The 122,019-nt window shown below is 50.0% G+C and overlaps 1 protein-coding gene and 1 long non-coding RNA gene across 5 annotated transcripts; one reads left to right on the forward strand and one right to left on the reverse strand.

The window, feature by feature from the left end:
* Positions 1–14,744: 14,744 nt before the first annotated feature.
* On the reverse strand, positions 14,745–36,802 carry LOC103225645 (uncharacterized). Of its 2 annotated transcripts, XR_012089792.1 has the most exons (4): positions 36,695–36,802; positions 25,558–25,742; positions 16,802–25,447; positions 14,745–16,014 (listed from the first exon to the last, which is right to left on the reverse strand). It is a non-coding gene; the product is annotated as an uncharacterized lncRNA (long non-coding RNA). The 2 variants fall into 2 exon arrangements; XR_005235744.2 differs by having other exon boundaries at positions 16,802–25,742.
* Positions 36,044–110,530, forward strand: GPR157 (G protein-coupled receptor 157). Of its 3 annotated transcripts, XM_037985075.2 has the most exons (5): positions 36,044–36,405; positions 36,716–37,004; positions 99,468–99,681; positions 105,157–105,351; positions 106,183–110,530. In XM_037985075.2, the coding sequence occupies exons 1-5, from the start codon at positions 36,375–36,377 to the stop codon at positions 106,396–106,398; spliced, it is 945 nt and encodes a 314-aa protein (XP_037841003.2). In that variant the 5' UTR covers positions 36,044–36,374; the 3' UTR covers positions 106,399–110,530. The 3 variants fall into 3 exon arrangements, with proteins under 3 accessions (XP_037841003.2, XP_037841002.2, XP_007978838.3); XM_037985074.2 differs by lacking the exon at positions 36,044–36,405 and having other exon boundaries at positions 36,426–37,004; XM_007980647.3 differs by lacking the exons at positions 36,044–36,405; positions 36,716–37,004 and adding an exon at positions 87,230–87,926.
* Positions 110,531–122,019: the final 11,489 nt, after the last annotated feature.

Genomic DNA, 122,019 nt, shown 5'->3' on the forward strand with positions numbered 1-122,019 from the left:
TCTGCATTTGTATGGGAAGGGTTAGACACATGGAGGTTTTAATCACCGAGGCTGACACCTATCAGAGCTGGGATGGCAGCCAAGTCCACACGGTGAAAACAGGAGCCTCTTCAAGGGCCCAGGTCTCGTCTCCATTTCTGTATCAACGGCTCAACAACGCCTGTCCCATCTGCAATTTATTGTAAAGGGTAATTATGTGTCAGCTTAAGTCAGACACTTGGCCTTCGTTACAAGTCCAATATGGGAGAAGGTTAAGAATATTTAGGCCGGGCACATCTGTGGCTCATGCCTGTAATCCCAGTACTTTGGGAGGCTGAGGCAGGTGGATCGCTTGAGCCCAGGAGTTCAAGACCAGCCTGGGCAACATGGCGAAACCCTACAAAAATGCAAAAATTAGCCAGGTGTGGTGGCGCATGCCTGTAGTCCCAGCTACTCAAGAGGCTGAGTGAGAAGATCATTGAGACTAAGAAGTCGCGGCTACAGTGAGCTGAGATTGTGCCACTACAGAGGAAGACCCTGTCTCAAAAACAAACAAACAAACAAAACCAAACACTTAAAAGGCATATGGCCGGGCGCAGTGGCTCACGCCTGTAATCCCAGCACTTTGGGAGGCCGAGGCGGGCAGATCACATGAGGTCAGGAGTTTGAGACCAGCCTGGCCAACATGGTGAAATCCCGTCTCTACCAAAAATACAAAAATTAGTTAGGTGTGGTGGCACACGCCTTGGAAGTCTGAGGCAGGAGAATCATTTGAACCTGGGAGGTGGAGGTTGCAGTGAGCCCAGATGGTGCCATTGCACTCCAGCCCAGGTGACAGAGTCAAAAAAAATAATAATAATAAATAAAATAAAAATAAAAGGCGGGAGGCCGAGGCGGGTGGATCACGAGGTCAGGAGATTGAGACCATCATGGCTAACACGGTGAAAACCCGTCTCTACTAAAAATACAAAAAAAAAATTAGCTGGGCGTGGTGGCAAGCGCCTATAGTCCCAGCTACTCGGGAGGCTGAGGCAGGAGAATGTCGTGAACCCAGGAGGTGGAGCTTGCAGTGAGCCGAGATTGTGCCACTGCACTCCAGCCTGGGCGACTGAGCGAGACTCCATCTAAAGAAAAAAAAAAATAAATAAAAATAAAAATAAAAAAGGCGTATGAAAAATTCAAATGTATGCCGAGGTCTGTTCCCAGAACCCACGCAATTGGGTAGCATGCCAGTGATGTTCTCCTAACTCTTCTAGAATTAAGCACCCCACAGTTGAGGCCCCAAATGGGCACATCTGTACTAAGTTCCAGGACACTGGGTAATGTCAGTGTGAGGTTCCCAGGCACCTGAAACCCACATCACAAATAGAACATTAATGAGTGCTGCTACAGTTAGAACTGGCTGCACACACGCAGGTATTTAGAAGTGAGACAGGAAGTGTAAATGAAGCCCTAATTAATGGATGTGCTAATTGTGCTTCCCTGAAATTGGGAGATTAACCCTGGCATATTTTTAAAGCTTTTTTGTGTAACTGGTACATTGAACAAGTAGGACTCATTGGGTGCAGAAGAAAACACTTCATCTTCCCCCTACTGCCTGGCTCAAACCTGTTCAAATGCTCTTATTCATGCCTTGCATGAGATCTAAGGCAGACCCTTGACTCTGCTGGCCCCTCCTTCTAATCAGGATCTACAATGTGCAGCCCCAGGCGAGGCACGGTGGCTCACATCTGTAATCCCAGCACTTTGGGAGGCCGAGATGAGCGGATCACCTGAGGTCAGGAGTTGAAGACCAGCCTGGCAAACATGGTGAAACCTTGTCTCTACTAAAAATACAAAAATTAGCCAGGCATGGTGGTGGGCACCTGTAATCCCAGCTACCTGGGAGGCTGAGGCATGAGAATCGCTTGAACCCGGAGGCAGAGGTTGCAGTGAGCCGAGATCATGCCATTGTACTCCAACCTGGGTGACAGAGCAAGACTCCATCTCAAATAAATACAAAAATAAAATAAAATAACATGTGCAGTGCCATGTAAGTGTCAAACCCCCCCCCCCAAATGACAGCTTCTCCCCACCCCCAGCTCCTGGTGGGGAGGCGGCTGGGTGTGGGATACCGTTTTCCCTGTGGGGCATCCCTTTGCTTGCTAGCTGCACTTTCTGGCAGTTTCCTAGGCTTACAGTGGAGAAGGAAGAAGATACAGGGAGAGAACAGGCGCGGTGTAACTTGACGGGTAGGTCACAGGCTGGCCTCACTATCCCCTGGGTTTGATAGGAATTTAAACTTGTCACATGGGAGCTCTTTCGGGTTTTTGTTTTTTGTTTTTGTTTTGTTTTGTTTTGTTTTAGATGAAGTCTTGCTCTGTCGCCCAGGCTGGAGTGCAGTGGTGCGACCTTCACCTCCTGGGTTCAAGCAATTCTCCTGCCTTAGCCTCCGCTAGTAGCTGGGATTACCGGTGCGCACCACCACCACGCCTGGCTAATTTTTGTATTTTTAGTAGAGACGGGGTTTTACCATGTTGGCCAGGCTGGTCTCAAACTCCTGACCTCAGGTGATCCACCCGCCTTGGCCTCCCAAAGTACTAGGATTACAGGCGTGAGTCACCGTGCCCAGTCTCTTTCTATTTTTTTTTTTATTGAGATAGAGTTTCATGCTGTCGCCCAGGCTGCAGTGCAGTGGCGTGATCACTGCAACCTCCGCCTCCCAGGTTCAAGCAATTCTCCTGCTTCAGTCTCCGAAGTAGCTGGGACTACAGGCATGCACTACCATGCCTAGCTAATTTTTGTATTTTTAGTAGAGACAGGGTTTCACCACTTTGGCCAGGCTGGTCTGGAACTCCTGGCCTCAAGCCATCTGCCCACTTCAGGCAGTATCCCAATCCCGAAGTATTGGGATTACAGGCGTGAGCCACCGCGCCCGGCCCTCAGGGTCTTTCAAGACTCCTTTAACACAAGGATCTCACAACTGCTGTTCTTTTGATTCCAGTGAAAACACCTCCTGGGGCTGGTCTTTTATTCGTAATTCCGCCTCCAGCTCCTGGAGATGAGGTGTTAGAGTACAGAACTCTTCATCTAAATTCTTCTTTCACTCCAGGTGGTCTGGTTGGGAGGATCTCAGACTCCCATCTGGTCCACAAAATCTCCCAACTTGGACGGGCTGTCGGGGAAGGAATGTGACCACACGGCTGCTTTAGCCAGGCGCCCCCTCTTCACCTTCAGGTCTTTAGCCAGGCGCCCCCTCTTCACCTTCAGGTCTTTAGCCAGGCGCCTCCTCTTCACCTTCAGGTCTTTAGCCAGGCGCCTCCTCTTCACCTTCAGGTGGGAGATGCACGCCGGCCATTTTGTTCTGGGCCCCGGGATGTGTGCCTTCTCTCCATGGGGGCCCTCAGTCAGCTAAGCATAAAGAGGAAGCAACGCATCCCCGCCCCACTCTGCTCCTCCAAGGTTGGGGGAGGCATACTTGCAAGACACTAACCACTTTCTCTAAAACCACTTTCCCTAGTCACAGACTTTCTGGATCTTTTTTCTTTATCTTTTCTTTTTTTTTGAGACAGAGTCTCACTGTCACCCAGGCTGGAGTGCAATGGCACGATCTCGGCTCACCACAACCTCTGGCTCCCAGGTTAAAGCGATTCTCCTGCCTCAGTCTCCTGAGTAGCTGGGATTACAGGTGTGCACCACCATGCCTGGCTAGTTTTTGTACTTTTAGTAGAAACAGGATTTCACCATGTTGGCTGGGCTGGTATTGAACCCCTGACCTCGTGATCTGCCCATCTCGGCCTCCCAAAGTGCTGGGATTACAAGCATGAGCCACCGTGCCTGGCATCTTTTTTTCTTTTTTCTTTTTTTTGAGATAGGGTCTCACTCTGTCGCCCAGGCTGGAGTGCAGTGGTGCAATCATGGCTCATCATAGCCTTGACCTCCCAGGCTCAATCAATCCTCCCACCTCAGCCTCTTAAGTAGCTGGGGACCACAGGCACACGCCACCGCACCCAGCTAATTTTTGAATTTTCTTGTAGAGACAGGGTTTTGCCATGTTGCCTGGGCTGGTCTTGAACTCCTGAGCTCAAGCAATCCTCTTGCCTCAGCCTCCCAAAGTGCTAGGATTACAGGCTTGAGTTACCACGCCCAGCCATCTGGATCTTTTTTCTTTAAAGTGGTTGTTGAGCTAAAGGATACAGAACTGTCCTTTGACCCTTCCTTTGCACATTTGCCTGGTTGACCACACCTCACTCTGATACTGCTGGGAATAGTTGGTGTGTAAAGTCTGGGCCCTCAACTGAAATGAAGCCCAAGACCCCTGTTAACGCCCCATCACACACGCTTTTCATGACCCAGGGATTGAGTTGCAAAGCAAGGATTTCTTTTTTTCATATTTTCACAGTTTGTTTGGCCTAATACTAAATCTAAAAGGTGAAATATTCTCAGCAGAACGCAAGGGAACCAGATGAGTCACTAAGCAACTTCAGGAGGCCCAGAAAATTGCTCAAAAACACGAGTCACTGTTACGACTCCAGCAGTGGATAAAGGTCCTTATGGGCCCCATGGTGAATCGACAAACTGGAATCCTTCTCTGTTGGATGAGTTTTGTCAGCAATATTCACCATCTCAGGGGTGCCCCTGCTTCCAGGCACTGCAGCACAGGTGGGTCTCTTTCCTCGCCTAAACGAATTACGAAGGAGCTGGGCACCTTCTCAGAGCATCTCAGCACATATTCATTACCTCGGCAAGCAAGCGTGACAGGTACCCCTCACCCATCACGTCATCCTCACGCCCGAGCCTGGTGCCTGGCCCATGGTAGGATCTAGACAAAGCCCGACTTGAATTACAACCTAAGGATGAAATGGGGAGATCCTCAGAGACCAGGAATTTATTCTTCAAAGACTTTACTCTTCTCCTTAAAAACATTCTTCTTAATTAGATTTTAGATATAAAAAAATCAATCTGCTGCTTTATTTTATTACTCTTCTGTTATATTAGATTGTGCCCTTGGTGGCTTAGAACTATAATGAGTGAAGTCCATAAAACAAAATAGCAAGCACATTAAAATTGCCTATGTTTTTTAAAGAGTGGGCCCCTAACATTCTCCATTAGAAAGGGCCAGGCTTCAGGCAAGTAACCTTGTAACCTCTGAGTTACACTTGTAACCTCTGAGAGGCTGAGGTAGGCCAATTGCTTGAGCCCAGGACTTCAAGACCAGCCTCAGTAACATGGTGAAACTCCTTCTCTACCAAAAATAGAAAAATTAGCTGGGTGTGGTGGTGCGTACCTGTAGTCCTAGCTACTCCTGGGGCTGAGACGGGAGGATCACTCGAGCAGGGGAGGTGGAGGTTGCAGTGAGCTGTGATCAGGCCACTGCACTGTAGCCTACATAACAGAGTGAGACTCTGTCTCAAAAAAAAAAAAAAAAAAAAGGCCAGGTTTTCTCATTTATAAGGTAAGAGGACATTGCGTTTTATTGAGGCTACTTGCCTGGCCAATATCCATTCTTCTGTTGTTCATTAGTAACAGACCCTTGATTTTATTCAAAGTGGCAATGTACAGAGTTATAATCCTACATTTCCAAGCTTCTCTTGCAGCTGAGTAAGGCCATGTGACTAAGTTCTGGCCAGTAAATATAAGCAGAAGTTGTAAGATAGAATTTACCAAAAAGGGGACAGATGGCTGACACGTGCTTTTTTTTTTTTATAGTCTTCTTCCCCCTACCACTTGCTTTTTGCTTGGGATGCTGATGTGACAGTTGGAGCGCCAGCAATTGCATTGACTCATGAGGCAACTGTTAAGGTTAAGGATAGTAGAAGAGAAAGGTAGGAGGAGTCGGGGTCTCTGATGATGCTGCAGAGCCACCATAGCAGCCAGGGACCTCTGACCTTCTGGAATATTTTTATGTGAAAGAGAAATAAACTTCAATTTTGTTTAAGACTTTGTTTGTGGCATCTGTAATTTACAGTTTTGATTGGTTACGTCTGTTATAAAGGATCATTTAGGCATGACCCATTTTATTTTACCCGTTTTGGAAGGATGGCTCTCTAAAATGCATGGCATGCTCTCTTGGTCCCTTAAACCAGGCGTAAAAAGTGAGCATTGGGTTTAAGGAAGCAAGAGAGCATGGCATGCATTTTAGAGAGACATCCTTCCAAAATGGCTAAAATAAAATGTGCCATGCCTAAATAATCCTTTAACATACAAGATACCCAGTTAATTTTTTTGTTTGTTTTTGTTTTTGTTTTGTTTTGTTTTGTTTTGTTTTTTGAGAGAAAGTCTCGTTCTGTCACCCAGGCTGGAGTGCAGTGATGCGATTTCAGCTCACTGCAACCACCGCCTCCCAGGTTCAAGCGATTCTCTTGCCTCAGCCTCCCGAGTAGCTGGGATTACAGGCACATGCCATCATGCCCAGCTGATTTTTATATATTTAGTCGAGATAGGGTTTCACCATGTTGGCCAGGCTGGTCTCGAACCCCTGACTTCAAGTGATCCACCCGCCTCGGCCTCCCAAAGTGCTAGGATTACAGGCGTGAGCGGCTGTGCCCAGCCTAAATTGAATTTTATTACAAATAAATTCTTAGTAAAAGCATGTCCCAAATATTTCATACTTGTACTAAAAATAAAAAAATCAGTGTTTATGAAATTTGAATTTAATTGGGAGTTCTATAATAATATTCGCTAAATCGGCCAGCCCTAACTAAACAGACGCTTTCTGCAGTGTCCTACAGTCCTGTGGCTGTGATGCATACAGAGCCTATTAAGGCACATACAATGCTTAGTCCTTATATGAAAAGGACCCAGATTGCCATGTTCTTCATTCTTATATTTGTATTCTGCTCTTTGCTATGTTCCTGTCTCTTCCTTGGTCATTAGTTTACCAATTGCCTCATGTGCTGAGGCTCAAAGCATGCCAGCCTGCCTGTTGTCCCCTCCCCATTTGTGACATGCCCTGGAAATCTGTGGGTGAGCAGTGCTCAGAGCTCGTGACTGGAGCTGAAGCCCGGGTGGACTCTAGGTCCCCCGCTTTCCGCTCTATGACCTCGGGTGAGTCATTTGACCTGTCTGAGCTTGGATTCCCTCCCGTGTAACAGAAGAGAGAGTCAGAGCTGCCTCGTGGGTTACGTGAGGGTTAAATAGGTTTAATGCTGAGAATATGGCCAGGCAGCGCTTGGCCCTTAGTAAGCGCTGAACCAATGGGAGCAATTGACCTGTGGTGGGCTTAGCAACCGGATACCAGGCTGCATAAACAGGATCTAAGGAGAGGTCTCGATGAGTACAACATGAGCAACAGGGAGTTTGAGGTCCCTGGGAGGAAGGGGTGGGAGGGAGGCTGAGAGCTGGGCCCTGAAATCCGAGGCCAGCGGAAGAGTACAGGCCCAGCCAGCCCAAGATGGGGAGGCGGTAGGGGGGCTTCCTTCCTTCCTGCCTAAGTGGATTGCACGGGGCTTGTTAGGGGCTGAATTGTGTCCCTCCAAATTCATATATTGAAGCCCCAAATTCATATACTGACGCCTCCAAATTCATATATTGTGTCACCCCAAAATTCATATATTGAAGCCATAATTCAATATTGAAGCCCTAATCCCCAATACCTCCAAATGACTCTACTTGGAGATAGGGTATTTAAAGAGGCCACTGAGGCAAAAGAAGGTCGTCAGGGTAAGCCCTAATCCAGTCGGACTGCTGTCCTCATAAGAAGAGGCGACTGGGACACAGACACATGCAGAGGGAAGGCCCTGTGAGGACATAGGGAGAAGGTGGTATCTACAAGCTATGGAGAAGCCTCAGGAGAAACCAGCCCTGCCCACACCTGATCTTGGCTTTCCAGCCTCTAGATCTGTGAGGAGATGAGTTTCTGGTATTTCAGCCCCCTAGTCTGTGGAACTTTGTTACAGTGGTCCTGGTAGACGCACACAGAAGGAGGTGCAAAGACAACCACAGGCCGAGTGCCTGGAGCGGTCATTCATCCCCGTATCCAGCAGATATTACTGTTTTTATTGATGCCAGGTGCTCTCTTGGGCACAGATTGTTTATTGATGAGGGAAGCCGAGAAGCCCTGCCCTCAAAGTGCCGTGTTTTTATTTTTGTTTTTTTCTTTTTCTTTTCTTTTTTTTTTGAGACAGGGTCTTCTCGCTCTGTCACCCAGGCTGGAGTGTAGTGGCACAATCATGGCTCACTGTAGTCTCCACCTCCTGGGCTCAAGCAATTCTCCCACCTCAGGCTCCTGAGTAGCTGGGACCATAGGCACACACCACCATGCCCGGATGATTTTTTAATTTTTTTTCGAGACTGAGTTTCGCTCTTGTCGCCCAGGCTGGAGTACAATGGCGTGATCTTGACTCACCACAACCTCTGCCACCACGGTTCAAGCGATTCTCCTGCCTCAGCCTCCCGAGTAGCTGGGATTACAGGCGTGTGCCACCATGCCTGGCTAATTTTTTTGTATTTTAGTAGAGACAGGGTTTCTCCATGTTGGTCAGGCTGGTCTTGAACTTCAGACCTCAGGTGATCTGCCCGCCTCGGCCTCCCAAATTGCAGGGATTACACGCGTGAGCCACCGCACCTGGCTTTTTAAATTTATTTTATTTTTTTATAGAGACGGAGTCTCACTATGTTGCCCAGGCTGGTTTTGAACTCCTGAGCTCAAGCAACCCTCCCAGCTCAGCCTTCTAAAGTGCTGGGATTACTGGCGTGAGCCACCGCGCCCAGCCTACAGAGCTGTGGCTGACAGAGGCACACATGCATTGTTAGAGAAGCCAGAGACACACACATAGCAGATGCTACGGACAGGGACTGGCTGGGAATTGGGGTGGGGAGCAGAGATGGCTTCTAGAGAAGACATCAGATGATGCCTGTCTGAGGAAGGAGCGCAGGGCTGACACCTGGAGGGGACAAGGGGCCAGGTGGACCTTGTGAAGGACCCAAAGGAAGATGGACTTGCTGGAGCTGAGCAAGTGAAGGAGAAAGGGGGCCCAGAGGAGGCTGTGGGCAGAGGACAGCGGGCAGCAGTTGGACCTCTTAGCCCCATGGCCTTGGGAAGGGGTCTGCGCTTTATTCTAGAACAAGGGGCAGCTCTGAAGGGGGTAGAATTACAGAGGGGTGGGCTGCCCAAGTCAGCCCATCCACCCAGCCTGCATGTCGGGAATGGCAGGGGCAACTTCTGTGGGCCATGGTTGGGGGAGCTGTCATGCGGGCTGTGGGAGGCCAACTGTCACTTAAGGCGGGAATTTGAAGTCCCCCAGTGGGTCAGGCACAGTGGCTCACACTGGTAATCCCAGCACTTTGGGGGGCCAAAACAGGCAGATCACTTGAGGCCAGGCATTTGAGACCAGCCTGGCCAACATGGCAAAATCCTTTCTCTACCGAAAATACAAAAATTAGCCGGATATGGTGGCGGGTGCCTGTAATTCCAGCTACTTGGGAGGTGGAGGCACATGTATCACTTGAGCCCAGGAGGCAGAGGTTGCAGTGAGCCGAGATTGCACCCCCGCCCTCTAGCCTGGGCCACAGAGCAAGGCTCTGTTTCAAAAAAAAGGAATTCCCTCAGTAGTGCAGACCGTAGAGTTGCCTGGAATTGGTGAACAATTACACCAGGCCCAGATGGAGAAGAAAGGGATCGTATGCCTGCCTCCTTTCATTTACAAATCTTTATGGAGCCCGACTGCACTCTGGGCACTGTCCTAGTGCTGGGACGACGCAGGGAAGAGAGAGCCGACTTCTCTGCCTGGGGGACCATTGTGTTCTCGTGCAGGGAGGCAAATAATAATAAACTCCTTAAATAATCATAACTAAATATTTAAACAATAATAACTAAATAATAAAATAATTACTTTTTTTTGTTTTGTTTTGTTTTGTTTTGCTTTCTTTCGATATGGAGTTTCGCTTTTGTTGCCCAGGCTGGAGTGCAATGGCACAATCTCGGCTCACTGCAACCTCTACCTTCGGGTTCAAGCAATTCTCCTGCCTCAGTCACCTGAGTAGCTGGGATTACAGGCATGTCCCACCACGCCCAGCTAATGTTGAATTTTTAGTACAGACAGAGTTTCTCCATGTTGGTTAGGCTGGTCTCAAACTCCCAACCTCAGGTGATCCGGCCCCCTCAGCCTCCCAAGGTGCTGGGATTACAGGCATGAGCCACCACGCTGGGCAATAATTACTGTTATTTTAACAATGATAAGCAATAAAGAATAAACAGGCTGGGCGTGGTGGCTCATGCCTGTAATCCCAGCACTTTTGGAGTCTGAGGGGGGTGAATCATTTGAGGTCAGGAGTTCAAGACCAGCCTGGCCAACATAGTGAAACCCTATCTTTACTAAAAATACAAAAATTTAGCCAAGCATGGTGGCACATGCCTGTAATCCCAGCTACTCGGGAGGCTGAGGCAGGAGAATCACTTGAACCCGGAAGGTGGAGGTTGCAGTGAGCCGAGATTGTGCCGCCTCACTCCAGCCTGGACGACAGAGCGAGACTCTGTCTCAAAAAAAAAAAAAAAAAGAAGAAGAAGAATAAACAAATAAGTACAATGTCAGTTGCTGACACACATGCTTAGAAGAGAAAAAAGGCTGAGCAAGGGATGGGGTGAGAAGGAGCTGGGGTGCTGTCTTGAAGGAAGGACTCTGATAAGGGGATGTTTGGGGCTAGGCCAAGGGATGTGGGCTCCATGTGCAGAGATCCTCATAGCTCATGTCATGACATGACATCCTATGCATGTTGGGGATCCCAGGAAATCTTCCATGCAATGGAAATATTTTTCATTTGGCTGCCAGGATCTGAAAATTCACCCTTCATTCCTTTATAGTTAGCGTCTTCATTCTTCTGTTAAACAAGACTCCCTTGAGAAGAATCTGCACAGAAGTCAGTTACCCCCCAGCATCTTAGCAAAGACACAGGAACAAGCTATGCAGTGCAAGCAAAACTTTAGTTTGGTTCAGAGAAAAGAAGAAGCCAGCAAAGACTTCAATCAGCGTGGACTGAATTTGAATCTCTCCCCTGCTCTGCACATAGTAGGCACTCAACAAACACGTATGAAATGAACAAGTGAGAAAACCCAAAATGTGCAGATATAAGCTGGCCCATCTGATATTTGAACATTTATGGGTTTGCTAAATATACCAAGAGCCAGATTCGGTGGATGGGAGGTTGCCATCCCATGGCTGAGGATGCAGAAGCAAGAGGAAGAAAGAACGTGACTGCTTTGGGTGGAAGGGATTTTACGAATCATGAACTACATTTGACTTTGTGATCTTCGTAGCCTCACGTGGCTACAAACTCCAGGCAGTGCAGTTATCAACATGAGCTATATAAGACATTTAAGGCAGGGAAAGCCTTCATCTTCATCTTCTATTGGTAATGAAAGCCGCCATCTTGTTCCCCTCTCTGTGAACTGTGGTTTTGTGTTGGTGGAGAAGGGGCCAAGCACATTGAGGTCATCAGAGAAGGCTTTACTCATCCGGAAAGAAGAGTCACTATGATGCATGCAACTTTCTCCAGTCCAGATGTTTTACCATCCAGAGGTCAGGGGACTTTTTATGATTTAAGACACGGGGACTCTCCTGAATAGAATGGCAGTCTTGAGTTTATCTCGGCCAGCCCTCTTCTCCAGGCAGCACCATTTCCGGCCATTCAGGGGTTCTGCCTCAACCTTAAAAGGGAAAGACAGCCGTGCAGTGGCTCATGCCTGGAATCCCAGCACTTTGGGAGGCCGAGGCAGGCGGATCACCTGAGGTCGGGAGTTTGAGACCAGCCTGACCAACATGGAGAAACCCCCTCTCTACTAAAAATATAAAACTAGCCGGGCATGGTGGTGCATGCCTGTAATCCCAGCTACTCAGGAGGCTAACGCAGGAGAATCGCTTGAACCTGGGAGCAGGAGGTTGCAGTGAGCTGAGATCGCACCATTGCACTCCAGCCTGGGCAACAAGAGCAAAACTCCATCTCAAAAAAAAAAAAAAAAAAAAATAGGGAAAGACTGTGCAATTAACTCTAGAGGTAAGATTTTAGAACAACTTCCAGACAGAACACTTTCCCGAGGTTTAACCTAGTTTTCTCCTGCTGTTACTGAAAATAAAAGAGACAGTGGGATTGTTGCATATTAACCCCACAAAAGGGAGCCAAGGAAAACAATGTAGCTGTATCTACCTTCCACCCCATGTGTGCAAACTTCTCATTGCCACGATTGGAGGTGCAAACAGGAATTAGACTGCATACATTTAAAAAATCAAGACCTAAGTTGACAGGGATATTTGCACGCCAAAGCTGTGAGGATTTAGGGGCTAAGAAGAAATCAAACATAAGTTAGAATTTGCTCTTGAAGAAAGGGAAAGGATCATCAGGTTTGACAAAACATGGCTGGGAAAGGGGAGGTGAAAAGCAAAGACTTACAACCTTGACGGTATCCAAAAGCCTGCCAGTGTCCTTCAGTTTCTTTTTTCTTTTTGATTGAAAAATGAATGTTCATTTCCATTAATTATTGCCCCGAGAGACATTTTGTTAGTCACTCTGGTCAAGTTAGAGGTGCAACAACAAGTTTCCTCCATTCTTTTTCTTTTTTTTTTTGGAGACGGGGGTCTCTCAATGTTGGCCAGGCTGGTCTCTAACTCCTGGCCTCAAGGGATCCTCCCACCTGAGCCTCCCAAAGTGATGGAATTGCAGGCATGAGCCACCATGTCCGCCATTCTCCATTCTTAGGATGACTTCCTGTGCTGATCCACACGAGTAAGTTTGCTGAGTTTCCCCTGTGTATGCAAAGGCAGTAGAGACCATCTCTGGTAAGGACAGCAAAGGAGGATGCCCAAAGTTAGATCAGCACAGAGCACTCATCCAAAAATGTCCAATAAATATCAGCAAGAGACACAAATCAGAGACCTGGGTTGGATAGAAAATCAATGGCATAAAGTGGAGACAGAGAAGAATCTGCAGCCCTAGCATGATTAAGCAGAAGCATGGATAAGGGCACACATTCTGGAGCCAGATGGCCTAAATCCTGCCACCTACTAGCTATGTGACCCAAACCTCCTTGTGCCTCAGTTTCCTCAACTGTAAAATGGGGGTCATCCTGATAGCACCTGCCTTGAGAAGGTTGTATGATAATCAAATGTCAACACAAATTAAAATACTATAAAAGACCAATCATTCTATAGATGTAGCTATTAACTTCTTATAACCAAAGGGATCCATATTATAACCCTTCTAAAAATTAAGATAGGGAGGGGCCGGGCACGGTGGCTCACGCCTTTAATCCCAGCACTTTGGGAGGCCGAGGCGGGCGGATCAGGTCAGGAGATCGAGACCATCCTGGCTAACATGGTGAAACCCCGTCTCTACCAAAAATACAAAAAAATTAGCCTGTGGCGGGTGCCTGTAGTCCCAGCTACTCAGGAGGCTGAGGCAGGAGAATGGCGTGAACCTGGGAGGCGGAGCTTGCAGTGAGCCGAGATCGCGCCACTGCACTCCAGCCTGGGCAATGGAGCAAGACTCTGTCTTAAAAAAAAAAAAAAATGAGATGGGGTTGGTGGTCATCACATTTCACTGCTGTTTCCACATGAGACAGTTCTCATATGAAAATTTTCACTGGTTGATGTCGTGGATTGAAAGATGGCCCCAAAAAGAAATGTCTAGCTAGAACCTGTGAATGTGACCTTATTTGGAAAAAGGGTCTTTGTAGATGTAATTAAGGACCTGGAGATGAGATCATCCTGCAGTAGGGTGGGCCCTAAATCCAATGACAAGTGTCTTTATGGGAAGAAGACACGCAGAGGAGAAGACATCACAGGAAGATGAACACCAGGACTGGAGTGAAGTGTCTGCAAACCAAGGAACACCAAGGATTGCCGGCCACTCCCAGAAACTGGAGAGAGGCCTGGGACGGATTCTCTCTCTGGCCTCCAGAAGGAACCAACCCTGCCCATACCTTGAGTTTAGACTTTTGACCTCCAGAACTATGAGAGAATACATTTCTGTTGTTTTAAGTCACCAAGCTTGTGGTCAGTTGTTAGGGCAGCCAGGGAAACAAATGCAGATGACATTCTGGGTTTCAAAATTGGAGAAGACTAAAGAAACGCTTGCTTCGGACTTCAACCCTGTGCCTGTTCTCTGCTTCTGGCTACAAGAAAATGACTTGCTATTTTTCCTGGTTTCAGAGTTGAAATTTTTTGGCTTTGGTCTGCATATCGTCTATCACATCATCTATGGAGGGGAAACTGAGTCACAGAGCAGAGACGTAATTGTCAAGGTCATGGGAGGAAGCAGTAGAGGCAGACCACTTGCCCAAGAGGGTGCAATGACAGGTACAGTGAGAAAATCACAGGACAAAGAATCTGAAGGCCCAAATTCTAATCCAGGCGCTGCATGTCACAGGCTAGGTGACCTTGGGTGACTAAGGCCCAGTCGTTTCTCACCTTTCTATTCTTCCATCCATGAAATGGAAGGACTGGGTTACATGCTCTCTGGGGTGCCTTCCCCACTATGACCCTCCACGAGTCTGTGGTCTTCCCCTACCTCAGCCTGAATGTAGCCAGGAGGAGGAAGACAGCCTGATCACGGCTGGCCCTCGTCTCTCGCCGCCAGCATAGCGCAGGCTGCACAGCCTCCCCTGTGTGCCAAAGCCCTCGAGGGAGGGCGGGTGAGGGCAGCCGCAAGACACTGTGCCCACGTTGGTCGTGGTGCACTGCAGCAGTGTGGCTGTGTCCCAAGCAGGATGCGGGCAGCAGAGCCTCCCCTCTCACTCTGTTTAGAAACAAGTCACACACTCCTGGTCTTACTTCAGTAATGAAATGTACGCGGAATTGATGCAATTGGGCTTTCCAAACAGTTTATTTAGAAGGGGAGTTTTAGTCTCCTCACTCAGAGACACACACACACACACACACACACACACACACACACACACACTTCCTCCTTTATTTTCCTTTCTTGGGCTCTGAGTTTGTGATAAATTCAAAACCTGGAAATACCTACATCCCTGACCGCCTTCTACCTCTCAGTATATCTCTTCTTCCTAACCCCTTGTGGGTTATATTAGAATACGCTATCTTAACCATATCTGCATTTAAAGTGCTTCTCTCTCCTGGAATTTTCTCAATTAAATTCGTACCTTAATCTTAAAGAATATTAACTTTCACAGGAGCAGGAACAGGAATTTTAAGAATCACAGACGTGTCAGGACAAAATTGACACTTGGTGGCAATCTTGTACATTTCACATGCATGAAAAAATTTTAAAAGTGGTTTTCTTGAAGGAAAACAAAAATAGAGATTTCCCAAACTGTTGAGAATTTGCCAGTGGATGGAGAGGAATTTTCCTCTCCTCTTCACGCCGGGTCTACCTCTGCCCTTCTTGATAAAACAACGGTGTTGACTTGTCTGGTGCAAAGCAGACTGTCGGTTCGTTACCTCTGCTACTTCCTGGGCGTCAGGCTGCAATTCTCAAACTTCTGAACAAGTCCCACCTTCTCCAGAATTAAGGATTAAAGACTCTGCAGAGTCTCAATCTTCTGTTTTTGTTTTTGTTTTGGTTTGGTTTTTTGCAAGAAAAGCATCTTCAGGTGAACAAATCTGGGAGGTGGGGCAAAGCCTTGGACCTAGTTGTGTGAGAGCGTGGGGAGGGAGGAGGCTCACGGAGAGGTGTCTCTATAGGAGTGAGCATCCTGCAGTGTCAGGGGTTTAAATTCAACCGGCGGGGGGCGGGTGCGTGGTGGGGGAGACCATCCCTGCCGCCTGCAGCGTTGACTCCCGGCACCATTTGGGTGCAGGGACCCAGCTGACACTTCTTATTTCGGGTCCTGCCTCTCCCGAAGCAGTCTGCAACTTGCCAGTGTCCAGGCAGGACGGCAGCGGCTGAGCAGAGGAGAGAGGTAACTTTCAGGGTGTTGGTTTCTGGATGCTAGATCAGCTCATTGACACGCTCCTTGGACAGCCAGCAGAAAGATCCCCTTTCCTCTGGGTTTTAAAACGCTTTCTCCCCTAAGAAGCTGGAGTCCTCTGCCTGCACTTTGCAGAAACTCTGGGCACTAGGAACTCCATCCAGGTCCTTGCCCGATGGCTTACCGGCAGAGCACTGTAGGGAGAGCTGAGTCAGTTGCTCACAGGAGTAAATTTTTAGGAATATTTTTAAATTGCTGTTTGAATTCTTTTTTTGTTTGTTTGTTTTTTAAAGATTGGGTTTCTCTCTCATGTTGATTTTATGTTTTCACCTTGTATTTTAATTAAGCTACAAAGGGTATAAGTTTGTGGAGGAGATTTTGGTGAAGGTTTTACGATTTAAAAAAAAAATCTACTCCATTGCAGTCCCGCTGCAGTCCCAGAAACCTGGTTTAACTGCAGAGGCTCTCACGGTACAGCCTGCTTCTCCTCTTTACCCTTGCCAGAGTCTGAGCATCTGGTTCCCACCGGCCTGACTTCTCCAAGCCCCCCATCCCCATCTCCTTGCCCACCTACTCTCTGCAAAGGACCCCGGTAAGTTGGCTGATGTCGGTGACAGTTGGGGTTTGAAGGAGAATTTGGACACTGCAGCTTTAAGAATGCCGTACTGCGAAATCTTTCTCCTTCAAGTGACTGCAGACCGCAGCAGCGGCAGCAGCAGCAGAGGCAGCAGCGGCAGAGGCAGCAGCAGGAGGAGTCAGCTGGAGGAGGATGAGGAGGAGGAGGAGGACAGGGAGGAGGAGGAAGGAGAGGTGGAGGGAAGGAGGGAGGGAAGGGGATGCTGCCCACTCTCGGGTCAGCTTGTTGGGTACCTCGGACCAGGGAGTGCTCAGCCCTGGGCAAATCCAAAGCACAATCAGGACGTTGACTTTGGACTAGTTTCCCTCTCCCACATGCCGGGGGCGGAGACCCCGTGGACTTACTGATGAGTTGAGGCTTAGTCCTTGCCTCGGTCGCGTGCCATCCTGCCGCGTGTGTTTGCGTCTGGTTAACTGGCTCTTTCAGCCATGTGGAATTGGGCCGGAGAATGAGGGTCTGGTCTCTGTTGTGATCCTTCTCCAGCTTGGCTTGAAACCTGGGAACATTGATGCAGCCTTCATGGTCTTGTTCACTGGGGATGGAGGTTTTCTTCTTCCGGATTTACTGAGATGAGCTTTGGAGGGAAACTCGAAACAGAATGATTAGTGGCCGCCACGGCAGAGGCTGTAGCATTTGAGAAGGGGATGGACCTCTTCTGTGTTGGCAGCAGGTGTTAAATGATGGGAGCATTGGGTGCCAGGCAGAAGGGGAGGGGGCTCCATAAGGGGCTCGTCTAGATGGGATTGCACGAAAGCGGCAGGAAGCACACTTGGGGCAGTAGCTCTTTCTGGAGAAATACAGAAGCAGCCTGAGACACGTGAGCTATAGTCTCTGGGACCCAGACTCATGCGCCCAGCCAAAGGGTCTCCCCAAAGCCATTGGCTGCCTCAGTAGGTGCCGGCTGGAGGAGCTTCCAGGCTGGCACTGCTGGAGTGGCATTCCCTGACATGCAGAGCTCAGATCAGTCTGCATGGGGGGGGGGGGGGGTTGATGTTACATAGCGCCAACAGCGGCATCTGCCCAGGTGGTCCTGGGCACTAGAGGGCTGAGCTCCTTGTGATCCCTCCCAAAGCAAAAGGGTATCTTTTTACAAAAAAATCTTAGATCTCATCATAAATCACTCAAAGGATGTGCAGCAAACCTCTCAGATATAAATTATCCAGGCAAGCCCCTGAAACAGCAACTGGGCTCTTGGGAACGGCTGAGGCTGCTGGAGCCACATGAGCCCTGTGGGTCCCTGCACTGTGCTCTGGTTATCACTATAGACAGGAGCGTGAATTGAAGGCTCGTGCTTAGAGAACCTGCCTGTACCGTGGCAGGAAGCTGTTGGCATTGAAACTCCTTGGGGCATGCAAGGTGCACATACCAAACACTGCAGTCATTTGGGGGAATTTGGGCTCATAGACAAATATTTTACCAAGTTTTAGACCAAAACATCGCCTTGACAAGAAAAGCACTCTGCAGGCTGAACACAATCCCCTCCCCCAGAATTAGGAGTGACTTTCTACTGACTGCTTTCGAAGTCCCCGTTCCCTCCTTGTAGCCCCGTCTCTTGCTCCATTTGGAAATACATTCCCTGTATATTGAAAACCATCTTTGACTTCTGTCCATCAATCTGCAGCAACTTAGATTTTCCAGACTAACGTCCCTGGCCACGAATGATTTTGAGTCCAGCACCCCCAAATGAGTCATTGGGGTCCCACGTACCAGGGTCTTTTGAAGTCAGCATGGTAGGATGCTAAGAATGGAGCCTCACCCTTGCAGCAGGCTAAACCATAACCCACCCCAGCCTCTGACTCCCAACCCTGGAAGCTGCGAGGACCAGCTGTTTGTCTCTGGACTTTTAGTTTGCCCGCACCCATGGGATGGAGATGTCTGTGACCTCTCTACCCTGGAGAGGGAGAGAACAGACCTGGCCTGCCCACACACATGCTTCTCTTCTGGCGCCTCCCTTCCCAGCCTGGATGACAGATGAGTGTCCTTCCTGCCTGGAATTAGCCAAGGGAGAGGCCTGCTGTGTCACTGTTGGCCCCCAGCACTCTGTCCCTGCCCGCTGTCTCTGGTCCCCTACGGGGAGGTCAAGGGAGACAGAAACTTCACAAATGGGTCCCAGGGATGAGCAGATGACTCCAGTGGGGCTCATGTAAGGAACTACACAGGATGAGATGACAAGGGACGGCTGCCCTGGCCTTTACAGTCTTCAAACGGCCGGAGGCCTCCTTCCCTCAGGCAGGCACTGTCTGGGCCAAAGCCACCACAGGGTGTTTGGGAAGAGGAGGTGCAGCTGCCAAGGTGACATGAGACCCTCAGGGATGGGCAGGTGATGGAGGGATCTTAGCCTGGGACACCTTCATCTCTCAGGCAGCAGAATAGGGAAGTCGGCTGCTAAGTAGCTAGTAAGACAACAGCGGACCTGGGGCGGTGGGGGCTGCATTTCCCAGGCAGCAAATCCACTGCAGTGAATGAAATGATGACCACCACACCACCCAGTCACCCCCATGTCAGATCCACTAGCTTTGCAGTTGCCCTTGTCCCTGCCCACGTGTCAAATCCCCAGGGCCTTGTCTGTGACCCCACAGTAACATCTAGGGGGTTCCCCGGGCCTGGGTTGAGCTTGAAAGAGAATTCTCTCTTTCCATTCCCCCAAGGCCTCAGAGCAGGGTGCATTACAGTCCATCATCGTGGACGGGAAAACATGAGACTAGAGCTGGTTTCAGAATTAGATGGGGGTGCATGACTAGGGGGTGACACAGAGGGGCGTACGTTTCGGACACCCTGACCATGCCGTGGGCCAGGCTCTCCAGGACACCTCCCAGTGCACCAGTGCTGACTCAGGGGTATTTCTCCAGCTCGCTGCGCTCCCATCCCTTGCAACTGCCCCAGCCTTGGCCAGCCCAGCCCTTGCAGCCGGCTTCTCCCGGTCTCCTTGCGCAGGGGCAGTTAGAACCCAAGCTGCTGCAGGCCCTCCCCCGCCCTCCCCGCCCGCCTGCCCGCCTGCCCGCCTGCCCGCCGCCCGGGCCAAGTCAGCAGTGCTGAGCGCTGCGGGGCTGCAGCAGCAGCCGGCGATGCGGAGACCCTGCACCACTGCTCCGGGCGGCGCTCGCGTCCCGACGGCCACCTCCTGGCGGCTGCGCGCAGCCGGCGCCGAGACCCAGACGGACGCGCAGTGCTGATTGGTGCAGTGAGTGAGTCTCCGGCTTTATTTAGACCACCTTTTCTTGACGACTGTACTTCATTGGAGTTGAGGGCTGGGAGCAGCAGGCAGCCTTCCCCGTGGGAAGGATGACAAATGGGGAGTGCTGCTTCTAGGTGCTCGTACCAACTGGCTTCGTGCGTCCTGGGATGGGCGGTGTTCATAGGCGCTTCGGGGCTGAGCGCCCACCAAGTGTGGCGCGCGCTTTTGGGAAACTTCGTGGAAGACCAGGACCGACCCCTGGAGGGTTAGGAAGGCTTTGAGACCAGCCAGGGGGAGCTGTGTCCCGGGCCCTGACTGTGGATCTCCTACTCTGAACCACGGACTCAAGTTTGGAAGGCCAGGCTGCCTTTTGGACTGGGGGGTAAGGAAGGGATCCCCAGCTCAGGCAGCCTTTTGGGCTAGGGCAAGGGGACCTCTGGGACCACATTTTTGAATGCTCCTACCCATGATTTCTGGGACAGCTACTGGAGACAAATAGAGGCTCGAAGGTGTCGGGAGAAAGGCTGTGTTCCTGATGTCGTGTAGTTGAACTTGGATGTGGAGGAAGTCCAGCTTCCCTGCAGAGGAAAACCGAGCCAGCGAACGTGGGTGGGGGCCAGCAGCTGCCGACCCTCTTGGATGATGTGATGGGCTTAGGTGGTAGGAGCCAGGGGCCTGGGGCCAGAGAGGGCAGCCCTAGGGGGTCCAGACAGCACCTGCTGCCCAGAATGGCAGCCTTTGGTACAAGTCTTTATGCCAGTGGCACGAAAATGTCGCCTGACGAATCCCCAGGGGCCCATTCTTGGCAAAAGCCCTGTCTCCCAGCAAGATGGGAAGTGATGTCACACTGCACTCTCTGGCCCGCTCTTCTGGGATTGTTCGAAGTTGTGAGGTGGTTCGGTGACTGATGCCTCTCACTGTCCCAGACCTTGTGCTTCCGCTGGGAGACCCTCCACCCTGGTGGCTGCTTTTTCCTGTCCCCACGCGTTAACTTGAGTATCTCCACCTTGGAGGCTGCCCTTGGAGGCTGCACTGCGCTGGGAGGAGAGGGAGACTGGAGAGGGGGAGGAGGAGGAGATGGCAGCGGCAGTGGAGCCCTCAGAGCCTGTGCTGTACCATGCTGATGTCATCACTTTCGGGGACCTGCTCAGGCCTGTGGCTGCTCCAGAATCGGCACCAGGAGCCTCTTGCTCAGCCTGGGACAGGCACAGCACTGCGGCTGCCAGTCTCCCTGACAAGGACACGACCTGCACCCTCCAAGCAGAGCCAACTGGCCAGCTGAGGTCCTGCGACTCCTGCAGGGATGAGGCTATAAGGAAAAGTTGAGGGCCACAGGAACCGTCAATGGGACGCTGGCAAATTGGCAGCACCAGGCTCCAGAAGAGAGGGAGCAGCAGGGAGGCAGGCCGGAGACTGCAGAGAAAGGCGTCCAGGCACTGGCAAGATCCTAGCGCGTCGGCCCCAGATCCTGACTGTGGCACCTCCCCACTGACCATTTTCACTTTTCACTCAATGCAGTTGGTAGTTTGCTCTGCTCTTCTCATTCTCGGCAGTTCTGATTAAGGATCAGATCCCATTTTCCTTTAATGCCTTTAAACTTTAAGCCTGGCTGCCCAAGACAAATGCTCTATTCAAAGCTGGAAGATACTTAGAAATCATCTGTTACAAGTCTCCAAGCTCAGAGATGAGGACAGTGAGGCCCAGAGATTCACCGACTTTCCCAAGGACACAGGAAGCTCAGGGCAGACCTGGGATTCCCTGGGACATGTGGGACAAGGATGAGATCATCAGCGCTCAACCCATCAGGCATCCTGACTCAGACGCAGAAGGACAAGGTAAGGAAACTGGGGGCTGGGAGGTGACAGAGACCTGGCGCCCTAAGAACCATGGAAGAAACCAACGGCAGCAGGCAGTGTGCCCCGGGCACTGAACACGACCTTTGAGTGGGTCTGCAGCACCTCTGATTGACAGCTCTCACTGGGCAAAGTGCCAGGGGGAGAAAACATCAGGCTTCTTTTATGGTTCCTCTTGTTTTCAATTCTGGAAAATCGGTGGGCACTTGAGCCCGTGGCTGCCTGTTAGGTTATGAGCTCTGTAATTTAGGCTTCCTCCATCAGAGGGCTCCCGACAACGCGGGAAGGAAACCGAGCTGCTTCCTGTGGGGTGAAGTGGTTTGCAGAATGGGGTTTTCATTTTATTCGATCCCACGGGTTCAGGCAGAAAAGGTTTTCAGGATTAGACTCATAGAAACAGAAAGTTCGCCGTTCGGCATCTGTGTCATCTCCTAGGTCATCCTACATTCCATTTTCGCAATACAGAGTGTGCGCTGTGGCTTCTGCTGCTGGCTCTCATTTCTTAGGGTAGGCCTGATTAGTCATGTGTGCATCTGTTATGTGAGGAAATGTAGCAATTTTCCCAGGAGAGGCCGGCCATCCTTCAACAGGGTGGCTAAGGAGAGGTGGCGGCGGCCCACCAGCAACGATGAACTCAGCATTCTGATCCAGTTGCAAGATCTTGAAGCCATCCTTGGCTTTCAAGTCGGGCCTGGCGCCCACGTCTTGCCTGGGGAATGCTACTGATTGGCAGCACGAACCCAGCCAGGAGTCCCCACGGAGCAGCCACCACGGCTGGGTCGCATCCTTCCCCCTCTAGCCTTTCCCTTTGGGATGTATCTCTGTGTCCTTGTTCGGGGGTTGCTGTTCACAGTCTCAGTGCACTTTTGTGTCCAGTGAGTTCCCTCTTTCCTCTCAAATGGTTCCACTTGTATAATGCATACTAATGACCTTCAGCTACTCAGAGATGAATTGCTGCGGTGATCCAGAAGACAGCCCATTTTCTTGTGTCAGGAGATGACCTCTCTTCTGCATTGGTAAAGTAGAGATCACACGGTGTACACTTAGGTCGGTGCCCTGGCTCAGGCAAGCATGAGACTGTGTTGTCAGCATCTGCGTGTGTGCAGCAGACTCGTCGGGAAAATGCTGCAGAGCCGGAAAGCTGCCAGATCCCTCGTGGAGATTTAGGTGGTGTCTCGGTCAGCTTGACAGAGGTGGAGAAAGTTAGCCGAGAAATTTCACCAGGGTCGTCTCAAATGGGGCCAATAGGCAAAATAGAGGTGTTTTGTTTTTTTGACCCTCTGATGACGTAAAATTATATCTCCCAAATAATAATAATAATAATTATTATTATTATTTTTTGAGACAGGGTCTTGCTCTGTCACCCAGGCTAGAGTGCAGTGGTGTGATCTCAGCTCACTGCAGCCTCAACCTCCTAGGCTCAAGCAATCCTCCCATCTCAGCCTTCAGAGTAACTGGGACTACAGGCGCCCACCACTGCCCCAGGCTAATTTTTTGTACTTTTTGTAGAGACGGGGTTTTTCCATGCCGCTCAGTGTGGTCTTGAACTCCTGGGCTCAAGCGATGCATCTGCCCTGGCCTCCCAAAGTGCTGGGATTACGGTTGAGAGCCATCATACTCAGCCAAAGAATTCTTTTTCTTTTTTTTTCTATTTCTTTTTTCCTTTCCTTTCCCTCCCTTCCTTCCTTCCTTCCTTCCTTCCTTCCTTCCTTCCTTCCTTCCTTCCTTCCTTCCTTTCTTTTTTTTTTTTTTTTGAAACGGGGTCTCACTCTGTCACCCAGGAGTGCAGTTGTGTGATCATGGCTCACTGCAACCTCTGCCTCCTGCGTTCAAGCAATTCTCTTGCCTCAGCCTCCTGAGTAGCTGGGACTGCAGGTGTGTGTCTCTACGCCCAGCTAATTTTTGTATTTTTTAGTAGAGACCAGGTTTCGCCATGTTGGCCAGGCTGGTCTCGAACTCCTGGCCTCAAGTGATCCGCCCACCTTAGACCCCCAAACTGCTGGGATTACAGGCGTCAGCAACCGTGCCCGGCTCAAAGAATTCTTGATAGCACCTTCCTGATAATTCAGTTCAAGCCAACAAGAATTTATTGGGCATTCACTGACATAAGAATCAGAGCCTGAACCAGGCATGGTGGCTCTCACCCGTAATCCCAGCTACTTGGGAAGCCGAAGCAGGGGGATCACTTGGGCCCAGGAGTTCAAGACCAGCCTGGGCAACATAGTGAGACCTCATCTCAACAAAAATAAATAAAAATGTTTAAAAAAAGAATCAGAGCTGTAAGCGTGTACAAAAAGTATAAAGTATGCCTGCCTTTAAAAGTCATGGTTGGGCATGGTGGCTTACGTCTGTAATCCTAGCACTTTGGGAGGCTGGAGTGGGAAGATTGCTTGAGGCCAGAAGTTTGAGACCAGCCTGGACAACATAGTGAGACCCCATTTAAATAAAATAATAATAATGGTAATTTTTTTTAAAGAATAAAAATCAATAGCATTTTACTATAGGGGTAGCAAGAAGGTGGCAAAGCACTAAGATCTCTTGGGTACCACTTTTCAGTGACAAGAGTTGAGGGTTCAGTCTGTGCCTTTTTCTCCTTCCTCTTTGATCCAAATCAAGAATGAAACTTTGATCTAAGGTAAAGAATGAAACTCAGACATTTTGCCAGCTTGCCAGATCACTTGTGTTTGGAAGCATTGCTAGCTGACCTGTCCAATCCTGGGACTCAGATTCCTATTGCAGGCCTTATGTCAGTATACTGTCACTTATGGCCGGGCACAGTGACTCGTGCCTGTAATCCTAATACTTTGGGAGGCCGAGGTGGGTGGATTGCTTGAGCTCTTCTGAGCTCATAGTGAGCAGCCTGAGCCACATAGTGAGACTGCATTTCTACAAAAATTAGCTGGATATGCTGACATGCACCTGTAGTTCCAGCTACTTGGGAGGCTGAGGTGGGAGGCTGGCTTGAGCCCAGGAGGTGGAGGTTGCAGAGAGCCGAGATCATGCCACTGCACTCCAGCCTGGGCAACCTGACCCTTCTGAGACAGAGCCAGACCCTGTCTCAAAAAAATAATATCTATCTATCTATCTATCTATCTATCAATCATATATATCTGTGACTTGTTTCCTTGGGGTGTGTTGCTCTAGGGTCTGTCTGCTGGAGGTGGGGCATTTCACTGTGCTTTGTGTTCAAAGGGGCATTCAGATATGTTTATATCGTTACTAGTAAATGGCACAATTATATTGTGTTGCAGTGTGTGTGTGTGCATGTGCGTGCACGCGTGTGTGAGAAAGCATTCTGTCTTAAAATTTTAAATGTTTTAAAGCATGCATTTTTCCAACCTGTTTTGTTATTTCTTCCCTTTGCAAAATCCCAGGTCCCCTAAAACATGGTGGTGGCCTGTGTGTCTCATGTTCTCTGAGAGACCCTGCCTTGCCATATGCAAGCCATTGCCACTTCGTGGTCTGAAGGTCACCTTGCCTTGTAGCCCAAATGTTGTAAATAGTCTGCTCAAGGTCTCAGAGACATCAGGTTTCCTTCTGTGTAATAAATGTGCTTATTTCACAATAGGGAATGGATCAGGCATAAGAATCTTTTAAAATACAAATTTGGCTTTTCTTCAAAACGAGAGGGCTAAGATAGGGCTGGCTCACGATAATATTGTGAAATGGGCTGATTTGCCTTTGGTGCTCCTCTGCTGTCCTCCCTCCACTACCCTCCCAGGATCCCTCATAGGCTCAAAGGGGCCCCAGGTGGCCAAGAAGTCTCTGTGTAGCACCTTCCGTCAGCCTGGTGGCCCGAGAGCCTTGTTTGTGTTGTGTCTGACCCACGTCTGTCTTCTCCCTTAAACATTTGCAAAGCATGTTGGGGATCTGGTGCACATAACACCTCTCTCTGCTGAGGCACAAGGTCTCCCAGGCATTTCCCGGGGTCTGCAACACTTTTACCTCAAAGGAGGGGGTTCCTGCAGAGAGAGAAGGTTGGTGAGGGGCACTGTGTTTCAGCAGACCTGCCAGGTGGCCCACAAACTGCCTTGATGTGCATCTGGCCCTAGAACTGGTTTAGTTTTCATACCGCTTTGCCAGTTGGCTTCTTTAGGTCCCCAGAGGCCAGAAGTTGCAGCCTTCCCAAGAGGTTCCTTCAAGGCAGGTGGGAGAGACACAGCTCCAGCGAAGCAGCTGAGTGCCCTTCCCTCTTCCAGCCAGGACTCCAGGCGCTGTCAACACGCAGTTTTCCGAGGGCTGTTCTGAGCTTCCTTCCTATTTATAGAAAGACATGGGTGATGCTGAGTGCACAGCTTACTACAGTGAAAGGAGTGATGACTGCAAATATGTGCACAAACATGGCCACGTCCGTCAGAAGGATCGAGGGCTTAGTGCCGGTGTGACCAGGTAGAGAAGGGGTTCCACTAAGGACAATGACCTGCACCTCCCGGGGGCGCTACCCCGCGGTCCTCGCGTTGGAAGTATTTATATGTTCTAGGATCTGGGTGCCTTTCTTTTTTTTTTTTTGAGGCAGAGTCTCACTCTAGCGCCCAGGCTGGAGTGCTGTGGTGCAATCTCCACTCATCGCAACCTCTGCCTCCCGGTTCAAGCGACTCTCTCACCTCAGCCTCCCGAGTAGCTGGGATTCCAGGTGCCTGCCACCACGCCTGGCTAATTTTTGTATTTTTAGTAGAGATGGGGTTTCACCATGTTGGCCAGGCTGGTGTCAAACTCCTGACCTCAAGTGATGCGCCCACCTCGGCCTCCCTAAGTGCTGGGATTACAGGTGTGAGCCACTGCGCATGCCCGGCCATGGGTGCTTTTGCTTTCTCTTTCTCTTGATCTCTGCCGTCCTTTAGCGTAGATTGAACTTAGACGGGCAGTCCATTCCACCAATGACTCTGCTTCTTTAACAAGAACTCTGTTTATTGAGGGTTCCACTCATCCCAGCATTTCTACAGCCTTCTCCATCCCAGGACCTCAAAGCCCAGGTGAGGAATTCTCTTCAGCCCACCTTTCAGTGGGTGACCCTTTCTTCTATAGACCAATTCGTATAACCTGCTGGCATGGGTTCTCCTTCCCTCTTTCTCTCTTTCTTTCTCTCTTTCTTTCTCTCTTTCTTTCTCTCTTTCTTTCTCTCTTTCTTTCTTTCTTTCTTTCTTTCTTTCTTTCTTTCTTTCTTTCTTTCTTTCTTTCTTTCTTTTCTTTCTTTCTTTCTCTCTCTTTCTTTTTCTCTATCCTTTCTTTCCTTCTTTCTCTCTCTCTTTCTTTTTTATTAATAGACTAATGTAGTTATCTGCATGAGAAATGAAGTGCTTATGTTAACATTTTCTGCATTGGGAGGGGACGGTTACTATTCCCCTCCATGGTCCTTTGGCTGTAAGAAATGAGCACTTTCTTAGTACCACTCCTGCTGAGGTTTCCCTGGGGGCCCAGGATGGACACAGCCTTAGGTTCCATGTCCTGTTGCTGTTACTGACGGTCACAACTAAGGATGGTGGATGGCGGCCTCTCCTGCCCTAGTCTGTTTCATTCCTTTGGCTTCAGGGAGGGGAAGAGTTGCCTTCTCGGCAATTCCTTGTACACAGGAACAAGAAGCCAAAGTAGTGGGCCCAGGAGGGAGGAGAGCCAGGCTTTTGGAGACAGGAACTAGGCCTTCTGAACCCACGGGGATGCCACAGCCATCGCTCTTGAATGCTCAGGCATCTGATCTGCCGTTGTTATCTGATAGGTTCATTTGCCTGATGTGCCACAAGCCAGTATACCGAGACATCAGGGACTGCAGCAGAGAAAGAGTTTAAATCAGGGCAGCCACATGAGAAGATGGGGGGAAACCTCAAATCTGCCTCCTGAGGAGTTTGGGTCCAGGGATTTTAAGGGGTTTGGAGTGGGCCAAGGTGTGGGGATCGTTGACTGGTCGAAGGGTGCGGGGTGAAGTTACAGTGGGGAGAACCTTTCAGGTGGAAGATAGGACGAGCACAGGCAGAGGCGGAGTAGCCAGTACTGGTTTGTTGTTCATCAATGTTTCTGCAACACTTACCAGGCGGTAGACTATTTTAGATGCCGAGATCCAGCAGTGGACAAAACTAAGCCATGCCCACATGGAGCTTCCATTCTAGTGGTTGCTGGGGGAGACGGACAATAAACGGTCAGGCAGAATTCTGTTCTGATGGTAAATATGTGGACAGGCAGGAAAGCAAGTGAGCAGGTGGGGGTGATCTGAAAAGGCCTTGTCAATCGGCAGGTATTTGATCAGGGAACACGAGGAAAGGAGGAACAAGTCACGTGGGCATCTAGGAGCGAAGCAGTCCTGGCCGGGAACGGCAAATGAAAGAGTCCTGACATAGGACCATGACTGGAGTGTTCCGAGATCAGCAAGGAGGCGGGAACAGAGTGAGATGGTTCCTGGATGCCACGTGGAAGATGGACTTTGGGAAGCAAGGGCCCCAGGAAACCAGTTAGGAGGCCAGGACAATCATCCAGGCAAGAGAATGATCATGAGCCGGGTGTGATGGCTCACACCTGTAATCCCAGCACTTTGGGAGGCCAAGGTGAGCAGATCACTTAAATCCAGGAGTTTGAGACCAGCCTGGGAAACATAGCGAAATCCTATCTCTAAAAAAAATTAGCTGGTCATGGTGGCATGCAATTAGCTACTCAGGAGGCTGAGATGGGAGGATCGCTTAAGCTCTGGGAGCGGAGGTTGGGATAGCTTGAGTTCTGGAGGCAGAGCTGAGATTGCACCACTACACTCCAGCCTGGGCAACAGAGTGAGACCCTGTGTCAAAAAAGAGAACAATAGTAGCTTGGACAAGAATAGAAGCAATGAATGTGATGAGAAAAAAACAGAGAAGTGTTTGGATCCCGAATGTATTTTACAGATGGAGGCAGCAGGCTTTGCTGATGGATTGGATGTGGGCTAAGTCAGGAGCCAAGTAATGGCCTGCAAGGTTTTTGGCCAGGCTCTAGAAGGTTGGAGTTGGTACCTATGGAGATGGAGAAGACTTCAGAGGAGCAATCTGGGTAGGCAGGATGCAATCAAGACTTTTGTTTTGGAAACACAACTTTGGAGATTCCTACCACACATCCACAGGACTTGGAATTGGCAGTTGGCCATCAGCGTCTGGAGATCAGAGAAGTGGTGGCTGCAGATAGTAACTCGGGAGGCATCAGAGTACAGATGTTATTCAAAACTAGGAGGCTGGATGAAATCACCAGGAAAGGAAGTGTAGGTAGAGGGGGGTCCAAGGACCAGGCCATGGGGTCCTCTAACACAAAGAGGGTGGGGGCTGCAGGAGGAACCAGCAGAGTAGACTGAAAAGGAATGGCCAAGGAAGTAGGTAAGAACCAAGAAGGAGTGGCACCTAAAGATCCAAAGGAGTAAAAAAAGGAGTTCTAAAGGTCTGGAGGGAGCCCGTTGTGTCAAATTACGTTGATGAGCCCATCTAACAGTTATTGAAACTGACCATTGGATTTAGCAACATGGAGGTCAGCTTGAGACCTTGATAAGATATGCGTAGAACCAAAGCAAGCGTTTATGCTGCCTCTCTAGACCCAGGGCCCAGATAGGCAAGGATCTCTCAGATTGGGGCTTGTGGTAGCAAAACTGGGTGGCACTGGCAGGGCAGCCTTCAGGTTCTGTAGACCTCAGCGGCTCAGTGGAGGCCTGTCCCTTCTACCGTAAGTTTCAGCAGCTGCAGGACCTGGGGACCTGTCCTCTGTCTCCAGTGTTTACAGAGAGATGCCTCCAGGCCCCTGGTCTCTGGGACCAACGGAATCTAGTTCTAGTCTTTTTTTTCTTTTTCTTTTTCTTTCTTTCTTTTTTTTTTTTTTTTTTTTTTCCGAGGTGGAGTCTCACTCTGTCACTCAGGCTGGAGTGCAGTGGTGTGATCTCGGCTCACTGCAACCTCCGCCTCCCGGGTTCAAACAATTCTCCTGCCTCAGCCTTCTGAGTAGCTGGAATTACAGGCATGCGCCAGCCGCCCTGCTACTTTTTTTTGTATTTTTAGTAGAGACAGGGTTTCACTATATTAGCCAGGCTAGCCTCGAACTCCTGACCTCAAATAATCCACCTGCCTTGGCCTCCCAAGGTGCCAGGATTACAGGTGTGAGCCGCCGCGCCCAGCCACTAGTTCTAGTGGTATCGTGAGCTGCCAGGTTTTCAGCACCAGCTGTCCAGCACAAGTGATCCCTCAAACCTTTCAGAAGATTTGGTAAGACTCAGTCACACTACTGCACTGCAGATGTCTTCCATGTGCTCATACTCAGACTGCCGTATTATAATCAAAGCACATTGGCCAGCTTTATATTAAAAGACCTTCTTCGGCCTTCAACTAGTTCAAAGGATGATTTGGTGACCAAAGGAGTCTGCATCCTATGTTGCATTTGCTTGGGGATCCCAGACCACCAATGTGAATGGTCACGGAGACCCCTACCAATACCTACTGTACTTCATGGAATCACCAGCATTCAAGACCCGTAGAGTAAGTACGGCAGGTGGAGAGTGGTGTTACGGGGCTTTCTCGTGAGGCCCCTGCATGGAACCAGTGACGGTGAGTCTCTGTGGGGTGCAGCCCAGGCTTAGCAGCTTTCTGAGGCTCTGGCTTCATGCCGCAGAGACTTTAGAGCTGTGTTGTCCGGTACAGTAGCCACTAGCCAGGTGGGCGAATACAACGAGGAACTGAATTTTAAATTTTATTTCATTAATTCAAATAGTCACATGTAGTTGGTGGCTATCCTATTGGACGTTGACTGGCAGCCTTGGGGTAAGCTGGTGCTCCCAGGGTTCTTGAGGTGGGAGGATCCTTGGAGAGGGAGAACGCCCGTCCCACAGTCCTTAGGAGTGGAGCTTGAAGTCAGTTTGGTCATCAAAAGGAAATTGGGGCTGCACACAGTGGCCCACGCCTGTAATCCCAGCACTTTGGGAGGCCGAGGCGGGTGCATCACCTGAGGTCAGCAGTTCGAGATCAGCCTGGCCAACATGGTGAAACCTCATCTCTACTAAAAATTTAAAAAAAAAAAAAAAAAAAAAAAGGAGCTAGGCGTGGTGGCAGGTGTCTGTAATTCCACCTACTCGGGAGGCTGAGGCAGCAGAATCCCTTGAACCTGGGAGGCGGAGGTTGCAGTGAGCCGAGATCACGCTACTGCACTCCAGCCTAGGCAACAGTGTGAGACTCTGTCTCAAAAAAACAAAAAACCCCACAAAAATTAGCTGGGTCTGGTGATGGGCACCTGTAATTCCAGCTACTCAGGAGGCTGAAGCAGGAGAATCGCTTGAACTCAGGAGGCGGAGGTTGTAGTGAGCTACTGCCCTCCAGCCTGGGTGACAGAGTGACGCTCTGTCTCAAAGAAATTAAAAAAAAAAAAAAAGAAAAAGTAAGAGAACTGGGCCTGTTTTGACCTCAAGCTGGAGAAATGGGACATACTTGTTAGATGTGTTTATGAAACATGCAGGCAGCAAACAGACCGGGACGCATCTCACTTCCCTGGGCTTGAGGTCGGGGGGTTTCCGTGCATTTTGATGAAAATGCAGGAGTTTCCCTCTGTGCCTGCTGCCTTTGTGAAATGGTGCCCTGTGTGTTCTGCAGAGGTGCAGAGTGGAGGAGAGTGTTCACTGCCCCACCTTTGGGGTCCAGCAGAGGTCCAAATCCCACATCTTACACACTGTAGGACCTTAGATAGGGTCGTGGGACTGAAGCTTCTCTGAGGCTCAGTTTATCATCTGCTAAGTGAACATAATACTAGGGATTTTACAGAGCTATGGGGGGGATCAAAAGAGAAAGTCTGTAAAACACGTAACAGTGCGTAACATATACAATCAGACTTGATATGACAGCTAAATAATACATCTTTATGTATTAAATATCATTCCATCTATTGATTGTCGATCTCGTAAGAATACATTGACTTCTCTGTCCTTAATTTAATTGGAAAAAAGGTTAATTTGATGCATGAGCCAAGGAATGGTTTTAGGAAAATAAACTTCTGGAAAATAAGCAGAACCTGAAAGCTACATTTGGTTAAAATGTCCAGTCAGCAAAGCAGTAAGTAAACACCTAAAAGTAATTTCCCCCTTTATACAGCATTTTGACTTCTTGCATTTATTTGCTGTTTTTAATCTGGTGGCAATTTCTTCGCCAATACAACAAATTGGGCTTCCTTATTGAGAGATGGGGCCTTGTAAGTACTAGGTGGGCTCTTTGGAGCACCCCCAGCCATGTGGCATCACCCCCTGCCCCGCCACACACACACACACACACACACACCCCTGTACACGGTGGCCTGTCCATCATGCCACCAAGCAATTCTCTGATCTCAGGGTGCAATGAAGAAAGCCCCTTCCTCTGAAACCCCTTCCTTCTGCAGGGTGCGGTCTGGGGCCCTGTGTCCCCATCGTTCTGTCTGCAGGGGGTGTAAGAGACAGGTTGCCCAGGCCTCTTGATGATGTGCCGCTGTGGCCACTACAGTCCCCTGCAGAGACCCGCTGCAGTCCTAGGATGCCTGATCTTGTGTACTCCCTACTGAAATTAGATCATCTAAGTTAGCAGAGTTGGTGTTCATCAAGAGTGCTGAGGCTTTCGGGCAACTAGTGGGGTTTATACCGTATATTTCAGCCAGTGAGGAAGAATTGGAATGATGGCTTTTTTGTTTCCTTTTAACTGAGATAAAACGACATACCATCAATTTCACCATCTTAAAGTATAAAACTCTGTAGGTTTTCGTATATTCACAAAGTTGTACAACCATCACCACTATCTAATTCCAGAACATTTTCATCCTTTTTCTTTTTTTTTTTTTTGAGACAGCCTTGCTCTGTCACCAAAACTAGAGTGCAGTGGCACGATCTCGGCTCACTGCAACCTCCACCTTCCAGGTTCAAGTGATTCTCCTGCCTCAACCCCCAAAGTAGCTAGGACTACAGGCATGCACCACCATGCCAGGCTAATTTTTGTAAATTTAGTAGAGATGGGGTTTCCACATGTTGGCCAGGCTGGTCTCAAACTCCTGACTTCAGGTGATCCACCTCCCTCTGCCTCTGGAAGTGCTGGGATTACAGGCGTGAGCCATCGTGCCCAGCCAGAACATTTTCATCCTTTAATTAATTTATTTTTAAAATTTTAAATTAATTGGTTAATTTTTAGAAACAGGATCTCCCTCTGTTGTCCAGGCTGAAGTGCACTGGTGTGATCTTGGCTCATTGCAGCCTCAGACTCCTGCCTCAAGTGATCCTCCTGCCTTAAGTGATCCTCCTGCCTCAGCCTCCTGAGTAGCTGGGACTACAGGTGTGCACCACCATGTCCGGCTACTTTTAAAATTTTTTGTGGAGATGGGGTCTCACTATGTTGCCCCGGCTGATCTTAAGCTCATCCTCCTTTTTAAATTCTCACTTTTGAAGAAGATGGAGCCATGGGCTCCCTGGAGATCTGTGCTCCTTGGGTTCCTTGCTGGGCTTTCCCATTGGCTTGGATCGAGATGTTTCTTTCCCAAGCACTTTATTGAGTTCATTTTTCTCATCCGAGGTGAAAAGGTAATCTCAGGGAGGGAGGCCAGCAGGGCATGGTGGCTCACGCCTGTAATTCCAGCACTTCGGGAGGCTGAGGCGGGTGGATCACTTGTGGTCAGGAGTTCGAGACCAGCCCGGCCAACATGGTGAAACCCCATCTCTAGTAGAAATACAGAAATTAGCCGGGAATGATGGCAGGTGCCTGTAGTTCCAGCTACTCATGAGGCTGGGGCAGGAGAATCGTTTGAACGCAGGAGGCGGAGGTTGTAGTGAGCTGAGATCATGCCATTGCACTCCAGCCTGGGTGACAGAGACTCCATCTCAAAAAAAAAAAAAAAAAAAAAAAAAAGGTTGGGGCAGGCCGAGCAGGTAGTCACCACCACGTCTGAGCCTCTGGGCCTCTGTGGTTAAATGCAGGACTTAAGGAAAGGCTTCCTGAGGGACCCTGTGCACCGTTTCTGGGGTTGTGGGCGTGCTGTGCCAGGGACAGACAGTGGAGGCTTGTCCGTGCTGCCCCTGTGGTTCCCTTTCTGCAAAGCCCTCTCGACTGTGGCCTGTACGTTAAAGGTGTAGGTTAGAGATGTGGCTATCTTGGTGCTGGGTGTTTTAGAGGAGATATAGGTGGGTTCGGTGTCCTCAGCCTGGCAGGGCTGGGGAGAAGTGAGACAGAGTTTGGCAGACAGTGAGGCCTTTGTAAAACATTATTTGTCGACACAAAAATGTTTAAAGAAAAAAAAATGAGGCCTAGACTCGGTGTGGCCTCTCTGGATGGAAAAGTGGGTAAGAATCAGGTTATTTCAATCCTCTAGCTGGCAGTCTGGTGTCTCTAAAGCAGATTCATCCTACTGTTAGCTGCCTAGGTCCAGGCATTTTGGTGGCTCTGAAAGGAAAGCAAGAAAAAAAGAGCCCACAAGGGTGGGGACCTCCAGGGGAATGCTCCCAGGTCTGTCTGCAAGGAACAGAGAACCAATGAGAACCAGTGTTCCCTCAATGCCTGGAACACAACAGATGCTTCATAGAGATGTTTTAGAAGAGCGACTGCACGTGTGAGAGGGCCTACTGTGTGCAGCCACTCTGTCTTGCACAGTCCTTATCATCACCCTAGGGGTAGGGAGGTGTGCATTCATTTCATTCATTCATTCATTCATTCATTCATTCATTCCACAATTCTTATTGCATCCATACTAGGAGCCTGATGCTGTCGGTGTACATGAGGACACATGCTCGGCATGGGTAAGCAATTTGCAAAGTTGTGGCAGGGTGGCAGGTACATGAGGGGTGAGGGCTTGGAGAACCGACGGGCACCACCTTGGGTCGTGGGTCCACCCCGCTCTCCTCCCTGTGTTGGTTGGCCAACCCAGTCTTACCTTTCAGGTGCTAATTTCCTCACCTGTAAATGCAGCAGTCCTAGGACTTATCTCAAAGGGCTTTTTGAAGATCGAATGAGATTACTTGGGGGTGCAGGGAGGGGTTGGGAGACGCTGGCACATTGCCCGAGGCCGTGTAGTAAGTCAAGGTTGGAACCCACTTTTGTCTGATCACAAAAGCAGACCTCGGCCAGGCGTGGTGGTTCACATCTGTAATCCCAGCACTTTGGGAGACCAAGGCGGGTGGATCACCTGAGGTCAGGAGTTTGAGAACAGCCTGACCAATTTGGTGAAACGCTGTCTCTACAAAAATCAGCTGGGCACGGTGGTGGGTGCCTGTAATCCCAGCTTCTCGGGAGGCTGAGGCAGGAGAATCACTTGAACCCGGGTCGTGGAGGTTGCAGTGAGCCGAGATCGGGCCATTGCACTCCAGCCTGGGCAGCAAAAGCAAAACTGTGTCTCAAAAAAAAAAAAAAAAAAAAAAAAAGCAGACCTCTCCCTTGCCATGGGCTGCCTCTAGGACCCATCTGCCTCCTTTTATCCCTCTGAATCTTTGAGAACCCCTTCACCTACCTGCCCCATGGTGACAGGCACCCTGGACTGAGAGTGGGTGTGGAATTGCCCCACAGCAACAGGTGTAGGAAAAGTAGGCCTGACCTGCAGCCATCCACCTGCACCTGGACGTTCTCACCTGCTGGCTGGCGCACTGCTTCTCTAGGACTGTCCTAGAATCCCCGAGGAGTTTGGAAAACATGGGCTCATCACAGACACCTGTGAGAATGGGTTCGCCGCCCCTCCCCTGTGAGAAGGGGGAAGGTCACCCCTGGCCTCCTCTCAGGCCCCCAAGAGTGCTCAAATGTGATTATGCACCTGGGTAGCATTCGCTTCCCTGTCATCCTCCTAAAGAATCGCCTTCTCCCAGTGCAGGAGGAGTGAGTCTCCCGTTCTCACCCGGGGAGCGGTTGCCTCGTGAGTCCAGAGAATCAGCCCTTTCGTTTTGCGCAGGTGGAGATCTCGGGGCCCAGTTTGGAGTCCTGCAAACTGTGAGTGTGTGAGGAGGGCTTGTTTCTGATGAAACCATTTCTGTCCCGTAACAACCCTGAGGGCAGAAACCCCTACAAAGGGCGCAGAGAGATCTGCTGTCCGCTTGATACCGGGGCGCGGTGGTCCTGGGGGCAGCTTGTTCTGGGGGCAGTTTGTCCTGGAAGGGCCCTGGGGCGCACTGGCTGGGATCTATAATGGTTGGGGCAGGAGGGTGGGTGGGGAGCCCCTTCTCCATGGCCGCAGGAGGTCTTCAGCGCTGCCCCTGCCAGCACCTTCATGCCTACCCCAAGGGCGCCCCACCGCGCGCCCAGAGCAGCATGGAAACTGTGGGAAAAGCAGGGAGCGTGCCTGGGGGCTGCCCTAGGCTCCCCGCGGCAGCTCTGCGCTCAGGACTTTGCGTCTCCAGGAACCTTTAAGGCCGGTGCTGGGGGCTGAGCCCCGGCCCCCTCATCTGAGCCAAGCCCTGCCCCACGCAAGGTCCCCAGCCTGGCGCACCCGGCTCCCCAGCGCCGCGCGCCGGCCGTGTCCCTTCCCACCCCAGCCCCCCCGGGACCCGAGAGCCGTGCAGGGCCAAGCCTCGTGCCCCGAGGCACGCCGAGCAAGTCACCCCTGCAGCCCGCGGCGCCGGAACTTGGGGGCGCGGTGAGTGGGGGCAGGGCGCCGGGCCGGCGGGCGGTGGCTGTGGCTGGGTGCCGGTTCCTGGCTTTAGAAGCCCTTTCGCATCTTGTTGAATCCGGGGCTGCATTGGCCCTCCGAGCTCTCCTGACTGGCAACGTCGCAGAGACAACAGGTCCAGACCTGGGACATTTCCCACACCCGCGTCCAGGACGTGGGTTTCTTCCCTCTTCCAGGGGAGAGGCCCTCGGACTGGGCGTCGCGGCGAGCCCCCGTGGTTTTTGTTTGCTTTTTTACCGTCCTCCCCCCACCCCGCCCCGGCTCCACCCGGGCCTTGGTCCCACCGCGAAGGAGCGAGGAGTCCGCGGAAGGGTTGCGATGGCCGGGGAGTCCGGGACCTCGGCTCCGGGTAGGCGCGCCCCGGGACCCAGCAGCTGCGTGGGCGAGGGGCGCTGCGCAAACTAAGCGCTCTTGCTGGGGAAACGCCAGCCCAGGCGGGCGGTGGCGGTGAAGGGGATGCGGACCAGGACCCCGTGCCCGGCGGGACTGGCCACGCAGAGGTCCCCGCGCCGCCCCCCTGCGGTGCGCACCGCATCTGCGCCCTAGGCCAAGGCCAGGCTCGGACCCCTCCCCCGCACCGACGTGATTCGGATCGCGCGGTGCTGGCGCCGCCCTCATGCGCTCCGCCTGGCCCCTACCTGGTCCCCTTTCCTTTTCAGGTGGAGGAGATGCCGCCGTCCCGTCGGTCTGGGACGAGCCCAGCTCCCCGGATCCCGGGCTGGAGAGACGCGTCGCGGCCCCGGGGCCTGGTGGCACGGGCAGGAAGGAGGACCCGGCGGCGGGCTCTGCCTGGGCTTGCCTGGGCTTGTTCCGAGCCGGGCTGCTTCTTGGTGACCGCGCAGATCGGGGGCATTTGGAGATTTTGCGGGAGTCCTGCAGCCAAGCTCCGGGGCAGGAGAGGCCTGGAAACCTGCACTACCTGCTCGCCCCGTCCCAGCGTGCACCCAGGTAAACGCTTGTGTTTCTCAGCCCGTGCGAAAGTTTGCAAAGAAGGAGGCGGGAACTAGACCAACAACGTTAATAATCATAGTCATAATAATGAAAACCCTGTTCAATTGTGTAGCCTCCATAAGGGGAAGACTTTCCAAGAAGCAACAAAATGTTCTTTGATTTCATAATCTCTGGGGAGAAAGGATTCCTTTTTTGGGGTTTTGCTCGGCTACTTCTTTCTTCCCTCCTCGATCTCCGGCGTGGTGCGAGGAAGGCCGACTGGTCCACGGGTGGAAAATGGGGACCCTGGCCCTTCTGCGCCGCTGGCCACGGTGAGATTGCAGCAAATGCTCAACCTCCCCAGTTCCTCTCCTCACCTGGAAAGTGGAAGGATTGATACTAGCCACCCACGGCTGTAAAAAACTCGCAAGAAAGGGAAAGGAAAAGTGCTTCTGTCACTAAAGTAGTGTTGTCTAAGAGGTCAAGGCTTTGGAAGACTTGCTCTAGAAGAGGAGAACCGGAGAGGGGCTTTCAGCCAACCTGGCCCCGAGGTGAACGCGCGCGCCCCCTGCTGGCTGGAGCCCTGTCCAGCCTGGGAGCCGCCAGTGAGGAGGGAGACTGCGGGGAGGTGGTCCCTGGAGTTCCCTGCTCCTAGCCTGGAGCAGCAGGTGCCAGTGCTCCTGAGGTCCCCTCTCTCAGGTTACGTGGATGGGGCCTGTAGTACCGACAGGGCACATGCTTCAGCGCCTGTTTCTGTGTCAGGTGGGAGACAGGAGCTAGGCTCTGCAGAAGGTTCCAGAGTCTGGGCCTTCCTGTTGCATCTACACTAGGCTCCTGGAGCCCAGGGGTGGCTGGGCTCTCTGGATACGTGCATGTGAAACTCTAGCAGATACCAACTCACGTTGAGGGGGCAAAACGGCCCACTGCAGTTATGTTAGCCAGTTCTGCCTCTGCCCAGTTCTGAGATACCTTTGGGACAAATGGCCACTCCCCTGAGCCCCTGTATCTTCCTGCATAAGCCACAAATGCTGTGCAGTCACAGCTGAGGAAGAGGGGAGGTGCCTGTACTTGCCAACATTCCCCTTGAAGGACTGTCCAGGAGCAGAGGGAGCAGCTGGAGGCAGCATCAGTTGGTATCCTGAGCCCAATGGCATCTACTGCCACATGGGATAGTGGCCTGTCTCCTGAGCTTCCCCAAGCTGGCCAAGACTGTCCAGGACTGCCCTGCTCTCCCCTCCCAATCTAGCTTTCTCTTGGGCCTCCAGGATCCCTTGGCTAGCTGGCATAGTGGCATGAGGACGGCACTTTTACACCCCACCCCTGCCCTTGGCACGCATCGCAAATCAATAATGCTAAACCTAGACAGGCCCCCAGGTGTTTCTCATCATAGCATCCATGCAGTGCTTCCCATTGATTGTGTCACCCAATTGCCACCCCAGCCCTACACCTGCCCTTGTAACTGGTCCCTGGGCTGGGGGGTGTAGGAGGACGCAAGGATGAACAAGATGCTGCCCTTGGTTGTAGGACACACTACCTCCGCCTAGAGGTGATCAGATCTATGCATAAGAAAATAACTAGGCAGGACGCATTCATTCATGCGACAAATATTTACAGAGTCCTTGCTATATGCAATGAGTCATGGAGGAGAAACCTACAGAAGGATGAGGGGATGGCTCTTCAGGCAGAAGGGTTAGTAAGTGCAAAGGCCCTGTGTTTGGTGCATTGGAGAAATTTCAAGAAAGCCGGTGAGACTGAAGATCAGCTCATGTGATACTCGGTAACGAATATCACATGAAAACAAGGAAGTTTTCTTGTCTAGCCCTGAAATTTGCCTTGGTTGGCAGATCCTTCCTTCCCAGACAGCACAAATCAGTACTGCAGCTACAGCTGTCTGTCTGACATATTTGTAAGAATGAACTGTTTAGTGCAGGCTCTGGGAGGCAGTGCCATGCAGGTCACTGATATACCTGGTGCCAATCATTTTTCTCCATTCGTAAGGCACCTCAGGACCCCACTGGGGCCCCAGTGTTCCACTAAGGATATGGGTTTTGAGTTAAGGACCCGCCTTCCAGCTCCGTCTCTGTCACTAGCTGTGCTAATTTGGAAATAGGACTTCCTTTCCTGGCTTTGGTTCCTCATCTATAAAAATTGCCCTTATGTTAGGACCTACTTGGTAGAGGCATGGGATAAAATGATTAGATAAGGTGCATAAACCTGGGAGCAGGGTGCTGTGGCAACCATTAGGTGCCATCAGTGATAAAGCACTTTGCTTTCATGGATATTTTATATGTTCACTAAGTCAGAACTTTCCTCTATGCTCATGTAGTCTAGTGAGGTCTGGGGAGTTTCTTGTTTGATTTTTGCATTGCAAATATTGCTCTCCTCCCCTCCCTAAAAAACCCACTGCTTTTTTTTTTTTTTTTTTTTTTTTTGAGACAAGGTCTCACTCTGTCACCCAGGCTGGAGTACAGTGGCACAAGCATAGCTCACTGGAACCTGGAACTCCTGAGCTCAAGCAATCCTCCCACCTCAGCATCCTGAGTAGCTAGCACTACGGGCATGTGTCACCACGCCCAGCTAATTTTTAAATTTTCTGTTGAGATGGGGTCTTACCATGTTTCCCAGGTTGGTCTCAACCTCCTGGGCTCAAGTGATCCTCCCACCGCAGCCTCCCAAAGTGCTGGGATTACAGGTGTGAGCCACCACGCCCAGCCTACATTTTTTTTTCATTAACTAGTATTGCAAATATTTAAGTAGAGTAAAATGCCTTGAGTTGATGCCAAAAGGAAAAATAAGGGTCTATAAGGGGATCCATTCTGACTGAGGCATGACACGGTTTGAGTACACCCTCTCCTGTGTCCCTGGCTGTGGGTTACCGCACCTGGGGCAGGCAGGGGCACCTGGGGAAAGCTTGGCAGAAACTCCTGCCTCTCCCACTCGCAGAGCTTTTGACCCACCAGGCTCACCCCAGGGCCCCGCTCTGACCTCTGTGGCGCCAGGTGGCTCTTACTCTGTCCTGTCATTTGGGGCCCTCAGCCATCCCACCTCACCCCGCACGGTCCCAGCAGCTCCTGCCCGATTCCCATGCCTCCTCTGGACAGAGAGTTCGCCCTCCTCTTGCCAGATCAGTAACTCCTCATGAGGAAAGTGTTTTCCATACTCAGTCGATAGGACAGTGGGGGCAGCAAGGGAGGGTCCACCAGAGGAGAAAGAACCGGCTTGACAGTGGTGGGGGTTGGGGGTGTCTGTTGATTTGTTGAACCAAATTGATTCCTAATCCTGGCATTAAACATCCTCCAAGGCTGTCACCTCATCTCAAAACAAGATTAATTAAAATGGACTTGAATTGAAAGTGGGTAAGACTACTGTCGCTATCACCGCCTGTTACTGTGCAATCCACCACTAGTGAGGGGTGAAGCGAGTTTAAAATCCTGGGCCACATGGTGAACACTCATCAGTCCTCGTCCATGATCACAACAAGGAGCGTGGTGGTGAACTGGCTTCCCAAACCCCAAAGCAAATAGAAAGCCCTCGCCTCCAGGGCTGGGTGCGGTGACTTACACCTGTAATCCCAGCACTTTGGGGTGCTGAGGCGGGTGGATCACTTGAGGCCAGGAGTTCGAGACCAGCCTGGACAACATAGTGAAACCCCTGTCTCTAGTAAAAATACAAAAATTAGCTGGGCATTGTGGTGCGCGCCTGTAATCCCAGCTACTCGGGAGGCTGAGGCAGAAGGATTGCTTGAACCCGGAGGCAGAGGTTGCAGTGAGCAGAGATCATGCCACTGCACTCCAGCCTGGGTGACAGAGCGAGACCATGTCTGAAAGAAAAACACAAAAAGAAATCCCTCACCTCCAGCCTGAAAGACAGAGAAATAGTTCTTGATAATTTGCTGAGAAAAAAAACATTGTTGAATTTGTCACAACCTGGCCACCACCAGCCACCCCCTGCCCTGGACACCCAGCCTCACAGTGCTGGGTGGGAGGTAGGGAGACCCTGCTGGCGTTGGAGGACAGCTGCGGTGGCCTTTCAGGGAGAAGGTGAGACAGGCCCAAAGTAATGCAATCGAGCCTTCTTACCTGGGGGTTCCACATCGGCTGATTCAGCCAGCCTAGGGTCCAAAATGTTCGAGAAAGCAAAAATAAATAATAATAAAACAATAAAAAATAATATAAATGGGCCGGCTGTGGTGGCTAATGCCTCTAATCCCAGCACTTTGGAGGCCAAGACTGGAAGATTGCTTGAGCTCAGGAGTTGGAGTCCAGTCTGAGCAACATAGCAAGACCCTGTGTATTTAAAAAAAAAATAATAGTACAAATTAAAAAACCATGCAGTGTAATAACTATTTACATGGCATTTACGTGGTATTAGATATTACAAGTACTCTAGAAATGATTTAAAGTATGTGGAAAGGCCAGGAGCAGTGGCTCACGCCTATAATCCCAGCACTTTGAGAGGCCAAGATGGGTGGATCACCTGAGGTCAGGAGTTCAAGACCAGCCTGCCCAACATGGTGAAACCCCATCTCTACTAAAAATGCAAAAACCAGGTGTGGTGGCAGGTGCCTGTAATCCCAGCTACTCAGGAGTCTTAGGCGGGAGAATCACTTGAACCTGGGAGGTGGAGGTTGCAGTGAGCTGAGATCGCACCATTGCACTCCAGCCTGGGTGACAAGAGCAAAACCGCATCTCAAAATAAATAAAGATGGTGGCCCGTGCCTGTAATCCCAGCTACTCGGGAAGCTGAGGCAGGAGAATCACCTGAACCCCATAGGTAGAGGTTGCAGTGAGCTGAGATTGCACCACTGGAAGTAACATAGTAAGATGTATGTGGAGGATGTGTGTAGGTTGTATACAAATACCACACAATTGTATAAAAGGGGCTTGAGCATCCTCAGATTTTGGTATCCACAGGGGTCCTGGGACCAATGCCCCTGGGACATGGAGAGACAACTGTATTTCAGACCAGGTATAATTCTCGTTTGGCCCCTTCCCTTTTGGTCTCAGGCATAACACTTTGCCCGCTGTCCCACAGCTCTGAGCCTACACTGTGGGGCCTGGTAACTCTCCAGAACCCCTCAACTTTGACACCTAACAAGGACTGTTCTTTCCCTTCAAATGCTGTTAAACCCTGAAATACTTCAAAACTTTCGTTCCCCTAGAGCCACTTATAAGCCACATCATTCCACACTGAATTTTTTAAAAAACAGCAAACACTTCCCTGCCTCTCATTCTCTCCCCTTCGTAAAGAATCAAACCTTCTCCAAATGCTGCCAGATACACATGCTTTGATGGCACACACAGCACTCATTATGATCATTTAAGTGAATTATTTCCAGTTAAGCCCAATTACCATACAAGAGGCTCACACTTGTGCTTGTCCTTAAATGTGTGTCAAATTAACTTTGTTAGAGGTTGTTTTTAAGGCAGTGGAGAAATATAAAGAACATTGTCGGGGAGTTAGTTGGTCCTTTTTTTTTTTTTTTTGAGACAGGGTCTCCCTCTGTTGCCCAGACTGGAGTGCCGTGGTGCGATCTCGGCTCACTGCAGCCTTGACTTCCCCTGGCTCAAGTGATCCTCCCACCTCAGCCTTCCAAGTAGCTGGGACGTTACATGTGCACCACACCCAACTAATTTTTTGAATTTTTTGTAGGGACAGTGTCTCATTATGTTGCCCAGGCTGGTCCTCATTTTACCCCTTCATTATCTCAGTGGTGCATGACCAGAATATAACACCTCTCAATCCATTTTTTTTTTTTTTTAAATAAGAAAATAAAATACTTTTAGGCCAGGTGCTGTGGCTTACATCTGTTATCCCAGAACTTTGGGAGGCCAACACAGGTGGATCACTTCAGGTCAGAAGTTCCAGACCAGCCTGGGCAACAAGGTGAAACCGTGTCTCTATTAAAAATATAAAAATTAACCAGGAGTGGTGGCGTGCACCTGTGATCTCAGCTATTCAGGAAGCTGAGGTAGGAGAATCACTTGAACCCAGGAGGCAGAGGTTGCAGTGAACTGAGACCACATCACTGCACTCCAGCCGGGGCGACAGAGTGAGATTTCGTCTAAAAAAAAAAGAATTTTTTTTCTTTTTTCTTTTTTAACAGGTGGCATCTCACTCTGTCACCCAGGTTGGTCTCAAATTCCTGGCCTTAAGCAGTCCTCCTGCCTCAGCTCAATCCGTTTCCTTATCCTAAAATAAATCATTCCTGTCCTGCCTACCTCCCAGAGTCGTTAGGAGGATCACACAAGATGGGTTCTTATTCCCAAATCCTCCCTGATACCCCTCATGTTCAAAGTTCTGTCCTCCAGGTACAATAGCTAGACAGCTCATTACCACCCTGATGGTCTTTACAGTCTGGTCAGGACAACAGAAGGTAAATAACTAATGCACAAATAGCCAACATTGATTGAACACTTGCAGTATGCCCAGCCCTTACTGTCAAGTGCTAATAAGCAATTTACATATATTACCTTATTTCATCCCTATACCAGCCCTGTGAAGTGACTGCTATTGTTCCCATGCTTACCCATAGGGAAACTGAGGCTTACAGGGTTATGTTGATGGATACGTGTGTGATCATGGTAGAGCCTGGCTTGAACATGTGTAGTATGACCCAGAGTCTGTGGACGTGATCACTCTGCTTCTGTCAAGGTGCAGGGTGACAGGCATGAGAACCACAAACTGCACACTTCTCTGGGACTGTTGTCATAGCCACATCTTCATTATCATCATCAGATTTGTTTCCTGTTGCTGTGTAACAGAGTACTACAAAGTAGCTTAGGAAACACACATTTATTATCGCACAGTTTCTGTGGGTCAGGAGTCTGGGCACAGTTTAGCTGGGTCCTGTGTAAGGCTGCCATGAAGGTCTGGCCAGGGCTGGGGTCTCATCTGGTGACTCAGCTGGGGAAAGGTCCTCTTCCAAGCTCACTCAGGTTGTTGGTGGAATTCATCTCTTTGCAGTTGGATGACCGGGGTACTTGGCTTCTTGCTGGCTGTTGACTGGCACTGCTCTCAGCTCCTAGAGTGCACCCCCAGGCCTTTGCCATGTGGTCCCCTCCCTAGGCTCTCCCACAGCATGGCAACTTGCTTCTTTAAAGCCAGTGAGGGAAAGCGTCTTCAGCATGAGCCTGCTAGCAGGAGAGGGAATCCTATATAATGCAGTGCAATCCTCTGCCATCCATGCCATATTCTGTTGGCTAGAAGCCAGTCACAGGTCTTGCCCATACTAAAGGAGGGGGGTCACACAAAGGCATGAACACCATGAGGCAGTGGCCATAGGGGCCACCTTATCATTTGTCCCCCACAATTTCTAACTTCATTTGTGCTTGTCCTTAAATATGTGTCAAATGAACTTTGTTAGAAATTGTACATAAGTCAGTGGAGAAATAGAAAGAACATTGGGAATGACAGTGTTCCTGATGGTTTCTTGTCGTGTCGACAACTTACAAGAACATTTAGGATGCCAGCAGCGTGTCTGCCATGTTTTCTATTCCCCCCTGGATTCCATGGACCTGCCCTCTGGGGAGTTAATACAGTCAGGGTCGCTCCTATGGTTAAATGGTCCCCTGCAGTTTACAGAAGAGGAACTGAGCCACGGGATCTTGAGACAGAGCAGCAAGGGAAGAGAGAGCCCAGTGTTGAATTTAGGCATTTGGTAAAAACTTTAAAATTCATCCACTTATTTATTGATTCCTCAATTCGTCTGCGCATGTGTTCATACGTCCGGCACGCTTCAGTGACTTCCTTCTGTATGGTGTGTTCAGTACTGTGCTGGTGTTGACACAAATGTGGCTGTGTCCCCACCGTGCCCAGGGCAGAGTTAACAGATAGGACAGGTGGGACACCTCTGCCTGAGACATTGTGGGTGGCTTCATTCCCTTTGGGCGTGGGGACCATCCTGGAGTCCACTGCAGGCACAAGCAGGCAAAGGGAACAGCAAGTAGGAGTGCAGAGGTGCAGAGGGCAGGTGTGGGGCAACCCCAAGGGGCTCGGTTGTGCCTCAGGGCAGGTAGGGGGCCGGAAGCAGTGGCCACTGCACCCTCCTACCTCCCCACTTCATTAGGAGAACGGGAGGGAGTGGAATGCCACCTCTTGAAGCGGCTTGTCCTTGGGGCACAAGATACCTCTGGACAAGAGCCTCAAAACCAGACAGATTCCTGGGAAACCTTCAGTGTTTTATTTGTATTTTATTTTATTATTTTTTTGAGACAGAGTCTCACTGCAACGCCCAGGCTGGAGCACGATGGCACGATCTCAGCTCACTGCAACTTCCACGTCCCAGGTTCAAGCGATTCTCCGGCCTCAGCCTCCCAAGTAGCCTGGCTAATTTTTGTATTTTTAGTAGAGATGGCGTTTCACCATATTGGCCAGTCTGGTCTTGAACTCCTGACCTCAAGTGAATCACCTGCCTCAGCCTCCCAAAGTGTTGGGATTCCAGGCGTGAGCCACTGCACCCAGCACGTGTTTTAGACAGCTAAAGATTCATCCCGCCTGGGTGCAGTGCCTCATGCCTGGAATCCCAGCACTTTGGGAGGCTGAGGAGGGAGGATTGCTTGAGCCCAGGAGTTCAAGACCAGCCTGGGCAACATGGTGAAACACCATCTCTACAAAAAAAAAAATCAAGGGCCGGGCGCGGTGGCTCAAACCTGTAGTCCCAGCACTTTGGGAGGCCGAGGTGGGCGGATCACGAGGTCAGGAGATCGAGACCATCCTGGCTAACATGGTGAAACCCTGTCTCTACTAAAAAATACAAAAAACTAGCCGGGCGAGGTGGCGGGCGCCTGTAGTCCCAGCTACTTGGGAGGCTGAGGCAGGAGAATGGTGTAAACCTGGGAGGCGGAGCTTGCAGTGAGCTGAGATCTGGCCACTGCACTCCAGCCTGGGCGGCAGAGCGAGACTCCGTCTCAAAAAAAAAAAACAAAAAAAACCCCAAAAAGATGAGGCAAGAGGATCACTTGAGCCCAGGAGGTTGAGGCTGCAATGAGCCATGATTGTGCCACTGCACTCCCTCCTGGGTGACAGAGCGAGACCCTGCTTCAAAAAGAAAAAAAAAAAAGTCCAGGCGCAGTGACTCACGCCTGTAATCCCAGCACTTTGGGAGGCCGAGGGGGTGGATCATGAGGTCAGGAGATCGAGACCATCCTGGCTAACACGGTGAAACCCCATCTCTGCTAAAAATACAAAAAATTAGCCGGGCGTGGTGGCAGGCGGCTATAGTCCCAGCTACTTGGGAGGCTGAGGCAGGAGAATGGCGTGAACCCAGGGGGCAGAACTTGCAGTGAGCCGACATCGCGCCACTGCACTCCAGCCTGGGCGACAGAGCGAGACTCTGTCTCAAAAAAAAAAAAAAAAAGAAAAAAATTCCTCCCTATACCAGAACTTTTCAATTGTATTGTTTTGGGTTGAAAATCTTTCTAGAATATAACTCATGCTTCCCTTTTCTTAAAACAGAATAAACCCAATTTTACCTTTTCTTGCTAAGCTTAATGGTGACTTTGAACATGTATTGCTGTGTCTGTGTGGAGCAACCTCCTGGAGGCCCCGGTCTCAGGTCGCGGGGCTTTCTTAAGTGTCACGAATGTGTTTTATATAATTTCCATTTCTTCCCCTGTTCTTTGTCTCTCACTTGTCTTTCCTTGTTCTTGCCGGTGAATCTGATTTCAGCAAACCTTTCCTTGCCTTCTGAGTTGCTGCTTCTAAATTACTGTGGGGTCAGGAACCCTCATTCCTACTTAGGTTAAGATTTTGAAATAAGACCATCTTGGATGATCTGGGCGAGCCCTAAGACAGGGGTCCTTAGAAACAGAGGCAGAAGGAAATTTAAGACAGTCAGAAGAGGAGAAGACACAGACACACAGAGAAGGCCACTGAAAGAGGCAGAGACTGGAGTGATGCAGCCACCAGCCCAGGAATTCTGGGACAGCCGCCAAAGCTACAAAGAGACAAGGGAGGTGTCTTCAGGCTGGGTATGGTGGCTCACACCTGTAATCCCAGCACTTTGGGAGGCCGAGGTAGGTGGATCACCTGAGGTCAGGAGTTTGAGACCAGCCTGGCCAACATGGTGAAAACTCCATCTCTACTAAAAATACAAAAATTAGCCGGGCATGGTGGCACGCACCTGTAATCCCAGCTACTCGGGAGGCTGAGGCAGAATTGCTTGAACCTGGGAGGCGGAGGTTGCAATGAGCCAAGATCATGCCACTGCACTCCCGCCTGGGCGACAGATTGAGACTGTCTCTCAAAAAAAAAAAAAAAAGAAAAGAAAAAGAAAAAACAGTGAGTTAATACAGTGGAGTTCAAGGGCAAGCTGGGCCTCACCCCAGTGTCAGAATGAGGGGGCAGAGGTCATTTGGAAACAAAGTATTGCAGTGATTCATCACTTTCCTTTAGCTTAGCTTTAGTTGTGCTATTTACTTGATATTGAATTTCAGCTGTGAAGTTGGGAGCAGGGAGAGTGTTTATCCAAGAAGAGTACTGATTAACAGAATATGTGATATTAACAGAGCACCACGTTGAGGGTGACAGTATGTTCTGAGGAGGGACAGGAACTTGGGTGCAGGAGTTTGAGCTGCTCAGAGACTTTCTTTTTTTTAAAGACAGGATCTTGCTTTGTTGCTCACGCTGGAGTGCAGTGGGGTGATCCCAGCTCACTGTAGCCTTGACTTCCCAGACTCAAGCCATCCTCCTACTGCAGCCTCCTAAGTAGCTGGAACTGATGGCATGCACCACCATGCCTGGCTAATTTTTTTTTTTTTTTTTTTTTTTGGGTAGAGATGGGTTTCACCGTGTTGCCCAGGCTGGTCTTGAACTCCTGGTCTCAAGCGATCCGCTCACCTCAGCCTCTCAATGTGCTGGGATTACAGGCATGAGCCACCGTGCCCGGCCCAGAGGCTGCCTTCCTACCCTGCCTCTCTGTAACAACCCCATTGCAGTTGTGAATGAGCTCATTCATGACTCCAGGAGTATAATATTTCCTGTGGCTGCTGGATGGCTTAAATTATTCTCTCACAGTTCTGGAGGCCAGAAATCTGAAATCCAGTGATTGCCCCAGCATTCCTGGACTGGTGGCTGCATCACTCCAGTCTCTGCCTCTGTCTTTCAGTGGCCTTCTCTGTGTGTCTTCTCCTCTTCTGACTGTCTTAAATTTCCTTCTGCCTCTGTTTCTAAGGACACCCGTCTTAGGGCTCACGCAGATCATCCAAGATGGTCTCCTCTCAAACTCTCAATCAGCTCTGCAAAGACCCACATGCTCTGGTTGCAGGGATTTGAGGTGGCTCTCTCTCCAGGGTGTTTTTCAGCCCACTGCAATAAGTGACTCAGTGAAAGGGTCAAGAACAGTGCCTGACGCATAGTGGGGCCGCTGTTGATATTGCTATTGCTGCTGTTTTTGGATTACTTCTCATCCTTTCATTCATTCACTGGGTATCCAGGTATCAGCTCTGGCTCTCTATCATGCTAGGTGCCAAGGGGGATAAAGTGAAGTGAGGCACCGACCCACAAGGGGATGATGCCCCATGTTTCTGGATATCTGAGGTCCCACAGTATGGTGGACTCTCCTGGCTGAGCCTACAAACCTGCCACATTTATGGTATTGTGACTTTGGGGCGTGGCATCCCTAGTTGCAAGCAGTCAACTTGCCAAATAATCCTGTGAAAAGTCCAAATCATTGTCAACTTATGATTTAGGAGTACTTGGCCGGGCATGGTGGCTCACACCTGTAATCGCAGCACTTTGGGAGGCTGGGGTGGGTGGATCACCTGAGGTCAGGAGTTCGAGACCAGCCTGACCAACATGGTGAAACCCCATCTCTACTAAAAATACAAAAAATTAGCCACGCGTGGTGGTGGGTGCCTGTAAGCCCAGCTACTCGGGAGGCTGAGGCAGGAGAATCACTTGAACCCAGGAGGTGGAGATTGCTGTGAGCTGAGATCGTGCATCTGCACTCCAGCCTGGGTGACACAGCAAGTCTCAGTTTCAAAAAAAAAATAGGTGCACTCAAAGATGGTCTGAAATGGAAGTGTGACTCCTTGCAGTTACAGTTTTGTTTTAGTTATTTTTATTTTTATTTTTATTTTTTTGAGATGGAGTCTCACTCTGTCATCTGGGCTGGAGTGCAATGGCACAGTATCGGCTCAGTGCAACCTCCGCTTCCCGGGTTCAAGCAATTCTCCTGCCTCAACCTCCTGAGTAACTGGGACTACAGGCGCCTGCCACCACACGTGGCAAATTTTTTGTATTTTTAGCAGAGATGGGGTTTCACTATGTTGGCCAGGCTGGTCTGGAACTCCTGACCTCATGATCCTCCCTCCTTGGCCTCCCAAAGTACTGGGATTACAGGTGTGAGCCACCATGCCCGGCCCAGTTACAGTTGTTTTTGTTTTTTGAGATGGAGTCTCACTCTGTTGCCCAGGCTCGAGTGCAGTGGCGTGATCTCGGCTCACTGCAACCTCCCCCTCCCAGGTTCGTGCCATTCTCCTGCCTCAGCCTCCTGAGTAGCTGGGACTATAGGCGCCCACTATCACACCTGGCTAATTTTTTGTATTTTTAGTGGAGATAGGGTTTCACCGTGTTAGCCAGGATGGTCTCGATCTCCTGACCTTGTGACCCGCCCGCCTTGGCCTCCCAAAGTACTGGGATTACAGGCGTGAGTCACCGCGCTTGGCCCCAGTTACAGTTTTTAAAGCACTTTCCCATCTGCTGCCTTACCTGTGTTTTCCATGCTGATGACAGACTAAATACCTGAGGCTCAGCCTGATCATTAAGCTCTCAAAGGATTGGAATGTGTGGTCCGCTGACTGAGCGTGGGCTGGCCGGCAGCGCTGTCTTTTTTTACCCACTCCTCCTCCCATGCTTTCTCAACAGAACTTTACTGGCACTCACTATGTCCTGTCTGCTGGGCTAGGTGCTGGGAGAAGGAATAGAAAGCTGACACTCAGTTTGGTGAGAGGGAGGTACAAGCGAGTTGGCCACCATGATGCAGGGAGATGTGTGATGCTTGGGGTGGCCACTGGGAGCCCACAGCTGAGTGAAGGGGGTTGTAGGGCGCTTAACCAAGGCCTGAAGGATGAGTAAGAGTTGCTTGGTGAAGCTGGAACGGTGGGGCCTCAAGGCAGAGAGGCTGGTCCCAGAAGGTCGGGGGGGCATAGAGCCAGCATCTGAGTGAGGAGGGCCCTGGTCTGTGAGCTCAGGGACACCTCCCCTTCTGCTGCCTGCCTCCACCCAGTCTCCTTCAGTGAGCTGGTTTGTGGCTGAAATTCAACCATTAGAGCTTCATTCTTTTGGCTTAAGCCAGAGAGAAAATGTATTCCAGTGCTGGCACGGTGGCTCATGCCTATAATCCCAGTACTTTGGGAGGCCAAGGCAGGCGGATCACCTGAGGTCAGGAGTTTAAGACCAGCCTGGCCAACATGGTGAAACCCTGTTTCTGCAAAAATACAAAAATTAGCCATGCATGGTGGTGCACACCTGTAATCCCAGCTACTTGGGAGGCTGGGGCAGGAGAATCGCTTGAACCTGGCAGGCAGAGGTTGCAGTGAGCTGAGATCATGTCACTGTGATCCAACAACAGGACTGAGGGTGCCCGGGACAAGCACCAGCTCTGTGTCTAGCTCAGGGTTTGTAAATACACCAATCAGCACTCTGTCAAAACGGACCAATCAGCTCTTTGTAAAATAGACCAATCTGCTCTCTGTAAAATGGACCAATCAGCAGAATGTGGGTGGGACCAGATAAGGGAATAAAAGCTGGCTGCCCGACCCAGCTAGCGGTAACCGGCTTGGGTTCCCTTCCAGGGTATGGGAGGTTTGTTCTTTCGTTCTTTGCAGTAAATCTTGCTGCTGATCGCTCTTTGGGTCCAAGCTGCCGTTATGAGCTGTAACACCACGAAGGTCTGCAGCTTCACTCCTGTAAACCAGCGAGACCACGAACCCACCCGGAGGAACGAACAACTCCAGACGTGCTGCCTTTAAGAGCTGTAACACTCACCGTGAAGGTCTGTAGCTTCACTCATGACAGCGAGACCACAAACTCACCAGAAGGAGAAAGCTCCAGACACAGCTGAAGGTCTGAAGGAACAAACTGCGGACACACCATCTTTAAGAACTGTAACACTCACCGCGAGGGTCCGTGGCTTCATTCTTGAAATCAGTGAGACTAAGAACCCACCAATTCCGGACACAATTGCATTCCAGCCTGGGCAACAGAGCGAGCCTCTGTCGAAAGAAAGAAGGAAAGAAAGAAAAAGAAAGAAAATGTATTCCATACTCAAATGCAGAATCCACTGAAGATGAGTCTCCTATGGCACCAACCCCTTCCACGTCAGGGCATCTGGCATTCACCCAAGGGCAAGTTTTACCGTGAACTAGGGGTCAGGCAAGGTCCAAAGACACCAAGTACTTGTAGATGTGGTTGGAAAGCAGATCATCTCTATGTGGGGACAGGAAGAGAGAGGACAACACTTGGTGTCCACACATGTTCCTTGGGCCAGCCATGGGCTCTCCCACCACATTCAGACATTGGGTCGTGACACTCTTTATAACAGTCTGTGTTGAGTCCCTTCCCGGTGGATGGAAGGAAGTAGGTTTCCTCCGGGAACGCATGGCTCAGTGCGGTGAATTTGCGTCTGCTTGGCTCCTGTGCCCCTTCCACCGCCTGCTCGATTGCGTCCCAGATCACCAGTTCACCCCCAGGTCTGGCAGTCTTTACAGAGTACCAGGACCCCGGATGGGGGCTACAGGGAACTGTCCTTCTCCCATGTGACCCAGAGAGGCAGCAAAGAGACTTCTCCATCTAGCCCACTGGAAACATTGCTTTTCTTTGCCTTTGCACCATGTATTTTAAAAAAAAATTTTTAAATATTTTTTAGAGACAGGGTTTCACCATGTTGCCCTGGCTGGTTTAGAACTCCTGGGCTCAAACAATCCGCAGGCCGCCGCCTCCCAAAGTTCTGGGATTACAGGTATGAGCCACTGTGCTCAGCCCTGCACCGTATATTCTTAAGCTAAAGACACGCACACACATGCACACACACACACTTTAGATTATTTTTAATATTATCAACCTATCCATTTTCCTTGACATTTTACAATGTATACTATGTCCTCAAAATATGGTGTTATGCCCAAACATTGCATTTATTTTATTTTATTTTTAGAGACAGCATCTTGCTCTGTGGCTCAGGCTGGAGTACAGTGGTGTGATTATAGCCTACTGCAGCCTCGAACTCCTGGGTTCAAGCGATCCTCCCTCCTCAGCCTCTTGAGTAACTGGGACTACAGGTACACACCTGGATGATTTTAAAATATTTTTTTAAAGATGATCTCTCCCTATGTTGCCCAAGCGAGTCTCAAACTCCTGGGCTCAAGAGATCCTCCCACCTCAGCTTCCCAAAGCATTAGGATTACAGGTGTGAGCTACTGCGCCAGGTCTGAATTTCTTACTTTACATGTTAGCTGGGAAGTAGATGCCCTTAAGAATGGTGGAGCATATCAGCTGTCCCTCTAGGTCAGCCCCATGGCCACCCAGCTCCAGCCCTATCTCTAAGTATCTGAGTCCCTTTTGCACAACAGAGAGCCTGGGGAGGTGGAAGGTCTTGGTAACACTTTGTGACTTATTCACACTGGCTGTGGGTGACAGAGCCAGAGGTGGGAGCACAGAGCGCTCATGGCCGAGAGGAGTAAGGAGTTGAAGCCGCAGAAACAATGCTGAAGCCTGAGGTGGAGAAACAGTTGTAAATGGAAAATTAGACGGCAGTTCTGCAGGTTGGGAAGTGGGTGATAAAGTGGGTTTGCAGGGGCTGTTCCAGGAGGCTGTGCCTCGTGTGCACTGAGAGCAGGTCAGGTGGCCAGGAGGCTCCAAGTTTAAAGCTGCCAGGTGGGGCCAAGCTTTTTTTTTTGAGACGGGTCTCACTCTGTTGCCCAGGCTGGAGTGCAGTGGTACGATCTCAGCTCACTGCAACCTCTGCCTCCCGGGTTCAACCTCTGCCTCCCGGGTTCAAGTGATTCTCCTGCCTCAGCCTCCTGAATAGCTGGGATTACAGGCGCACCTCACCACGCCTGGCTAATTCTTGTATTTTTAGTAGAGATGGGGTTTCGCCATGTTGGTCAGGCTGGTCTCAAACTCCTAACCTCGTGATCTACCTGCCTTGGCCTCCCAAAGTACTGAGATTACAGGTGTGAGCCCCTGCGCCAGCCTTTCTTTTTTCCTTTTTTTTTTTTTTTTTTTTTTTTGAGACGGAGTCTCGCTCTGTCACCCAGGCTGAAGTGCAGTGGTGCGATCTCAGCTCACTGCAACTTCCACCTCCGGGGTTCATGCAATTTTCCTGCCTCAGCCTACCTAGTAGCTGAGATTACAGGCGTGTGCCACCATGCCTGGCTAATTTTTGTATTTTTGGAGACATGAGTTTCACCATGTTGGCTAGGCTGGTCTTGAACTCCTGACCTCAGGTGATCCCGCCTGCCTCAGCCTCCCAAAATGCTGGGATTACAGGCATGAGCCACCATGCCCGGCCTGGGCCAAGCATTTTTGCAGTGACTTTCCTCCTTGTCAGCAGCCTCAGAGGCAGGCACTGGATCCAGAACCTCGTCTTGATCCAGCAGCCTCTATGTGTGCCAGCCGCAATGGCATCCAAGCTACAGGGAAGCAGTTTATATTTTCTCCTTGGAGTCAGAGGCTCCTGCCTGCCTGGTGGGTCACATCCTCCTGTTCTTTGCTCAGACTTCAAAAGGGGATTCCAGGTTCTGTTTTCCCAGGGTACATTGAAGAGCTGGTGTTTCCTCACATCCACCCTCTCTCCCAAGGGAAGGCCTTGGTCTGAGGGGACCAGCAGTGGCAGGGTGCCACCTACTCAGGGAGAGTGCAGGCAGGAGGTCTAGGGGTGTCAGATGGGCAGCCTCCTTCCCGCAGGGGCTCCTGGCTGGAGCGTGGACTTATTTCTCTCATTTCCTGAGATTTGCTGGAGACAGGCGTTTGCTTCGTGCCGAGAGCTATCTCCTATGGTCTCTGTCCTTCGGCTTATTCAGAGTCTCACTTGGGGTCAGTTTTCCAGGGTCTGGTGACCAGGATGAATGACACATGGAGCTGCAACCCAGACTGCAGTTCAAGAGTTTCCCAAGTGGGTAAGGCTCTGTTTCCCAAGAAAGGGGGTGTGGATATGGGATATTCTGCCCTTATTCTTGTTTTTTCCTAATGTTCTTTTACATTTATAAAATGAGTAATAATACTCATAAAAATTCAAACAGGCGAGATGCGGTGGCTCATGCCTGTAATCCCAGCACTTTGGGAGGCTGAGGCTGGAGAATCACTTGAGCCCAGAGGTTTGAGACCAGCTTGGACAACAGAGTAAGTCCCCGTCTCTAAAATATTTGTTTTAAAAATTAGCCAGGTTGCCAGGTGTGGTGGCTTACGCCTGTAATCCCAGCACTTTGGGAGGCCAAGATGGGTGGATCACCTGAGGTTAGGAGTTCGAGACCAGCCTGGTCAACATGGTGAAACTCCATCTCTACTAAAAATACAAAGAATTAGCCAGGTGTGGTGGCGCACACCTGTAATCCCAGCTACTCGGGAGGCTGAGGCAGGAGAATTGCTTGAATCCGGGAGGCAGAGGTTGCAGTGAACCGAGATCATACCACGGCACTCCAGCCTGGGGGACAGGGTGAGACTCTGTCTCAGAAAAAAAAAAAAAAAAAAGCTGGGCATGGTATGGTGGTGCACACCAGCTACTAGAGAAGCTGAGGCGGGAAGATGGCTGGAGCCCGGGAGGTCGAGGTTTCAGTGAACTGTGATCATGCCACTGTGCTCCAGCTCAGGGGACAGAGCCAGACCCTGTCTCACAAAAAAAAAAAAAAAAAAAAAAGTCAAGCAATTCATATGTAGATGCAGTTAATGAGCTGGGCCTATTTCTGTCCTGCTTCTTCCCCAAGTCCCCAAACACGTCCCATATCAGCCCTGGGCATGGTGTCCTTCCGGTTCACCCACTTCTTGGAGATGGTTTCTGTTGACTATTTGCTGAACTTTGTGGCCGCCCAGAAAATACACCAGGGAGTGTGATGTGCGTCCATTTCCGGAGCCTCATTTCAGCAGGACTGGTGCCTGGTCAGGGTTATGGCTGCCAGAACCTTGGCTTCCCTCAGGTTCCCTAGACAGGCTGTCACCTCTGCCCAGCTCTGGACTCTGGGGGCTCCCCAGATGAAAGCACAGCTCCCTCTCCCCTGGGCTGTCATCAGGGACAGGTGGCCTCTGCATGTTCCACTGGTTTGGCAGGTCAAGAACTCAGAAAGATTGCTTTAACAGTGGGTGAGGCTTTTATGTATTCAGCTGAGACAATGAATGTGAAAGCTCATTGTCACCTGTAAAGCTCCTACCAGTCTGTTCTGAGAGCCAGAGCAGCAGCGGGGAGGTTCTGAGGGTCTAGAAGCCTCGGCAAGGGGCGGTTATAGGCGGGGGCAGCTGGGCAGGGTCACCCATGCAGGGGCAACTAGATGGCTTGCCCAAGCTGGGGTCTATGCCCAGAGGACCATCCAAAGATGCTGACCCTGTAAAGCCTGGCATCGCCCAGGGAGGAGCTATCACCATCATGGCTCTCTGGGCTACGAGTCATGTCAGTGACTAAAAACAACCATTTGCCCAAGACTTGCAAGTAAGAGAGAGAGTTCTCAGTGGATGAGATCAGTTTTTCAGTGGCAGTGCTACTGACATTTGGGGGCATATAGTTTTTTGTGGTGGGGGCTGCCCTGTGCACTGTAGGATGTTTAGCGGCATTCCTGGCTTCTACCCACTAGAAACCAGGAGCACTCCCTACCCATCAACTGTGATAATCAAAAATGTCTGGGTTTTTTTCTTCTTCTTCTTCTTTTGTATTTTAGACAGGGTCTTGCTCTGTCACCCAGGCTGGAGTGCAGTGAGGCGATCTCGGCTCCCTGCAACCTCTGCCTCCCAGGCTCAAGTGATTCTCCTGCTTCAGGCTCCCAAGTAGCTGGGATTACAGGTGTGTGCCACCATGCCCAGTTACTTTTTGTATTTTTAGTAGAGATGGGGGTCTTGTCATGTTGGCCAGGCTGGTCTCGAACTCCTGACCTCAAGTGATCCACCCGCCTCAGCCTCCCAAAGTGCTGGGATTATAGGCATGAGCCACCACGCCAGGCCCCCAAAATGTCTTTAGACATTGCCAAATGTCCCCTGGGTGACAAAATCATCCCCCAAACTGCTGGATTAGAGGCTTTGGAAATGGATTTTCTGTGACCGCTGCTTCACCATTGTAAGCTGCCTCTCACTGGGGTGCACTTTTCTTTGTTCCTTTTCCAAAAAGCTGACCTCATCGGGCCCATTTGTTTGTTTCGTTGACTCACCCAGTCTAACCACAAGCAGCCTTCCTCCTCTGGGGGATCCCAAATGACTTATCATGGGACTTTGTATGTAAATTTCAAAGATTCTTTTCTACTAAATTGGAGGCAGAAATCCTCAACTTCTTTTTTTAGCAGCCTTGGTAAATACTTCCTTAAAGTGTTTAAGGAAGTGCCGTACTCTTGCTGGTGGTCTGATTGTGAACACCTTTGCAGTTCAGTTCCCTGAAACCGCCAAACATTTCCCTCTGACTCGTTTGGGTCTCAGCCCAGTGACTAGCGGATGATCTAAGGGCCAGGGCGGTCTGAGTTGGCTAGTGCACGGGGGATTTTCTTAAAGCCTTTGACCCAGGGACTGGTGTGGGAGGAAGGCAAAGGCCTGGTTGTTTATGAGCAAGGAGGAGTCAGGTCCCAGGATGGAGCCCTTCAGGGTCACTGTCCTGGGCCCTGCCCCTCTCCTGCACGTTAGGCCCCTTGGGCAAGGCCTGTATGTTTGCGGGACCCTCTTGGGGCAGCAGAGTCAAGTGCTGGCTTTGAGACAGGGCTTCACTTTCAAGCTCAGTGTGGCTCCGAGGGGTGGACACAGCCCTGAGGTCAGTAGCTGAAGACCTGCCTGGCCAGAGTCAGCAGCAGTTAGCCTTCTCCTCCCGCCCTCCGTGAGCAAGGCTGTACCCTGGGAGGAAGGAGGCTGGGCTCTGTCTGAATTCCATCATGGGTCCTCTCCTGGGCTCCTTGCCCTGCTTTGTTGCCTCCGTAGGGGGATGAGTTCTGGTTTCCTAGGAAGGGCTTTATATCTTAACATCCACCCTGCATTCGAAACCCAAGTTATCAAGACCACAGGGCACCACAACCCTCCTCTTGGCCTTGCTGTTTCTATTCTTCAGTGGCTCCCAGAGGTCTGGCTTGATTGGGCAGCTTAGAAGCACATAATTGAACTTGAGCAGCGGTTGAAACCCAGAGTCAGATGCCTGGCCCGCCCCTATCCCAGGCACAGAGTTTGTGACCTCACACCCAAGCTGTGCTGTGTACTCAGTTGTTCAGTATCGACTTGAGCTTGACGGGCATCAGGGGCCAGGGAGTGAAAGGGAAGAGAAGCCAAATCTGGCTGCTAAGGGCTGTCAGTCCTGGATGGCAGGAAAATAGTGGCCTTGCCACTAGACCTGATGCCACCTGCCCTTCCAGTTATACCCCTCAACACCTTGGGTAATACCTCAAGCCCCAAGTCCTCTTCCAAGCCAGATAGGACCCCAAGTGCTGGGTGATCCTTATTGAAGGGTAGGGACAGGAGGGACCTGTGGGCCTGTGTGTGCTCAGAGCAGAGTTCGGGGGCACCTGTAGCAGCTGGAACTATTTCTTTGCTCCCAGGGCTGTCCTCTGTGCCTTTACCTGTGCTGGGCCCTGGCAGAGCTCTGAGTCTTCCGGATTCCAGCGTCCATGGTAGCTAGTCTGTCGATGGCTGGAGGAAAACCGCTTTCCCAAAATAGCCACCCAGAGGGAAAGAGCAGCCCTGGAATTTGACCCTGATGATCACCGTGACGGGGCTGCTGGCCCCACCTGGCCTGACCTTCACAACATGATGGAAGGACTGTTGGTTAGTTGTGGAGGCCAGGAGTTTTCCTCTGTCCCCCTCCCCTCTTCTTCCCTTTCTTCTTTCTCTCTGCCAGCTTCAGGTTGGAAATTCCAGTGACACCGAGGAGAGATGCTCCAGTGTCTGTCCAGCTGGGGGGCAGGTCACATGGTGGGAGCAGAGAGGGGAGGGCAGTTGTGCGCCGGCACCTCTCGGCAGGTGAATGCACACCTATGGAGGGGCCTGGGTGCTGGCAGTGAGCCCAGCTCCCTGCGGCTGTGCCAGGCCCAGAGGCGGCAGCGAGCCGAACAGGTCAGACAGGTGGAGCCAGCCCAGGGAAGCTGCAGGGCCAGAGCTGACATCCGATCAATCCAAGGTCCTTCTTTGGCCCACAGAGCAGGTAACCCACCCTTTTCTTTTTTTCTTTTCTTTCTTTCTTTCTTTTTTTTTCTTTTGCTGATTTAATTCACTGACAACTTTAGGGAAATTTACAGCCCGAGAAAAAGGCCATCGGGATTGGAGGGAAATCGCGAATTTGTTTGGAGAGGGATTTGTGGTGTTTTGTGTGGAGGAAATTTGGCCTCGGCATTAGAAAAGCATTTCTGATTTTCAGGTTTTTGATTCTGAAAGCAGGTTTCTTATGGCCTGGGTGCTGGGTGGCGAATCGGGGAGGCAAAGCCCAGAAGCCGTGAGGGTTTTCCTGTGACTGCCGATGGAACGAAGTGGGAGGCTGTAGTTAGGTAGCCTGTTTGCCTCCATAAGGAGGGGTTGGGGTGGAGACAGGGTGGTCAGAGGACTGCCCCGCAACAGGACTTGGCTGTATGGGGGAAGCTCTCCCAGTTCCTACTCAGAGAAACACGTGAAGAGCTGGACTGCCTCCAAAATTCAAATTTATGCTACAGTCCCTTACTGGGGCTGGATTTTACTTGGAGATTGATTGAAGTTTTGAAATCACCTGTCCTGGTAAGAAGACTCCGCCTCCTGCGCTCTTCCGTCCTCTGTATCTTGGCCAGCGATGTTTCCCTTAGACAAATTTGTGGGGGATTTCTGGCCTGAGGACAGGAAGAAAAGGAGCCCAGGTCTGTTTCAGTGAAGAATAAGCCCAGGACAGCCCACCTGAAAGTAGAACTAGTTTTGCCCAGTTTGGCATCATTGAAAATGCATTTGTCCTCTTCCTTGAACCAGGCTGTGCCTTCTTCTATCTGTTCCCCGCCTCTACTAAAAATACAAAAAATTTGCTGGGCGTGGTGGCGCATGCCTGTAATCCCAGTTACTCAGGAGGCTGAGGCAGGAGAATTGCTTGAACCCGGGAGGCAGAGGTTGCAGTGAGCTGAGATCACGCCACTGCTCTCCAGCCTGGGCGACAAGAGCAAGACTCTGTCTCAAAGAAAAACAGCAAGAAAAAAAGAAATTCTGGCCTGGCCTGGAAGAAGCTGGTGGCTAAAAGGGGCTTCAGAGACTCCATCCAGATCTGCAACTGATTCTGTCTGGGTTGGAGCCATGGCAGAGAGGAAAGTGGATGTCTTGGGGACGGGCCCAAAAAGATGGATTTGGAAGTTTTGAGCCTCAAAAATGACTGACAGGTCCATGGCTACTGGAACAAGCTTTCACTGGCTGTGGGGGGTGGGGGGCCACCACCCTTGTGTCCCCAGGAGACAGGAGAGAACTGCAGCAGGTTGCTAGTTGCCCTATTGATGCTGCCCCTCTGCTCATTCCCGCAGCGTCCCTGGGCAAATGGCAGAGAGTCTTGCTGGCTCTTTGGGGCCACCAGCCAAAAGCCTGTTGCCTTTGCCATTTGCAGAGTGAGAAACTCATTCATCTCACACCTCTTAATATTTAAGACGCTGTGTTTCCCTTTTTCTGGTTCTTATGGATGGAGCCTTAAGCAGCCAACTCTGGGAGGCAGCAGATTTAAAAAAAAAAAAAAAAAAAAAAACAGGAAAAAAGGCTCAAACACCTAAAAACTAGCAGCCTAGCTACTTACTGGGAAGAGGAGTCTCCCTGGGCAGTGAAAGGTGAAGAGTAGATGCTAGGATTGTCGGAAATTACCACTGCATTGAGAATCTCTTTTTCTTTCTTTTTTTTTTTTTTAGATGGAGTTTCACTCTTGTTGCCCAGGCTGGCATGCAATGGCACAGTCTTAGCTCACTGCAACCTCCGCTTCCTGGGTTCAAGCAATTCTCCTGCCTCAGCCTCCCAAGTAGCTGAGATTACAGGTGGCTGCCACCACACTCAGCTAATTTTTGTATTTTTAGTAGAGATGGGGTTTCACCATGTTGGCCAGGCTGGTCTCGAACTCCTGACCTCAGGTGATCTGCCCACCTTGGCCTCCCGAAGTACTGGGATTAGAGGCGTGAGCCACCGCACCTGGCACAGGCCAGGGTTTCAAGAGGAGATGACACAGGGGCAGAACAATTCCTTCAAGGGGACTCTGAGCTGGTGTTAAATATCCACAGCTTCCTCTCGAGGCTTGGGACCCTGGCCCTCCATAGCACTGTCCTTCCACCAGGACGGGCCCTTCACTAGCACTCATGGTTTAGAGGGGATTTGAGGAAACCATTGAACTGCCCTGCAGAGGGAGAGAGGAGGACTTTGCTTTCTGGAGATATTTTTATTTATTTATTTATTTATTTATTTATTTTATTTATTTATTTTTTTGAGGCGGAGTTTCGGCTCTTGTCGCCCAGACTGGAGTACAATGGTGTGATCTTGACTCACTGCAACCTCCGCCTCCCGGGTTCAAGCGATTCTCCCGCCTCAGCCTCCTGAATAGCTGGGATTACAGGCAAGTGCCACTACACCTGGCTAAATTTTTTTGTATTTTTTAGTAGAGACAGAGTTTCATCATGTTGGCCAGGCTGGTCTTGAACTCCTGACCTCAGGTGATCTGCCCACCTCAGCCTCCCAAAGTGCAGGGATTACAGGTGTGAGCCACCGTGAGCCACCGTGTCCAGCCTATTTATTTTTTTAGAGACAAGGTTTCACTCTGTCTCACCCAGGCTGGAGTGCAGTGGTGCGATCACGACTCACTGCAGCCTCCACCTCCCAGGCTCAGGTGATCCTCCTGCCTCACAGGCGTGCACCACTACTCACTTTTTAATTTTTTGTAGAGATAGCACCTTGCAATGTTGCCCAGACTGGTCTTGAACTCCTGTCCTTAAGCGATGTAGAGATAGCACCTTGCAATGTTGCCCAGACTGGTCTTGAACTCCTGTCCTCAAGCGATCCTCCCTCCTCAGTCCCCCAAAGCGTTGGGGATTATATGTGTCAGCCATCACGCCAGGCCAGGATATACTTTTAAATGAAAAGATACCGGCACAACCTTAGCCAGTTTCTGTCATGAAAGCGGCTTTTCTGTCTGAATCCATCACCTGTGGCCCCTGCCTTACCTGTGCTGGCCTTTAACCTGTTAGAGGACGTTAAAGCAATCTCTTTGCTCTCATATAGTCACATTGTGTTTGGATCAGAGGGACGTCTGAGGTTTCGTCTGCTTACGCAGATGGTGCCAGCTAAGCTGTGCCTTTTGGGTCCAGGTGATCTCCAAAGCAGACCTCTCCGACACATAAAGATCCTTGGGACGTAGTCACATATGAAGGGTCTGCCACGCGTCCACTGTGGGTTAGATTCTGTTGAGGAAATGGGAGCAGAGGATGAGGTCGTGACCCCACACACCCCCAGCCTGTTGTTTGCTGTTGTGGTGGAAGCATGCCCGCGGTGGGTGCGAGTGTATGGGGCTTCATTTTGTTTGGTTTGGTTTTCAACGTATTTACCAGTCCCCGCCACCGGACTTCTAGAACAGTTCTGGCAAGAGATCCCTCCACCCCTAAACATGCTGTGTCTTCCCATTGCTCCTAAAACAAAGATGGGTTCTTCACGGAGGCCTGCGAGGTCACCCACTTCTCCCGCCTCACTTGTCCCCGCCTTCTTCGTTGCTTCAACACCGTGGCCTTCTTGGCAACTTTAGCCACCACAAGCCCCTCCCGGCTGCGGGTCCTCCCTCCCCTAGCTCTGCTTCACCCACCCTGATGCCTGTGGTGCGGCGTGTTCCCTGTTGCCCTTCCCTGACCTGCTTGATGAGGCCATGGGGATGACGTCCCAGACCACCTTCTCCTCTGGAAGAGAAGCGAGGGGTCCTTCCTCCCTAGCACTGCTCCCCATTGTAATTTTGCCCAGCTGTGATTTCTTGCCTGTGTCTGTCCCCACGGACATTAGATTCTCCAAGGCCCAGGACACTTGTCTGTCCCCCCGCCATGACTTGTGAACACCCAGCACGGTATCCACGGGTCAGAGGCTCTCTCTGGCTGTGTGTTGGATGTGGAGGGGACCGTCATGCTTCTGGGAGACATGCTGTGGGGCCAGGGAGGTTTCCTGAGTGAATTTCCACATCCCAGTGATGGCGAGGACTCCTGCGTCTCTGGGAATTAAACCATCCGACAGCATCAGTACCAGAATCAACGTTTTCTTTTCTTCTTCTTCTTCTTTTTTTTTTTTTTTTGAGACAGAGTCTTACTCTGTTACCCAGGCTGGGGTGCAGTGACACCATCTCGGCTCACCGTAACCTCCGCCTTACGGGTTCAAACAATCCTCCTGCCTCAGCCTCCCGAGTAGTTGGGATTACAGGCACCTGCCACCATGTCCTGCTAGTTTTTGTGTTTTTAGCAGAGATAGGGGTTTCACCATGTTGCCCAGGTTGATCTCAAACTCCTAACCTCAAGTGATTCGCCCACCTCAGCCTTCCAAAGTGCTGGGATATACAGGCGTGAGCCACTGCACCCGGCCAGAATCAACATTTTCTTTTGTGCTGAAGGGGCTGACAACCCCCCTAGAGTTCTGTTCCCTGCTAAAGATGGCTTCTGGTTTTCTCGAATTCCTCCCGGTTTGCTGGACCAGCAGGGCTGGCCTGGGGCTTTATACATCTTACATTTACCGCAGCAGAGGCTGGGCCTGCCTGATACTTAGAGCGAAGGCCTGTCTGTAGCAACGAACATCATTTGAATCTCTGTCCTCAGGTTGTGATTCCAGGGAAGTCTGACTTGGTTAAAGACTGCTGACGTGATGTGTTTTGTATTTTGTGGAACACAATCAAATTTCATGTATTGATTAATTATTCCCCATTGCCTAAAATCCTGGCCTCCTCTCTCTTGACAGAGAAGGTTATCCCCAAAGTCCAGGCCTAGAATCTTTGACTGGAAAGACGGAAAGACTGTCCTCAGAGTCCAGACTTCCTGTCTCTGACTGAAAAGATTGTCCTCAGAGTCCAGGCCTCTTCTCTCTGACTGAAAAGATTGTCCTCAGAGTCCAGGCCTCCTCTCTGTCACTGGAAAGACTGTTCTCAGAGTCCAGACCTCCTCTCTCTGACTGAAAAGATTGTCCTCAGAGTCCAGGCCTCCTCTCTCTGACTGAAAAGATTGTCCTCAGAGTCCAGACCTCCTCTCTCTGACTGAAAAGATTGTCCTCAGAGTCCAGGCCTCTTCTCTCTGACCGAAAAGATTGTCCTCAGAGTCCAGGCCTCCTCTCTCTGACCGAAAAGATTGTCCTCAGAGTCCAGGCCTCTTCTCTCTGACCGAAAAGATTGTCCTCAGAGTCCAGGCCTCTTCTCTCTGACTGAAAAGATTGTCCTCAGAGTCCAGGCCTCCTCTCTGTCACTGGAAAGACTGTTCTCAGAGTCCAGACCTCCTCTCTCTGACTGAAAAGATTGTCCTCAGAGTCCAGGCCTCTTCTCTCTGACCGAAAAGATTGTCCTCAGAGTCCAGGCCTCTTCTCTCTGACCGAAAAGATTGTCCTCAGAGTCCAGACCTCCTCTCTCTGACTGAAAAGATTGTCCTCAGAGTCCAGGCCTCCTCTCTGTCACTGGAAAGACTGTTCTCAGAGTCCAGGCCTCCTCTCTCTGACTGAAAAGATTGTCCTCAGAGTCCAGGCCTCCTCTCTCTGACCGAAAAGATTGTCCTCAGAGTCCAGGCCTCTTCTCTCTGACCGAAAAGATTGTCCTCAGAGTCCAGGCCTCTTCTCTCTGACTGAAAAGATTGTCCTCAGAGTCCAGGCCTCCTCTCTGTCACTGGAAAGACTGTTCTCAGAGTCCAGACCTCCTCTCTCTGACTGAAAAGATTGTCCTCAGAGTCCAGGCCTCTTCTCTCTGACCGAAAAGATTGTCCTCAGAGTCCAGGCCTCTTCTCTCTGACCGAAAAGATTGTCCTCAGAGTCCAGACCTCCTCTCTCTGACTGAAAAGATTGTCCTCAGAGTCCAGGCCTCCTCTCTGTCACTGGAAAGACTGTTCTCAGAGTCCAGGCCGATCTCTGACTGAAAAGATTGTCCTCAGAGTCCAGGCCTCCTCTCTCTGACTGAAAAGATTGTCCTCAGAGTCCAGGCCTCCTCTCTCTGACTGAAAAGATTGTCCTCAGAGTCCAGGCCTCTTCTCTCTGACTGGAAAGACTGTCCCCAAGTGACTCTCCCGCCTTGGGCTCCCAAAGTGTTGGGATTACGTGTGTGAGCCACCACCCAATTTTTTATTTTTGTTTTTAGAGACAGGGTCTTGCTCTGTCACCCAAGTTAGAGCGCAGTGGCTCACTGCAGCCTCAACTCCTGGGCTCAAGTGATCCTCCCACCCTGGCCTCTTGAGTAGCTGGGACTACAGGCATGTGCTACCACCACCACCTCCTGTGTCTAACTGGAAAAAATTGTCCCTGAAGTCCAGGCCTTCTCTCTCTAACTGGAAAGATTGTCCCTAAAGTCAGAGCCTCCTCTTTCTGACTGGGAGGATTTTGTTCTCCATCTGAGGGTCCTGACTCAGGAGGAAGAGGAAGGGCCCCTTCCTGACCTCCTGGTGCCTGGGGCAGCAGCCTTCATGGACAGATGTCTTCACCCAGGTGGCTGCCTGGATTCAGAAAATGGAATTCTGTTTGGAAGTCTGGGGCAGGGGCTGCTGAGCAGTGGAAGGTGCGTGCAGTTTGGCTCGGATGTCCCGGGATCTTTCTCTCTCTTCTGAACCATCTTCTCCTATGGGACTGTTTCCGAGCCTGAGGAGCAGGCTGGCTGGAGGAGTTGGCATTTGCGCTTCACTGTGTTAGTGTTTGCCTAAGACCCCTGCCATGCCCACCCCTGAAAACACATGGCCCTCCCACCGTCCCCAATGACCTTTGCCCTCCCTCTGGGGGTAGTGCTGGGGTTGAAGCCAGGAGCCACCATGAGGCCACTTTCCTGCCTCTCGCACCCCATCTCTGGATGGGCCAGCCCATCCCACACACGTCTGCTGTGCTCACAAAGTTCAAGTGTGATGCGGTTACTATTTCCATGTGGCTATCAGTTTTCTCGATTCCGGGGTCCCCCGCCCCGTCCAGTCTTGGCTGGGAGTTGAGGGAGGGAGGAAACTTTGAGTCTTTGCTTGTCTCTGTGCTGACTTGGGGACACAGCAACTGTAGGATGTATCTTTGGCCCCATCCCAGAGCTGCTGAGTCTGAACTTCTAGGTGTGAGCATTTTACCAAAAGCTCCCCAGCCGACGCTTCCACAGCAAAGCTGAGACCTGCCACTCTAGCTGACGGGCATGCCCTGCTGGAACTTACCTTTGGGTTAAAATCTGACATATTAGGAGCTAGGAGCTTTTTTTTTAGACAGAGTCTTGCTTTGTTGCCTAGGCTGGAGTGCATTGGTATGATCTGCAACCTCTGCCTCCCAGGTTCAAGCAACTCTCCTGCCTCAGCCTCCTGGGTAGCTGGGACTACAGGCACGTGCCACCATGTCTAGCTATTTTTTGTATTTTTGTTTTTTTTAGTAGAGTTGGGGTTTCACTAGTGTTGACCAGGTTGATCTCGAACTCCTGACCTCAAGTGATCCACCCACCTCAGCCTCCCAAAGTGCTGGGATTACAGGTGTGAGCATTTTTCCCACACTAAAAGATAACACAGTCCAGCTGGCTTGCTTTTTAAACACAGCATTACAGGGTCACCTGTTTGGAGGAGGAGGACTAAGGTCAGAGCGGGCTCCTGTCAACTCCAACGGGACATTTCACAGTGGCCACAACAGGCTGACCTCTGTGTCCTGTGTCCTGCTGCATGTGTGTGGAGGCCTCAGCGGGGCTCTTTCCCCTTGCACAGAGAGAGAGCACTGGCTCCTGAGCCTTTTTTCTGCACTACCTTACCTGGAACTCAAGTTTCTGGGACTTGCCATGCCGGGATAGAGGTGACTTTGATCCTCCTGAAAACAGCCCTCATTCCCCCACACCCACATGGAAGAAGAACTGTTCCATGGTGGTCCGTATCCAAAGTCACTAGATCTTGGCCTGCCATGGTGGCTCATGCCTATAACCCCAGCACTTTGGGAGGCTGAGGCGGAGGGATCACTTGAGCCCAGGAGTTTGAGACCACCCTGGGCAACATGGCAAGACCCCGTCTCTATAACAACAACAACAAAATAACAAGAAGTCACTAGATCTTAAAGCACTAGATCTTAAACCCTGTGGGTAATTTCCTTGTCAATTTAGCCAGGCTCTGATACCCATGTTTCAACCAAACGCTCGCCTGGGTGCTGCTGTGAGCTGCGTCGTAGATGCGGTCAGCACTGACGATCACGGGCTGGAAGTAAAACATTCTCCTCTGCGAGGTGGGTGGGCCTCATGCAATCGGTTGAAAGGCCTCAAGAGCGGAACTGAGGTTTCCCTGAAGAAGAAGAAATCCTGCCTGGGGACTGCAGTGTCAGCTCCTCCGGGGAGCTTCTGGCCTGCTGGCCTGCCCTCTGGATTTCAGACGTGCCTAGCCAGCCCCCACAATCACGTAAGCCGATTCCTTGAAATAAACTTAATCTATATCTCCTTCTGGTTCTGATTCTCTGGCAGATCCTCTCCCTAAACGGTGCCCGGGACGGGGGAGGAGTTGGCGCTACTTCATTGCTTCCCTTTCACACAGACATGCTGACTTTTCAACCACTGTCCTTTTCAAATTTTTTCTCTTCCAGGGAAGTGCTGACTTTTTTTTCTCCTTGTCAACTAGCCCCTTTGGGATCTGTTACTGGTCTCAGCCTTCTCCTCCATCCCCTCTTTTTCATTATTTTTATTTTCATTTTGTAGAGACAGTTGCTGAAGGTGGGGTCTGGCTATGTTGACCAGGCTGGTTTTGAACTTCTGGCCTCAAGTGATCCTCCTGCCTTGGCCTCCAAAGTTACTGGGATTACAGTTGTGAGCCACCACTCAATTTTTATTTTTAGAGACAAGGTCTCACCCTGTCACCCAGACTGGCGCAATCATGGCTCCCTGTAGCCGCAACTCCTGGGCTCAAGCGATCCTCCTGCCCTGGCCTCTCCAGTAGCTAGAACTACAGGCACGCATACCACCTTGCCTGGCTAATTTTTTAATTTTTTTTGTAGGGATGGAGTCTTGCTGTGTTGCCTGGGCTGGTCTTGAACTCCCAGCCTGAAGTGATCCTCCTGCCTCAGCCTCCTGCATCCTTTCTTTCCTCCCCACATTTCCTTCTTATCAACAGGTGCTGGGGAGAGGCAGGACAGGCCTGTCCCCCGAGTCCCCTCCGGATGCCGTGGATCGGCCAGCTGTGAGTGTTTCTTTGGCAGTGTCTTAGCTGGTTGTTGTGAGCAATAGTAAGGAAGCAATCAGCAAGTATACTGCCCTAGAAGTGCTACACATTGTGGGGCCTGAGAGGGAAGATGAGGCGAGAGATGCCCAGACCAGTGGGAGACGCCAGGACTTCGGAAGCTCTTCTGCGCCATGGTGGGTGGTGAGGGTGGCTGGGAAAGTGAGCTCCCGGGCCCTGGGAGCAGCCCGCTCGTGGGTGCGGAAGGAAAAAGGCACAGGGGCTTGGTGTGGGCGGCTTTTGGCTGGGAGAAGTTTGCACGTAGGGAGAATAGTAGCCAGTGTTTGCAGAGCACTTACTATGCAGGAAGGCCTGTCCTAAGCATTCTAAGTGTATTACATCATGAACAAGTGTCTGTGATTAGCCCCGTCTTGCAGAGAAGGAAACAGAAGTACAAACAGAAAATGTAACTAAGCATGCACTTAATAAAAAGGCACCAGGTTTTGAACCCAATCAATCTGGCTCAAGAATCTGCGGCCAACCACCGGCTCCTGTTCTTAGAGATGAACGTGGTGTCCTGGAGCCCGCTCCACAATGTGACTTGATCATGAGTGTATGCGCTTCCTGTCCCCAGAGGACAGATTTCCAGTGCAATCACAGAAAGTGCCTGTGTGGGCTTCAGGAGATGTGTCTGCCTTGGGGAGAATTTTCCTTTTCAGCTAGAGCCAGGCCCAGGATGTTGACGTCAGTGAGACGCTGGTGACGTTCTCTGATCCAGCGGCTGATGAGAAAAGTTTCTCCAAGACAGCTCAGTCTTGAAGTCCCACTGGCTTCACCTACAGATGCCAACTTTGAGGCCAGTGAACTGTGAGGCCAGCTGGACTGATTGCCATGGCAACAGGAATTGGACCCAAGTCACCAGAGGATGGAGAGGGAAGACGCAGCGGTGGCTTCCCCAGGTCTTGGACCAAAAGGCACAGCCGTGGCCTCCAGAAAGCCTGAGAGAACCCGTTAGTGGGTCCTGCACTCCGACACAGCTCACGCAATCAGCCTCTGGTCCTCGCCCTCCTCCCATTGGTGTCGTTGTACTCTCTGACAGTGACATTGAGCAGTGAGTGCTCCAGATCTCGTTCTACTGATTTTTCCCACTATTCTCCAGTCTAGCACTTTCCAAAATTCATCCAAACTTAAGAGGTGACGCCAAATGTCAGTGGCTTATACCTCGGACCCCATGGACTAAGACAAGCCTCTGGGGTCCATGTGGCACCAAGGATGGGGTCTTCTAGTACCTTTCACACAGGCCAGGGATAGCACCTGCTGTGACCCCCGCCCCCAGCCTCTGCTGCTTCTCCCATTCCCCTTCCAGCCACTGCCCTGGGCACCTCCCCTGCTCCCGCCCTCCTGCCTGGGCCCATCTTTCTTTCTGCCTCACCGATTGCGGGGCTCCCTGGCGCTGGAGGGGAAGGGAGCCTGCCTCCATTCTCGCCACTCTGAAAGTCAGAGGCCCCGCAGAGAGGTTTTCTGGGATTTGGAGCCTAACCTTGGTCTTGACACAGTCCGGCTGAGAAGGCCATCCCCCAGTTAAGCCAGCCCTCCCTCCCTCTCCAGAGGAAACAGGCAGCTAGATGCTTCAGCAAACCCCATCCCTATGGGAATTGTTCTTTTTTTCTTCAAATAGACTGGAGTGCAGAGGACTTGCTTCAGAGAGAGCCCCTTTGTAATGCACATTGCACGGGCCGTGCCCCATGCCCACTCGGCCACAAACTCCCCTCAGCTGCCCAGCCCCGTGGAGCCAGGCGTGGGCTGAAGTGGAGCCAATGAAATGCCTGGAATGCCAGCCGCAGCGACAGGCCAGCACTCATGCCTCTCGGGAGTTCTGACCGAAGCAGCACTGAGGACGGCTTCAGAGCAGAAGTCTACACCATTTTCTCCAGTTTTAGACAGAAGTAAAGAATGTCTCTGCCTTCTCCCAACCAGCAATTGATTCTGAGTCCTGAGCTTTTAAATTAAAAGGACCCGTCTGTTGCTTTATGCAGTAGCCAGCCTGTTCATTTGAGTTCAGGTGAAATCATTTTCAAGTAAACTCTTCCTATCCAGCTTTGCTTTTAGTTATGCTGACATAAAAACAATAAAAATTGTCCTTCTCAGAGTTCACCTGTAAAAGTTCCCGGATAATTAGTAAGGAAACAGAAACAGCAGGCAGTTGTTGCTTCAGATAAAAAGGATGTCTGGGCTGGGCATGGTGGTGCACACCTGTAATCCCAGCACTTTGGGAGGCCGAGGTAGGTGGATCCCTTGAGCTCAGGAGTTTCAGACCAGCCTGGGCAACATCTCTACAAAAAATACAAAAATTAGCCGGGCATAGTGGCTGGCAACTGTAGTCCCAGCTACTCAGGAGGCTGAGGTCGGGGGATGGCTTGAGCCCTGGAGGCACAGACTGAAGTGAGCTGAGATTGCGCCACTGAACTCCAGCCTAGGCGACAGAGCCAGACCCTGTCTCAACAACAACAACAACAACAACAACAACAAAAGTAATGTCTTTGTGGTCATTTAATTAACTTCTGCATTCTTTTTTTTTTTTTTGAAATGGCCAGTGGTACCATCTCAGCTCACTGCAACTCTGCCTCAGGGGTTCAAACGATTCACCTGCCTCAGCCTCCCGAGTAGCCGGGATTACAGGCGCCCGCTACCATGCTCGGCTAATTTTTGTATTTTTAATAGAGACAGGGTTTTGCCATGTTGACCAGGCTGGTCTCCAACTCCTGACCTCAGGTGATCCCCTACCTCGGCCTCCCAAAGCACTGGGATTACAGGAATGAGCCACTGCACTCGGCCTACTTCTGCATTCTTTAGGGTACATCCTAGCTAGGATATATTCAGTTGTCTTTAGAGCTAACAGCTGAAGAAAGGTACTTGGATACATATCTGGCTCTTTATCTTTCTAGAAATTCTAGAAGATGAGAGGGGCAGTGGTGGTTCCAAGGGGGTGATTTTAGGATGGACTGGGACAGAGAGGGGCTAGTTACACACACAGAGACCATTAATTTAGGGAATTCGAGGTCCGGGGGGTAGGCGGCATGCCTGTGGCAGAGTGCACTCCTGCTTTGGGGAATGTATGGGCAGATTCTTGCCTGTAGTTGGAGGGTTAGTGAGAGGGATGAATAATTTCATGGTTGGGCTTGAGTTTGGAAGCAAGTGGAGTTAGATACAAATTCTGTGTTTTGGGGGAAAGTATTTGATCTTGGCTGTGAGGCAAAGCGAGATTTAAAAATATTTTTGGCTTGAAATATATATATATGCATGTATATTTAATACCATCTATGGATTGTGCCAATATCTATTTCATAGTTTTGATATTGTGTAGTCATACAAGGAGTTACCACTGAACGAAACTGGGGGAAGGGTACACAGAATCTCTGTACTTTTTTTGTTGTTGTTGCCATTTCCTGTAAATCTATGATTATTTTAAAATAAAAAAGTTAAAGCATACATATTTACATTTGATTAAATGCAGTGTGATATCCTGGGTTGGATTTTGGAACAAAAAAAAGGCATGAGTGGAAAAACTGGTAAAATCCAAAAAAGCCTTTAGTTAAAAGTAATACCAGTGTTAATTTCTTCGTTTGGACAAGTGTGCCATGGCTGTGTAAGATGCGAACGTTAGAGGGAACTGGGCGAAGAATTTGAGGGAACTCTCTGTACTACTCTTTGCAGCTTTTCCGTAAATCTAAAATTATTCCAAAATAAAAGTCTATTACAAACATAAGTATACACGCACACATTTCTATTTGAACACATCTAGGCAGCCAGTGCCCTTAAAGAAGACACTTTCTTCAAATGGTGCCTCCGGGGTGGGTGAATAATGAAGGGCCTCTTTGACAGCGGTGCTGCAGGTTATGTTACTCCCTAATGTGGCTGTCTGGGCTGAGGGAACCCTAGAGAGCTTTTAAAACCAAATAGAGCTGGGCACGGTGGCTCACGCCTGTCATCCCAGCACTTTGGGAGACCGAGGTAGGCAGATCACCTGAGGTCAGGAGTTCGAGACCAGCCTGGCCAACATGGTGAAACCCTGTCTCTACTAAAAATACAAACATTAGCTGGGTGTGGTGGCGGGCGCCTGTAATCCCAGCTACTTGGGAGGCTGAGGCAGGAGAATCGTTTGAATCCAGGAGGCGGAGGTCGCAGTGAGCCGAGATAGTGCCATTGCACCCCACCTTGGGCGATGAGAGCAAAACTCCGTCTCAAAAAGAAAAAATAAACAAACAAAAAAAGGAACACTGATCACATGTCAGAGAGAGTTAATTGTAATACAACCCCATTTTCCAGGCTAGAAACTGAGGCACAGTTGGGAGCTGATGCAATTAGATTGTAATTTCCTGGAATATTTAAAACCAAATTATTTTCTGTTTTCCAAACATGTGCTTGAAACATACAAAATACAAATTGTAGTAGCTGTGATACATTTTTTAAAATAAATGGAAATGACTTTTGGTGCTCTTCTTAGCACTCCTCAGGATCCGTGGTTAAAATTGGTGGATGGCGTGGGGATCCAGGCAAAATGCCAAGTATTAATTCAGCACTTACCCTGTGCCTTGCGTTTGGCAGGATGATTCCAGAGATGCTCAGGACTAGTAATCAGGGGTTTTTGCTGCCCAGCTTCCATTCCTCTCCTAGCAGCACCTGATACACTATCAGGTACAGTTCAGGGGCCCCCCACCAAGATGCCTGCCCTTCCCTGGTCAAGATGACCCCAACATCGTGATGGAATGTGAGTTATCAAGAGCTTAGCGTGCAGAGGAGACATGCTCACAGCTCACTGGCCCCATTGAGAGCTTGCTATATGTATGTATGTTTGAGCTAGAGTTTCGCTGGAGTGCAGTGGTGCAGTCTCGGCTCACTGCAACTTCTGCCTCCCAGATTCAGTGATTCTCATGCCTCAGCCTCCTAGGTAGCTGGGATTGCAGACGTGCACCACCACGCCCAGCTAATTTTTTTGTACTTTTAGTAGATCTTGAATTCCTGACCTCAAGTGATAATATTTTTTTGAGACAGAGTCTCCGTCGCCCAGGCTGGAGTAGAGTGGCATGATCTAGGCTCACTGCAATCTTCGCCTCCTGGGTTCAAGCGATTCTTCTGCCTCAGCCTCCCAAGTAACCGGGATTACAGTCACACCCCACCATGCCTGACTAATTTTTTTAGCTTTGTTAGTAGTAGAGACAGGGTTTCAGCATGTTGCCAAAGCTGGTCTCAAACTCCTGGCCTCAAGTGATCCGCCTGGCCTGTCCAAAGTGCTGGGATTACAGGCTTGAGCCATTGCGCTGGGTTGAAACTCACTGATACACCTCCCGTGTGGGGAAGGGAGCAGGGAGGAGCGGGAGGAGCTGGAGGAGGAGGAGGAGGGGGAAGGGGGGAGGAGGAGGACAAGAAGGAGAAATGGACTCTCACTCTTCATCCCAAGTGCCCCTCATTGCGTTCATCATCTCCCAAGGCGGAGAATTACCTGAGGCCACTGTGGACCAGCCTCTTCCTCCTCTGTTGGAACTGAAAACATCAGAGTAAACTACCAAATAGGAAGGCCTCTGGACTCCAGTCGAGAAGTGCTTTGTGTACTCCCGAGTATTTCTGCAGCAGTGGTGCAGGCTGGTGCCACCTCTCCCCTGCCAGGACCCTTGATGCTACATCATTGCAAAACAAAGCATGTCTCAGTCTAATTTTCTTTTCCTTTTTTTTTTTTTTCCCCTGAGACAGGGTCTTGCTCTGCTGCCCATGCTGAAGTGCAGTGTGCGATCATGGCGCACTGCAGCCTTGACCTCTTGGGCTCAGGCGAGCCTCCCACCTCAGCCTCCTCAGTAACTGGGACTACAGGTATGCACCGTCACACTTGGTAAATGTTTACGTTTTTTCTAAAGACAAGGGGGAGCTCATTATGTTGCCCAGGCTGGTCTCGAACTCCTGGACTCAAGCAATCCTCCCGCCTCAGCTTCCCAAAGTGCTGAGATTACAGGTGGGAGCCACCACACCTGGCTCTAATTTTCATAACTGCGACTGAAATCCCAGCTGAGATCACAGCTGTCTGTCTTTAAATTGGTAACCTTGAGGGGGTTGTTTTCCTGCCTGGAGTCACTTACTCCTGAAATGAATCTGGTTAGGAGAGGAGAGATGAGAAGAAACGATGAACAATGTGGGAGCCTCATGGACTCTCCCTGTGTCTGGTCTTGGAAGTTTCCACCCCGCTCGGATCAGACCAGGCAGCCCTCCTGATGACTCAGTGGCTCCTGGTGACGTCACTGTGCCCTGGACACCCTTCGGCCTGCCTGTTCCTCTCTTTGCTGTCCCCCAGCAGCAGAGCTGGCTTCGTGGGTGTGCAGGCTGGATGGCCACACAGGGCCCGGTGCCTAAGGGGTCCATGTTTGGGGTGTGACTATGTTGAAATATGTGAGGATTTTTGGATGAGGGTCCTATGAACGGAGGAGCTGTTTCTGCCCAGCGGCCTTCCACAGGACTCGGCTGCAGGCCACAGGGATCCTACCATCCTGCACCAACCCCGATGGGATCAGGACTTGGTACCCACTTCCCAAGAGGGTCGGGGTGAGTAGGGCTGAGTGAGATCAGAATCCTCCCTCTCACCAAACCCAGGGCTGCCCGGGAACACACACACAGAGAGAGCCCCAGGCCCTGTGTACGGGTTGCCTCTGGTCCCCATCAGAAGCTCCTACAGGTAGTTCCTCGGGATGCAGGAAGGGATCTTACTGGTTGGTGAGTTGCAACCATTTGCAACCTCCGCCTCCCAGGTTCAAGTGATTCTCCTGCCTCAGCCTCCCAAGTAGCTGGGAACACAAGTGTGGCCCACCACACCCGGCTAATTTTTGTATTTTTAGTAGAGGTGAGGTTTCACCATGTTGGCCAGGTTGGTCTCAAACTCCTGACCTGAAGTAATCCACCTGCCTCGGCCTCCCAAAGTGCTAGGATGACAGGCGTGGGCCACTGCACCGGGCCCATGTTTCCTCTTAAGGACACAACCATACTGGATTAAGGTGCACCCTAACAATCTCATTTTAACTTAGTTGCCTTTTAAAGACCCTCTCTCCAAATACAGTCACATCCTGTGGTACTGGAGGCTAAGATCTCAAAATATGATCCGGGTGCTGGGCATGGTGGCTCACACCTGTAATTCCAGCACCTTGGGTGGCCGAGACCAGCCTGGGCAACATAGTGAGACTCCACCTCTACAAAAACTTTTTTAAAAAGTATGGCTGGGCACAGTGGCTCATGCCTGTAATCCCAGAACTTTGGGAGGCAGAGGGGGGCGGATCACCTGAGGTCAGGAGTTCAAGACCAGCCTGGTCAACATGGTGAAACCCCATCTCTACTAAAAATACAAAAATTAGCCAGGCGTGGGCTGGCTACAAAAGTAGCCAGGGCGACAGAGTGAGACTCCATCTAAAAAAAAAAAAAAAAAAATGCTGGAATCATAGGCATGAGCCATTGCACCCGGTCCATTTTAACCACTTTAAAGTATACAATTCAGTGGTGTTGATGGCATTCGCAATATTGTGTAACCATTACCACTATCTATTTCCAGAACATTTCCATCACCTCCAACAGAAATCCCATATTCCTTAAGCAATAACTCCCCATGGTCTCCGCCCCCCAGCCCCTGGTAACCCTGATTCTACTTTCTGTCCCCATGAATTTACCTATTCTGGATGTTTCATATAAGTGGAATCCTACGGTGTTTGTTCTTTTTGTGTCTGGCTTATTTCTCTCAATATAATGTCTTTGGGGTTCGTCCATCTTATAGCATGTGTCAGGATTTCATGCCTTCTTATGGCCACAAAATATTCCATTGTGTGGATAGTCCACCTTTTGTTTATTATTCATCTGTTCACGGACACCTGGCTGTTTCCACCTCTTGGCTATGGTGAAAAGCGCCGCTATGAATAAGCAGTGGCTCTTAATACTGGTTGGGGGGAAAGATAACAGGAATGAGCACCTCCCCTCCCCAGAAGCCCTTCAGAATCTTCCAGAGGATGTGAGATTTCTTTTACTTTGTAAAAGCGGACTGAACGCACATCGGCTAAACTAGGCTGAAAACTCTGACTTTAAAGCAAATGGGATTAAAAGGAAACTTTCAATAAGTACTATATGTCAGTTATGCACAAAACATTGTTACATATTACATAATGTATTCAATAGGAACATCTTACCTAAACGTCGAGCTAGGCCAAGCACGGTGGCTCTTGCCTGTAATCTGAGTACTTTGGGAAGCCAAGGCAGGAGGATCACTTGAGCCCAGGAGTTTGAGACCAGCTTGTGCAACATAGTGAGACCCCCTCTCTACAAATAATTTTAAAAATTAGCTGGGCGCAGTGGCTCACACCTGTCATCCTAGCACTTTGGGAGGCTGAGGCGGGCAGATCACTTGAATTCAGGAGTTCGAGACTAGCCTGGCCAACATGGTGAAACCCCCATCTCTACTAAAAATACAAAAATTAGCTGGGCATGGTGGTGGTGGACACCTGTAATCCCAGCTACTCGGGAGGCTGAGGCAGGAGAATCGCTTAAACCCAGGAGGTGGAAGTTGCAGTGAGCCGAGATCGTGCCATTGCACTACTGCCTGGGTGACAAGAGTGAAACCTCATCTCAAAAAAAAAAAAAAAAAATTAGCCAAGTTTGGTGGCACATGCCTATAGTTCCAGCTACTCAGGAGACTGAGGTGGGAGAATTGCTTGAGCCTGGTCAGTCAAGGCTGCAGTGAGCCATGATTGTGCCACTGCACTCCAGTCTGGGTGACAGAGTGAGAGCCTGTCTCAAAAAAAAAAAAAAAAAAAGTTGAGCTGGTAGAATATGTTCTGTGTATTGTTGGCTTATCGGCTGTCCCTGTAGAATGCATGCTTGCTAAGCGCAGGTATCTGGTCTATATTGTGCAGTGTCTGCCACACACAGTAGGCCCTCAATCAATCTTTGTAGAACACATAGTGGGAATATGGAGCAGCCAGATGACACAGAAGTGCAGTGGGCCCTTGGCTGCCTTTCTAAGGCAGGTTCTTAGCTGGAGGTTCAGCACCCCCAGGGCAACCAGGCACTTCTTTGTTTTTACTGACTTCTCATAGCAATTGCCCATTTCCTTTATTCATGAATAAAGATGGGCAATAAGTTTCAGGAGGGTGTTTTGTTTTGTTTGCATTGTTTTGAGACAGGGTCTTGCTCTGTTACCCAGGCTGGAGTGCAATGGTGCAATCATAGCTTTCTGCAGCCTCGAACTCCTGGGCTCAGGGGATCCTTCTGCCTCAGCCTCCCGAAGTGCTGGGACCACAGGTGTGAGCCACCATGCCTGGCCTTTGGGAGGTTTTTGTTGTTTGTTATAGTAGTATGTGTGATTCTGTTAACAATAGAAATTGCAGCTATTTTTATATGTTGGTGTTGTTGCAAAATATCATTAATTCTCCTCACTGCTTTTAAAATTATAGTTATTTGACCAGTTGTTATTAGACATTAATGTGCTAACACTCTCACTGGCACATTACTACTATCTACTATGACATACTACTACTGTCATATCTACCACTCTATACCAAATTTGGCTTTATCAAGTATTTCGATCATTGTATTTCACTATGATTGGTTAGCTTCGTAATCCCATGTAATTTATGCCTTTATCCTGAGAATCCAGAGAGTTCACTAGACTGGCAAAGGGGTTTGTGGTATAACCAAGGTTATGGGCCTGCTCCAAAGGCTTGCCTAGCTTCCCCGTGCACAGTCAACTCCATGACACACATTGTCCTGGCCCGACATTCACACCGAGTCTGCACCTCACGACGGGTTTATACCAGTAGTACTGCCTTCTCACCACCAGGAGGCACTGCTTCACCCGAGTCACAGAAAGTCCTGGGCAGGTTAGAGCTTCCTCCCTCCCGTCTTCATCCTAACCAGGGCTGGCATCAGAATCCTCTGGGAGACTTTTTTCCTTCCTTCCATCCCTCCCTCCTTCCTTTTTTTTTTTTTTTTTTTTTTTTTTGGAGACGGAGTCTCACTGTCTTGCTCTGTCGCCCAGTCAACAGGCTGCAGTGCAGTGGTACGATAGCTCATTGCAACCTCCGCTTCCTGGGTTCAAGTGATTCTCCTGCCTCAGCCTCCAGAGTAGCTGGGACTACAGGTGCGTGCCACCACCTGCTAATTTTTGTATTTTTAATAGAGACAGAGTTTCACCATGTTGGCCAGGCTGGTCTTGAACTCCTGACCTCCAGTGATCCTCCTACCTCAGCTTCCCAAAGTGCTGAGATTATAGGCATGAGCCACTATGCTCAGCCACTTCCTTCCTTCCTTCCTTCCTTCCTTCCTTCCTTCCTTCCTTCCTTCCTTCCTTCCTTCCTTCCTTCTCTTCCCTTCCCTTCCCTTCCTTCCATCCCTCCTTTCTTTTTTTCCTTCCTTCCATCTCCTTCCTTCTTCCCTCCCTCCCTCCTGTCTTCCTTCCTTCCTTCCCTTCTCCCTCTCCCTCCTTCCTTCCTTTTTTCCTCCCTTTTAACTTTTTGTTATGAAAAATTTCAAGCATACAAAAGTATATGAACCCCACAGAGAGCCATCAGCGACTGCAGTGATCGTCTGGGGACCCAAGTCATTTCTGCATCCGCCTGGGAGCCCTCTAAAGATACAGATGCCTGCCCTGCCCTATATGGGCGATCAGAGCCTTAAAGTTTACAGAGCTCCCCGGCTGTTTGGGAACCACTGTCACAGCCTGGCCCCTGCCTCCCAGACCCCTGGTGACCACGCATGGGCTTCCAGCAGCCATTCCCACACACATGAGCGTCTGCCCATGTCTGCCCCAAGCCCTGGGCTCACACTCCTGTTCTCTTGCTTGGGCGCCACAGGAATTGGGGAACAGTTGACTCCTGTTCCCTGCGCAGCCTCTTCCTGTGACTCTGAAAGCCAGAGTGAAGTAACACCCATCAGCCTTGCCCTTGAGCAAGCAACCACAGCCACATTTTGCTGGCACCAGGCTCATGGTGTGGCCTCTTCCTGTGATGGAGGGCAGGCCCTGGGTTGGCAGTGTCTCTGCGTTTCAGACTGAAAGACATCGTCAAGCTATTAACGCTTGGTTCTGAGTGTCCAGAAAGATCCCGGTTATGAGCTGAATTGTCCCCCATCCCCATCCATATATATTTTTTCTTTTCTTTTCTTTCTTTCTTTTGAGACTGAGTCTCGCTCTGTCGCCCAGGCTGGAGTGCAGTGGTGCAATATCAGCTCACTGCAACCTCCCACAGTGATTACAGGCACCCACCATCATGCCCGGCTAATTTTTTATATTTTTAGTAGAGACGGGGTTTCGTCACGTTGGCCAGGTTGTTCTCTCATTAGTCCGGCTCCTCTTCACCCAGGCAGCTAGGAACTGCAGGGCAGTGGCCACGCCGGGAGCTGCTGCAGTGGAAGAGCTGCCAGGACCTGGCTTTTTTTTTTTTTTTGAGACGGAGTCTCGCTCTGTCACCCAGGCTGGAATGCAGTGGCACAATCTCGGCTCACTGCCAGCTCCGCCTCCTGGGTTCACACCATTCTCCTGCCTCAGCCTCCCGAGTAGCCGGGACTACAGGCGCCCACCACCACGCCTGGCTAATTTTTTTGTATTTTTAGTAGAGATGGGGTTTCACCGTGTTAGCCAGGATGGTCTCGATCTCCTGACCTTATGATCCGCCTCGGCCTCCCAAAGTGCTGGGATTACAGGCGTGAGCCGCTGCGCCCAGCCAGGACCAGGCTCTTTCTGAGGTGTGTGCAGGTCAGAGGGCCGGGTGCATAGCAAGTGGGGGCAGCAGCCTTCAGTGTTGGGGTAGGGAGGGGCAAGGCTCAAGGTGATCAGGGAGAGGTTAAACACACCCCACTGAGACCAGAGGGCTCCTGGAGGAAAATACACCCACCAGATGGGGTCCCTTGAAGAGGAGGCTCCTAACTCCAGCAACGGTGCTGGCCAGGCTTGCCCGATTCTTTATCTGTGTGGCCTAATGGTCACGTGAACATGCCAAGGGGTTGCAGGGCCTCCTTGGGGATGCTGGAGGTTCACCGTTGCTCACTGTGATGGTTAATATTGAATGTTAACTTGATCGAAGGATGGAAAGTATTGTTCCTGGGTGTGTCTGTGAGGGTGTTGCCAAAGGAGATTCACATCTCAGTTAGTGGGGTGGGAGAGGCAGACCCACCCTCAATCTGGGGGGCACCATCTAATCAGCTATCAGCTCGGCCAGAATAAAAGCAAGTAGAAGAACATGGAGAAGGCCAGGCAAGGTGGTTCACACCTATAATCCCAGCAGTTTGATGCAGGTGGATCACCTGAGGTCAGGAGTTCCAGACCACCCTGGCCAACATGGTGAAACCCTGTCTCTACCAAAAATGCAAAAATTGCCGGACATAGTGGTGTGACTGCACTCCAGACTGGGCGACAGCACGAGACTCCACCTCAAAAAAAAAAAAAAAGAAGAAGAAGAATGTGGAGAGATTAGACCAGCTTAGCCTCCCAGCCTACATCTTTCTTCCTTGCCAGATGCTTCCTGCTCTCAAACATCGAACTCCAAGTTCTTCAGCGTTGGGACGCAGACTGCCTTCCTTGCTCCTCAGCTTGCAGATAGCCTATCGTGGGACCTTGTGATTGTGTGAGTTAAAACTCCTTGGCTGGGCGCGGTGGCTCATGCCTGTAATCCCAGCACTTTGGGAGGCCGAGGTGGGTGAATCATGAAGTCAGGAGATCAAGACCATCCTGGCTAACACGAATGAAACCCCGTGTCTTCTAAAAATACAAAAAAAATTGGCTGGGCGTGGTGGCGGGCACCTATAGTCCCAGCTACTCAGGAGGCTGAGGCAGGAGAATGGCGTGAACCCGGGAGGCGGAGCTTGCAGTGAGCTGAGATCACGTCACTGCACTCCAGCCTCTGGGTGGCAGAGTGAGACTCTGCCTAAAAAAAAAAAAACAAAAAAAAATCTCCTTAATAAACTCCCCTTGGCCGGGCGTGGTGGCTCATGCCTGTAATCCCAACACTTTGGGAGGATGAGACAGGTGGATCATCTGAGGACAGGAGTTCAAGACCAGCCTGTCCAACATGGAGAAACCCTGTCTCTACTAAAAATACAAAAATTAGCCAGGCATGGTGGCGTGTACCTGTAGGCCCAGCTACTCAGGGGGCTGAGACAGGAGAATCACTTGAACCCAGGAGGCGGAGGTCACAGTGAGCTGAGATTGTACCACCACACTCCAGCCTAGGCCACAGAGCAAGACTCCATCTAAAAAAAAAAAAAAAAAAAAAAAAACACAAAAAAACAAAAAAAACAAAAAACTCCCCTTTATATTTACATCTATGCTATTAGTTCAGTCGCTCTAGAGAGCCCTGACTAAGACACTCACCATGGTCCCCAGGCAGGAAGGAGCAGCATGAGCTCCCTCCCTTCATGATTCGGGCAGTGATCAGTGGCAAAGCCTGTACCATACTCACCTTTCAAACAGGGAAATGAGGAAGGTGGCCAGCCCAAGCTGAAAGTCCCTCCTCTGTTCCAGTTTTAAAACTACATTTGTGGCTTGTGACTTACGTTGGAGTTGACCTCAGAAAAATCATTTCAGATTCCTCCAAATGAGAGACACCAAACTGTCACCTCTAGTGTGCTTGTCGGAGGAGAATCTTGTGCCAGTTCCTGGGGTGAGAGGAGGAGGAGGAGGAGAAAGTAACCCAAAAACTAGCTTTCTCCGGGGGCTGCTCGCCACTGTGATGGGGCCTTTCTGGGTCTGGGCCCTAGCTCTGCAGCCAGACAAGTAGGGTGAAGTGAGGTTGTGATGATGTGTGAGGACATGGGACATGGCCCCCTTGGACACTGGACATGGCGCGGCAGACAACTGCCAGCTGGCTTGGCACAGCCACTAGAGAAACAACTCAGGGTCCAAAGAAGATGCATCTGGGTTTCTTACCAATTCCCCCAAAGATGAGGCAGGAGAGGGGGGTCCTGAAAGACCGGAAACCGAAAATGTGGCTAATGGGACATCCCACACCATCTGGGGCAGGGATCATCAGAGACAGCTCAGAGCCTGGGGTTTCTCTAGGCTTATTCTTCTCAGTCAGACCTCCCCAGAGTCCCCCAAGGAGGAGCGGAGCCCCAGGAGCTCTGAGAGTCCCAGGGTCAGGAACCCCAAACTCCCTTTAGTGGAGACCATGCTGGGCTACTTCAGATCCCAGCTGCGATGGGAGTCACAGTTCCCACCTCCTGATAAATGCCTGGACCCATCTAGACAACATCCATGACCCTGGACAGTGTAAAATTAGCTTCACATTTAAATCTAAGCAATTTGAAGCTATATCATTGCACGTCTTTCACAGTTTTTCCCTAGGTGTAGGAAGTATGAAAGTTCTTTGAATGTTGTTTCCCAGTGCAAAGAAAGCCAAGCAATTTCCTGATGAAAACGGTCTATAAGCGAGGGTGGGAGGTGGGGGAAAAAACATAAAAATAAATGCTTGTAAAACAGCCAGCTGCTCACCTGGAGATTTAGGCAAAGCACTTCAATCTCAGTAAAGCAGGAAAGATCTAGTCAAAATTGATCTGCTGACGAAGCAGGTTGCTACAAGACCTCTCGTGTGCCCCATCTCCTCCCACTCCTCCAGATACCCCAAGGATTAAATGACTGAGCTCTGGGGAGGCAGAATCCATTCCAGACTCTTGCCTTGCCGTAGTCCAAAGCCCCAGGCTGATTGCAAAAGCCAAACTTAAAGCTATTTCCATCAGAGAAAAGCTGAGAGGCTTCATTGACAGAACTCTCAGCCAGGTTCTGTTTATGGTCTGGGGTCCTCTCAGGAGGAGGTCAGGGGTCTTTTGAACGATCACAAGTGACTTGGAAGGAAAGCAGCTGCTCTTAGCTCTCTGCAGAACAAACTCCACAAATATGTTTGCTTGCACTGCTGAGAACTGTGTATAGTAACTTTTTTTCTGATTAAAAAAGAATCTATGCTTATTCCAGCATTGCTTCTAATAGCCAAAACCCGGAAACAACCCAAATGTCCAAAAACAATAGAATGGATAAATAGACAATTATTTATACAATGGAATTATTTATACAGTGGAATACTATACAGTAGTGAAAATGAATGAATTGCGTGTAGCAAATAGTAAGAGGTTGGATGAATGTCACAAAAGTAATGTTGAACAAAATACAGAAAACACAAAAGGGAACAGAGAGTATGATTCCGCTTACATAAAGCTCAATGACAGGCAAACTGCACTGTTTTGTTCAGGGATGCATATATGGATGGGTAAGAGCAAGAGCCTCCAGTAGTGGCTCCTACCTGTAGTCCCAGCTGCTTAGGAGGCTGAGGCCAGAGGATCCTTTGAGCCCAGGAGTTAAAGACCAGCCTGGGCAAAAAAAAAAAAAAAAAAAAAAAAAAAGCAAGGAAATGACTGAGGGGGAAGGGGTTCGGGGGAGGTTTGTAGTATGCTGGTAATGTTATATTTCTTGCTCTGGATGGCTGTTTATAATTATCTAATAAATTGTACGTTTGTATTTTAGGCATTTTTCAATATGCATATTTCATAAAACAATTTATTTTTATTTTTATTTATTTATTTTTTTGAGACAGAGTTTCACTCTTGTTGCCCAGGCTGGAGTGCAATGGTGCAACCTCGGCTCACTGTAACCTCTGCCTCCCAGGTTCAAGCGATTATCCTGCCTCAGGTTCCAAAGAGCTGGGATTACGCCCTGCAACCATGCCCAACTAATTTTGTATCTTCAGTTGAGATGGGGTTTTGCCATGTTGGTCAGGCTGGTCTCGGAACTCCTGACCTCAGGTGATCTGCCTGTCTCGGCCTCCCAAAGTGCTGGGATTATAGGCGTGAGCCACCATGCCTGGCCTTTATCTTATTTTTGTATGAGATGGAGTCTCACTAAGTCGTCTAGGCTGGCCTTAAACTCCTGGCCTCTCAAGTGATTCTCCCATCTTAGCCTCCCAAAGAGCTGGGATTACAGGTCACTGCACCTGGCCAAAACAATTTTTTTAAAGTTAGATATACAAAGATAATATTTGCTTTCTATGAACCAAACGCGAGATCAAACCTAATGTACACCAAAAACTATAAGACATCACTGAAGGAAGTTAAAGAAAAGTTAAATAAATGGAAAGACATCCTTGGTCCATGGATAAGGAGATCTCATATTATTAATATAGCATTATTCTCCACTTTTATCTACAGATTCAAAGCAATCTCTATCAATCTTTTCCATTTCTTTTGCAGAAATGGAAAAACTGATTCTCAAATTAATAGGGAATTGCAAGGGGCATCGGATAGCCAAAACAATATTGGAAAAGAAAAACAATGTTGAAGGGTGGGGCATGGTGGCTCAAGCCTGTGATCCCAGCACTTTGGGAGGTTGAGGCGGGCAGATCACTTGAGGTCAGGAGTTCGAGAACAGCCTGAGCAACATAGTGAAACCCTGCCTCCACTAAAAATACAAAAATTAGCCAAGTGTGGTAGTGGGCACCTGTAGTCCCAGCTACTCGGGAGGTTGAGGCAGGAGAATCATTTGAACCTGGGAGGCGGAGGTTGCAGTGAGCTGAGATCAAACCATTGCACTCCAGTCTGGGCAACAGAGTGAGACTCCATCTCAAAAAAAAGAAAAAATAATCTTGAAGGACTCACTTCCCAATTTCAAAACTTACTACAAAGCTACAGTAACCATAAAAGTGAGGTGCTGGAAAGAAACAAAACAGAGATGCAAACCTTCATGAGTTTGGCATAGGCGATGGTTTCTTAGACGTGACAACAAAAGCACAAGCAACCAAAGAAAAAAATGGACAAATTGGACATCCTCAAAAACCACTTTTTTCCTTTGAAATACACTATGAAGCCGGGCGCGGTGGCTCAAGCCTGTAATCCCAGCACTTTGGGAGGCCGAGATGGGCGGATCACGAGGTCAGGAGATCGAGACCATCCTGGCTAACACGGTGAAACCCCGTCTCTACTAAAAAATACAAAAAACTAGCCGGGCGAGGTAGCGGGCGCCTGGAGTCCCAGCTACTCGGGAGGCTGAGGCAGGAGAATGGTGTAAACCCGGGAGGCGGAGCTTACAGTGAGCTGAGATCTGGCCACTGTACTCTAGCCTGGGCGACAGAGCGAGACTCCATCTCAAAAAAAAAAAAGAAAAGAAATACACTATCAAGAAAGTGAAAAGACAACCCACAAAATGGGAGAAAATATTTGCAAATCACACAGCTGGTAAGAGTGTAATAACTAGAATACATAAAGAACTCTTGCAGCTCAACAACGAAAAGACAAACCAATTTAAAAATAAGAAAGAAAATTGGCCAGGTGTGGTGGCTCACGCCTGTAATCCCAGCACTTTGAGAGGCTGAGGCGGGTGGATCACTTGAAGTTAGGGGTTTGTGACCAGCCTGATCAACACGGTGAAACCCCGTCTCTACTAAAAATACAAAAATTAGCTGCGTGTGGTGACTGGCGCCTGTAATTCCAGTTACTCAGGAGGCTGAGGCAGGAGAACTGCTTGAACCTGGGAGGTGGAGGTTGCAGTGAGCCGAGATCACGCCACTGCACTCCAGCCAGGGTGACGGTGTGAGACTCAGTCTGAAAAAAAAAAAAAAAAAGAAAGAAAAGAAAGAGAGACAAAGAAAAGAGAAAGTTAGTTGGATAGACATTTCTCCAAAGAGGGTATGCAAATGTCCAATACACACAAGGAAAGATGTTTGAGGTCATTATTCATCAGAGAAATGCAAATCTAAACCACAATGAGGAACAACTTCACACCCACTATGATGACTATTATCACAAAGATAATAAAAAACGTTGGAAGGCTGGGTGAGGTGGCCTCACACCTGTAATCCCAGCACTTTGGGAGGTCAAGGCAGGAGTTTGAGACCAGCCTGGGCAACATACTGAGACCCCATCTCCAAAAAACAAATTTAGTAGGGGCTGGGCAAGGTGGCTCACACCTGTCATCCCAGCACTTTGGGAGGCCAAGGTGGGCAGACCACCTGAGGTCAGGAGTTCGAGACCAGCCTGGCCAACATGGTGAAACCCTGTCTTTACTAAAAATACAAAAATTAGCAGGGCGTGGTGGTGTACACCTGTAATCCCAGCTGCTCAGGAGGCTGAGGCAGGAGAATTGCTTGAACCCAGGAGGCAGAGGTTGCAGTGAGCCTAGATCGCACCACTGCACTCCAATCTGGGCAACAAGAGCAAGACTCAGTCTTTAAAAAAAAAAAAAATTAGTAGGGCATGGTGACATGCACCTGAAGTCCTAACTATTGGGGAGACCAATTTGGGAGGATTGCTTGAGCCCAGTAATTTGAGGCTGCAGTGAGCTGTGGTTGTGCCTGCACTCCAGTCTCGGTGACAGAGACCCTGTCTCAAAAAAAGTGTTGGAAGAATGTAGAGAAATTCCTCATACATTGCTGGTGTAAATTTAAATGAAACGTACAGTCACTTTGAAAAACACCTTGGCAGTTCCTCACAAGCTGAAATATAAAGTTGCGTATGGCCCAGCAACTCCATTCCTAGATATACACATAGGAGAACTGAAAACATACATCACAAAAAACTTGTATGCAAATTTTCATAGTGATATTATTCATAATAGTTAAAAAGTGTTAACAACCCAAATGTCCATCAGCTGATGAATAATAGCTAAGTAAAATGTGGTACATCCTGCTGAGCACGGTGGCTCATGCCTGTAATCCTAGCACTTTGGGAGGCTGAGGCAGGCAGACTGCTTGAGCTCAGGAGTTCAAGACCAGCCTGGGCAACACGGTGAAACCCCATCTCTACTAAAATAGAAAAGAAATTAGCCGGGTGTGGCGGCATGTGCCTGTAGTCCCAGCTACTCGGGAGGCGAGGCAGGAGAATTGCTTGAAGCTGGGAGGTGGAGGTTGCAGTGAGCCGAGATCATGCCACTGCACTCCAGTCGGGGCGACAAAGGGAGACTCGGTCTATACAAAAAAAAAAAAAAAAAAAAAAGAAGGGGTATATCCATATAATGGAATATGATTGGGCAGTAAAAGGAATAAAGCACTGCTGTATGCTACGATGAACCTCAGAAACGTGCTAAGTGAAAAAAGTCAGACATAAAGGCCACAGAGCATATGATTTTACTTATAGGAAATGTACAGAACAAGCAAATCCACGGTAAAAGAGTGGTTGCCAGGGCTTAGGGGAGAATGACTAAGGGCTAACGGCTAAGGGATAAGGATTTCTTTTTGGGGTGATGACAATGTTGTAGAATTAATGATAATAACGATGGTTGCACAAACTTGTGAACATACTACTGAATTGTTTAGTTAAAAGGGCCAATTTTGCGGTATGTGAACTACATCTTAATTGAAAAGTATGAAATTTTTAAACAAGAAAAAGCCGCGCCCGGCCTAGCATTTCATTTTTTAAAAATCACACCTAGTTAGCTATTTTTTTAAAAAAAAACAACATGTTTATTTTAAGAAAAGTTGGAAACACGGGCTTCCCCACGTCACCACCACCAACTTGTGAACACGTCGGGATCACGGCTTAAGTAATGAGGATCACACCCGAGAGCTGCTTCTGTTGCTAGTGGAAAGAACGCCTCTGATCCTCACGCCCTTCCACTCACAACACACACAGAAGCTGGCTGAAAAGAGGGAAAGTAACACGAGCCCTAAAAATGCCAGTCCTTCCTCTCACAGGACTGGACGTCCTAGACACCTGGCAAGAGCCGGGGTGGGCCTGGCAGAGTGTGGAGGGACAGGTGCTGGGACCTGGGGGGCCCGGGGATAGGGCTTAAGGGCTTAGGGGCTTAGGGACGTGGTGTGAGGGCGTGGGCGGGGCTCAGGAGCCTCTGGCACCCGGTGGAGCTTGGAAGCCGCACGGGCGTGGAGGGGGCGGGGCTCAGGGCCCGGAGAAACGGGACGAGGAGGGGCACCTGGGCGGGGCTCAGACCGGGATATGGGGGGTGGGCCCTGGGCGTGGGCGAGGCTCAGGACCCAGAGCCCAGATGGGCGGGGAGCGGCCGGACGCGGGTGGGGCGGGCGCCTAGACGCGAGCCTCGGGCGTCTAGCTGCCCAGACGGCGGCGGCGGTGGCCGCACGCGCGGCCCGGCTTCTGCCCTCCCGGCGCTCTGGCTCTTAGTCCCCCACGCCATGCCGCAGGCCGCGCCGCCCACCGAGCTGGTGCCGTCGGAGCGCGCAGTGGTGCTGCTGTCGTGCGCGCTCTCCGCGCTCGGCTCGGGCCTGCTGGTGGCCACGCACGCCCTGTGGCCCGACCTGCGCAGCCGGGCACGGCGCCTGCTGCTCTTCCTGTCGCTGGCCGACCTGCTCTCGGCCGCCTCCTACTTCTACGGAGTGCTGCAGGACTTCGCGGGCCCGTCGTGGGACTGCGTACTGCAGGGCGCGCTGTCCACCTTCGCCAACACCAGCTCCTTCTTCTGGACCGTGGCCATTGCGTTCTACCTGTATCTCAGCATCGTCCGCGCCTCGCGCGGGCCCCGCACAGACCGCCTGCTTTGGGCCTTCCATGTCGTCAGGTGGGTGGCGGTGGCGCTGCTTTTCCAGTAGCCCCCGACACAGGCCGACCCCTCCCGGTCTTGCCCTCCCAGAGGCCACGTCTAGTTTGGACCCCCCTACCCGCAGCGAGCAGTGCCTGCTGGCGCCCCCGGGGCAGCCCTGGGCCAGCGGGAGGAGGCCAGACTTACCCGAGATTCGCTCCCGAGGGAGCTCCTCTGTGCCTGCCCCAGGGCACAGCCCCTTGGGGTAGTGGGGTCAGAGTTCGCCCCCAGAGCCGGGCCGTGTTTCCTTGGACGGGGCAGGGGAGGACACTCTGAGCCCCTTGTGACCTGCTGCATTGTGTCCTGGCCGTGTCTGCTGCCCATGGGGAAACAGGCTGGGAGACAGTTGGGTAACTGTCCCGGGCTGGAGAGCCGGCAACTCCTAGTCCTACGCCACCACCCACGCCAAGCCACAGTGAGCTTGGTGCACTCCGCCACTCCCAAGCTGCCCTGCCTCTGCTGTACAAAGGACTGTCCTTTTTATTCTGTCTTTGGTCGTTTCTAAACTGAGGCCCCAGCCCCTTGTATTTCTGTTCTTGGTGATCTTGACTCTCCAGAGTTCAGTTGTTCTGAGATTGAGGTCGGGGGCGGAGGGCTGCTCTGGGAGTCTCGGAGTCCTCCTGGAGGCTCTCTGAGAGTGGGGAAAAGCCGAGACCTTACTCTGCGGCTCAAGCATCTTTCACATAAGCCTCGCTGAAGAATGTCAGGTTTTGAAAATCTCTGGGGAATGTCAGGTTTTGAAAATCTCCTAGCGTCCTGTGCTGAACTGTGGGCAGGAATCCTAGGGGCTGTTTTCCTTTTCTCCTTCTCCCAGATCAGAGCACCAGATACTGCCCTAATTATAGGTCCTTTCTATTAAAAACTTAAGTGCCTTCCAAGGACTGCGAGCACAGTCAGCACTTTGGCAGAGACAGGTCACCTGGGTGTCACACGGTGAGGCTACAGGGCTGTGAGAGTCGCTTGACCTTCAGTTGTGCACTGAGGCCGGCTGGTTCTTGAGAAACAAAGTGACCTGCTTCTCAGCTGTGCAAGTAAAAACTCTTCGCAACACATCATTCAAACTATGGCTCAAATGCTGCAGGGCCCCACGGAATGGGGCCCCGCCTTGCTTTCCCGGCAGCATCCCGTCTGACCCTGTCTGGGTCCCGTGATGACTTGGCTGGGTGTGGGCAGCGAGTACTCGGGAGATCGTGTGTACTTGAAAGGAGTCGAGGCTGTACCTATCTTTGCAAGAACCTGTTCTCTTTCCCTTCTTGTCTTTAAAAATATTCAACGTAGTATATTTTTTAAACGATAACAGAATCTGGTCCAGCTTCTGTGGAAAAGAAGGATTGCCCAACAAACCTGAGTTGGGGGTTTTTCTGTTTGGTTCTCATTAGGGACCCTCTGGGGGGTTTTCTGTGTTGTTCAGGAAGGGCTTCTTTGATAAAGAAGTAGGCCCAGCGTGGTGGCTTGTACCCGTAATCCCAACACTTTGCGAGGCTGAGGCAGGAGGATCGCTTGAGCCCAAGAGTTCAACTGGCCAACATAGTGAGGCTTTGTCTCTACTAAAAATTTAAAAATTAGCTGGGCATGGTGACGCATGCCTGTAGTTCCAGCTACTTGTGAGGCTGAGGTGGGAGGATCGCTTGAGCCTGGGAGGTCGAGGCTATAAGTGAGCTATGACTGCAGGCAGAGCAACACCCTGTCTCAAACAAGACAGAAAAAAAAAAAAAAAAAGAAAGAAAGAGAAAAAAGAAAAGAAAAAACAAGCAACTTATTCATCTTGTCTGTTGAATGTGACCTGCCTGCCTTTAAAAGAAAGTAAAATTACCTGTATCCAAGCTAGAGAGGGAGTTTGACAATTTATTCTCTGGAGTTCTCAGCATTCAGACTTCACTAGTCTAAGGGAATTGGTTAAACCTGTCTAACAGGTTCATCTGTTGACCTAGATCTTCCTAGACTGTATTGCCAATGACCTTACTAAGGACTCTCCAGTGTATTTCCAGTAAAATTTCTTTGGAATATTAGTTTATTGTTTGCAGGATCTATTGATGTGAGAAATACCACCTTCAGGCATAAATACGTGATTATCCACTTTTTAACCATTTCATACTGCTGGAATTCCATCCTCTTCAAAGCTTTCAGTTTTGGAAAGTATTTTAAAATATGACAACACAAAAGTTGATATCCCTATTCTAATGTGCATTTAAGAATTCAATTTTTTTTTACCACAAATATCCTGAAAAATGGACAAAAGACATACTCAAGCAAAATAGTAACAGCAGTTGATAAATATCTATCATATACCATTAATACTCAAAGCAGTGCAAGTTATAACAATAAGGTACCATTTCCTCATTTAATTAGGAGGAAAAAAATAGTAAGGCAGGGCTGGGTGTGGTGGCTCATGCCTGTAAATCCCAGCGCTTTGGGAGACCAAAGTGGGCGGATCATTTGAGGTCAGGAGTTTGAGACCAGCCTGGTCAGCATGGGGAAACCCCATCTCTACTGAAATTGCAAAAATTAGCCAGGTATGGTGATGCATGCCTGTAGTCCCAACTACTCAGGAAGCTGAGGCAGGAGAGTCGCTTGAGCCTGGGAAGTGGAGGTTGCAGTGAGCCACAGCCGTGCCACTGCACTCCAGCCTGGGTGGTAGAGCGAGCCTCCATATCAAAAAAAAGTAAGGCAGAATACAAACATGATAAATGCCAGTTTCACTGGCATTTTTCTACAGTATTATTGATGGTGTAAATTGAAATAGTCTTTGTAGAAAATATTCGGTTCATACCCCTTGATCCAGTAATCCTATTTATCAGAGCCTAGTCTAAGGAGATAATCTAAAATACGTACAAAGCTTTATGTACAAAGCTGCTTGTGAGGCACTTATCATGGTGAGAATTTGGAAGTAACCTCAATGTCCAGAAGTGGGGGAACAGGAAGTTAAGCGTCTACCCTCCCCTTCTGAAATGGTGTGCACCTCTTAGATACTGGTTTTGAATTCTGTAAGTCTTTTTTTTTAATGATACGATACAATGCAAAGTGACAGAAACCATCGCTAAAACTGATTACAGTCACATAAAGGCAGGAGGTTAGAGAGAATCCTGCACACGCACAAGTTCCTAGGAGAGCACCTGCGTGGCCGCCTGGGGCCCCATCATTATACCTACCGTGGCCCCCTTTCCAGAGAGAGGAGGCAGTTTAGACCTCATCCTCAGGAAACCATATTTCAGCATGAGCTGTGTCTGGCCCCTGATGTTTGCAGAGTGCTGTTCCATTCATTAGCCCACTAATCACCAATAACCCAACAGGGCCAGGGGTGGTAGCTCACACCTGTAATCCCAGCACTTTGGGAGGCTGAGGCAGGAGGATCACTTGAGCCCAGGAAGTTGAGGCTTCACTGAGCCAAGACCACCACTGCACTCCAGTTGGAGTGACAGAGTGAGACCCTGTCTCAAAAAAAAAAAAAAAAGAAAGAAAAAGAGGCCGGGCGCAGTGGCTCAAGCCTGTAATCTCAGCACTTTGGGAGGCCGAGGCGGGTGGATCACAAGGTCGGGAGATCGAGACCATCCTGGCTAACATGGTGAAACCCCGTCTCTACTAAAAATACAAAAAAAAAAAAAAAAAAAAAACTAGCTGGGCGAGGTGGCGGGCGCCTGTAGTCCCAGCTACTCGGGAGGCTGAGGCGGGAGAATAGCGTGAACCCGGGAGGCGGAGCTCACAGTGAGCCGAGATCGGGCCACTGCACTCCAGCCTGGGTGACACAGCGAGACTCCGTCTCAAAAAAAATAAAAGAGAAAGAAGAAGAAAAAAAAAAGTAACCCAACAGAATGGATGGGTGGGGCGATTACCCTCATAGCAGATGTGATGGCCCAGAGCTACATAGCTAGTAAGGGAGAGGCTCAGGGTTAGAATCTACTTCTGACCCAGCCCAAGACTCCTTTTAGGAGTCTGTGTTGTCTTTTGGCTGTAACAGTTTTTAAAAACTGAAATACAGTTTCAACAATAATTTATTTTTAGGCTGGGCGCGGTGGCTCACGCCAGTAGTCCCAGCAGTTTGGGAGGCCAAGGTGGACGGATTACTTGAACCCAGGAATTTGAGACCAGCCTGGGCAACATGGCGAAATCCTGTCTCTACAAAAAATTTAAAAGATTAGCAGAGCATGGTAGTGTGCAGCTGTAGTCCCAGCTCCTCAGGAGGCTGAGATGAGAGGATCGCTTGAGCCCAGGAGGCAGAGGTTGCAGTGAGCTGAGATTGCGCCACTGTACTCCAGCCTGGGCGACAGAGCAAGACCCTATCTCAAAAAAATTAAAAAATTATTTTTAGTTTTCCAGATTTCCTAAATGTTACCATATCAGCTTTATCCTCTCCAGTTACTTTTTTCTGAAACCATTTAAGAGTAAGTGACAGGGCCTGGGTGCAGTGGTTTAATCCCAGCATTTTGGGAGCCCAAGGTGGGAAGATCACTTGAGGCCAGGAGACCGGCCTGGCCAGTATACTGAGACCCTGCCTCTACCAAAAAAAAGGAGAGAGAGAAAAAATTTAAACATAAAATAAGAGTGACATACTCAATACTTCAGTATGTATTTCCAGAAGACAAGCACAATCTCTTACTGAACCGCAGGCATCTACCCAAGCAGGAAATTAATACTAAACAATACTGTTACCTGATTGGTGGACTTTATTGATATGTGTGTGTGTGTGTGTGTGTGTGTGTGTGTGTGTGTGTGTATATGTTTTTTTTTTTTTTTTTCTTTTTTTCCCACTCGAGACAGAGTTTCACTCTTGTTGCCCAGGCTAGAGTACAATGGCGCGATCTCTCGGCTCACTGCAACCTCCACCTCCCACGTTCAAGTGATTCTCCTGCCTCAGCCTTCCAGGTAGCTGGGACTACAGGCATGCGCCACCATGCCTGGCTAATTCGGTATATTTAGTAGAGATGGGGTTTCACCATGTTGCCCAGGCTGATATCAAACTCCCGACCTCAAGTGATCCACCCACCTCTGCCTCCCAAAGTGCTGGGATGACAGGCGTGAGCCACTGTGGCCGGCCTTTGTTGAGATTTTTGTCCATGGACTAACAGTGTCCCTGATAGCAAAGGAAAATCTTGGCTTGTATGTTGACTTAATTTTAATATACCTTTATTTTCCTTGCATCTGAAACACTTCTGCCACCTTTCTTGGTGTTCTATGATGCTGACATTTTTGAAGAGTACAGGCCCGTTATTTTATAGAATGCCTCTCAATTCAGGTTTGCCTGGTACTTCCTCATAATGGGTTCAGGTTCTGCATTTTTGGCAGGATATCCCAGAAACATGTTTTTCTCATTGCTTTCTACCTGGTGGCCAGCAACTTGGACGTATTCCCTTACTGGTGATGTTAACTCTGATCACTGGGCTCAGGCTATATCTGCCAAGTTCCTGCACTACAAGTTACTAGTTTTCCTTTTGTAGTTAAGAAGTGTCTTGCTGAGAGACGTTGGTGGTTCGAAACAGCCTATCACATCTCCAGCTTTCACCCAAGGGTTTCGTGTCCATTCATTCTGACAGCATTTTGAATTTTTTGGTGGCAGTTGCTTTTTTTTTTTTTTTGAGACAGAGTCTCACCCTGTTGCCCAGGCTGGAGTGCAGTGGCACAGTCTTGGCTCATTACAAGCTCTGCCGCCTGGGTTCCTGCCATTCTCCTGCCTCAGCTTCCCGAGTAGGTGGGACTACAGACGCCTGCCACCACGCCCGGCTAATTTTTTTTTTTTTTTCGTATTTTTAGTAGAGATGGGGTTTCACTGTGTTAGCCAGGATGGTCTTGGTCTCCTGACCTTGTGATCCGCCTGCCTCGGCCTCCCAAAGTGCTGGGATTACAGGCGTGAGCCACTGCGCCTGGCCGGCAGTTGCTTTTTTAAGGTTGTGTGAGATACTCAGTGTTCAGGGGAAGTCCCTGTGTTTGAGAAGTCCCTTTCTACTGTGTCTTAGCTGGTGAGGCGGCTGCCACAGATGTCCCATCTTTGACTTTCATGTGGTGTGCCTGAGTGGCTGCGTGTTTACCACGCCCACCTGAGGGAGGCCAGAGCTGCGGGGAGGGGTCATTTCTCCGCCTCCCATATAAGGGGACCTCCTTTCCAAGAGCGGCACAGCCCTTCCTGCCCGCACGGTGGTGGGCACCTGCGTGATGCCAGATCAGGGTCAGCAGGGGCGAGGTGACCACCCGCTCCACCAGGACCTCCATGGTGCCAGGCATCAGCTGTGTGACCTGTGAGCATGGAGGGGGGGCAGCTAAAGGGTCGGGGCAGCTCATTTGGGGGTCAGAAGGAAGGGTCCTGGCCGACCCGGTTTTCCTCGGGCGTCTCTGAGTTTCTTCTGGTCCCGCTGAGCTAAGGGCGGGTGTGGGTATGACTCCAGCAGGGTCCAGCCCCCGTGCCTCTCGCACACATGCTCCACCCTTTGGAGTTTGCTTAGGGTTACAGAGGAAGCAAGAGTCTGTGACCCCCATGTTTACTATAAAAACTCTGCTCTGGGGGGAGCGGGAAGTCCCAGTGTAGCAAAAAGGGGAAACCTGGGCCTGGAGCTGGAAGGTTCTCGGAGTTCTCTAATTTGTTTTTTGTTTGTTTTGAGATGGAGTCTAGCTCTGTCACCCAGGCTGGAGTGAAGTGGTGCGATCTCGGCTCACTGCAACCTCCATCTCCCTGGTTCAATTGATTCTCCTGCCTTAGCCTCCTGAGTAGCTGGGATTACAGGCATGCGCCACTATGCCCAGATAATTTTTTTGATTTTCAGTAGAGACAGGGTTTCACCATGTTGGTCAGGGTAGTCTTGAACTCCTGACCTCGTGATCCGCCTGCCTAGGCCTCCCAAAGGGCTGGGAATAATAAAATAAAAATTTTAAAAGCCACAAATATTCAAAGCTCATCGTGTGATAGCTATTTTACTCTTTACACACTTGAGGTTGTTGCATCTATCAAATCTGTGTGGTGAAAATACTATATAATGGAGTGCTGTGTGCATCTGTTTCCAACTACATGTGTTGGTGGCTGGAAATTGGCCATGGTGGAAGTATTTACACATGGAAGTTGGCAAAGACTACAAATCACGCCTTGGTGGCTTGATTTATTGCTTTGTTGATTGTGTAGAGCAGAGGTCAGCAAAGTTTTCCTGTAAAGTAAGTGTTTTCAGCTTTTTGGGCCGTGCAGCCTCAGTTGTAACTGCTCAACTCTGCCTGAAAACAGCGGTAGACAATCTGTAAATGACTGAGTGTGGCTGTGTTGCAATAAAACTTTATCTAAAAAAAACAAACAGTGGGCCAGATTTGGCCTGAGAGCCATAGTTTGCTGGACCCCTGATCTAGACTTAAAAAAGTAATGGAGAAGACGTAAAAGGTGTAGATTAAACTTAAGTGTTACTCATCTCTGAGCTTAAGAAGAGATGGCAGCTGTGTTGGGGCAGGCAGAAAAGCCAGTATGGAAAGAAGAGATGAGAAGAGACAGGATCATGGAGCAGAAAAAAATTGAGGAAACACTCTCCCAGTGTGGGGGGAAGAAAACTCGTACCTGATTCAACCAAGAAGTTGCTCATGTCACTAGTTGGTGACAACGTATGTCTTGTTTTCTATTTCTTCCTTATTTCATTTTCATCTTGTTAAGGGAAATGAAAGCATCAGTTAACTTCATGCCACGGAGCTCTCTCATTTGCTGATTGCATCCACAGGTTGGCAAAATCCAGGGTTTGGCTGAAATCAACAAAAGCATTCTGTGAGAATCAGTTGGCTGCATGGAATGGACGATCAAGAAGGAGTATTATTATTATTTATAAATTGTATGCTTCACGTCCTGCGGGTGAAATGTATACATTTCTATGTGTTTGTGTGAACATGCATACATGCACACCTGCATACGTCTACGTTTTTCTGGAGAGCCAGTTGTGAAATGTTCCCAACACACCATTGTCCATGCCTGTACATGAGTCAGTCTGGCCCAGCCTGCTTTGCAGGATCATTGGACCATTCCACTCTCTTCACTCCCACCGGCTCCCTGATTCTACCTCTTACCTCCTGTCACTTAAATACCACTCCCGCCCCTGCAGCTTCTGGCCCTCACACAGCTGCTCCTCCTGTGTGTTCAAACAACCCCTCCCTGTTGATCAGGCCCACATTTTTATATTCTTTTTTTTTTTTTTTTAGACGGAGTTGCGCTCTGTCACCCAGGCTGGAGTGCAGTGGCACAATCTCAGCTCACTGCAACCCCTGCCTCCCGGGTTCAAATGATTCTCTTGCCTTAGCCTCCTGAGTAGCTGGGATTACAGGTGTGCACTACCACGCCCAGCTAATTTAAACCCACATTCTTAACCCTTTCAAAACCCTCTGCCTATTTGACCTTCCCTTTGGTTATTTCCCAGCACAAACTCAGTATCACAGAAGAAATCTGCCGCTGTGTAGCTTTAGTACTGCAACCCTAAAGTTACAGAGTGCGGGTCTGTGTGGTCCCCCGGTTTCCCATAAGGCTTGTCGGGGATGTAGAGGGAGCCCAAAGGAGTGCTGTGCCGACTGCGACCCTCCCAGGCCCAACTCAGAGGGGAATCCCCTATTTGACCCCAGCTCCAGACCAGCCCCCTCCAGGGAGACTGTTCCTACATACAGTGCTCACCCCCTTCCCAGAATTCCTTAGCGGAATCCTGCAACTGTAAAGTAATGAGGAACAGCACATTATGACTGGAGGATTGGCTTGGTGGCACTTTAAAGGCCACTTGCTTTTATTTATTTTTTTTAAGACAGAGTCTCACTTCGTCATCCAGGCTGGAGTGCAGTGGCACAATCTCAGCTCACTGCAACCTCCTTCTCCTGGATTCAAGGGATTCTTGTGCCTCAGCCTCCCACTAAGCTGGGATTACAGGGATGCACTACCACACCCGGCTAATTTTTGTATTTTTGGTAGAGACGAGTTTCACCATGTTGGGCAGGCTGGTCTCGAACTCCTGACCTCAGGTGGTCCACCCATCTTGGCCTCCGAAAGTCCCAAAGTCCTGGGATTCAGTCATGAGCCACCTCACCCTGCCTGTCATGAGTTTTAAAACAACCCTTTCTTACCTTTTATGGGTGGGGTTTTTTTTTTTTTTTTTTTGAGATAGGGTCTTGCTCTGTCGCCCCAGCTGGAGTGCAGTGGCGTGATCTCGGCTCACAACCTCTGCCTCGAAGGTTCAAGGGATTCTTCTGCCTCAGCTTCCCAAGTAGCTGGGATTACAGGCTCGCGCCACCACGCCCAGCTAATTTTTGTACTTTTAGTAGAGACGGGGTTTCACTATGTTGGCCAGGCTGGTCTCAAACTCCTGACCCCAAGTGTTCCGCCCACCTTGGCCTCCCAAAGTGTTGGGATTACAGGCGTGCGCTACCGTGCCTGGCCTTTTGTGGTCTTTTTGCTCCAGTGTCTGTGACTTCCAACAGGACACGCTGCCTCCTGCCACCGAGGCCACTGAGGGTGACGTGACTCTGCCATCAGCACTCCTGCCCCTCCCTGCAGAGGCCAGTGGGGACTGGAGAGCGCTGCAGAGGGGATGGTTGGCCAGAGCCCTTCTGTTCTGGAAGCATCCTGCATGAGGCCTTCCCAGTCCCAGGGAACTGACTTTTCCCTCTCATCTTCGTCCCTGCCCGGCCTCCTCTGCCAGCCCGGCAGCGTTTGGGAGAACCCCTTGAAGCACAATTCTCCTGGCCTCATTCTGGCCTCAGATTCACGTTGAATTTTGATCTCATAGTTATCATAGTATCATTCCTGTTTACCTAAGGCTTTGCCCTCCAGGCACCTGACTTAGGACAGGGGTACTGTGTCTTCTTCCTCGGACAAACCAGACGGGCCCCACGCAGCACCAGTGTCTGCACCACAGGCCTGAACCCTGGAACAGCAGAACGTGACTCACAACAGTCATGATAGCAGCAAACACATACCTGCCTGGCCATGTGCTCTGTACACACATGTATTTATTCCTGTAATGACCCTATGATGACACCCTGCAGTCACTGTCGTCATCCGCACTTTGCAGAGAACCTGGCGTGTTGAGGCTAAATAACTTTCCCGAGCAGAGGCAGAGCTGGGACTTGGATCCAGCCCACTACCCTGAAATCCAAGCTCTTAACCACCCCACTGGCTGCCTCTCTCAGGAGCCCTGTAGCCTTTGTGTGCTCCATTGCTGTGTAAGGAACAGTCTGGTTCAGGGACTACAGGGAAGGGCCTACCCCTGGCTGTGTGGCTGGCTGTGGGAGAGCACTCTAGAAAACTGAGCCTGGGCTGGACATGGTGACTCATACCTATAATCCCAACACTTTGGGAGGCTGAGGCAGGTGGATCACCTAAGGTCAGGAGTTCAAGATCAGGCTGGCCAACATGGTGAATCCCTGTCTCTACTAGAAATACAAAAATTAGCTGGGCATGGTGGTGCATGCCTGTAATCTCAGCTACTTGGGAGGCTGAGGCAGGAGAATCGCTTGAACCCAGGAGGTGGAGGTTGCAGTGAACTGAGATTGTGCCATTGCACTCCAGCCTGGGTGACAGAGCGAGACTCCATCTCAAAAAAAGAAAAAAGATAACTGAGCCCAACAGTGCCCTTGGAGGGGCCCCTACCTGAGCTTTATGCTTTCAGAGGTCCCCGTTGACCCTTGCCAGGTTCCATTCCCCGCCATTGCGTAAGAAGTCCTCAAGGCCGAAGGGACGTGCTGCTCAAAGCCCACGTTCCCCCTCCTAGAGCCAGCCAAAGGTAAGCAGAACCCTGGAATTCCCCGCCCAGGCAACCCTAAGCCTCTGACATGTGCACCTCTAGACCCAAGGGCTGACCAAGGGGCGCTGATGGTTTGTGGCACATTTGCACGAGCATGGACAGGTGTTCGCACACTGGTGCCGAAGGCTTCCCGGAACAGAAACCAGACAGGCCCCACGCAGCACCAGTGTCTGCACCACAGGCCTGAACCCTGGGACAGCAGGACGTGACTCACAGCAGTCATGACAGCAGCAAACACACACACACCTGCCTGGCCATGTGCTCTATACACACATATATACAAAACTTTTTTCTTTTTTTGAGATGGAGTCTCGCTGTGTCACCCAGGCTGGAGCGCAATGGCACAATCTCAGCTTACTGCAACCTCTACCTCCTGGGTTCAAAAGATTCTCCTGCCTCAGCCTCCCAAGTAGCTGAGATTACAGGCGTGCACCACCACGCCCACCCGGCTAATTTTTGTATTTTGTATTTCTAGTAGAGACAGGGTTTCACCATGTTTGCCTGCCTGGTCTCGAACTCTGTACACACGTGTATGCAAAAGCAGCTGGGCACACGCTGGGAGCTGGCTGTCCCACATCACTCCATTCTAATGCCAGTCCCTGAAGAATTCTAAAGTAGAGCCAGGCTCCTGGGGCAACACCTGTCCCTTATTTTCCAGAGCCACTGTGCCATCCGGGCTCCGGAGAGCACCATTCCTTTTCTGAAGGGCGTCCTCTGTCATTTTGTGAGGGCTGACATTGCTGGGAGCCATGGCCTGACCCCAATGCCTCTTTCTCTCCTCCTTCCTCAGCTGGGGGGTCCCGCTGGTCATCACTGTGGCAGCCGTCGCCCTGAAGAAGATTGGCTATGATGCCTCGGACGTGTCTGTGGGCTGGTGCTGGATTGACTTAGAGGCCAAGGACCACGTCCTGTGGATGCTGCTGACGGGGAAGCTGTGGGAGATGCTGGCATACATACTGCTGCCCCTGCTGTACCTCCTGGTCCGGAAGCACATCAACAGAGCGGTAGGCGCTGCCCTCAGAACTCAGGGCCCTCCTCATGGCCTCTATGCCCAGGTGCAAGGCCTGGCGTTGAGTTTGACCACCCGAGGGGACAGGCTGCGTCTCTGGGGACAGAACCAGTGATGGGCCGGAGGGGACCAGGCACTTACTGTGCACCAGACACCATGCAACACGCTGTATTACACGGATCGTGCATCGGTTCCCGCTGCCCCATTAGGAGCCGGGTCCTTTTGCTCCTTTGTAGATAAGGAAAGGGAGGCTTAGCCGATGAAGGGCCTGCCAGGGCGCAGGGCTCCTGCGGACAGGGCTGCCGTGTCCTCGGTCATGGCCCTCTCCTGCCCCCTGGTGGACAGCCTGTGGTGGCTGCTTAAACTTGAGAAATTTAGCTAAAAGGGGAGGATGGACCCAAGACCGGGCTGCCCCAGGGAAGGGAGGACTGTGGAATTTTACAATCAATGATGCAAATAACTCACCTAACTTTGCTTAGTGATTTATTATATCCTAAATGGCAGAGTTTTCCAGAATTCAGAAATCAGTAGGCCGGGCTGGCTGGAGAGCCTAGGAAAGCATGGCTTTCCTCTGACACCTTGGCCCAGTTCCTCCTTGTTCCTGCCTCCCAGTCTGCATATGTGAACTAGGGGCTTCCTCTTGGCTACAAGCAAACGCCTGCAAAAGGCCACAGATTAACCCATTCATTGATCTACTCCACCACTCATTCCGTATGTTACTTTAGTTTTGTTTGTTTATTTTTTGACAGGGTCTTGCTCTGTCGCCCAGGTTGGAGTGCAGTAGCACAATCTTGGCTCACTGCAACCTCTGCCTCCGAGGTTCAAGTGATTCTCCTGCCTCAGTCTCCCGAGTAGCTGGGATTATAGGCATGTGCCACCATGCCCAGCTACTTTTTGTACTTTTAGTAGAGGCGGGGTTTCACCATGTTGGCCAGGCTGGTCTCGAACTCTTGACCTCAAGTGATCTGCCTGCCTCAGCCTCCCAAAGTGCTGGGATTACAGGTGTGAGCCACCGCGCCCAGCCTCGTTCAGTATGTTTTTACTGAACATCTACTAGCACCAAACTGTGTATAGCATGGGGGTTTATCCTGAGGACTCGGACATGGATCTCACCCTCCCGGAGTGAGGCAGAAGTGCAAGTAACTACAGGCAAAGATTCAATGTGAGGAGTGGCTGGGGCAGTAAGATAGGTCCAGAGGAAATGCTTTAAATTCAGACTTCCGGGCTCATCCTGCAGGCTTGCTGGTGTGAGTCCCTGTGTTTCTTTTTGCCCTCTGAGTTTTCAGGGCTGAAATTGTAGGAGGGTGTGTACCCATCTTGTAGGCCATTCTGTCCACCCAGCAGCCATTTCTGAGCCAGGATGCACCTTGCGCCTGTGGCCATCTGGACACCTAATCCCCGCCCTCCACTCCCATTGTGTCTTCTCGAATCAAGACCTCTAGTTTTCTCTTCTTTTTACTTGGAAATTTAACCAGTTCTCACCCACCCTAGACCCTTCTTCTGCCTCAGTTGGACTCCTTGCTGGAGATGGCTGTGGGACTTCCCAATTGGTCTGAAATCCTTTTTAGACTGGGCACGGTGGCTCATGCCCATGATCCCAACACTTTTTGGGGCCGAGGTGGGTGGATCACGTGAGGTCAGAAGTTCCAGACCAGTGTGGCCAACATAGTGAAACCTCATCTCTACCAAAAATACAAAAATTAGCTGGATATGGTGGCACACGCCTGTAGTCCCAGCTACTCAGGAGACTGAAGTGGGAGAATCGCTTGAACCCAAGAGATGGAGGTTGCAGTGAGCCGAGATTGCGCCTCTGCACTCCAGCCTGGGCGACAGAGTGAGACTCCACCTCAAAAAAAAAAAAATTAAAATTAAAATTAAGGCTGGGCGCAGTGGCTCACATCTGTAATCCCAGCACTTTGGGAGGCCGAGGTGGATGGATCACCTGAGGTCAGGAGTTCGAGACCAGCCTGGCCAACATAGTGAAACCCCGTCTATAATAAAAATATAAAAGTTAGCCAGGTATGGTGGCAGGTGCCTGTAATCCTAGCTACTCAGGAGGCTGAGGCAGGAGAATCACTTGAATCTAGCAGGCAGAGGTTGCAGTGAGCCGAGATTGTATCATTGTACGCCAGCCTGGGCGACAGAGCAAGACTCCATCTCAAAAAAAAAAAAAAAAAAAAAATTAGCTGGTATACTGGTGCATGTCTATAGTCCTGGCTACTTGAGAGGCTGAGACAGTGAGGCAGGAGGATCGCTTGAGCCTGGGAGTTCACTGTATTCCAGCCTGGGTGGCAGAGTGATTCCTGTCTCAAAAAAAAAAAAAAAAAAAAAAAAAAAAAAAAAAAAAAAAGAAATCCTCTTTTGTCTTCTTATAGCCTTTTATTAACTGTTGGTCTCCTGCCTGGGTGATGGATGCCCTTCTCACCTCCTCTTCTTTTCCACTGCCCTGGGAAGTTTCCGGGACCCCGATGAAGGCTCCCAGGCGTTCCGCCAGGCCCTGCCCAAGACTCTCCTCTACAGATGCCCTTTGTGTGTCTTTCTTTCTGCCTTTCCTTTGGCAGGGCAGGAAGCCTGCGGGGCTGAGGCTGACCCCTGCGGGTGACAATGGGTCCTCTTTTCCAAATCAGCAAGTGTTTCAGAAAAACGGGGTAGCAGTGGGCAGGGAGCTGAGGATGTGCTAGTTGCCTCTAGCTAGGAAAGAGCCAAGAGTCGGGGAGCTGGGACAGGCACCGCTAGGAGCAGACTGCAGCCAAGCTAGTGGGCAGTTCGTGCAGCAGTCCCACCCTGTAGCTCCCCTGCTTGTTTCGGAGGGGTGCAGCGGGAAGTCCAGCTCACTGGGCTGCTGCTAAAAGCCATAGGAGGAGGAGGAGGAGGAGGAGGAGGAGGAGGAAGGCTCTGAGCAGGTGAGTTGCAGAAGCTTGGGGGCTCAGAGATGCCACGATGCACCAGTGACTCCACAGGACACCAGGTGCTGGCAGAAAACCTTGGGCACTTCCCCTCCCCTGGGCCTTCAGCGTCCCAGGCACAGGACCAGCTCAAAAATGCATTTTTTGTTTTTGAGGCAAGGTCTCACTGTGTTGCCCAGGCCGGAGTGCAGTGGCGCGATCTTGGCTCACTGCAACTTCCACCTCAGTATTCAAGCTGTTCTTCCACCTCAGCCTTCCAAGTAGCTGGGACTACAGGTGTGTGCCAACACACCTGGCTAATTCTGTTTTTGTTTTTAAGGCAGAGTCTTGCTCTGTTGCCCAGGTTGGAGTGTAGTGGCAAATCTCAGCTCACTGTAACCTCTGCCTCCCAGGTTCAAGCAATTCTCATGCCTCAGCCTCCCAAGTAGCTGGAACCACAGGCATGCGCCACCACGCCTGGCTAATTTTTTTGTATTTTTAGTAGAGACAGGTTTCACCATTTTGGCTAGCCTGGTCTTGAACTCCTGGCCTCAAGTGATCCACCTACCTTGGCCTCCCAAAGTGCTGGGATTACAGGCGTGAGCCACCGTGCCTAGCCTAGTTTTGTATTTTTAGTAGAGACGGGGTTTCACCATGTTGGCCAGGCTGGTCTTGAACACCTGGCCTCAAGTGATCTGCCCACCTCAGCCTCGCAAAGTGCTGGGACTACAGGCATGAGCCACTGCTCCTGGTCAATGCCCAGCTAATTTTTAAATTTTTTGTAGAGACAGTGTCTCACTCTGCTGCCCAGGTTACTCTCAAATTTCTGGGCTCAAGCGATCCTCCTGTCTTGACCTCCGAAAGTGCTGTGATTTCAGGCGTGAGCCACCACTCCCAGCCAAAAGAAACACATCTTCATTATGAGTGGTTTCATCTATTTTTACAAATTCAGCTTTGATCTGGAAGGAATCTCCTCCTTCCTCTCATGAAAGACATTCTCTAGGAGGAGGAAAGCCAAGACTGGCTCAAGATCACGTTTTTGTTCTCCTCCTGGAGAGGTGGGTGGGCGGAGGGCACAGCAGGCCCTCCCTGTGCAGGGAAGGGGTTTGCATTCTGGAGGGGAGGACAATGATAAGCAATAAACCGGAGGAACAAGGATGAATGATGTCCTGGGACTGAGGGTGAGACAAACTATGGGAAACAGACTAAAATAAAGAGTGGAACGTGAGGATGGGACTATCTAGGAAGTGCCTGTGTAGTTATTTATTATTTATTTATTTATTTATTTATTTTCTTATTTATTTTTGAGCTGGAGTTTTGCTGTTGCCCAGGCTGGAGCACAGTGGCACGATCTCGGCTCACTGCAACCTCCATCTTCCAGGTTCAAGCGATTCTCCTGCCTCAGCCTCCCAAGTAGCTGGGATTACAGGCATGTGCCACCATGCCCAGCTAATTTTTGTATTTTTAGTGCAGATGGGGTTTCACTATGTTGGCCAGGCTGGTCTCGAACTCTTGACCTCAGGTGATCCATCCACCTCGGCCTCCCAAAGTGCTGGGATTCCAGGCATGAGCCTTCGTGCCCAGCCTCTGTGCAGTTTAAATAGGGGCATCGGGCCTTATCCAGAAGGTGCTGCTTAAGCAAAGTCTTGAAGTGGGCAAGAGGGGAGCCCCAGGGACAGATGGAGATGGGCATTCCAGGACAAGGGAGCAGCCAGTGCGGAGCCCTGAGGTGTGGGTGCTGTGCGTCTGCAGTATAACAAGGAGGTTGATGTGGCTGCAGGGTTGACCTCGCTGTGACCATAAGGGTTGACCTCGCTGTGACCATAAGAAGCGTGTGGAGTGGGGAGTGCTGAAGAGCTCCGAGTGGAGGACTCGCTGGAGCAGACCGGTTTTCAAGCAGCCCTGCTGCTTCTGTGTTGAGAATGGACCGCAGTGGGGAGCAGGACGAGGTGGCAGGGGCAGAGGAGGGAGCCCATCCAGAGAAGCGGTGACACAGCCTGGACACAGGGGCAGTGGCAGAAGGTAGAAGTAGTACCCAGAGCCTGGATCTGTTTTGAAGTTAGAAGTCGGCACGGTGGCGGCTCATACCTGTAATCCCAGCACTTTGCGAGGCTGAGGCAGGAGGATTGCTTGAGTTCAGGAGTTTGAGATCAGCCTGGGCAACATAGTGAGACCGTGTATCTATTTTAAACAAACAAAGAGGGCCGCAGGACTTGCTGGGGTGGGATGAGGGCTATGGGACAAAGAAAGGGCTCAAAGCAGAGCCCCAAGGCGTTGGCCTAGGCAGCTGGAAAGCTGTTGTTTCCATGAGCTGAGACCAGGAAGGGAGCATTGGCCTCAGGGGTCAAGATCTGTCTTCTGTCTTGGACCTGAGCTGTTTCAGATGACTTTGAGACCTCCACATGGAGATGGGGACTGGGCGGAGGATCTAGCAGTCAGGGTTCAGGAAAAGGATCCGGGCTCCACCGCCCATCTCCCCTACCTCCCTGAACTGGTTCAGGTCCCTGGGAAGACCTGGGCACCCCGGTTGGATGTGGTGGGAGGGTGCCCATCCGCTCAGGTCTGCCCTCGCTGTCCCCACACAGCACATGGCGCTCTCTGAGTACCGGCCCATCCTCTCCGAGGAGCACCGCCTGCCGCGCCGCTGCTCCGTGGCGGACAAGAAGCTGGTGCTCATCCCACTCATCTTCATCTGCCTCCGGGTCTGGAGCACCGTGCGGTTCGTGCTGACCCTCTGTGACTCCCCCGCGGTGCGGACGCCGGTGCTGGTCGTTCTGCATGTAGGTCCGCCCTCCCTGGCCCTTGTTGTCATCCCTGCCCCCAGAGGAGGCACAGCCTGATTCCTTCCCGCAGCACAGTGGCTGCGCCCCAGTGTCGGCCAAGGCACAGCTGCAGGGAGGGAGCTCGGCCCCACTGTGCTGTGCCTTCCTCTCTGCCCGAGACAGGGCCTTGAAGAGAGGAGACAGAGTGGGATCAGTGTGGTCCGGGATGGGGAGGTGCTCACCAGTGGCCTAGGAGTAGCCCCAGGAGAGTTGACTGCTCCTGAGTCCTTCCCAGCCCAGAAGACCTGGAGCCCTGCTGGAGGCCCACTGCCAAGGTCATCCCAGATCAGCCATGGCGGGGAGGATGGGGGGAGGTGCTGGGGTACACAGCACTTCCCAGCCACCCCATGTGTGTGCATGTGTGTGCAGGTATGTGTGTGTGTTTCTCAGCCATTTCTCTTTTTTAGGGGGGGCTCAGGGACAGAGTCTGGCTCTATCACCCAGGTTGGAGTGCAGTGGTGGGATCTCGGCTCACTGCAATTTCCACCTCCTGGGTTCAAGCGATTCTCCTGTATCAGCCTCCTTGTTGCTGGGACTACAGGTGCACACCACCACACCCAGCTAATTTTTGTATTTTCAGTAGAGACAGGGTTTCACCATGTTGGCCAGGCTGGTCTTCAACTCCTGACCTCAAGTGATCTGCCTGCCTCGGCCTCCCAAAGGGCTGGGATTACAGGCGTGAGCCATCGTGCCCAGCCTAGCCGTTTCTCTTAATTGGAAGAATTAAGAGAACGTGTGTTTCTGAGACCAACTCCAGCCCCGTGCTCACAGCTCCTTTTCTCCTGATAGGGTATCGGGAACACGTTTCAGGGAGGTGCCAACTGCATCATGTTCGTCCTCTGCACCCGCGCCGTCCGAACCCGGCTCTTCTCTCTCTGTTGCTGCTGCTGCTCTTCTCAGCCTCCCACCAAGAGCCCGGCCGGCACTCCCAAGGCGCCCGCGCCCTCCAAGCCAGGAGAATCTCAGGAATTCCAAGGGACCCCAGGGGAACTTCCAAGCACCTGAGCTTTTGTCCTTTCTAGTTCTGTGCATAGGTGCCGCCTTCCTGGGGGTGGGCGCTTCTGTGAGTCCCTGCTGCAGGGGCAAAAGTGCACGTCTGCTGCACCGGAAGCCCCGGGTATTGATGCTCTCGGCTCCACTGGGAGAGCAGCCGCCAACTCAGCTTCTTCTACCTCCTAGATCCTCAGGCAGCAAGTTCCACCTGTACCAGTGTCCTGGCGCACTGGGGTGGGCATTCATCTGCATAAGGGTAGCAATGAGATTCAGGGAAACCAGTGGTCCACGACTGCAGCCACGGTGCCTCCACCCAGTGGACCTTGGTGTCCTGAGGGCCACACAGCACTGCACAGCACTGTTTACAATTTGAGGGATCCACACCTGTGCACTTGTCTTCCGTGTGATTAAATAAGCTGTCGGGGGCCCCAGAGATGTGTCCCCATCCAGACATCATGGTGTTGAGACATCATGGTCTGGGTGTTGAGATTCTCTGGAGAGCCCAGCTTTCCTTGGAAAGTTTGCTCAACAGAGGAAGCAGCTGCCATTCACCAGGTTGAAGGTTCCCCTGAGGTTGCGTGGTGATCACCAGGGGTGGGCACAGCCCAGCACAGCTGCTTAGGGACAGCAGTCTCCCTGTGCCTCCTGGCCTCTCCCTCTATGGGCTGCTAACCCTTGCTGTAGCTTGGGTTTGAGTGTCAAGCACAGGCCAGAATCCACACTCCTGCCCCCACCTGTCAATCACTTCAGACACAGGCTCCCTCCTTCCAATTCCAAGGCTGGAACCAGGGCAGGAAGAGGCGTCTCAGGGAACCCCTGAAGACCCCACTGTCTCCCCAGCTCCGTTCTTATAATCCTCCTGTTCTTGGGGAGACCAAAGTGGGTGAGCGGGGAGGGATTCTGGCTTATTTACTTCTTAGTTTAGTTTTTTGTAAGTTAAAGTGGCCGGAGAGATGAGTAATCCAAATACGATTCCTCAGGCCAGGCACAGTGACTCACGCCTGTAATCCCAGCACTTTGGGAGGCCGAGACGGGCAGATCACCTGAGGTCAGGAGTTCGAGACCAACCTGGCCAACATGGTGAAACCCGCTCTCTACTAAAAATGCAAAAATTAGCCGGGCTGGGTGATGCGCACCTGTAATACCAGGTACTTGGGAGGCTGAGGCAGGAGAATCGCTTAAATCCAGGAGGTGGAGGCTGCGGTGAGCCAAGACCACGCCATTGCACTCCAGCCTGGGCAACAAGAGTGAAACTCGGTCTCAAACAAACATTCCTCCCTGAAGGTGAAGGTTTTAAGATTGAGATTCAGCTTTTTTTTTTTTTTTTTTTTTTTTTTGAGAAGGAGCCTCATTCTTTTGCCTACAGCTTATGTGGTGGTGCGTGCCTGTAGTCCCCACTACTCAGGAGGCTGAGGCGGGAGGATCCCTTGAGCCCAGGAGTTTGAGGCTTCAGTGAGCTGGTATGGCACCACTGCCACTCTAGCCTGGGAAACAGCAGGACACTGTCTCTGGGGAAAAAAAAAAAAAAAAAAGGATTCAAAAGGATTTGGCTATTTTGGTATTCAGTTGGGGTAAGTGGCGGCATGGATCATGGAGCAATTATTTACATTTAAAAGAAAAGAATTGAAAGTAAGCACTTGTATCTCTATTTTTATTCTGTGGCTCTTCCACAAACGCTTTTGTCTTATTTCAGAAAAAGCTTCTCTGTTCAGTCACAGGAGCCACTGGCAAAGAATGGGAAGTGGAGATGCTACCTCCAGGGGCTTGGCGAGAGAAAGTACAGCTTTACCTGTGATAGGTGATTTCCCTTGGAATCCATCGGAACTCGACAAAGCATGCTTTTCTGAGCTTAGTAAAATGGTTCTGGATCAAAACCGAAGTCACATTGTGCTGCCGATCCCTGTTTGACTCTCAAAACCAAAATCTGTATCAGGAAAGGAATAATCATTTAGCAGACTGAGTCCAAAATGCTGATTTTTGGTTTCCTGTGAAAATGGATTTCTGTTTCTTTTTTTTTTTGAAATGGAGTTTCACTGTGTTGCCCAGGCTGGAGTGCAGTGGTGTGATTTTGACTCACTGCAACCACCGCCTCCAGGGTTCAAGCAATTCTCCTGCCTCTCAATTCCAAGCTGCTGGGATTACAGGCACCTGTCACCATGCTTGGCTAATTTTTTGTGTTTTTAGTAGAGATGGGTTTTCACCATGTTGGTCAGGCTGGTCTCGAACTCCTGACTTCAGGTGATCCACCTCAGCCTCCCAAAGTGCTGGGATTGCAGGCATGAGCCACTGTGCCTGTCCAAGAAAACAGATTTCTTGATGGAAATCAGCGAGACAAACATCCCCTTAGGATTGAAAGAGAGCTCTGGGCTGCTCCAGGGAAAGCCACTCGGCAGAGATAGCCTCTGTAAGTGAATTCTGGACTCCCCTAAGGACATTACAACAAATCTCTGGGTATGTCTCTGGTAAAAACCCTCACTTGAGCTTCTAGAAGGGAGCAAAAATTCAGGAATTTGCTTGCGGCAAAAGAGAACATGATTTACAGATAAAAAAGAAAAGACAATACTAGGACACAGAGGAATAGTGTTAGAATCAACCCTGCTCAGCAGGGGCCTCCAGAGCCCTCCCTGCTGTACCCAAGCCAGGGCTGAGACGTGACTCCCCAAACGGGCTGGCTGTGGTCAGGAAAGGCCTGTAGAGGGAGCTGAGGGCTCAGAAAACACCTGCTCTGCGTGCCTGGGCTCAAGTTCTCATTCCATTTCTTTGATGCCACTGGCCACTCTATCTGCTTCTGTAAAAACCTCCAAAAAGTTACACGTTGGGTATCTAATTCAGCTTCCTCCGCTGCCCACCTCTTGCCACAGATGAATGATCACTGTGAATGGTGGTGACCAGGTGGGCAGGGCAGGGGCTTGCCTGAGTGCCTTAGCCCAGGCCTCTGGCCCACCGACCTTGAAAACAGCAATATCGCCTCCTTCTTAGATCCAGTTACCAAGTCAGTCTAGCTGGGTGGGTAGTGCTCAGACAGAAAGACTGGATGGGAAGGAAGTCACATCCTAAAAGTCCAGGAGGGGGCCAGGCACAGTGGCTCATGCCTGTAATCCCAGCACTTTGGGAGACCAAGGTGGGGGATCACCTGAGGTCAGGAGCTCAAGACCAGCCTGGCCAACATGGTGAAACCCTGTTTCTACTAAAAATACCAAAAAAACCCCACAAAAAGCCAGACGTGGTTGCATGTGCCTGTAGTGCCAGCTACTTGGCAGGCTGAGGCAGGAGAATTGCTTGAACCCGGGAGGCAGAGGTTGCAGTGAGCCAAGATCGCACCACTGCACTCCAGCCTGGGTGACAGAGCGAGACTCCATCTCAAAAAAATAAAACAAGTCCAGGAGGGGCTGTTACTTCTGTTACTTCTTTTTAATGTATTTATTTTTGTGAGGCAGGGTTTTGCTGTCTGGAGCACCACACCCAGGCTGGAATGCAGTGATACAGTCATGGCTCACTGTAGCCTCCACCTCCCAGGCTCAAGCGATCCTTCCACCTCAGCTCCCCGAGTAGCTGGGACCACAGGGCTGGCTAAATTTCGATTTTTTGTAGAGGCAAGGTTTTGCCATGTTGCCCAGACAGATCGCGAACTCCTGGGCTCAAGCGAAGGGCTGGTACATCTGATGAGGGCAAAAGGGGCTGTGTTCCTTGGACACTTTGCACAGCCCCAGTGGGCTTCTGTCTCCTCTGTTAGTGTGGTTAATGTTTATCTGCCTGCATCCCCCAGTCACCCAAGTGTAACCTCAGCCATAACACGTTCTGCAGCCGGAACAGTGTCCTCAGCTCAGCGTCCCTCTCCCATGCACTTTCTGAACTTTGGTCTTTTAACTAGGTTTACCAGCCGCTTTCTGCCTCTTTGTGCTTTTGAGGTTTTTTTTGGTTTGTTCTGTTTTGTTTTTAAATAAAGATTATTATTTGACCCAGGCTGAAGGTACAGACAGAACTCTTCACGTGTCCACAACAAGAAAAGTTGTTTTTACAAACTTCTAGTCGTGGCATCAAAAGTGTGAGGTTTTGCATCTGCAGGATTGTCATACAAGCCCTGATGGGGGGGAGGCTGAAGTCTTGCTGTTTTAAATTAAATAAATAAATTATTTTTCTCCTATATGTTCGGTAAACTGATTGCCTGCTGCTGTGTTGCGCAGGGTGGGGAGGGAGCGGTTGCTGCACAGGTGGCTCACATTGGCCTGTGTTGCTGCGGTTCCAGAGCCTACCATGAGGCTGAGACCTGGAGAAGACAGCTCTGCCCTTCTCTCTTGGCAAATGTAGCTAAAGAGGCAGCCGCCCTGTTGGCGTAGCCAGCTTCCCCTGAGTTTGCCCAATAAACACCATGGTGGTGGAGAGATAGGGAGAGGGTGTTAGAATACAGATTCCTGGGCTCTGTCCACAAAGTTGGTGCTTACGAGGGGAATGAAAGGCACTCCTGTTGCAGGGCCCTAGTGTAACTGCCCAGTGGGTTCACCTTGCCTGCTGCCTAGATAGAGCCGATGAGGGTTAACAGGTCCAAGTTCCAAGCACCCATGACTTGGGGCTGAACTTGAATAAGAGAGATGCTCCAGGGCTGAGCTGCCACCCCCTTCACCCTTCATAGTTGTATCACGCACATGGTGACCCACTGCAGCTGCAGCTGCAGGCTTCCTGGTGGTCAGGGACTGCTGGGACACCAAGGGCTCTTCTTGGAACAGAGCAGCCTTCCAAGTGCATCTATCGGAGGTGGCTGCCTTGCTTTGTGACTTGCAGGTCTGCGCTGGCCATGCAGCCCCACCTTGCGGTCATATTTTTCTTTAAACTGCTCCACCTGGGGAATTTTGCTGCCAAAAGCTCCTAAACTTTCTTCCACTTTCTGGATTTTGTGCAGTTAAAACTGCATTGAGGAGAATGGCTTGAACCCGGGAGGCAGAGATTGCAGTGAGCCCAGATCATGTCACTGCACTCCAGCCTGGGTGACAGAGTGAGACTCTGTCTCAAAAAACAAAACAACAACAAAAAACTGCAGAAGTGGCATCTTGAATTTGGTTATTAAGGTACAATATACACAAACTTAAGTAATGCTAGAATGGCAGTGCCTGGTCCTGCTTCTTCGAGGCGACCATCCTGAGGTTTGTTAACTATTCTCTCCTGTCTTTGTCTTTGCATCTCTAAACTTGATGCTATGTGCTTATCTGGGAGAAAATGGAAGCATCCCCTCCCAGCCCTCTCCTGTGACCCTCCACTCATTAACTGCCATGCGCCTTTCCCTTTCCATCTGTCTCCCCTCAGTGACCTTTTGTCACCTCTTCCCTGACCTCTTTTCCAGAGTTCTCTTCGCCTTCCTCACCCCAGCAAACGCAGCATGCGTTCAGAATCCAGGCTGCATGTTCCATACTGTTCCACACCGTTCCCTCTTGCCTGGCCTCCTGCTTCTGCCTGTATGCAGCCCACACCCCACAGGGTCACCTCCTTCTGCTCCTATAGCCTTCTAAGCGGGTCTTTGGGATGCCACAGTCTCTGCAGAGATGGTAAGTTCCAGGGACCACTCTACCAGGCATTTTCCCCAGAGCCTGCCAGGCTCCTGGCACAGAGTCAGGCTGTATCCAAGGGTCAGCTCAGCACGCAGCTGAGGCTTAGGCCTTGCACATAGGGAAAGCTATAGCAGGGGAAGCTTTGGGGGAAAGGTGGGCCACTTTCTGAATGAAGCACGTGGGCCTAGAAACAATTACTCACTTGTTGGAGGAGAGTCCAGAATCCAGGCTCCATGAGGAAAAGGATTTGCCAGATGTGGTGGGGTTAGGACATTGTCACTAGCTAATAGCTGGCATTTCCTGAGTGCTTACCCTGTGCCAGGCCAGATATGAAGTTGCCCTTCTGTGGGCAGGATCCTGGAACCTGCACAGGTCACAGGCCCATGGGGTTGGTACTGCCTGTACACAAGACAAAGTTGGTGCTTACCAGGGGAGTGAAAGGCACTCCTATTGCAGGGCCCTAGTGTAACCACCCAGTGGGTTCACCTTGCCTGCTGCCTAGACAGAGCCAATTTTTCAAGACAGGGGAATTGCAGTAGAGAAAGAGTAGTTCACATACAGCCACCTGTGTGGGAGACCGGAGTTTTATTATTATTCCAATTGGTCTCCCCGAGCATGTGGGGATCGAGTTTTTAAAGATAATTTGGTGGGTGGGGAGGGGCCAGTGAGTTGGGAGTGCTGATTGGCTGGGTCGGAGATAAAATCGTAGGGAGTCAAAGCTGTCCTCTTGTGCTGAGTCAGTCCCTGGGTGGGGGCCACAAGATGAGATGAGCCAGTTTATCGATCTGGGTGGTGCCAGCTGATCCATCAGATGCGGGGTCTGCAAATATCTCAGGCACTGACCTTAGGTTTTACAACAGTGATGTTACGCCTAGGAGCAGTTTGGGGAGGGTCAGAATCTTGAATCCTCAGCTGCATGACTGCTCAACCATAATTTCTAATCTTTTGGCTAACAAGAAGGGGGTCTACCTTGAGAAAAGGACTGTTATCTTCTTTTTTCTAAACTATAAACTGTAAGTTCCTCCCCAGGTTAGTTCAAAGCCCATGCCCAGGAATGAACAAGAACAGCTTGGAGGTCAGAAGGGAAGATGGAGTTGGTTAGGTCAGATCTCTTTCACCATCTCAGTCATAATTTTGCAGTGGTGGTTTCACTAGCAGGGTCTCAGAGTAGGAGAGAACAACATTGGGGTATTTATTCTTTTTTGTTTATTTGTTTGTTTTTTGAGACAGAGTCTCGCTCGGTCGCCCAGGCTGGAGTACAGTGGCACAATCTTGGCTCATCACAACCTCCAACTCCCAGGTTCAAGCAATTCTCCTGCCTCAGCCTCCCCAGTAGCTGGGATTACAGGCATGTGCCACCACACCTGGCTAATTTTTGTATTTTTAGTAGAGACAGGGTTCAACCATGTTGGCCAGGCTGGTTTCGAACTGCTGACCTTGTGATCTACCTGCCTCTGCCTCCCAAAGTGCTGGGATTACAGGTGTAAGCCACCATACCCAGTCCATATTTTGAAGATCAAAACATGTAGTTTCAGATGAGTCTTTCAGCCTCCTTGGAATTAGCAAGTCATGATGTAATCCTTTCACATAAGTGAACGCAGCATGATGAGGATTTGCTGGTGGTGAGTTGAATGAGTTTTGAGTCTAAGCTATCATTGGATGCTTTTTATTGAAGAGCTGATGAATCTTTCCAGGAAGTTCCTGGAGTGAACCATAAAGTTATTTGCAGCATTTGTCTTGCAGGACAAGAATCTCCTGGGCATAGTGAAGTGATATTGATGAAGGCATCTGTGTGTTTATCAAGTCATCTTATGGTAGACAAGCCAAGGGGATGGCTTTGAATCTCCAAGGAAAGGAGAAGAAGGTGGGTCCTGATGACCAGGTTTGTGAACGACAAGACTCTGGAAAGAGAGAGACTGGGTTCCAACTATGGCTCCATTGTTTATTATACTTGATCTTGGCCAGAAGGCTGATAAGTGGACTCTGTCATTTCTCCTTTTTTTCGGGGAGTGGGGGATGGAGTCTTGCTCTCTCACCCAGGCTGGAGTGCAATGGTGTGATCTTGGCCTACTGCAACCTTCACCTCCTGGGTTCAAGTGATTCTCCTGCCCCAGCCTCCCATGTAACTGAGACTACAGGCACGTGCCACCATGCCCGGCTAATTTTTGTATTTTTAGTAGAGATGGGGTTTTGCCATGTTGGCCAAGCTGGTCTTGAACTCTTGACCTCAGGTGATGCGCCTGCCTCAGCCTCCCAAAGTGTTAGGATTACAGGCGTGAGCCACTGCACTGGCCCATTATTTATCCTTATATTACTCTGAGAAAATGTTGACCTCACTCAGCTGCAGGTTCATCTAAAATTGGGTGATACTGAGGCTTAAATGAGATCCAGTGATTCTAAAACTGCCTTTGCAAAAATTATGACAGTGTGAGAAATCTGACATCGTTGATTCTGTCTTGCTTCTAAACTCCAGGCTGCCCTTGGTCATTCCTGAGAATGGGCCAAGCTAACTTTGGGAGAAATTTAGTTTAGAGCTTAACCTTAAAGCAAGGATGGTAATAGCCCTTCTCAAAACTAAACCGCCTTTGTAAAACTAATGAAAGCCCACAAGGTTAGGATTATGAGAGGGGCCTGAATTCTGCTAAGATGTAGGCACAGGTAAATGATTACCAGCCATTTTTCCAGAAGTCACAAGATTTATAACTTCCCCAATTACTCCCATAAATAACATCACTATTGTAGAACCTAAGATTCACTTTTTGAGATGTCTCAGACTTGTATTTCTGATGATGGCTAACTCTACTTGGACTCATGACTCAACCCATCCTGTGGCCCCACCCAGAGGAGGACTCAGCACTGTAAGACTTAAAGAAAGAAGAAAGAAACACAAAATGTGGCTTGACAGTTAAGGACAGGTTTATTTTAGAGAAAACAAACCTGAGAGGGGCTTCTGGATGAGTTAGGTCAGAGAGCCCTTCTCTCTTACAGACTAAGGATATTTAAGGGTTTTGGAACGTGGGTGAGCTTGTCATAGGTTTGGTATGTTTCTATGTGAGGGAAAGTTTATTGTGGGGTTGGAATGTCTCTGGTCAGAGGGGAGCCTATCTCGGGGTTGGCATGTTTCTGGTCAGAGAGGGGTTTATCTTAGCAATGGAATGTTTCTGGTTATGCTGACATCAGCCATTAGGCTGATGTTTTGGGGCTAGATTTAGGCAGTTTTTCATTCATCAACAGGAACGTAGGACGGTGGTGTTTGTTCAAGTTGGCGATGCTCCTGCTCTATCAATCCAGTCCCTATAGTTATAAAAAGGATGAGGGGTGGTGTGTTCTTTCTGGCTACTTCCTGCTGAGGGCTGGGGGACGGGAGACAGAGAGTTCTTTGATTTCGGATTGATTACAGGAGTAACTCTATTTGTAGATGTTTTTGGGTAATTGGCTGTGAGATTGCCATGATCCTGTTGGTTAAAAAATCTTTGAAAAAGGTTAATTAAACAGGGTAAGAATGTTAGTCCTAGGCATATTATTAGGAGATGGCCCAGGAATGGGATGATCCATGTTAGGATTTTGTGTTTAAACCAAGAATTTACTTGGCTGTCTTGGTATTCTCTTAGCTTTTTAGCCCTTTCTTTAAGTTTTTTTTAGCAGCGTCTCTTACTAGGCCCGATTGGTTGAGACAGAAGCAACATTCTTCACCCAGTGAGAGGCAGAGGCCCCAGTTTTCAGCCGTTATAAGATTTAATCCTCGTCTATTTTGGAGGACTACTTCAACCAAGGAGTCTAATTGGTCTTGGACTTGTATAAGGCTTTGGGCCATGTCTTCTAATGAATACTGCAGTTTTGTTGACAGAGCTTTAAAGTATGTTAAGGAGGTGGCTAATCCTCCTGCTCCCAACCCAGTCCCAGAGGTTATACCTAAGGCAGCCATTAAAGGAATGACTTGGATGGCCCTCCTTTTTCTAATATACTGGATGGATGGGATGGGTAAAGGCTGATTAGGAGGAACTAGGCCAATGGAGGGAGAAATAAAAACTAGGGTACAGGTTCTGGTTCAGTCGGTGGGGAGACAAAGATATGTGTTGGTGCCACACAAAAAGAATAAGCCTTTGTCGTAAATATAGGCAAAGATATGGAAAGAAAATAAGTGAATTAAAGATGGGATATTTTTTCTTTCCTGTGGTTCTTTACTCCAGGTGGACAAGGAGGAGGCCAAGGAGATACACCTACTATAGTAGAGATATAGGAGGAGTACAGGAGGAGGGTTTTTTTGTTTTTGTTTTTGTTTTTTGAGACAGTGTTTCACTTTTGTTGCCCAGGCTGGAGGGCAATGGTGTGATCTTGGCTCACCTCAACCTCTGCTTTCAGGGTTCAAGTGATTCTCCTGCCTCAGCCTCCCGAGTAGCTGGGATTACAGACACACACCATCATGCCCAGCTAATTTTCTATTTTTAGTAGAGATGGGGTTTCTCCATGTTGGTTAGGTTGGTCTTGAACTCCCGACCTCAGGTGATCCACCCGCCTCGGCCTCCCAAAGTGCTGGGATTATAGGCGTGACCCACCGCGCCCGTCCGAAGGAGTTTTTTTTACACATTTAATCCAGTCGGATGTTGCACCATTGATATTGAGCCACAGAAAAAGGTGGGCACTAGGGGAAGCAGAGGTTAGGCCAGGGGAGAGACTGTAAAACAAGCCATTGCAGGAATGCTCCGTTTGCTTCAGGCAGTATTAGTAGTCAACCCGGTTAATGTGATGGTCAGAGGGGTGCTTAACAATGATAACGTGGCTGCACTGGTTAGACGTTAAGGACCCTACAGGGAAACTTCCCCCAGAGGCTGAAAAGCAAAGTGAGTCTTGTTGTAAAAGGGGGGTGTGTTCAGTTATGGGCCCTTCAATGCGAGGGCCTTGGGGCTTCAGGGGTGGTAGGGAGTTGTAATAGGTTTGAAATAATTTGTTGGCGTGATCTGCCCTGGAAATGGGATAACTGCCGACCAGCATGTCAGCTTTTCCCAAAAAGGCAGCTCCATTTGGAGTTGATAGATTAGGGTTATGTTTCTTGTTAAAAGGTTATGAAGGGATGCAGGAAGGGCTGTGTAAGCTGAGGAAGACAGTAGTAAGCACATCCGGGACTCCGAAGCAAAGGAACAGTTAGTTTGCTGCAAGAGAGATTGTGTAAGGTTTATAGCACATTCTAGTTTGAGCAGCGGGGAGTGGTTGTATTGGTGAGGTTGATGTGATCAGGAAATTTATATTGAAAGAAACAAGTAGGCCAGGCGCGGTGGCTCATGCCTGTAATCCCAGCACTTTGGGAGGCTGAGGTGAGCAGATCACGAGGTCAGGAGATCGAGACCATCCTGGCTAACATAGTGAAACCCTGTCTCTACTTAAAATACAAAAATTACAAAATACAAAAAATTAGCTGGGCGTGGTGACAGGTGCCTGTAGTCCCAGCTTCTCGGGAGGCTGAGGCAGGAGAATGGCGTGAACCTGGGAGGCGGAGCTTGCAGTGAGCCGAGATGGCACCACTGCACTTCAGCCTGGGGGACAGAGCGAGACTCCATCTCAAACAACAACAACAACAACAAAAAAAAAAAAAAAAAAAAAAAAAAAAAGAAAAGAAACAAGCAAAAAGAGAAAAAAGTTATTTGGGTAGGAGTGAAGTGCCAGAAAGCTCCTTGAAGCCATAGGTCCCACAAAACAGTGAGGAGCTGATCAGGATGTACAATGGGAGTTTCATAAGGGTACCACTGAAGGTCTGTAGTAAGGCTGGTTAGGAAGTGATGGAAGTTTGGGAGAGAAAGAGACATAAGCGGCTTATGTGGACTCCTCCTCGTTTTCCTCCGGGATTTGGGTGAGGCGAACGGAAGTCGGTGTCATGGAGCTACAAGAGAAGGCTGAAGAGGTTTTAGATTTGGTTGTTTGGGTATGTGGTGAAGGGAAGTCTGTTTTCTTGAGAGAAGTGAAATGAAACCAGTTGGGGAGTCCCTGGAGTTTTGATTCTGTAGGTGTAGTAAGGATGATTTGATAAGGTCCCTTCCATTTAAGTGTGAAGTGGAGATTGGGGGTAGGGCTGAGATCTTTTACTAGAACCCAGTCTCCTAGCTGTAGGAAGGGATTAGAGGAGTTGGTGATGGGTTGTGGCAGGTATTTGTCAGCATATTCCCAAATGAAATGGTGGATGGTATGCAGAAGAGGGGAAGCGAGAGGGGTTGGTAGAGGTAGGGCTTGACCCTGACGTGCAGCAAAAGGGGCAGTGGTCTCCTATACATGAGTTCAAAGGGTCTGAGCATTAGAGGCTTACATAGGAGCGCTCAAATTTTTAGAAGGGCTAAACGCAAAAGTGTAACCCAGTCTTTATGTGTCTGGAGTGAGTACCTGGTAAGGGTGTTTTTTAGAATGCCATTCATTTTCTCAACCTTTCCTGAAGACTGAGGTCGGTAGGGGATGTGTAGCTTCCAGGTGATTTGTAGGGCTCCTGCAAGTGTTTGAGTAATTTGAGAAATGGATTCAGGACCATTATCAGATTGAAAAGAAAGAGGCACCCTGAACCCAGGGATGATTTCTGTTATTAATTTGGAGGCGACAGTAGAAGCTTCTTTGTTGTAGGAAAGGCCTCAACCCATCCCGAAAAGGTGTCAACCAGAACTAAAAGAAATTGAACCCTTTTTACTGGGGGTGTATGGGTAAAATCAATTTGCCAATCCTGTCTTGGAAGGTGTCCCCTGGCTTGCTGGGTTGGGAAAGAAGGGGGTTTAGTATTGGAGCGGGGTGAAGCTTTTTGTTCAATAGAGCATTGATGGGAAATGGCTTTTAACTCTTCCTTTATATCTGGGGTTAAGAGTATACGGAAACTTAAATGGTGTAGAGAGGAATGGCTAGTGTGGAAGAGGCTGTGAATGTCCCATAGAAGAGTTGTTCATTCAGGGTCAGGTAGGACTAATTTGTTTTGTATGAACCAGTATGGGGGGTTTGAATTTTGCCCCTGCCATGATTAGTTGTTGTGTTTGGTGTTCTGGATAAAAAGAGGGAATATGTTGTATGAGGGGAAATAGATATTGGGAAATTAGGTGATTGGTTGAGGCATGTTTTACCCAAGTCAGCCTCATAGTTCCCTAAAGAAATATGACTTTTGTCTGATTGATGTCTGTTGCAATGGATAACTGCAACCTTTCCTGGAAGTAGAGCTGCCGTTAATAGATGATGGATGGATTTTCCGTTAATGATAGAGGTTCCCTGAGCCGTGAGATAGCCCCACTCACTCCAAATTTGAGCATTGGAATGAATGTTGTAGGCATATTTAGAATCAATGTATATATTAACTTGTGTGTTTTTTGCTAGAGCTAGTTCTCTTGTTAGGGCAACTAGTTCTGCTTGTTGAGAGGATGTGCCCAGAGGCAAGGGAGCAGCCTCTGTGACTTTTCTAGGTGGGAGAAAGTGGATATTACCATGATACCCTTCAATGATGGCATATCCTGATTTGAAGGGAGGGTTTTTTGATGCACTCCCATCTATAAACCAATCTGGGGCTCCTTTTATGTGAGTGGAAGTAAGGTGGTAAACATGGTGAGAGAACTTTCAATTAGATTAGAGCATGAGTGTTGGTCGGGGTTTTAAACTGGTGTTGAAGATAAGAGTGGTGGGATTGGCAGGGGGTATCATGAAGAGAGATAGAGGGTTAAAGGAGAGTTGGATACAGGGCTTGCACATGAGAGGATGAGATGGGGGTGAGCGACTTATGGCTGACCATATCTTGTAGACTGTGAGAAGGAGGAAATACCTGAAGAGGTTCATAGAATATGAGCTTTTGTGCCTAATTATTGAAGCTGTGGCCAAAATTTTCTTTTTTTTTTTTCTGAGACGGAGTCTTGCTCTGTCACCCAGGCTAGAGTGCAGTGTCACGATCTTGGCTTACTGCAAGCTCTGCCTCCCGGGTTCACGCCATTCTCCTGCCTCAGCTTCCTGAGTAGCTGGGACTACAGGCGCCGGGCACTACGCCTGGCTGATTTTTTTGTATTTTTAGTAGAGACGGGGTTTCACCATGTTCGCCAGGATGGTCTCGATCTCCTGACCTCGTGATCCACCCACCTTGGCCTCCCAAAGTGCTGGGATTACAGGCGTGAGCCACTGCGCCTGGCCTGTGGCCAAAAATTTTAAGCAAAGGGGCTAGCTTTTATAAATGGGGTCTAGTTGTTTGAAAAATATGCCACTGGTTGGAGGGAGTTTCCCATGGGTTGGGCTAGTAGTTTGAGGGCCTGATTATGAGAACTCTGTAAATATAGATTAAAAGGTTTTAGGGGGCTTGGAAGGCCTAAAGCGGGGGCCTGTAATAAGGCACATTTTAGGTGCAAGAAAGCATGATAAAAGGTCTGGGGTGGGAGTGAGTAATTGGTCAAAATTTCCTTTATTGTGTTAATAAAGGGGTTTAGCGATAATGGCAAAATTTGCTATCCATATTCAGAAATATCCCACTAATCCGAGGAAGGAAAGTAAGTCCCTTTTTGTTTTAGGAAATGGGATTTGTTGAACACGTTGCTTTCGTGCTGACGGAATTTCCTGGGTATTTGGCGTTATGATTAGTCCTAGGTATGAAATTTTTGGAGATGTTAATTGGGCCTTTCTTTTGGATACGCAGTACCTACATTCAGCCAAAAAATTTAAAAGCTTGGTGGTGTGTTGAATACAATATTTTAGGGAAGGGCTGCAAAGGAGTAAATCGTCCGCATATTGAAGCAAAATGCTATGTTGTAGAGGTAGTTGGGAGAGCTCTAACTGAAGTGCCTGACCAACATAGTGAGGGCTGTCCCTAAGCCCCTGGGGGAGGACAGTCCAGGTGACTTGTTGGGAGCAGCCTGTGTCAGGATCAGTCCAAGGGAAAGCAAAAAGATTTTGAGAGCAGGGATGTGGAGGGATAGTAAAAAAAAGGCATCTTTAAGGCTTAATACAGAGAAGTGGCTAGTGTTGGGAGGAATTCATGATAGGAGGGTGTAGGGGTTTGGGACAACAGGATGAACAGAAACAACAGCGGAGTTGATTTGTCATAAATCCTGAACCAGTCTATAGGAGCCATCCCCTTTTTTATTGGGAGAATAGGATTATTGTGGGGAGAATGGGTGGCGATTAAAATATTGGCAACCAAAAGTTGGGAGATGATGGGCTTGAGTCCCCGTAATCCATTCAGGATTGAGGGGATATTGTGGGACCACTATATAGTACTTAGGATTCTTCAGTGAAATTTGGATTAGAGAATGGTGGGTAGTTATTATGGAGAAGTCAGTGTTCCATACTATAGGGTTTACTTGGCTGAGGAATTTGGGATTTACGTCTGTTTGATGTTGAATGTCTCAGGAGGGGTTCTGTTCTTGACATAATAATAAATAAGAGTGGCTTTGGTGTAGGGCCGATAAATGAATGATTCCCCCTAGTTTGTGTAGAATGTCCCTTCTTAATAAAGGAGTGGGACAGTGAGGGGTGACCAAAAAAGAGTGAGTGAGGGTGACTCACTGAAATGAGGAGTATAGTGGCAGTGTTTGGTTTCTTGTATGCCCTTCATGCCAACAGAAATGAATGAATGTTCTAATGGGTCTTCATATTCAGTTAATACTGATAGGCTCACCCTAGTATCTAAAAGAAAGGAAATAATCTTAATGGATAATGTCCAAATTACCCTGGGTTCCATGGACTCACTAGATGTGGGGGTGAAGAATCCTGGGCACCCTCAGTCCTCCGTGGGCAGCACCAGCAGTGAAGAGATTTCCTCCTGTGATGGTCAGAGGGCTTCATTATGAGCGGCACCCAAACAGGGAGGGTGTTCCTGTTGTGGGTAGTCCATTTTCCAGTGTCCCCAAAGCCTGCAAGTTGGGCACAGTTTGGTGGACAGCCGGGAGTTAGGACAAGCCTTTGGCCAGTGTCCAGGATTGCCACATCGGAAACAGACTCCCAGAGAGGTGGGAAAGTTTTCTTTTGGGTTGTTGGGAGGCTTTTGTGTAATTGACTTTTGGATAGCAGGGGCAAGCATCTGGTATTTTAAACAGAGGTGCTTGTCTTTTTAAATTTTTTGTTCCTCGTCTCTGTTGTTGAAGACATGAAAGGCTGCATCTAC

The sequence above is a fragment of the Chlorocebus sabaeus genome, chromosome 20, assembly GCF_047675955.1.
Source record: "Chlorocebus sabaeus isolate Y175 chromosome 20, mChlSab1.0.hap1, whole genome shotgun sequence".
Classification (NCBI taxonomy): Eukaryota; Metazoa; Chordata; class Mammalia; order Primates; family Cercopithecidae; genus Chlorocebus; species Chlorocebus sabaeus.

Excerpts from the sequence above, each read along its gene's own strand:
- GPR157 (XM_007980647.3), top strand. The coding sequence starts at position 87,544 with ATGCCGCAGGCCGCGCCGCCCACCGAGCTGGTGCCGTCGGAGCGCGCA. Across the intron at positions 87,927-99,467 it reads TGGGCCTTCCATGTCGTCAG|CTGGGGGGTCCCGCTGGTCA; the intron begins GTGGGTGGCGGT and ends CTCCTTCCTCAG. Across the intron at positions 99,682-105,156 it reads GGAAGCACATCAACAGAGCG|CACATGGCGCTCTCTGAGTA; the intron begins GTAGGCGCTGCC and ends GTCCCCACACAG.